Source organism: Myotis yumanensis, unplaced genomic scaffold, assembly GCF_028538775.1.
Source record: "Myotis yumanensis isolate MYYU_CA2020_CCGP unplaced genomic scaffold, mMyoYum1.0.hap1 SCAF_5, whole genome shotgun sequence".
Lineage (NCBI taxonomy): Eukaryota > Metazoa > Chordata > Mammalia > Chiroptera > Vespertilionidae > Myotis > Myotis yumanensis.
Genome location: NW_027223756.1, coordinates 88,491,835 through 88,622,772, shown reverse-complemented (window position 1 = coordinate 88,622,772; position 130,938 = coordinate 88,491,835). Strand labels below are relative to the sequence as shown.

Sequence of the window (130,938 nt, the reverse complement as noted above, 5' to 3'; positions counted from 1 at the left end):
TATTTTTTTTAAAAATTAAGTCTGAAAAAGGATAATAAAACTATGAAATTGCTTTGTTTTGTTTTTGTAAAAGTAATCCAAGACCTGTCATAAAGTATATCTCAATTTCAGTGAGGTTCTTCTACCCCCCACCCTGTATGAAATAACATCAATCTTTGTTGATTTCAGAGAGGAAGGGAGATGGGGCAAGAGATATAGAAACATCAATGATGAGAGAGAATCATTGATTGGCTGTCTCCTACAAACATGCCCCCTAGTGGGGATCGAGCCCACAACCTGGGCATGTGCCATGACCAAGAATCGAACCGAGGCCTGGTTCATAGGTTGAAGCTCAACCACAGCCATGGTGACCAGGTGATTTTTTTTTTTTGGAGGGAGAGAGAGAAACGATGTGAGAGAGAGACATCAATTGGTTGCCTCCTGCATGCCCCTGACGGGCCCAGGATGGGACCTGCAACCAAGCTACTGCCCTTGACCAGGAATTGATGCTCTAATCACTGAATCAAACCAGCCAGGGCCAGTCAGTCATTTTATTCCTAAAAGTGGGTTGAACCAGGCTATCATTCTCCATGATGGGGAGTAATGACTTGGGTTGCACAAAGGAATGCCTTTATATTTCCTGAGATGACAGGAACAACTTGCAAGCTTCCTCATTGGGAACTAATATTTACATTATTTCTGAGGTTAGGGTCACATGTTGATGATGTGGGGATGGCCAAATTAACACACAGGTCTGTGACATAAGAATGGCCAATAAAGGGGACCTTTCTTTAAAAACAGTTTTAATAAACATGACAGTCCCTGCTATCCAAGCAAAAAATATTTTAGGAATGGCAACCTAATTATAATTTCATGCAATCATGTTGTTGGCCTGTATGATTTCATTGGGTTTTTATGAAGTTAATACAGTTGCTAAAGGGGAAATAATACAATGTAATGAGCAAAGTGCCCATTCAAGAGTACATATCATTAGTATTAAGTCCAAAATTAGATTTTGGACCATAAATTTCCACTGCCTGATAACCTGGCATGGTCTTTGTTCACCAGAAGTGTGGACAGTAGTGATTACACAGGTACAGTAGAGTTCAAGTAGAATTTTAGAACTGACAAAAGTAGAGTAGAAGAGCCTTTTAACGTTTCACTTTATTACAGGAGCTTGCTTGGGGGGCTCAATAAATAGATGAGCATGGAAAAAAAACCATGGGTGTGGCTTTGCACTGATTTATCACCGACGGCTCTGGTAATTGAGAAATTTTGGGCCACTTTCCTGTATCTTATACAAGGACACTGAAGCCTATCAAAGTAGTAGTGTTTTTGCAATCAGACGTAATAGTCTCTGTACCTTCTCTCAAAACACTATCTGATGGGTGCATACTTTATATAGATAAGAACTTAGAATTTAGTTTTGTGAGCAATATGAAGGGATAGGAGGCAGTAAATCCATTCTCACAGGGTTGGCAATCAGAATTAGTGAGACGATAAACACTTTGAAGTATTGAAAAAGTGGTTTGACAAGTACAACATCTTTTTTTTAGATATAAAATTCACAGATGAGCCATTAACCGTTTTAAAGTGGATGATGCAGTGGCATTTGGTACACTCACAATGCTGTTAACCCACCACCTATAACAGGTCCAAGACATTTTCCTCCCCTAAAAGGAAACCCTTACCCCCTCCCCCCATTCCCTGACAACTGTTTTCTGTCTCGATTTATTCTGGATATTTCATATAAAGGGAAAAATAACACATGACTTTTTCAGTCTGGCTTTCACTAAGCATGTTTTTGAGGTTCCTCCATGTTGTAGCTTGTATCAGTACTTCATTTCTTTTTATGGCTGAATAATATCCCATTGTACGTATATACTACATTTGTTTATCCAGTCATCCAATAACATTTGAGTAGTTTCCACCTTTTGACCATTGTGAATAGTGTTGCTAGGAACATTCTTGGACAAATATTGGTAATTGTTTTCAATTCTTCTCAGCAAATCCCTACGAGTGGAATTATTGGTTCAAATGGTAATTCTCTGTTTAAACGTTTGAGGAACCACCAAATTTTTCCACAACAGCTGCCCATTTTACATTCCCATCAGCAATGTACAAGGGTTCCAGTTTCTCCACTTGTTTACTGATACTTATTCCCCCCCCCCCCTTTTTTTTTTATTCTGGCCATGCTAGTAGGTGTGAAGTGGTAGCTCACTGTGGTTTTAATCTGCATTTCCTTAACTAATGATGGGCATCCCTTCATGTGCTTGTTGGCCATTTGCTTATCTTTGGAAAAATGCAACACAATTTTGTTTCTAATCATGCCCAATTTTTCTTTTGTTACTTGTACATTTGGTGTCATATGTAAGAAATTATTGCCAAATCCACGGTCATAAAGATTTACCCCTACATTTTCTTCTAAGAGTTTTATAGTTTTTAACTCATATTTAGGTCTATGATCCATTTTGAATTAATTTTTGTATATGTTATGAGATAAGGATCCAGTTTTATTCTATTCCAGGTGGATCTCCAATTGTTCCAGAAGCATTTGTTGAAGAAACTATTATCTACCCGTTGAATGGTCACCCTTGTCAACAAGTCATGGCTTTATTTCTGGACTCTCAATTTGACTCTATTGTTCTATGTATTCTGTCCTTATGCCAATACCACATTGTAGCTTTGTAGCAAGATTTGGAATTGGGATGTGTGAATCCCCCAACTTTGTTCCTCTTCATGAGATTATCTTGGTTATTCTGGGTCCCTTCAGTTTCCTACAGAGAAGCAAGCTGGTAATTCAGGTAGCAATTATGTCAAATCTATAGATCATTTTGGGTACTCCCATCCAGTTCATGAATGCAGATGTCTTTCCACTTATTTAGGTCTTCTGTAACATCTGTAACATCTTTAAGCAGTGTTTTTGTAGTTTTCAGATGAAACTTCTGTAGTTATGTTAAATTTATTCATAAGTATTTTATTTTTTTTAAATCCTCACCTGAGAATATTTTCCCATTGATTTTTAGAGAGAGTGGAAGAGAGAGGGAAAGACAGAGAAACACTGATGTGAGAGAAGCATGTTGATTGGTTGCCTTTTGCACACGCCCTGACCAGGGCCCAGGCTGGGGAGGAGCCTGCAACTGAGGTACGTGCCCTTGACTGGAATTGAACCCAGGACCCTTCAGTCTGCAGGCCAATGCTCTATCCACTGAGCAAAACCGGCTAGGGCAGTATTTTATTCTTTTTATGCTATTGTAAATGGAATTGTTTTCTTTATGTTTTATTTTTATTGACTTCAGAGAGGAAGGGAGAGGGAGAGATAGTAATATCAATGATGAGAGAGAATCATTGACTGGCTGCCTCCTGTACACCCTACACTGGGGATCAAGCCCGAAACCCAGGCATATGGCCTGACAGGGAATTTGAACCGTGATCTGGTTCATAGGTCAATGCTCAACCACTGAGCCACGCTGGCCAGGCATAGAATAGTTTTCTTATTTCCATTTTTGTATTATTCATTGCTAGTGTATAGAAATACAGCTGATTTTGTTGTTTTCATTTTATTCCATCACCAGAAAATACAGCTGATTTTTTTTATTCTGTATCCTGCTATTTCGCTGAATTTGTTTAATAGCTTTGATTTTGGTGGATTCTTTTTAAAATATATATATATTTTTATTGATTTCAGAGAAGAAGGGGGAGGGAGAGAGAGAAATATCAATGATGAGAGAGAATCACTGGTCGGCAGCATCCTGCACGCCCCCCTGGGGGATCGAGCCCGCAACCTAGACATGTGCCCTTGACTGGAATCGGACCCAGGACCCTTCAGTCTGCAGGTCAACACTCTATCTACTGAGCCAAACAGGCCAGGGCTGGTGGATTCTTTAAGATTTCCCAAATACCAGATCATGTCATCTATGAATAATGACTGTTTTTACTCTTCCTTTCCTACCTGAATGCCTTTCATATCTTTTTCTTGCCTGATTGCTCTGAATGGAACTTCCAATACAATGTTGGAATACTTGTAACATTTCTTTTTTAAGTTATTTATATTCTCAGTAATATTTCTCCTAACTGTAAATTCCATTAAGTTTACATGGAAGGATAAATATTCTAATTCCAGCCAATCCACTTGAGCTGGATTCTTTGAATAAAGAACATAAAGTAGATACAATCTCCTTTTGAGATCTAAATTATGAGTCACAGGTCAAGTTGTGTATTTAGTGCCTGTAAGGCCCAGGCACTGTGGGTACATGTATCACATCTTTGCTTAGTAACCTGTCCAAAGATACCCACTCAGGACAAATCCTCAGCTTCCCCATGGGAAATGCCTGGGAATTTTGGCTTCTCAGATGCTCACAATGATTTGGGAACATCTCTCTAAATAAATAGAAGTGAAGATAACTCACAAATGCATCACAAATTTCCCTTATTTTGTTGCCAAAAAATTCTGTGAAAGAATTTCTCTTTGGAGATAACCCCAAGGACCAATGACTAACCTGAGTAACAATGTGTAAATTGTTTTCTGCAATGGTTCCCATAAGGAAAACTATAGCCTCCTTACAGAGACTTAAGTCCCTAATTTCTTTCCATTGGAGGACAATGCAAATGACAATACTGATCCGTCTCAAATGAACTAAGACCACAATAACTTCCCCCAGTGTTTTAAATACACTTTGTCTAGCTCAACAACGGCAAAACCAGAGGAAGTTAAGGGAATATTCTTGGAGAAAAAAGAACTTGCTTGTAGCTAATTCATCAATTTCAATAAGGCTGAAATATGTCTTCCCCAGGAAAAGGTGTGAGAATAAACAACTCATCTTTTCCGTCAAAGAACAGTTTAGACAGCTGCCATTTTGGCCCCGTGTGACTTGGCAGCCACCATTTTGGCTCCACGACTTGCAGCTCCCTTGGGGGTCACCATCTTGAAATGACAAAGGCCAATGCCTCCCTTTGAATTAGCCAATCGAGAAAGACTGTGCACCTGAGCTCCAATCAAGAGTGAGGAATAGGTCACATGTGTCAGGGATTATAAAGCCAAGAGACCACCTGCTTGGTGCACACCCTTCTGCGTAGAAATAAAGATGTTTGCCTGCTGCCTGGCTCCCGCGTATGTTTTGTGTTCTACCAGGACCCCACAATTTGGGGGCTCGCCTTATTTCTCACAAAGGGGATATTTGGTCCCAGGATGTATATTAGTAGATATCCATTGCTGCTTAACAAATTACTCCAAAAGTTTGTAGCTTAAAATAAAACATTTATTATTCCTGGGAATCAGAAATCCAGGTGTGGCTTATCTGGGTCCTTAGTTGGCCATAAAGTGTTGGCCAAGGCTTCAGTCTCACATCCGAAGGCAGGACTATGGAAGAATCTACTTTCAATGTTGCTCATGCGGTTAGTAGCAGAATTTAATTCCTTGCAGATGTTGGACTAACCCTAACCCTAACCCTTGTTAACGTAAAAAAAACCATTGAAACCTGTAAAGAATTTTTGTGAGTTTATTTGAGCCAAACTGTCGACATGCTGGGAAGCAGAACCTCAACGAATTGAGATAGTGCTCTGGAGAATGGCGGGGTTACATTTGTATTTATACATTTCAATCAAAGGAGGTACATAGGTGGGTTACATGAAATTCATTGGTGATAGATTAAGGAGGAGGGGTAAAGCAAAGCAGGGAAACCCCTGGGATTGGATAAAAAGTAAAATGATGGACACATACTTAGGTGGGTGCAGGAACAATTAACATGATAATGAAGGAATTTGTGGTATCTGTCCTGGGACCCAGCACACCTGGTTGTGCCCCAGGGGCTCCAGATAAAGGGAAGTCACAAGTTACCCAGACATTTCAAGGGTATGTTATCATAGATGCAAAAAGACAGATAGGCTCAGTTAAGGTAAAGGTTGACCTTGTCAGTGAAGATACAGGCCTAGGACGTAACTGCCCACCATAACTGCTTTAGTTAAAGTTTAATTTCAGACCATCCTTTGTGGTTACTTTAGGTCTCCGAGTTTGCAAGACTGCCACGCAGGCCTCTCCTGAGCTTGTCAGGTCAGCATCTGGCCCCTTTCGTCCACACCCTACAGGAGCTTTAGCTCCTTGCTAGCTATTGACCAGAAGCCACCCTAAGTTCCTTGCCATATGGGTCTCTCCTGTATGGCAGCTTGCTTTATCAACATATACAAGCTGAAAAGGCAAGAGCCCAGCGAGATTAAAGGCATAGATTTTTGTAACCCAATCAGGAAAGTGACATCACTTTTTCATCAGCAGCAAGTCTCTAGGTCTAGCCCACACTCAAGGGGACATTATAAAAGTGTAAATTCTAGGAGGTGGGGATCTTTGGGGGGCATCTTTGAAAGGTGCCTACCATACAATACTAGTATAAATCTAGATATAGATGCTCTTCTTATAAACTATCAGACTCTTTTTAAAAATATATATATATTTTTTTTACTGATTTCAGAGAGGAAAAGAGAGGGAGAGAGAGACAGAACTATCAATGATGAGAATCACTGATTGGCTGTCTCCTGCACGCCCCCTACTGGGGATGGAGCCAGCAACCCAGGCATGTGCCCTTGACCTGACTGGAATCGAACCTGGGACCCTTCAGTCCGCAGGCCAACCCTCTATCCACTGAAACTATCAGATTCTAAGAGCCTGCTTCATCAGTCCTTGCTGAAATCAGTTCTATCAAGCATCCTTCCCCAATTGGCTGGTTTCAACTATAGTGAAAAAAAATCTGTCAAGACAAGACACCCTTCCTTAACTCAGCAAATGCCACGGAAAATTTTCTAGCAGCCAGAGCAGCCTCACTTGGCCGTTTGCCACTCATTCTGATGCTGTGATGATTCTACAAAGCCACCAGTGACTCACTGGCAAAATTTTACCAGTAACACTTTCATGCTTAACGTCTAGGCCAAGGGCGGGGACCTTTTTTCTGTTAAGGGCCATTTGGATATTTATAACATTCATGGGCCATACAAAATTACCAAGCTAAAAATTGTTACTATGAAAAAAAGCTCCTAGATTTATTGAGTTCTGAGTCCCGCCTGCAGTTGCCTTGGCAGGGCCAGACATTCCCCACCCCTGCTCTAGGCTTTCAAATCACCAGTTTTCTGTGTGAGTCTTAAACTAGGAGGTATCTTGCAATGCTGCTCATTTTCTAGTGATAAATTCAGAAATTGGTCCATTTCAAGTTCATCACTAGCCTTTCCTATTCACTTCTCTCTCAAGATAGTTTTCCTTAAATCTAAGATTCATTTTTTCTCAAGAATGATATTTCAAAAATATGCATAAAGCGTAGGTAGAGTGAATAATTGCAAAGCTAATGCATAGTCAAGAAGCAGAACTTCTGTCATATAAGATTAAATAAAGTTCTAGAGACCTGCTGTACAGCATGTGCTTATAATGAACAATATTGTGCACTTAAAACATAAAATTTGGAAAAAAGCCGAACCGGTTTGGCTCAGTGGATAGAGCGTCGGCCTGCGGACTCAAGGGTCCCGGGTTCGATTCCGGTCAAGGGCATGTACCCCGGTTGCGGGCACATCCCCAGTGGGGGGCGTGCAGGAGGCAGCTGATCGATCTCTCTCATCAATGTTTCTAACTCTCTATCCCTCTCCCTTCTTCTCTGTAAAAAATCAATAAAATATATTTTAAAAAAAAAATTTGGAAAAAAAAGGAATACTGATATACCTACCTCAGAAATTGACCACCCCCATCAAATCCCCTTATCCCTTTCTGATCACTTTCTCAGGTAACCAGTGGTAATTACTTGCTTGTTTTTCTTTATAGTTTTACTTCCTTAAAAACTTGTCTATTTTTGTCTGTTTTAGAAACCTACATGGAAAAGAGATGATCAATCACATATGTACACATACCTTGCTTCTCTGGTTCCCCGTTACGTTTGTAAGGTTCATGCGTTGTGTGTGGCTGTGGTTTGTTCACTCTCTTTATATTTGTTCCACCATGGATGGGTGTTTGGGCTGTTTTCAATGTAGGCTCATAGGAACAATGCTATTTTAAACCTTCTTGAGTATGTCAGTGAGAGTTTCTGTGGGAATGGAATGAGTGGGCTATAGAGTATGCAGAGCCTAAACTTCACCAGAAAAGGCCAACCTGTTTTCTAAAATGACTGAACCAAATGATGAGTATATGACAGCTCCCACTATCATTCTTTTTAGACCTCCAGACGCGTTCCTCTTACGCACTTTTATCCTCCGTGTGACATTTGCATTTTCTTTCCACTTTGAAACTTTTTATTTTTTTTAATATATATTTTTATTGATTTCAGAGAGGAAGGGCGAGGAATAGAGAGATAGAAACAGCAATGATGAGAGAGAATCATTGATTGGTTGCCTCCTGCACGCCCCCCACTGGCGACCAAGCCCACAACCTGGGGATGTGCCCTTGACCGGAATTGAACCTGGGACCCTTCAGTCTGCAGATCAATGCTCTATCTACTGAGCCAAACCAGCTAGGGCCACTTTGAAACTTTTAAAAAATCACTTATTTTTTATTGAAATTGCATGGCTTATTCTACTTTTCACTAGGTCTTCCAGCAATCTCACTGTTTTGAATGTGACAGGGAATGATATTTGTAAAACACTTCAAAACTAAGCAAAACATAGCAAAATACAAAATAATGGAGTGGCAGAGACTAAAATGACCCTTAGGGCCATCTTGTACCCGTTTCTGGCTGACAGAATTATAATGCTTTACTCTAAAGTTTTCATTCCTAACTAGTTTATGAGTTAAAAATTGGCAAGCATGGCCGAAACCGGTTTGGCTCAGTGGATAGAGCGTCGGCCTGCGGACTGAAAGGTCCCAGGTTCGATTCCGGTCAAGGGCATGTACTTGGGTTACGGGCACATCCCCAGTGGGAGATGTGCAGGAGGCAGCTGGTCGATGTTTCTCTCTCATCGATGTTTCTAACTATCTTTCTCCCTCCCTCTCTGTAAAAAATCAATAAAATATATTTAAAAAAAAAATTGGCAAGCATGTTGGATGCACGTCATTTTACAGTTGTCAAAGCCCACAGAATGTACAACAAAGAGTGAATCCTAAGGTAAACGATGGACTTTAGTTAATAACTAGGGGCCCAGTGCACAAATTCGTGCACCTTGAAAGGAACTAGAGCCCTGAGGCTGCGGTGGGTACAGGGGCAGGTCTCAGCTCATCCTCCGAGCCACTGCCTGGCCCTTCCTGCTGTGGCCCCCAGTCCCCTCTCTGCTGTCAGCCCTACTCCCACCGTTGCCGCTCCCATGTGCTGAGGGCGCAGAGTAATTGGGGCTGGTGTCAGCAGAGGGTGCGAGTGGAGGCTGCTGCCCTGATTGCCCCTTAGGGGCGATCAGCTGCTGCTCCTACCCGCTGATGGTGCCAAACCATCAAGACCTGCGCTAGGCTCTAGCAGTGGATGCAAGTGGTGGCTCCGGCGCCGGCTGCCAGTGTGAGCAGGGTCAGCACCGGCAGCAGGTGTGAGCGCCAGGTGGGACTGCAGCACGCAGGAACAAAGAATTTTCAATAACCACCAGAGATGCATGCATATAAGCATAGCTAATGGACATAAGACACTGGGGGGTAAGGGAGGCCAGGGGATTGTCAAGGGTGGGGCGGGGGGGGGGGGGCACATATGTAATACCCTTTGTAATACTTTTAGCAATAAAAAAAAAAAAATAACCACCAGAGGCTTGTCCTGATGACAGCGACCAGCACCCTGCCTTGGTGTGGTGCCCCCACTCATCTGCTCCACCATCCCACTGCGGCCAATGCCCGCCATGTTTCCGTGCATGCCCCCTGGTGGTCAGCGCATGTCATAGCGACCAGTTGTTCGGTTGTTCCGCTGTTTGGTCTATTTGCAGATTAGCCTTTTATTATATAGGATAATGTATCAATATTGGCTCATCAAATGTACCACACTATGCAAGACGTTAATGAGGGAAGAGGGAGAGGGGAACTCTGTATTTTCCACTCAATGTTAATATAAATCTAAAACTGCTTTAAAAATCTATTAATTAAAAGAAAACCGCAAGCAGAATAGCTTTCGCAGAATGGTAAGAAATTTTCCATTTCTCTAGACTTTAGAGTCTAGAGCAGGGATTATCAAACTACTGCCTAGATTGGATTGCTATCTGTGTTGTTTGTTTTTTAAATCCTCACCCGAGGATGTTTTCATTGATTTTTTTTTAGAGAGAGAGAGAAGAGAGAAACATCAATGTGAGAGAGAAATATCCATCAGTTGCCTCCCCAATTGATGGATGCATGTCATTTTACAGTTGTCAAGACCCACAGAATGTACAACATTCTGTACACCCTGTACAAACTTTTGTTGTACAGGAGTATGTTCCAACCAACTGAGCCACCCAACCAGGGCTTTTTTTTTTTTTAAAACCTTTTTAAAATTTTCTTTTTTTAAAAAAACTTCCTTTATTTTTGTTCTTTTGTTTTCTTTTTCTTTTTCCTTTTCTCTACAAATATATACTGATATATATATATATGATAATTTTTTATTGTTTAAAGTATTACATATGTTCCCTTTTATCCCCATAGACCCCCTCCAACCCCCCCTTGCTCCCTCCCCCACTCGGCTGTCACCACCCCATTGTCTGTGTCCATTTCCCCAAATATTTTTATTAATTTTTAGAGATAGAGAAACATCAATGGGCTGCCACCTGCACGCACCCACTGGGGATCAAGCCAGCAACCCAGACATGTGCCCTGACCAGGAGTCAAACCAGCAACCCTCTGGTGCACAGGATGATGCCCAGGGCCTGCTAAGAATGACTTTTGAAAAAAATCTAAAGAATTAATATTTTGAGTTTGGCTCAGTGGATAGAGCATCAGCCTACAGACTGAAGGATCCTGGTTTCAATTCCAGCGAAGGGCACATGCTCAGGTTGCGGGCTCTATTCCCAGCAGGGGGCGTGCAGGAGGCAGCCAATCAATGATTCTCTCTCATCATTGATGTTTCTATCTCTCCTTCTCCCCTCCTCTCTGAAATGAATAAAATAAATATATTTTTTAAAAAAGTATTTTGTGATTCCTGAAATTTACATGAAATCTAAATCTAATACCCATTAAGTTTCACTGGAACACAGCCACACCTATTAGTTTACATATTAACTATGGCAGCTTTTATGCTACAATGGCAGAGCTATATAATTGTCAATGTTACAGACATTGTATGGCCCACAAAGTCTAAAATATTGACTACTTGGCTCTTCAGTCTTCATGGAATCAGAAGTTCTGAGTTCTAAACTGTATAAATGTGTGATATTGGGTGAGTCACTTACCATCTCTAGGACCAAACTATAAATTCCAGAATGTAACCTCATGGGTAAGTTCTTATTGGAAAGTGGGCCTGAATCCAGGCCATAACAAATCAAATACCTTCAGCTTTTCCAAAGTGGATCCATGATATATAGATTTATTCTTGCTTTTAAGAAAACACTATAACCCAGCCAGCATTGCTCAGTGGTTGAGCATTGACCTATGAACCAGGAGGTCACAGTTGGATTCCTGGTCAGGACACATGTCTGGGTTTCGGGCTCAGTCCCCAGTGTGGAGCATGCAAGAGGCAGCCAATCAATGATTCTCTCTCATCACTGATGTTTCTATCTCTCTCTCCTCCTCCCTTCCTCTCTGAAATAAAGAAAAAAACGTATTTAAAAAAAACACACCACTATGTAATTTTTTAAAAAATATATTTTATTGATTTTTTACAGAGAGGAAGGGAGAGAAATAGAGAGTTAGAAACATCAATGAGAGGGAAACATTAATCAGCTGCCTCCTGCACATCTCCCACTGGGGATGTGCCCGCAACCAAGGTACATGCCCTTGACCGGAATCGAACCCGGGACCTTTCAGTCCGCAGGCCGACGCTCTATCCACTGAGCTAAACCGGTTTCGGCCCACTATGTAATTTTTTTAACCTAGAAAAATCCTGGCATGTATGAAAAGAAAACGAGAAATGTATAGGGATCACTGTAATTCTGATTATTATGAAGGAAAACTGGAAATGAATTAAATGTACAAAATAGGAGAAAAGTTAACAAATTATCTTATATCTATATGTTACCTCCCAATTAGGCAGATCTCCAAGTATCCAAGTGGAATGACTTCAAAGACATATTAAATGGAAAAAAAAGCATGTTACAAATTAACAGGTACAGAATGATCCCTTTGCTTTATAACACAACTATTTCTATATGTAGACATATTATTATTATTATTTAAAATATATTTTTATTGATTTTTTACGGAGAGGAAGGGAGAGGGATAGAGAGTTAGAAACACCGATGAGAGAGAAACATCAATCAGCTGCCTCCTGCACATTCCCCACTGGGTATGTGCCCGCAACCAAGGTACATGCCCTTGACCGGAATTGAACCTGGGACCCTTGAGTCTGCAGGCCGACGCTCTATCCACTGAGCCAAACCGGTCAGGGCTGTAGACATATTATTGCATAAAATGAAAAGTCTAGACCAGTGCTGGCTAATAGAAATTATATTGCAAACATATGTGTAATTTTATATTTTCTAGTAGCCATATTAAAAAAGTAAAAAGAAAGAGGTTAAAATTCAATTTTATAATATACTAGAGTTCCGATGCATGAAATTTGTGCTGGGGGGGGGGGGGGTCCCTCAGCCTACCCAGTGCCCTCTCACAATCTGGGACCCCTCAGGGGATGTCCGACTGCCAGTTTAGATCGGGTCTAAACCTGCAGCTGGACATCCCTCTCACAATCCAGGACCCCTCGCTCCTAACTGTTCACCTGCTTGCTCCTTACCGCCCTCCTGCTCGTTCATTACCACTTGGCTCGCAGCTCCTTAGCGCTGCCCCGGAGGTAGTCTTGACTCCCACCACCACTGCTGTGCTCTCCAGCCTAGCTTCTGGCTGAATAGCGCTCCCACTGCGGGAGCTCACTGACCACCAGAAGCTCCTGCATTAAGCGTCTGCCCCCTGGTGATCAGTGCGCGTCTTAGCCACTGGTCATTCCGCCATAAGGGTAGCTAGGCTTTTATTACATAGGATTTTATTTAACCCAATATGTAAAAACTTATTTCCATATGTAATCAATATAAAAAGTTAGTAACAAGATATTTTACATGGCTTTTTCATATTAAATCTTTGAAATGCAATTTGTATTTTACACTTGCAGTCCATCTCAGTTTGGGCCAGCTACGTTCAAGCACTCAACAGCCAGGTGGCCAGTGCTATCAGACAGCACAGGTATAAACCCATCAAAGTGGTTATTCTGTTGGGAGAGTGGGTGAGGGGGGATGCTTTATTTTTCCTCCATATTCTTTTGTGTTGTTCAATTAAAATTGTAATGTTTCATGTATTACTTTACTAAAAACAAATAATACCAGTCAGAATTATGTTGTGTAATACTTCATATTTCATTCTTTAATGTTCTATTAATCTTTTCTGTTTTTCAGTATTGAAAACACAGTAATAGCAAGAGAAGTAAGAAAGAGCTTATCAAAATGTGAACCATCCTGGCCGGTGTGGCTCCATGGTTGAACATTGACCTATGAACCGGGAGGTCATGGTTCAATTCCAGGTCAGGCACATGCCTGGGTTGCGCTCCATCACCAATAGGGGGTGTTCAGGAGGTAGCCCATCAATGATTCTCCCTCATCGACATTGTATGGCCCACAAAATCTCTGAAATCAATAAAAATATTTTTTAAAAATGTGAACCATTAAGTAATGAGACTATTAAACTGAATACACATTTTTTGAGTTTGAGCTATCTGTGAAGAGTTAGGCTATATATGCATTATAGAACACAAAAAGAATGATACGTTGTCCTAAAAGGTTTTCGGAGACAGCTTTGGAACTCCCTTTACAGCTTCCATATTCTCTTCAGGTTGGATTTGATTTCTAGCAATGGCCGAAAACCCTCCAGTTGGGTCCAGTAAATCAAGCTAAATATTCATGGTTTTGTCTAAAATGGACTGTGACTCTAGAGTCAAAGGAAAAATTTTATTATGTAACTTGCAAACTGGGAACTGCAAATTACTTCCAAAGACATTTATTGTTTGCAACAATAAATTACGTGGATAATGCAACAAGGCAACTGTGGGAAAGGGCAGCTTAAAGTGGATACATTCTGGCCCTAGCCTGTTTGGCTCAGCGTATAGAGCAGTGGTTCCCAAACTTATTTGGCCTACCGCCCCCTTTCCAGAAAAAATATTACTCAGCGCCCCCTGGAAATTAATTTTTTTTAAATTTTAATAGCAATTAAACAGAAAGATATATGTATTAATGTTTCTACCTTTTTTGTAAAATATAGTAAAGAAAGGTGTAAATTAGAAACATTGAAGTTTGAAATTATGAAACTATTTATTGAACTCAGAATAGAAAGGTAATACAAAAAAAGTTAAAACAAATGCACCTGTGGCCATCACCGCCCCCCTGGATCTCTGCAGCGCCCACCAGGGGGCGGTAGCGCCCACTTTGGGAATCACTGGTATAGAGCATTGGCCTGTGGACTCAAGAGTTCTGGGTTTGATTCTGGTCAAGGGCACGTGCCTGGATTGCACGCTCGATCCCCAGTAGGGGGCGTGCAGGAGGCAGCCCATCAATGATTCTCTCTCATCACTGATGTTTCTCTCTCTCTCCTCCCTTCTCTCTGATATCAATAAAAATATATTTTAAAAAAATGGATACATTCTGGTTTCCTTTAAAAAATAAAAAGTTGTTGTTCCATATTCACTTAGCCCTGTGTACCTTCCTATTCTTTTTTCCATCTCCAACTATTTTCTGCAAATTGCCCAGCATGCAAAGTTAGGAGCCAAAAGATATTCACCAGTTTCAATATGCTGTAATACAGAATTAGAAGGAAGCTTACTAATGAACCATTAGCTTACTAATGAACTAATGCCTTTATTTTTTACTCTTAATAATTTGTTATCTCATACTTTGTTAAAATCAAGGGTAAAGTTAAGTTTTTACTTTGTTCAGGACTCATCAGTGATTTATGATTGCCCTTGGTGAAGAGTGAGCAAACACCAGGATAGGGACAAAACTATTGACTACAGCCCTGGCCGGTTTGGCTCAGTGGATAGAGCGTCGGCCTGCGGACTGAAGGGTCCCAGGTTTGATTCCGGTCAAGGGCATGTACCTTGGTTGCGGGCACATCCCCAGTGGGGGGTGTGCAGGAGGCGGCTGATCGATGTTTCTAACTCTCTATTCCTCTCCCTTCCTCTCTGTAAAATCAATAAAATATATTTAAAAAAAACTATTGACTACTATCCTAGTATATCAATATATTTTGAAAAAAGGGGGAATCAAAAAAATTTAATTACCTATATTTTTTTAGAATAACTTGAGTCTGCTATTTTTATTATTATTATTTTAAAGTATATTTTTATTGATTTCAGAGAGGAAGGGAGAGATAGAAACATCAATGATGAGAATCATTGATTGGTTGCCTCCTGCACGCCCCCTACTGGGGATCGAGCCTGCAACTCAGGCACGTGCCCTTGACGGGAATAGAATCTGGGACCCGATCCTTCACAGGCCGATGCTCTACCCACTGAGCCAAACCAGCTAGGGTGAGTCTGCTATTTTTAAAAGATTGGGACTAAAAAATGCCAAAAGTAAAGATAAGAGCGAAGAAGGAAAGGAGGCTATGTTTCCCCTTTGAAAATTTTTATAGAATCATTTTAAGCTGCAAGCGACCTAAATAAACCTAATGTCATTTTCTTTTTAAATATATTTTTATTGATTTCCGAGAAGGGCGGAGGAGAGAAACGTCAATGATGAGAATCACTGATCGGCTGCCTCCGGCACGCCCCCTACTGGGGATGGAGCCTGAAACCCGGGCGTGTGCCCTGACCGGGAACCCATCGGTGACGCTCAACCACCGAGAACCCCGCGGGGCAAACCTCCTGCCACTTCATGGAGCGGAGTCTTCAGGACAAGGAGGAGGTCAGCGGGGGACCACGGAGGGAGTGCCCTGGGCCCGCGGTTCAGCATCGCTGCAGCCTGTTGACGGCCTCAACTCTCCCTCACCCCAGTGCTGGCGCCCCTGTCGCAGCAGCACTCGGGGCCCACCACCCCCAAACTCCTCCTACACCCTTCAGACTCCCCTCCGGGGAGGGGGCTTCTCAACATTGGTCGCTCCTCGGCCTCTGCCGTCAGCCTTTGAGATCTCCCATCACCGGCCTTCCTCTTTGAGGGTCGATCGTCAGAACCCTCCTCCATTTCGGACGCCTACCTCTGCCTTCACATCCTCCCCCTGAACGCAGCCTCCGGCCTCCCCACGGTCCCTTCCCTCGGTCTGCACGGGGTTTGAGGAACTTCTCCCCTCGGTCCGCACGGTCTCCTCAGCCTCCTCCCTCGGTCTTCGGGGCCCCGCCCTCCACGTGAAGAGTCCCCTCGCCCGGCCTGCGGGGTTCCCCAGCCCCGCACGCCCGCCCGCCTCGCGCACTTACCTCGCGGCCGCGGGCTCTCCCGAGCTCGCTCGCTCCGGCGCGATCTCGGGGGCGCGCACGCCGGGCGGCGGCGACGCCGGGCCGCGCGCACAGCGTGCACGGTGACGTCAGTGCGCTGGCGGCGGCGGCGGTAGTGGCGGCGGCGGCTCTAGGGCTGTTTGTTCTGCTCTCCCGCAACCGAGGGGCCGAAGCAGTGGCTGCGACGGTGGCGGCTGCCGGCGGTGCTCGCCGGCGAGCGGGGCCTGTGAGCGCGGCGGAGCGGCGGGCGCGACGGGCGGGCCCCGGCGCCGCATAGCAGCTCCAGGAGGAGGCTGCGGCGGCCGGTGGGGGCGGCGTGCGGCCTAGCGTTTCAGGTGAGGACCAGTGCCCTTCGGGGCGACGGAAGGCTCAGGGCGGCCAGCGAGGGCTCTCAGCGCCGCACGCGTCACCTGCATTGCGTAATGGGGCCGGTGCGCCAGTTCCGACGCCATCGGCGCGAGGGTAGGGAGGCCAGGGGGACGCGGGCTCGGGCCTGCGGGCCTCCCGCGTCCCCGCGCCGCCCGCTCGGCCCGGGGTCGCCTGCGCCGTTGTCGTCGGGGCGTCGGGCCGCTCGCTCGCCCGCCCGGTCATGGGCGCCGACGCCCCCGGGGTCGGGCCGGTCAGCGGGGCGGGGGCGCCTGCGGGGGGCGCGTGCGCCGCGGCGGGGCGGGCGGCCGGGGGAGGGGGGGCGGGCCGAGTCGCTCAGCACTTCCTGTCGCCGCCATTTTGTCAAGTGAGGAGGAGGAGGAGGAAGCGGCCGCTGCGGGGCCAGCGGCGCGCCCGGCCCGGGTAAGTCCGGGCCCGGCGAGGTGGCCGCGGCGCCGCCGTCCCCGGAGCGGCCTTGGCCTCAGCCCGACCGCTCACGTGGGTCGGGTCCGGCGCGCTCTTGGCCCACCTCGGCGCCTTGGTCCTTCCGCCTGGGCTGGGGCAACGCGCCCCCGCCCCCATTTCCTCACCTTCCCGAGTGTCCTCGGTGCTCTGCGGAGAACGCGGCCGTTCCCTCCCGGGAGGAGGCTGCCACTGCACTCCGCCTCGGGGGCGAGCCGGGCTCTCTCCCCGCGACTACTCCCAGCCTGGCAGCCCCTCGCTGGGCGCTTTGTTTTGCTGGGTCGGTGCTCGCTTGGCGTCCTTGCCACTGCCCCGTTTATTTGCGGTGTTATGCGGGGTGATGGGTTGGAGTTGGGATGTGATGGAGCTGAGATTCAGCGAAATAAAAATGACCTCCCCTCACGGAAATAGCACAGCTTTACCCAGCTGAGACGCCCCCAAAGCCTGGCCTTGGAGATGGGAAACCCCACTTTGGTGTAGTGGATAGTGTTCGGGCCGGTGGATGAGTCATGTGCTTTTGCCGAGTGGCTGGCTGACTTCCCTTTTACGCAAGACCACGCACTGTTTTTTGAAGCGTTTTTATGTAGTTGTTTACTCATTTGATGTTTCATGCAACCTGGTGGGGTTTATGTTCTTGGCCCTTGGGTTCATTTTTACCTGTGTGTTGGATGCAAGAGGGGACCTCTTGCAGTCCGTGCCTAATGAGACTTGAAGTGTCTTTGCTTACCTTTGAGAGGGCTGTAGATGTCCGAGTTTACAAAAACCCAGCCTCAGTGTACTTTGGTGCTATAATACAGTTGGAGATTTTCATGAATGAGGCTGTCAAGTTCCTTAAATTGTGAGCCCTTGGAATTTGTAGTCCTTAGAATTTGTAAAACAAGCGATACTCAACAGGATTTATGAATGTGCTTTCAATTTCAAGGTTTTGGATGGCACAGTTTTATGACCTTGCCAGTAATTTAATAAAACATTCCTTTCGTTTTAATTTGGATGGAGATTATCTTCCAGCAAGGCATGGTAGATAACCAACTCCTTCTCCCCAAAAGCTTCAACCTGGGGCAGGTAAAACTCTCAGATGGTTTCAGCTTACCAAATCGAGAAGGAAAAGTCTGGTCTGAAACAAAATGCATCCCCGTATTACCCACCATATCCCCTATCTTGGTAGGAAACAGTATCTAAGGACTGAAGCTGTGGAGTAAATGAGTCTTAGACTGTGTCTCCAAAAGTTATCTTTTTGAGCCAGTTGTGATCTTTGTACTAATTTGCACTTCTGCTTTTGGTGGTGGTGGATATTTTCGTGTTACACAAACCAGATTATTGAATGCCTTCTCTTTTTTTCTATTTTTCATATTTTTAAAAAAATTAAATTAATTTTAGAGAGAAGGAGAAAGAAATATCCATCAGTTGCCTCCCTAATGCACCCGACTAGGAAGACTAGGAATCGAACCGGAAACCTGGGTATGTGCCCTTCGCTGGGAATCGAACCTGCCACCTTTGGGTGGACAGTATGTGGGGATTCCTTGCTGATGATGACAGTTAACTCATAAGGCATGAGTTTATGCTCTGGCTTCAACCACCAGCCACACTGGCCTCACTTTTTCTTAATTTAAATAAAAAACCATTTGGTGCCTAAGTACCTTGAAGAACTGGGCAGTTAAATCTTCGAACAGCCCACTGTCACTGTCTGTCACAATTATGTGCATGTAAAATGTTTCAGTTTTTGATACTAAATAACTTTGTGAAGTAGATTGTGTTGTCTTTATGTGGTAAAAGTATAAAAGTATAAAAGTATAAAAAGAGAAAAAAAAAAAAAGTATAAAAAGAAAGGCTTGTTACTGAAAATTGCTAACGTTACTGGACATTCTCATTTGCACAGTGAGGATTGTGGGGATTCCTTGCTGATGGTGACATTTAACTCATAAGGCATTGAGTTTATGCTCTGGCTGGTGTTCTCTGTGGTTAGAGTGTTGTCCCATGTCAATTCCTGGTCAGGACACGAGTGTGAGACAACCAGTGGATTTTGTCTTTTACATCAATGTTTCTCTCTGTCTCCCTCTCCCATTCTCTGGCTCTAGAACCAATAAAAAGGCATATCCTTGGGTGTGGATTTAAAAAAAGGCATGAGTCTAAAAATAAAATTTGTCCTAAATTATTTTCTTTTTTACTGGACTGTTAAGTTCCATGAAGACAGGGTTTTGTTTGCTTCGCTTTGTCTATTTTTATTCTATATTGTATCCTTAATTCCTATAAGAGCATCTAAAATATTCTTTGAGTGAATAAACTAAAGAGATAATTGAGCAAGAATTTGGGATGTCCACAATACCAACTGCAAATAATTCCTTTTATGTTAATAACATATTGTTAACAGGGGACATAATTCGTCAGTAGGACTTACAAGGAATGTGAATTTTAACTAAGATAACATTAAGATCTCTAAAAATTGCAGTAAACTTATTAGTAGTCCAGGCAGTGTGGCATGCAGTATTTCTGTGCACTGTATACTGTATATTTCCTACTTAGCAGTTTGAAATGTGGTGAGTGTTTTTAGGCTGTGGTTCAACTCTGACCTGAGAAAAGTGTCTTAAGAGAGTGATAAATCATGCCTAATAATAAACAGGTATGGGTAGCATTTCTTAATGTGAATCTCATATTGTCAATAAAAACTTGATTAAAAAAAAGATTGAGTACTTCCTTTGTGAAATTCTCATTTCATGTGTATGTGATTGGCTAATCCATATAAACAATTAGTTCCTGAGCTCTTACTATGCACAAGGGAAGACAAAAAGATATTTGCTCATGACTTGTTTGGTACATATATTCTTTATTAATGTATTCATCCCCAAAGTACTTATTGAATATAAACTATGTATTATTACAGCTTTACTTAGACATAATTTACACATGATACAGTTCACCAATTTAAAATGTACAATTCAGCCCTGGCCAGTGGGGCATCGTTCCTTGTACCCTAAGGTTACAAGCAGGAGACAACCAATCAATGTGTCTCTCTGATTGATGACCCTCACTCCCCCCCCCCTTCCTCTCTAAAAATCAGCAATAATAAAAACGTTTAAAGTGTACAATCCAGTGTTTGCCTATTCTGTATATTTCAGGAATTATATAACTTTTTGTGTCTAGCTGCTTTTACAGTATAATGTTTTCAGGGTTTGTACTATAGTATGAATTAGTACTTTGTTCCTTTTATAACTAAATGCTCTTCCATTATATGGATATGCTACATTTTATCCCTTCATCAGTTGATAGATATTTGGGTTTTGGCTATTATGAATAATGCTATCAGTGTTCATGTGCAAGTTTTTGTGTGGACATGTATTGATTTATCTTGGGTAGATGCCTAGGCGTGGAATTGCTGGGTCATAGTAACTAACTTTTTGAGCCTACACAGTAACTTTTTAACGGCATTGATTTTCTAGTGCTTTTACAGAGGGCTTAAAAGAAAAGCTTAATGGGATATGGTATGGCCACTTAAAAGAATGAGGAAATGAAAGTGCAAGGATGTCAGCATGTTGACTTGTAGTACAGTCTGGGTAGTTTGATTAAATTATACTTTGTTTTTTAAATTATACGTTGTTGGAGAACAGTTTGAAATTCTAATAAGGCACAGAAAACAGTTTGAAAGATGTACCCCAAATGTGTGCTACTGTTGTTATGAAGGGAGATTTTAGAAACATTTAATTTTTTTTCTCCAGTCTAAACAGGCCTTAAGTTATTAAATTTGATTTTAAAAACCTGCATCTATATAACCCAGCATAAATCATGGATGTATTCTTTTCTAAAGAAATATAGTTAAAGCAAAGCAACCATCTGTCCCATTCAACCCCGAAGGGAATAGACGTGGTTGGTCCACATTTGAAAATGAGATTGTAAGGTTTTGTTTTTTCTTCTTTGTTAATATGTTTGCTTGTCTTTTATTGATTGCAAAGAGGGGAGAGGAAGAGAGATAGAAACATCAATGATGAGAGAGAATCATTGATTGGCTGCCTCCTGCACATCCCCTACTGGGAATTGAGCCCACAACCCAGGCATGTGCCCTGACAGGGGGAATCAAACTGTGACCTCCTGGTTCATGGGTCAGTGCTCAACCACTGAGCTACACTGGCTGGTCTGTAAGGGTTTTTTCTTTAAAAACAAAAGTAGCATGATCATTTTAAAGAATTTGGAAAACAGAATATTAGGATGGTGCTAAATGTGAAAAAAATCTCTTAAATCTATTTTTATTCTAGTCTTTCTACATGAGTAACAAAATTGGATTGTACTCTTTAACTTTTCAAAAAAAAATTACATTTTGAACATTTCCAAAATGCTATGTTTCAATTGTTTGCCTAAGCCCTGGCCGGAATGGTTTAGTGGTTAGAGTATTGGCCCTCACACCAAAGGGTCTCAGGTTCAGTTCCTGGACAAGAGGAGTGCAGGTTTGATTTCCAGTGAGTGTGGGAGGCAACCAATCGATGTGTCTCTCTCCCATCCATGTTTCTCTCTGCCCCTTCCTCCCTCCCTTCTACTCCCTGTAAAAATTAATGGGGGGAGGGAGGGGCGGGGATCCTTGGGTAAGGATTAACAAAAAGAAAACAAAGATAAATGGTTGTCTAATCTAACATGAAATACTGTAGTTTAATTATGCTATTTTTAAGTTTTCTCTCTCTTCATGTCTAGAGGGAATTGCTAGACCAAAAGGGTGTGCATTTTTGAAAACTGGATACAAATTAGTTTTCTAGAAAAGTTCCATGAATTTCCTTTTTATTTTTCTTCACAGCTTAGCACAGTGTCTTGTTTATAAGGGTGAGGTTTTTAACATTATCCCCCCACAAATAGCAATTGTGTGAAAACAAAATGTTGTCTTGAGTTCGTTCTGAGAAGCAGAAGTGTCTCAGATCTTGCTCTGTGACCTTTCTACTCTCTTCTGCCCAGAACTGGACTTTGTTTCCTGAATTCCTGACCCTAAACTAGCAGTCCAGTGTTATCTGAATGCTCTGGGGAGAGTGACTGGGAGGGCTTGAATGGCCTCTTGGTGTCCCATCCTATCTCATTTTCTCCTGACCTGCTCTATCTAACCAGTGTGGCACAGTTAGGCCCCATTTTGAATTCTGGCCCTGCTGTCCGCTCTGTGACCTTCACATTGTCCCTCAACCTTCCCCAAACTCCATTTACGAATCTTTCAGCTGGCGGTAAAATGAGGCGGTGCCCTGTCAAGGTTAGCTCCTTGCTTGCTGTCATTGACCATAGCCAAAATTGAAATGAGATTAGGTACGGGGTAAGAGAGTCAAACTGATGAGGGCTAGGAAAGTGCACTAGGTGACACCAAGATCGGCCAGGTGCCTTTCTCAATGGAGGAGGGGGTTAAGGTTGTTTTTAAGTGAGAATTTGTTTTTATCTGATAGTGAGATTAAAAGTGGTGATAATGGGATTGGTGAAAAAGTGGCAGCTCTGGGGTCTTCCACCCAGGGGATCCTGGCTGAAGAGTTTGGGGAAATGATCCAGCAGAGGAAGGTGGTTCAGTGTATCCTCAGGCCTAAACTGTAACCTGTCTTTTTCATTAAAGCCTGGTTATCTGGACAAAGGCAATTGCCAGGTTGCCAGAAATTGCTGATAAACTGAGGTTTTTCCAGCGCCTCTTCATACCTTCCCTGCCTTCTTTGGCCCTGATTTGAATTGTGTTGGCATCTGGCTTTGGTGAAAAGATTCTGGTTTCCTGGAAGATTTGTCACAAGTCAGGACCTCCCTAGAAGGGGGACAAGATAGCTGGATATGCCAGGGAAATAGAGTTCCTGGCTGGAAGGCTGAGATCCAGCTAATGGACTTTGGGCCTATTGACCAGAAGAACCAGTCCATGCCATTCACCATTTCTAGGTGCTGTTAGGATCCAGTTCCATGTGGAATGCCTTTTGTGTTAAACCCAATTGGAGAACATATTTCTTTAAGAGATTTGTCAAATCTGAGTATTTAACTGCCAATTAAGGGTACTTGAATGCATATGCCATTTCTTTTTGACCTGTGACATCTTACAAATAAAGACTTTTTTTGTTGTTCATGCTAGGTATAGGCCAGGGGTGGGCAACCCCTGGCACGCGTGCCAAACATGGCATGCCAGTAACTTTTGCTGGCACGCGAAACCCTCTCATAATCTTCCATTTACAATTTTTTAAATTGTTTTATTGCTTAAAGTATTACAAAGAGTATTATATATGTCTCCTCCCCCCCCCCCCCCCCCCCGCCCTTGACCTTCCCCTAGCCTCCCATACCCCCCAGTGTCTTGTGTCCATTGGTTATGCTTATATGCATGCATACAAGTCCTTCGGTTGATCTCTTACCCACCCCCACCCCCACCCCCAATTTTTTTCTTAATGTCGACTTTTTTATTTTTCAGATAAATTCAGTGTAGGTGCATCTTAGATAAATAAATAATTTTACATAACAAGTTATCTTAAAGACCATAGACATGGATTGACGAGAGAGGGGAAGAGCAATTTCTATGCCTCTGCCTTAACTCTCCCTGCCTTCCTAGATCCGACCAGTGTTTTGGTTTCATCCACATATGCTTATGAATCTTTGTTCTCAGTGATGAATTTTGTTAAGTCTCGTAATAGGAGTAGCCTGACGGATGAAAGTAGTAGCTCATGCATATCTCTGAAGGTCACGAAATATAAACCTGATGTAAAGTCTCTGTCATCAGTGATGCAGCAGCAAAAGTCCCACTGATAATATCAAACGGGGTCATAAAGTTTTCTGTCGGACTATCAGTGTACATGTATATATTAAAAAATAAATATTTTTCATCATCATACTGTTTTTGTCGCTCGAATCAATTTTATTATTTCTTCAAGGTTCTTCACATATGTACACCTTAAGAGATATCAAGTAGGCGTAACATGTTCTCAAAAAATTAGGGTTGGCACGAAGAATAATTTTGAGTCAGAGATTTTGCTGGTTTTGGCACGCACTCACAAAAAGGTTGCCCACCCCTGCTATAGGTTATTCTGTGATTTTTTCCTTGACAGTGTTGGCCTCTTCTCCCAACGTAGAAAATTCCAGGACTTTGGGCTGTGTGAGCAGGGTTGGTTGGGATTGGGTGGAACTGTGTACCAGAGAGGGAGAACTATGGAGTCTACTGTCAGGTTTTAGTCCCAGCCGGACTCCCTTCTGGCCTTGACCTCAGGCAAGTTACATAATTCCTAAACATGCCTCATTATTTGTAAAATGGGTTCTGGTGGGGGTGGGGGGTGGTGTCTCATATTTTTATTGTGTTCAGATTGGGAGAATAAGGAGGAGCCTCTATTATATTCTGGTGGGGGATAGGGAGTGCTTGCTTTGCTCTGCCTGAAGAGCCTTGAGAAAAGCTATGCAGGCCCCATTTTGCCTGTGGTCATCTTCTTGGTCTTGTCCACTTACAGCCGAAACTTCTTGTTTGTTTCTAGTTGCTGTTATGTCCACAGACATTGGCACACTGTGAAGCAGTGCCAGGGGAGACTTGGGCTTGGGATTGTGCAATTTCCAGAAACAGGAATTAGTAATTCCTGCGTCCTTGTGGGTGGCTAATGTCCCCAGTTGTCTTACCCCAGGCAATGACACATACATGCCTGTGGGTGAATTGGCATTTGAGATTTTGTTTTGTGTAAAAGAAAAGGAAGAGTGAGATAAATTTGTGATTTTACACTTGGAACACTTTCCACTGTGTTTGAGGAAACCCATATTTCGTGGGAGCAGATTGTTATTGTGAGAGTTGAAATGGGAGAACTGCGTGGAGTATGGAACCTGCCAGCACAGGTTGGGGGGGAGCGGTGCTGGGCTGTAGGAAAGAGTACACCATGCCTGCCTTGGACCAGTTGTATACCCTCCCAAGCCTCAGTTTTCCATATGTGAAATGGAATAATAGATTTTGGCTCTAGGAACTTTGACCAGCATCTAGATTTTAAGAGAAAGTAATTCTTGTTTTATTATATATTTTTCAAATTGTGGGTAATGGAATGAATTAAGTAGATTGCAGTTAATTGTGTAAGGAAAAAAAAGAAATGTTAAAGGGTGTCAGCCACTCAAGGGTATTTTATAAAAACTTCATTTATTGTGTACATGATAAAATGTGTTTCTTATTGTGGGTCATGTCAGAACAGTGTGAAATAACATGGTGTTAGATCAGCCGTGGGCAAACTACGGCCCGCGGGCCGGATCCGGCCTGTTTGAAATGAATAAAACTAAAAAAAAAAAAAAAAAGACCATACCCTTTTATGTAATGATGTTTACTTTGAATTTATATTAGTTCACACAAACACTCCATCCATGCTTTTGTTCCGGCCCTCCGGTCCAGTTTAAGAACCCATTGTGGCCCTCGAGTCAAAAAGTTTGCCCACCCCTGTGTTAGATACTACTCATTGGTAACTGGTTACCTTGATTTCTCCTCCCTTTTTGGCCATTTTGCAATCTGTTCACTTGCTGTCCGAGTAGAGTATATGGGGCGTTATCCAAGGCGTCCCTTGAGATAAACTTAACCGTGAAGGTGTTCAGACATTAAGTAGTTGGTAGCGAAGAGACTGCTCTAAGCAAGCAGGACCGAGGGTAGGCATTATCATCTGACCTTATACAGTGGGGCCTTGACTTGCGAGTTTAATTCGTTCCGAGACCGAGCTTGTTAAGGAGCTCAAATTACTCTGTCAACTCAATGCAAAAAATCAGCTGAGAGACAGCTGGTATCTCAAAAAACTCGTTAGTCGGGACGCTCGTAAGTCAAGGCCCCACTGTATTAATATAGTTAAGACTGCTGGAGGAATTACGTCACACAAGAATATGCAGTTGCAAATCACACCTCATTACTCACAAGGTTCCTGGTGCCCTGGGCTCAGACTTAATGGGGTCCCCAGGAAGAGTGGCGTCCTCTAAGGGCAGCGGCGGATCCCTCTTTGGGTAGCTGGCTGTCTGGTCGAGTCAAGTCAGCGGGAGGAGAGCGACCAAAGTCTGGCGATCAGAGGTTCGGCCATTCTTCTGCCCTCCGGCTTGGAGCGTGGACCAAGAAGGTTATCGATGTCTGAAGTTGGGGACCCGTTTTTAAGCCTGTTCTGACCCACGGCAGTCCAGGTGGCTATCAGTAACTTACGTCATCACACAAGTGTTAATCAGAGTACAAGCTGGTTATCAATCACAGTGTCACTCAGACGGTGTCTATCAGGTTTACATATGTCATTCCTAAGGGTAGCATTCAGCTATGGTCTTATCTATATGGTGCAGCTAGGGCTTGGCCAGAGTGGTCATTCCCTGTGCTCTTTAATATTTCACAAAAAATAATTTTTCTACATTTCCTATAACACTCTTTAATTATTTTCTATTGCTATAACATCATAACACTCTCTACTTATTTCCTGTCATCACTATTACTATGACACTTGCCCAAGGGTGACCCTCCTGGATATGCTTTCTAGTAGCAGGTGAACTGCGTTGATCTTTGTTTTCTTCCTTGTACCCACTGCTTGCTAGAAGCTCTGTAGGGAGTGGGAGTGGTGTGAAGTTTAGGAGTCATGTAGTGGTGAAGATTGTCAGTAGTTTGCAACAGGCAAAACAAGTATATGTGCTTGTGCATGTGTGTAAGGCAGGCTACTTGTCCTGTAGATACTGTCCTACCAACTTTTAAATTAAGATGTCAGTTCTTTTAGGAAATGGTTGTATTGGATAGGTCTCTCTGGTATAAATATAACAAAACTAGTTACAACAAGAGGAAATTTGTTGGCTGATTTGTCAAGAAGTTTAGAGTGGGGCTCAGGCACAGCTGAATCCAGGGGCTGTAACAGGGACATCAGAGCTTGTTCTCGCTCTGATATCCTGACCTCAAGGTCAAGAGTGAGTCTTCCCCAGTAGTGCTTTCTGGTGGCAGGAGACTCTGGCTCAGATCATTGCCCATCCCTGACCATATGCAGGATGGAATGCCGAACCACCTTGCCTTAAACATGGCACTTGTAGCCTATCTCTGCCCCCCACTTGTTCACCTCAAGTAGTAGCTCCAGCAGTATATTGGTTATTATTATGAGACATGCTAGGTGGGATTTTTTTGTTAAACCACCTGTCTTTTACGCTAGAAGTAGAGTGTACTCCTTAAAGCAAGAAATTTTGGATGGATGAAAGGCAAGTTATTTTTTTCATACTGAGGTGATAAACCAGAATTAGTTGAAAAAGAAAAGGGTAGCCTGGCCGGTGTGGCTGAGTTGGTTGAGTGTGTTCACATGCACCAACAGGTCACCGGTTCGATTCCCTGGTGGTGGGGTTGATCTCTGGTAGAGGGGGTGTGCAGGAGGCAGCCCAGCTGATCGATGTTTCTCATCAATGTTTCTCTCCCTCCCTCTCCCTTCCTCTCTCTAAAATCAATTTTTAAAAAACCACACACTACCTTTTTTTTTTTTTTTTTTAAAGAAAAGAGTAAAAAGATACACTTTAAAGAAAAAAGAAAAGGGTGACGTGAATATATATGGTTAAGGATGTATGTATAGAATCCTATGGTAGAGGAATAAAAGAAAGACAGTTTATCTTACCAGGTCCCAGGTACAGAGGGAGCTGCTGTGGGGGCTCTGGAAGGAGTCACGACAAGTCTCAAAAGTCTCTTGGGTGGGTGAGAGGGCTTGGGCCACCAGTGAAAGGACCCGGTTTGGCCAGAAAAACAGCCCTCGGGAAACAAAAAAAAGATGGGTGGGGAACTTCAGGCCGTAAAAGGACCACGAAATCATTTGGTTTGGCCCTGCCAAGGCATTACGGTTGAGTTAATTAAATGTTTGGCCAAATATAGCAAGCTAATTTTTAAGTTGATAATTTTATTTGGCCCTTGAATGATATAAATATCCAAATGGCCCTTGGCAGAAAAAAGGTTCCTCACCCCTGGCTTAGACCATCAGGGAAGCATAGGGCAAGACTAGGATAAGAGACCAGGTAGATAAATTTCAGTAGACATTTACATGAATGAAATTGTAACGAAGAACGTTTCAGTAGGCTGGATTCATCTTTGTCCGTGTCTGCAAAAACTTGTCGTTTACTAAGCTGTTTCTGTACTTGAGTTCTTGTAGTCTGCTGCTTGGCATTCCTCTAGTACAGTGGTTCTCAACCTTGGCTGCACATTAGAATCACTGGAAATCTTTTTAAAATCCTGATTTCTGGGCCTCATCCTCCAGAAATTCTGTTTCTTTGTTATGGGGTGGGGCCACAACATTAGTAACAAAGAAACCGAATTTCCAGAGGATGAGGCCTAGATATCAGGATTTTAAAAAGATTCCCAGGTGATTCTAATGTGCAGCCAAGGTTGAGAGAACCACTGCTCTAGTATTACTGAAAACTACTCAGATTTCCTTAATCAAAAACAAGTGTTAAGCATTGCTAGAGCAATAATTTTTCTACAGTTCTTGTTGTTGGCTTTATTTAGTCCTTTAAGGGGCTCAAATAATCGAGAGTCCCATGGCCAAGGACAAAACTAGCCCTGTTTCTCACTAGAGCATCAGTTCTTAATTTGAGGGGAGATCTGAGGTCTCTTTGAGGATGTGATGGATGCTGTGGATTCTTTCTCCAGAAAAATGTGTATGTGTGAACATTAAATAATATTTGGGTGTCCGGGGGGTTAGAATCCTAAAGCCCACCCAACGAGTATGTACTACAATGAATTAACTAGGGTTTTTTTGTTGTTTTGTTTTGAGAATGAGAAGTGTCTTATGTTAATTAAAAGGCTCTTGATAGTTTTGGTCGAGTGGTTCAGTTGGTTGGAGCATCGTCTCGTAAACCAAATAGTTGCAGAGTTGATTCCCAGTAGGGGCACATACCTAGGTTGTGGGTTCTATCCCCGGTTGGGGCACGTACAGGAGGCAGTACATCGAAGTTTCTCTCTCCCCCTCTCCCTCTTTCCCTTCCTCTCTCTCTAAAAATCTATAAAAACATATCCTTGGGTGAGGATTTTAAAAAATAATAAAAATAAAAGGTTCTTGATGGTTTTGAAGACTTTCCTTTTTGCATGCAGCCTGATTTGTCAGATGTTTGCAAATTTATGAAGCAGAAACAACATGGAGCACCCATTTTGATTTGTTCTTACAAAAATCCTCCAGAGGTTTTTACAGAGTCCTCAACTCAAGTAACCCGTGTGTCCATAGTGGTACAAACCTGCCCAGGGCTCCTCTGTACCCCTTTCTCAGCTTGTTCTCTTTCCTGGGTATAAGGAATGTCAGAATATGCCAGAAAAGGCCTGTGGTGGCTGCAGATAAAAGATTTGTGTTCTGGGACTCTTCACTGAAGCTGCCACTGTTCCTAAAACTGTCTCCAGGATTTGGTGTCAGCCTAGTGTCTTTGCTATAGAAGGCAATCCAATGGGTCGCTAGCCAGCCTGATTATTTGGTGGTGTTGGGTATGGGTAGACATACAAAGATTATGGCTGTTGGTTCCTTGTGTGACTTAACGCCTGCTCTCTGCTGTGGAACATTTGTTCCTGCACGCCCTTGAACCTGCAGACTGAGGGAGATAAACCGTTCTTCAGAATAATATACGCTTAGGACTATGAACACCTACACCAGGTGGTGTGCATGATGTCACTATATTCTCCCTCTCCAAATCCCTGTCTGGTGAAAGAATAGGAAATACAATACCATAAACTTGAATAATTCATACTTTTGTAATTGGGGCAGAGTTGTCAGAAAAGAACTATTACTTCTAAGAATGGTGCATATTAAAGTCTCCTTTGATCCTAGCCAATTTGGCTCAGTAGATAGAGGGTCCCACGGACCGAAGGGTCCCAGGTTTGATTCCAGTCAAGGGCACATGCCTGAGTTGTGGGCTCAATCCCTAGGGCAGTGGTCGGCAAACTCATTAGTCAACAGCCAAATATCAACAGTACAATGATTGGAATTTTTTTTGAGAGCCAAATTTTTTAAACTTAAACTATATAGGTAGGTACATTGTTATTAACTTAATTAGGGTACTCCTAAGCTGGCCTTTGCTAAAAACGTCCTCAGTCTGATTGAGGTACGTTCGCTGAGGTTGACCCCTTCCAACTCTCCCATCCACACTTGTCTCGTATACTTGTTTCGTCTATTTCCTTTCGTTCATCCTCTCTATATGTCCACCCCCCACTTCTTCTAATGCCACTTCTTCAAAATAGACTCGCCCAGGCCGAAAACCGACTTCTGCGCATGGGCCACGAAGCTTCAGTCGCACTGTATGTGCGCGCCCGCACGTGGTATTTTGTGGAAGAGCCACACTCAAGGGGCTAAAGAGCCGCGGTTTGCCAACCACTGCCCTAGGGGGGTGTGCAGGAGGCAGCCAAGCAAGGATTTTCTCTCATCATTGATATTTCTATCTCTCCCTCTTCCTCTCTGAACTCAATAAAAATATATTTTTTTAAAAAAACAAAATATGACTGGGGGAGAGTGAGACAGGTGTTCCAGGGATCTTCATCTCTAGTGATGGGCAGAGACCCAAAGCTAGAAAGGTGATATAATTCATTTAACAAGTGTGCACCCAAGAAACAGATTTTTATTTTGCTGTTTTTAAATTTAAAAGATAAATATATTTGATTTTAGAGAGAGAAAACATCCATTGGTTGTGATCAAACGCAAAACCTGGGTATGTGCCCTGACTGGGAATCAGACCTGCAACCTTTTGATGACAACCAACTGAGCCACACTAGCCAGAGCTTTATTTTACTTTTAAAACTTTTCTTTGACTTTGTAAAATGACAATTGATCTCATTGAATTCGAGTTTGGCTCTGGTTGGCTGTGGGGTAATTTCACTCAAGAAAATGGTAGAAATGTTAGACAAGCTCCATGTAAAACTGGACTAGTAATCAGATTTGAGAGTACATGGTCAAAATACACTAGATGGATTGCAGCATAATTCTCCAGCTGCTCTAAAACACACTGTATGTAGGATAAAACCCAAACTCCCATTCTGGGAACTCTGGGCCCCTGGCGTCTGTGATAGTCCACTATTCCATTCCATGTCTTTGCACTTTGCTTCTCCTAGAATCACCCATCTCTCAGGGTCCATTTTGGATTTTACTTGTTTTACAGTGACCCATCCAATTTCTAAAGCAGTGCTGTCCAGTGGAATTCCCTTAGTGATGAAACATTATGTTTTGGGGTTATCCCACACGTTGGCCACCACCTCTATGGGGCAAGTGAGCTTGTAAAGGTGGCTAGAAAACTCATGTCATGCCTGCTTTGACAGGTTTTAGAGAAGAGGCTCCTGATCTCATGGGGCTCCTGAGGCATCCTAGTCAACATTGCCCTTGTAAGCAGGTGGATGTGCAGTTCTGTGATGCAGGGGCTGGTCTAGCCAGACTTTGGGGGCCTTGGGTTTTGCCAGGAGGGTGGGAGAGGAGGGGCCTGGGCCATCATTTAGGGTCAAAAGATAGTGAGGGACTGAATCCTGATTTATGTAGCTGGGAAAATGCCTTCTCTGGCCCATCCCATAGAAGTTGGAAATGGAGTCCCTATAGGATCTCAGATTGAGAAAGCCACGCTTCTATGGAATAAGTCAGGTGGAGAATTGGTGTTCATTGGGGAAGGGTTTTTCCTTCTAAAACCAACCATCCTGAAATGAATTCCTGTTATCTAGATGAGTATCATGTTCTCTAGTCTCTGCCCTAGAAAGTTCCCCACCCCTCTGGAATTTGCTTTATCTGACATCTTTCATTGCATTTATTCCATACATTCCCTCTCCCCCCATTTTGTGAGTAGAGCTTTAGGGGCAGTACTGGCCCATTTGGCCATTAAGCCCATTATCTTTGTGTGTAGAGAAGGTGAATGAAGGTTCAAGCAGTGACTGCAGACTGAGCTGTGGTTCTAGAAGGTACTACCATATGTGGGTCTGCCAGGAGTGAATCAACTGCATGAGGTGCTAGTAGACCTAGTCAGACCCTACAGCCCATGCAGTTTTACTCCATGATCAAAGTACATGATCAAAATACACTAGATCAGTGGTTCTCAACCTTCTGGCCCTTTAAATACAGTTCCTCATGTGACCCAACCCTAAAATTACTTTTGTTGCTACTTCATAACTGTAATGTTGCTACTGTTATGAATCGTAATGTAAATATCTGATATGCAGGATGGTCTTAGGCAACCCCTGTGAAAGGGTCGTTCAACGGCCAAAGAGGTTGCGACCCACAGGTTGAGAACTGCTGCACTAGATGGATTGCAGCATAGGCTCATGAAATGAAACTATTTTGAAAGTTAATACTAAATTATGTCATTCACTTTTAATGACATGATTAATAGTGTTGTTAGTTCTTACTTTCTGTTGCATTTCATTTGCACCTTAAATAAGCCCTGTGAGGGTATTATATGTGTTTCAGAGTTGAGGAAATTGTGTTGAAGCCATCTGCCTACTTTTTTTTTTTTTCTGGTGAAAAACACAACATATAATTTTACTGTCATAACATTTTTAAGTGTACAATAGTGTTAACTATATGCACATTGTTGTTGTGCAGCAGATCTTCAGGACTTTTTCATGTTGCAAAACTGAAACTATATCCATTGAACAACTCTCCTTTTCCTCCTCCCCCAGTCCTGGCGGCTGCATTCTGCTTTCTGTTTCTAAGAGTTTTGACTATTTTAGATATGTATGTCTCTATATATAAAAGGCTAATATGCTAGGTGTCCAATCATCTGATAGGTTGCTATGACGTGTACTGACCACCAGGGGGCAGATGCTCAGTGCAGGAGCTGCTGTGACACACACTGGCCAGCATCATGGACCTGGCGCCAACAAGCCAACACTCGGTTTCCCCCAAGTGGGACACAGGCCCTGCCACCAGTCCCGAGTGACACCCCACCAAATTGCAGCCAACGCTTCCAGGACCCCATGGCGCAAAATGCAGCCCACAGCCAAGCCCAGCCCGGAAATGGTTGCTGTGGGCTCCAGGTAATGATGTCATGTAGCAAAGCCCGGCTTCCTCTCCCTGGTGACTAGCCTCCTTGGAGTTTCTTCAGCCCAGGAACACAGGTGGAAACATTTTACACTTGAACCAAATGTCTGTGAAGAGTTTTTCCTGTGCCTCATCTCATTTGATCCTCATAGAAGTCCTGGAGTAGGTAGATAGGCGACTCGGTGGAATCCTATTTTCTTTTCATTAGCCGGAAAAACGGAGATTTAGAAAGCTTAGAAACTTGACTCGACTGAAAAGAAGTAAGAAATGGTGGACCTTGAAAATGACTTTAGGTTTTCTCACTGCACAGAATATAGTCAAACACTGCTGCACTTAAATATTTTACCCTTTCTTCTCCCTGTGTGATCTACAGTAATAATCTGCTTCGTGTTGATGTTTACTGCTGTGTGGCTGACAGTTACCTGAAAGAGAAGTTGGGGTGCTTCACTGGGTTGTAAAAAGTTTGGCTACATCAGAAAGCAGGTCTAATTAAGCAAGTTTATTCTCTATATATAAAAGGCTAAGTTGATTCACACATGCGCAGTACACACAAAGCTCTCACTGGCACCAATCACATGCGTGTGTTTCGACCTGTCATTGTCGATTGTGAATTTGGTTGACACTTCTATTATAGAGAAAGGGCAAATATCGATATTAAAATATTTCTTCTAATTAATTTCCTTTCAATGTGCATGAATTCGTGCAACGGGCCACTAGTCTAATATAAATGGAATCATGCATTATTTGTCTTTTATGTGACTAGCTTATTTCACTTAGTATACAATTTGCAGACTTCTGCCACTTTCTCATTTAAGGTTCATCCATGTGGTAACCATAGCTCATTAGAATTGTTTTTATTGGAGGAGGAAGGGAGGACAGAAGAAGTGCCATTAATTAATAAGCATGTTTTTGTGAGCATTCTTCTGTGTGTGCATGCATGAGATGTGTGCACGTGTCTTAGTAAGTGCCCACGAGTGGAATTACTGGGCCATTGGAGTTGTCATAATGCCAAATTATTTTAAAACCTCTTGCATATGTTTACCTTCCCACATCCAAAAATATTGGACTGCATTTTCACTAGTGTTGGCATTAACAGGTTTTTTATAATTTCCCAACCTTGGTGAATATAAAATGTCATTGTGGCTTCAGTTATCAAGGAAATCTAAATTAATGAGGTGAGCATCTTCTTGTATCCTCCTTTGAAACACCTGCCCCTTGACTTTTGCTTCTTGTTTTTTTAAGCTTGATTATCTTTTAAAACTAATTTGCAGGAGTTCTTTGTAGAGTCCAGTACCAGCTCTTTGTGGGTAATTCATTTTGCAAATATTTTCCCCTAGTTGGGTGTGTCTCCCCCTGCATGTATAGCATCTTTTGAGGAACAGAAGATCTTAATTTTAATATAGGTGAATTTATGGATCTTTGTTTTATGGTTGGTGAGAACACTACCTGAAGTCACATGTTCTGTATTATCTTCTAAAAGTTGTACAGTTTTGCCTTTCAAGTATATGCCCTGAATCATCAGGAAATGATTTTGGTTTATAGGGTGAGGAGTCATGCAGCCTTCTAATCCCTGCAGGTTTGTGACCTCAGATAAATGACCGATTTCTTCTGACATTAGCATCCTCAACTACAACACTAAATCCTAATTCCTACTGTGTGTGAGGTTCTGGTGAGGTCAGAATATAGTATCCCAACACAGGGAGCCCTGAGCTCAGTAGGCATTTAGTAATTGCTCCTTGATCTGAGTTTAGCTGCATTCCCTAAGTGTGTGAACACCGAGAAAAAATTGGCACTTAGCTGGGAAAGTTGTTTCTAGTATGATGCCTGCCAACCACTACAGGCATCAGGGCCAGGCTGGGTTTGGCTGCTGAGTGAATCTCCCGATAGGGCACTGGCGGCTTAGAGGATGTTCAGCGAGTGCACAGCTTGCCTGGTTCAGACAGGTGCTCAGTCAGTCCTAGAGCTGATTGCTGTGATATCAGATGCAGTCTAGAAATGACTGCTTCATCCATGGTGCAGTCTTAAGGCTGAGTCCTGACAACTTCGAACCAGGAGCTTTGAGCCTTAAGAGCTTTTTTAGTGAGTGACTGCCAGTGACCACATGTGCAGACACACAGTGTGCGTTCATGTTAGCAAACAGATGGCTGGAGATCTGGTGGTCTTTGGTATTTTTGTCACAGCATGCCTTCTGTGAACAACTTGTGGAGGAATTGAATGGGCTAGGATTGTGTGGTGTGGTACAGTTAAAGATGTCCATGATCAGAGTAATGACTATGAAAGTTGGGTGGACATTTCTTTATGAGCTCTGGCCAGGTTAAGGGTTTGAGAGCCTTTTCCAGTTTCGTTCTCTGCGTGTTGTTGCTGGTATTATGGCCAGGAGCTTTGTCATACACCTTCACACAGGGAATCGCTGAGCAAGCATATAGTAATAAGCCATCAAATACTTGTTTGTTTTTAAACAAACAGTGGAGTGTTTCTTTGTTTTTTAAATGTATTTTTATTGATTTCAGGGAGGAAGGGAGAGGGGAGAGAGAGATAGAAACATAAATGCTGAGAGAGAATCATTGATTGGCTGCCTCCTGCATGCTCCCTACTGGGGATCAAGCCCGCAACCTGATCATGTGCCCTTGACTGGAATCGAACCCAGGAACCTTCAGTCCGTGGGTCAACGCTCTATCCACTGAACCAAAGCAACCAGGGCCATACATGCTTTTGTTTGTTTTTAATATATTTTTATTGATTTCAGAGAGAGAGAGAGAGAAACATCAATGATGAGAGAGAATCGTTGATCGGCCACTTCCTGCATGCCCCCCACTGGGTATCATGCCCACAACCCAGGTATATGCCATGTCCGGTGTAGGAGATGGACCTCTGCGATCCATCTCCAGCATGATTGGCTTTTGATGGAATTTGCTGATTTCCCCTCATGGCAAACAGAATGTAGGGAGGAGAGAAGGGGAACAAAGAACTGTGAACATGGGCTAACGTCATGGTGAAAACCCTGGAGGCGTTTGCGACAGCTAGACAGGGGGAGGTGGAGGCAGCTAGGAAGGCCTCAGGCCAATTTTTTTTTAATGGCCTAATGGGAGATTGCAAGACCTAGGTGACATGAGGAAACAGGTCACCCCATAGTACTCAGCCAGTGAGGAACCGGAGGAGGGACTAAATAAATAGGCTATGTTCCCTATCCCAGGTGTGCCTGTACAATGGGACAGTCTCTAAGTCCATTATTTGACAAGTGAGCATTTTCTCACACCAGGAATCAAACTGTGACCTCCTGGTTCATATGTCAACTCTCAACCACTGAGCCATGCTGTGAGAATAAACAAGTAATCATTTCTGTCAAAGAAGGGAGTTTAGGCAACTGCCATTTTGAAATGGCAAAGGTCAGCCCTTTTTCCTTTAAATTAACCAATCGCGCAAAAATGTGAGCCTAAGCTTTGACCAATCAAGAGTGAGGGTCAGACAGCGTGTGTCAGTAGTAAAACCCCATCAGCAGTAAAACTCCAAGCGTGCTGGCCGCTCAGTGCTCATTCTGCCAGACCCTGTGTTGGTATGCACCCTTCTGCAGAAGTAAAGATATTTGCCTTGCTGTCTGGCTCTCAAGTATCCTTTGTTCTTCCAGGACCCCTGGTTTTGGGGCTCACCTTATTTCTAACAATGCTGGCTGGGCCACACATGGGTTTTTAAACAAGCTCCCTAAACAGTTTTCCGTTTAGCCATAGATGAGAGCCACCACTTTAGAGCTCTCTCCAGAGCAGCAGTTGCGTCTTATTTTTAGCTTGAGAATCTTGGTGGGTGAGCTGTAGGAGAGGGTAGCCGCCTGCTGTAAGGACAGATAGCATCGGAATTTTGGAGCAGTAATGGCTGCCTAGTGGCAGCATGTTGCTGCAGCCTTGCTCTGGGGGAGGAAGGAGGAAGCATGGATGTCATGCCACGGAGTACATTCCTACATGGAAGTGTGTCCCTGTTCTGTGTGTGTCTCTACATCTGTGCGTATTAGGCTTTCTGCTTGAGGATAGGGCATTTATTGCTAGAAGAAACTGCTTTTTAGCAAGAACTGGCCATACCTCAGTTGCCCCAGGCCCTGCCCCCTTGTCCCTGCATCCCATCCCGTACCCCTACCAAGGAACTCTGAGTTGATCGCATTGTTACTGCAAAAAAATTGTGTGACTTTTTGTGAAAGCTGCAGAATTCTAAAGGTGGGGATTCTTTTTTTTACAAAGGGAGGGAGCACTCTGCCCATCTCTATATATAATCTATATGTATAAAAGGCTAATATGCTAAGTGTCTGTCCAACCGGTAGCTATGATGTGCACTGACTACCAGGAGGCAAGCAGATACCGCAGGAGCTACAGAGCTGCAGTGATTTGGCAGTGGTGGTTCTCGGGTGATGCACCCTGAAACCAGAGAGGAGGGAGCCTGATTCCTCGCAGGGCCATGCGATTCCACCTTCGGCCGAGGGTTATGTTGTTACTGGGGCACTGTCGCCCCGAATCTAGTTTATTGCACACTTGTGTTTGCATTCCACACCCTGTACGACAGCAACTTTGCAGAGTGTTCTCTCTCACTCCGGGACCCTTGGGCGATGTCGGAGAGATACCTGTAGGCCAGGCCGAGGGACCCCACCTGCCGGAGGAACTCCGCTCACTCCGCAGATGCCCTTCGAGCCACGGTGCCACCCCAGGTGTGGCTGGCCATGGCAGGACCATGGGAGGTTGGCTCCAGGGCGTATCCGCTCAGTCTCGCCCCACCAGCCACCTTCTAATTAATTTCCTTTCAATGTGCACAAATCCGTGCACCAGGTCACTAGTTTATACATAATGATCACCTAATAAAATGCTTGGCCCTTCTGTTGTTAAACAGACACGATGGTGTCAAGTAAGTAGTGCCAGGCCAGAGCCTCAGGCATTTGTGCAGGCACATTTGCTCCCAAAGTGTTCACATCTGCAAGTGTTTGTGGTGCCCTGTGCTCTGTGCCAACAGAAGAGAGCTGTTGATACAGTGCCCAGGGCATGATCTATAAAGGTGACATCATGACCCAAGTGCTGGAATCCCAGGAAATTAGCCTGGACTGCTTAGGGATCTCTTAGCATGGGACTTAATTTCTTTCCTTGAGCCTCAGGTGGGTTTGTACTGATAGTGTATTTAGGGGTTGAATGATTTGGTGTTCTTTCTGTCAAGCCAGATTTTTTGGTGGTAGGAAGTAGATTATTACAAATTTTAGTTCACAAGTGTTAAAGAAACTGAATAGCCCTAGCTGGTTTGGATCAGTGGATAGAGCGTCGGCCTGCAGACTGAAGGGTCTCGGGTTTGATTCTAGTCAAGGGCACATGCCCAGGTTGCAGGCTCTATCCCCAGTGTGGGGCATGCAGGAGGCAGCCAATCAGTGATTCTCTCTCATCATTGATGTTTCTATCTCTCTCTCCCTCTCCCTTCCTCTCTGAAATCAATAAAAAAAAGATTTTTTAAAAAAATAAAGAAGTTGTATAGAAGTGAGTCTTTCATTCTTTTTTTTTTTTGTGGGGGCGGTGGGGGGTGGTGGGGAGAGGAGTTATGTGACCACAAGCTTTCACAGCGTCGGTTCTCAACCTGTGGGTCGCGACCCCTTTGGGGGTCGAACGGCCCTTTCACAGGGGTCACATAAGACCATCGGAAAGCACATACATAATTACATATTGTTTTTGTGATTGATCACTATGCTTTAATTATGTTCAATTTGTAACAATGAAATTGGGGGTCACCACAACATGAGGAACTGTATGAAAGGGTCGCGGCATTAGGAAGATTGAGAACCACTGTTTTACAGTAAGAATGCAAGGAAAGCATTTTGCAGTGTTTATTGACAGCCATTCAAGTTAACCACAGTCTTGTACAGACTTAGCCAAGGTTCAGTTAAAAACAAACCAAATATTCTGGCAGTGCTTGCAATAAATACTTCTGTTTGTGGACTCGTACCCATTTGTGTGTTTTGTAGAGCCCGCCAATAAAGCATTGTTTAATAATGAAGTCCAGATTGGCCTGCCTGGGGCACCTGTGGAGCCTTTATCACAACTGTTGGCAGCTGTGTAACTCGTGTTGGCCGCCTGTCATGCTGTGGCTTGCAGGGTACACTGCTGGGCCTTCAGCTTGAAAATGAGATGGTAGAAATGCCAGAGATTGGGGATGGGGATAGGCACGGTGTACCCCTTTCTCCCTGCTCTTGGGTTTTTCTATGCTGCTGTTACAATCCCATCCTTGACTTCCAAGTGAACTCGCTGCTTTCTGCCTCTTACATCATCCCTGTGATGAGGGCTTGTTTCAGATAGATGACATGAGGATTGCTTGTTAGAGTTCACATCCATATTTCCTTTGTCAGCAGGCAGGGCATCTCCCACTAGACCTCAGCCCAATGCAGAGGCAAATCCAAAAGATGAAATGTCATCATGCTCTAAAGGAGTGCAAATGGAAAGTTCTTATACTTATCTAGTAGGCAGAGCAAAGGAAGGGGCAGGAATGTGTCTGGCTTTAATGAGTCAAAGGCTTGTAAAGCAACTTAAGTCCCAAGGTGATGTACAAACTTTGTGAAGACAGAGTGGAGGGGCTATAAATGCTTGTACCTTGCTTGTCCGTGAAGGTGAGTAGTAATATATTCAACTGATGTTTTTCTTAATGGCAGAAAAGCTCTCAGTAAACTAAGAACTGTAAGAGGAAGTTCTAGCAGTGTGGTCAGCAGGAGGGCAGCAGGTCTCTCTGGCCTTTCTGACATTTGAAGGTGCCGTGACAGTGATGATGCAGGACCTGGGTGCTATGCTGTCTTTTCTGTCAGGTTTGTGTGACGTAACTGAGGGCTGCTAGCGTTTCATATCTTGTATTTACCTGTTTGTGTGTGGGGAGAGGAAGAAACATATGCATACATACATGCGTGCACGCGCGCGCACACACACACACATATATTGCATTTACTTATTTATTTTACCGTTTGCTAGAAACTCTGCTGACTGGTTTTTTGGTTATCTGGGGGTTTTTCTTTTTTAGCGCTTGTGGAAACACAAGTTAGCTGTTACAAAATCTCAATAGAAGACCTCAGGCTTAGGTGCCTGTTGAGGGTCATATGGGCAGAATCTGAACCATGGTCTTGCTGGTTCTGAAATAGTTTCACCTGGATGTTGGAGGCCATCACCACTATCAGAGGCCACTCCCCACCAAAGGAAGGCAAAAGGGGGTTATGTGCTTAGATAACCAGAGGGAAACCAGTTATTTGCCATATTAGAGAAATCTGTCAACAACCTTTGTTAGTTGATATTCAGAGGATTGAGAGTAAGTTGGTTTGACTCACTTTAGGCTCCTGGGCTTTCAAAACTCAGATTTAAGCTCAGCCATTGGGTGGAGTGCTGCTTCAGCAGGCAGTGCTTGGTGTGGTTGGGAGGTCAGTAGACTGAGCATTGGGATCCCACCTCATCCCCTATCCCCATGCTATCTTCTCGAGGGCTTCCTGTTCATTTTAGCAGCCATGACATACTCTCTGCATTACTGCTGGTAAGGATAGCCCTGTTTGTCTGGAGGCATTAAGGTTGGTTTCTGCCTGTGTTGAAACATTTATTGGGACATTTCAACCTGCCAAGCACTGACTGGATACTGTCCATAGCAATATGAACTTGGAAGAAGGGAAACTAACAAGATCACAGTTTGGTGGATGCTTTGGTTGTATGTAATTTCAAATTCCAGTTATTTGCTGATATATAGGAAACAGTTGACTTGTGTATTAACCCTGTATTCTACAGACTTGCTATAATTACTTCTTAGTTCCCAGTAATGTGTTTTGTCAATTCTTTGGGATTCTCTACATAAACAATGATGTCATCTGAAAATAAAGACAGTTTTTTTCCCTTTCCCAGTCTGTATCCCTTCCATTTCCTTTTCTTGTCTTTAAATATTCACATATATATAACATATTATTTATATATATATACATATATGTATATATATATATAATTTCAGAGAGGAAGGGGGGGAGAGAGAGAGAGAGAGAGAGATATCAATGATGAGAGAGAATCATTGATTGGCTGCCTCCTCATGCCCTCTGCTGTCCCTGGCATGTGCCCTGACGGGAATTGAACCATTGACCTCTTGGTGCATGGGATCACGCTCAACCAATTGAGCTACACTGGCCAAGACAGTCCTTTGCTTGTCCTTAATACATTAGTTAAGACTTCCAGCAAGATGTTGAAAAGAAGTAGTGAGAAAGGGCTTCTTTGCCTTGGTCTAGATCTTAGGAAAGAAGCTAGTTTCTCAGCATTAGATACATCTTGTGATTGTGATAAGACAAAATTTGGCCATAGGAACCTTCGAGAAGGCCACCTATAGCAGACTTGGGGTGAGCAGGGGACAGGATCTTAGGGAAGGCTTCTTGAAGGAGAGGGGTTTGCCAGGATGTGGTGTTGTATAGGACAGGATATTCCAGGCAGGAAAGACCTAGTTTATTGAAACAAAGGAATCAAGCCCTAGCTGATTTGGCTCAGTGGCAGAGCATCGGCCTGCAGGCTGAAGGGTCCCGGGTTCAATTCCAATCAAGGACACATGCCTGGGTTTCGGGGTTGATTCCCAGTAGGGGAAGTGCAGGAGGCAAGATCCGCCCTGTGGGGCAATCAGTGATTCTCATTGATGTTTCTCTCTCCCTCCTCCTTCTTCTCTGAAATAAATGAAAATATATTTTAAACAAAGAAATCAAGAGTGTCATAATGGTGCATGTGTGATCATCTTGGAGAGAGAGAGGAAATTTGGCTAGAATCCTTGGATTTTTGTCATGTGCCCAGTGCCCTGATGTGCCAGAGACACAGTCTGCATAGACAGCAGACCGTGGTACCTCCAGTCTGTGCTAATTCTGATGTGGTGTAGCTTCCTTCAGCAAGCTGGTTTTCTTGGATGGGCAGGCTCCACCAAGTTTAAGCTTCAACTTGCATGGTTTATATCTGGGCCACTTGGTAGCTGACTTGGAAATTCTAGACAGCACAAAGTAGTATCATGGGGTTGAGTGTTGAGGCAATTGGGGATACAATTATAGCTGAAGAATAGTTTTATCTAGTCCCTTCTTGAAGTTCAGCTTGCCCACCATTCATGGTTTTTTACTACCATGCCACTTCACTATGCAGGGCCCCAAACTACAGGCCTCACCCCACATTGGCTGTCTGCATCCTGGAAATCTTGGGTGTCAGCCAGGTCCTAGAGCCCCAAGCTCCAAATAGATCAGTGATTCTTCTGTTCATTTTGGATGAGTCCTGGCATCCAGCCATCATTTACAACATTCTTCCCTGGGAACCTGGCAAAAAAGTCCCAAGAACTGGCTTGATGAATCTTTGGAACACGAGTCTGTCTTAGGTTGCTAGTTGCTGTAATATGTTGAAAAGACTTCTGCAAAAATAGTGGGAAGGGGACAATTTCCTAACCTAGAAATTAGCCTTGGAATTATAGCCAAGTTTTGATTGTGTTCAGTGCTATCACAGAATCACATTCCACCATTTCTCTTCTCATCCCCTTGACTTCTGGACTGGGGAAGAAACAAGTGGACCCAGGAAATCTGGCCATGAGGGTGTTTTTCGCTGAGCTGGTGGAGATCACAGTGGAGTTCCCGGTGCCTGTGTGCCAGATACGTATTCAGAGACCAGCATGTCTCCTCCACTCTGAACTGCATATCCAGACCTTTATCATTTACAGCTGCACAGATGCAAGGGAAGGAGAACATTCTGCCTTGGTGTTTTCATCTTTGTTTTACTACACATTTACAGAAATGTGTAGTTTCATATTATGAGAAAGTTACTGTGAATTATGTTTGTATAAACTCATAGACTCCTGGCACAGCACACGATTTCTTGATTGTGCAGTGGATCAGTCTTGGCTTGAATGTTAGAGCATGTGGGAAGCTTTTGAAACTCCTAATACTTGGTCCCCACCCAGAACGCTGTTCATTGCAATCTCTGTGGGAAGAGGCCTAGGCATCAATATTTTTAAGGTTTCCAAGGTGCTGCCAGCTGTACAGTTCTGTAAAGCACTGTTTGTATCAAAATTTCACTTTGGGTCAGGTGCTGAGTGTTGAAAATTTGGGAAACTGCACTGTCTCCCGAGGAGAAACTTGCTGGGCAAATTGCACACACTTCTGGTCATGCTTGACTAAAATGCTTTTGTTTATATCCACCCATGGATTTTTCATCTGCTCTCTTCATTGTAGGTTACCACCTTCTTAGTCTGAGGACAGAGGAAATGGTGGTCTGGTTTATTATCAAGGCCCAGTTGACTATTTTGGCTACATTTGGGCTCTGCTGAAATCTGGGAAGTGGCGCTCTGACCATTTTAAGTGCTGAAGCTATTTATTCATTTGAAATGGAAGACTTTCTGAAATGAATTACCATAGTCTTTGCCATGAGGTAAAAGGGTTGTGGATTCACCAATGTTCATAGCAGCAGTACTCACGATGGCCAAAAGGTAGAAACAACCCAAATGTCCACTAACAGATAAATGGATAAACACTGGCATATCCATATACTAGAACATTACTGAGCCTAAAAGGGAAGAAAATTCAGATACATTCTACAACATGGATGATCCTTGAAAACATTGTGCCAAGTGAAAGAAGCCAGACACCAAAGGACACATATTGTATCATTCTACTTATGTAAGACTAGTGGCCCAGTGCACGATATTCGTGCATGGGCAGGGGTCCCTCAGCTCAGCCTGACCCTCTCCAATTGGAGACCCCTTGGGGGATGTCCGACTGCTGATTTAGGCCCGATCCCACACGGATCAGGCCTAAACTGGCAGTCGGACATCCCTTTTGCAATCTGGGACTGCTGGCTCCTAACTGCTCACCTGCCTGCCTGCCTGCCTGATTGCCCCTAACCCCTCTGCCTGCCTGCCTGATTGCCCCTAACCCCTCTGCCTGCCTGCCTGATCACCCCTAACCCCTCTGCCTGCCTGCCTGATCGCCCCTAACCCCTCTGCCTGCCTGCCTGATTGCCCCTAACTGCCTCTGCCTGCCTGCCTGATTGCCCCCAACTGCCCTCCCTGCAGGCCGGATCTTGCCCCCAACTGCCCTCCCCTGCTGTCCTGATCTCGCCCCTAACTGCCCTCCCCTGCCGGCCTAGTTGCCCCCAACTGCCCTCCCCTGCTGGCCTGATCTCACCCCCAATGGCCCTCCCCTGCCAGCCTGATCTCGCCTCCAACTGCCCTTTGCTGCTGGCGTGATCGCCCCCAAATGCCTCTGCTTCGGCCCCTACCACCATGGCTTTGTCCGGAAGGAAGTTGGATGTCCCGAAGATGGCCAGTTGACCCAGTCTAATTAGCACATTACCCTTTTATTAGTATAGATAGATTATATAGGATAGGATTGCTTAAATGGGGAGGGGGATCCTTTTTCAGCAGGAGGAGATGCTCTTGGCAGACAAAAATACATAATCCCTGTATCTGGACTGATATCCAGCCATATGCACTATACTGCCAAACCAGTCATTAAAAAATTGAACCGCTTTCTTATACCTTACACCAAACAGCTGTTGCCCTTAAAACCCCTCCTCAGCCCCCACCTTAGGTTCTGCCTTTGCAGTTCACCCAGATTTGTTTCTGATTGGTCGGTTTCTATGCCAGTCAGCATCAAAAGCTCCACTTACTAGGCAGCCATTGGCTCCTCACAGTTCACCCAGATTTGGTTCAGATTAGTCAGTTTCTATGCCAATCAGCGTCTCTGGGCCTGATCAGAGAGGCGCGGCTGCTGGCCAGGCCCAGAGAGAAAGAGAGAAGGGCTGATCAACAGCTGCCACAGAGGCTACGGATCAGACCCTGCTTTTCTCTCCAGGCCTCTCTCCAGGCCTGATCCACAGCCCCCTTGGCAGTCAGTGCTGGGTCGCTATGCCTGCAGCTACGACAGTCAGTGCTGGGTCGCACAGCAACCCAGCACTGACTGCAGGACTGACTTCTGGTCAGTCGAGTCTTCGGTTGTTTTGGACGTTATGGACCCTGGGTTTTTATATATCTGGATACCTAAAATAGTCAAATCATAGGGATAAAAAATAAAAGAGTGGTTACCAGGAGCTGGATGGAGGAGAGTGAGAGTCACTGTTTAGTGGGTATGGTTTCAATTTTGGATGATGGAAAAGTTTTGGAGATGGGTGGGGTTAATGGTTGCACAACAATGTGAACGTATATAATGCCACTGAGCTATGTACTTAAAAATGGTTAAAGTAGTAGCCCTGGCCAGATTGCTCAGTTGGTTGGAGCATCATCCTGTACACCAAAAAGTTGCAGGTTTGATTCCCGGTCACAACATGTACCTAGATTGCAGGTTCAATCCCCAGTAGGGTGCATGCATGAGGCAACCGATCAATGTATCTCTTTCTCTCCCTCTGAAATCAATAAAAACATGAATAAACTTTATGTTTTGCATATTTTACCATAATAAAAAAATATTTAGCAGGTATACCTTGCCACCTTGCTGAATATTGATTTTATTCACTCACAGATTAATGAGTGGTACCCGAATAGTTTATCTAAAGCTGTTTCCTTCTGTCACGGCAGTTAAATTGTTGGCTGGTTTTCTTTTGGTAAAATGACATAGTTGTCTTCTTGCCTGCTATCGAATTGCTGTCCTGTTCGCTATGCCTTCAACTGCTCCTCTCCCCTTTCAATAAGCTGCTTCTATCCTGGTGTCCTGGGAACAGAGATAAGTCTGCCTTCTTTGTGGTGTGGGGGCTTTGTGATGGCCTTATCAGATGCTACCACTCTATTGTAGCTAAACTTGAGTTTCAGGTTTGTTTTTTAGCTTCAGTTTTTACATTTGGCATCTGGGGGTTCAACTTGTCTTATTTTGAATTTAAGTTGACTTTATTATTCACTAAAGGCCTGGTGCATGAAATTCATGCAAGGGGCTTGGCCCTCGCAGCCCTGGCTTCGTCCAGAAGGTCGTCCGGATGGTCGTTCTGCTGTTTGGTCTGATTAGCATATTAGCTCTTTATTATATAGGAGGATTGTTTTTTCCATTTGGATGTCACTGTTTTGAGTGGTACTTCATTGCCTCCTTGAGTCATTGGCTTCAATGGTAGGTGACTGTTGTGAGGATCCCAGATGTACACTGGGTCCGTGGTGGTCTGGCGTGAGCCAGCCCTTCCAAGGGCACTGAACCTCCAAGAGAAGGTGTCCTGCCTACCCAGTGATGAGCAGAGAGCTGCTCTCCTTCCTTTCCTGGAGTCCTTTAGGGTCCAAAATGATGATGTCCAAGACCTAGGACATTTTCAGTTCAGGATATTTGGGCATAAAAGCCTCTCCAGATGTTTCCTCATATGCTCACAGTGCTTTATTAGGCAAGCAGCTTTCTATATTGGTCCATTGTGGTGTAGTCCAAATAATGCCGAGAGCTTCTGGGTCCCTGTTTCCAGCAGCAAAGAGAGACCCTGGTGGTATAGATTTAAGTCACCCGAGTCTGCAGTCATGAGTAAAGGCCATAAAGGTACCTTGCCAAGACTGTTGTGACTTGAAGGTCTTTTACATTTGGCACATAGGATCTGTGGGGTTTCTGAGAATTCTGAGATAGAAATCCAGGGAATGGTCAATAAAGACAGTGGCTTGTTGCCATAACAAGGGGACTCTTCTTGGCCTGCTTTCCTAATTATAGGTGGAATATGTTTGTGAAATGAAAAATTGGTCAGCAGAGTAGCTGTTATTCAGCATTGCCTACAATTGTGGCTTTTATTTAGGGAATCATTCTGTGACTACCAGGAGGAATTAGCATTCTTCTAGCTGTAATAATGTAAACCTAGGGTTTGCTGTCATTGCAAACCACCTGATGGGTGGAGTCCAGGATAACTGACCCGATCCTTGACTCTCTGGAGAATAATGTACATGTGCTTGTAATAATCAAGATTCAGGTAAAAAGTGAAGTTGTAGCATGGAACTGGCTTAATGAGCTGTAAATCCTTAAAGGTAAAAAATAATCTGTCCTTTTTCATTATCTTTTAAGATGACAGTGTAAAGATGATATCACCGAATGGAAGCTGCTATTTAAGTAAATCACAAGCCACCATGTTCAAAATAGAGATATATGCCAGGGGAATGGTTTTTTGAGTAATTTACACATGAATGAGATGTTTCAGTGAAGAAAGTTTGTTCTTTGTGTGACTGTTACACCATTTAATATATAAAGTGGAGGAAATGAGAAGAGATTAAGAACCATAGAGCCTCACTTGTGAAAAATTCCAAGAAGTGGGGATGAAAAATGTCCCAATCCCAGGTACACCCACCCTTTTTTTCCATAGTACATCACATAGTTGTTTTCATTCTTGATTGTTGAACCCATAAGGGCAGGTGCCTTTGTGCTGAATCCCAAGAGCCTGCAGTGCTACAAGATATACAGTAAGTTTGTTGAATGGTTGAATCAGAAATCCAGAGTTTTCACCTAAACGAGGAACATCTGAAATGACAGGGATATACCTAGGTACCCCCACATTCCTGCTTCTTGGCCATCCTGGACCAGTTGGTTTTCAGCCTCATTTCCACACTGTCTTACAGACCCATGCCAGACAGATACATATTAGCACATACCAGTGAAGAGGGCAGCAAAAGGACAAGCCAGATAGATGCTGGATAGCGAGAGGAAGAAAACTGTAATCGGATCACAGGGACACAGTTAACAAAAGTAGGAGCAATCTGGACCCTTATCAGAACTCCTTGGATGGGGTCTTGCAGGGTCAAAAATGCCATTACGCCCACCTCTTTCGATCTAGGTCCTGCTGGGACCATCACCTCTGTAGACTTTTTTCTTATTCATAATACTTTTTTCTTCTTAATACTTTTTTAAAAACCTCTCAAGTCATACTTTGGATTGAAATCTATTTAATAGCCTTTATTCTCTATCTTTACTCATGAGAGATAGTGAACCTCACCCACAAGGGATCTTGTGTCTATTGGGGGTGGTGCTTACATGTTTTGTTTTGTTATTTTGGTTTTTTTGTTTTGTTTTGTTTTGTTTTAAGAGAGAGTGGAAGTGAGGGGGAGAGACAGAGAAACATCAGTGTGAGAGAGACACATCAATTGGTTGCCTCCTGTACATGCCCCGACCAGGGCTGGGAAAGGGAGCCTGCAACCTGCTCTTGACCAGAATTGAACCTGGCATCCTTCAGTCCGTGGGCCTACGCTACGCTCTATCCACTGTGCCAAACTGGCTAGGACAGGAGCTTACATTTTCATATATATGTGGATCAGTATGTAAATGGAACAAATCAGAAACATGAAAACTGTGGGCTCAGAGAGAGAAGGAGGGTGTGTGTGCTGTGAGCTTTGTTGCCTCTGGATGTGCCTTGGTTGAGGGTAGAATATGTTGGGTCCCAGTCTTGAGGGCGGTGGCCCCACCACCTCAGTTGTGTTTGCCTAGAGCAGCGGTTCTCAACCTGTGGGTCGTGATCCCTTTCGAAGTCGAACGACCCTTTCACAGGGGTCGCCTAAGACCATCGGAAAACACATACATAATTACATATTGTTTTTGTGATTAATCACTGTGCTTTAATTATGTTCAATTTGTAACAATGAAAATACATCCTGCATATCAGATATTTACATTACGATTCATAACAGTAACAAAATTAACAGTTACGAAGTAGCAACGAAGATAGTTTTATGGTTGGGGGTCACCACAACATGAGGAACTGTATTAAAGGGTTGCGGCCTTAGGAAGGTTGAGAACCAGTGGCCTAGAGGATCTTTCATAGGGCTAGTGTTCTGTATGATTGTGTTGAGTGAAATTGCTTTCTCCCCTAGGCCTAGGACATATCTGTATAGGTGATGTTCTAGGTATACTTGCACTTAATTACAGTCAAACAACCCTTTGGCTTTTCTCAGGCAACAAAGGAGAGAATGCTTTTGTTGCTGGCCAGTCAGCAATTAGCACAGTTTTAAAACAAAAAGAGGCCATTGAGAGTGCTAATATTGGTAAGGGTGTGAAAGAAGCAGTGATCACTGGCAATTAAAGAGATTGAAAAACTGTTGTTGATTTAGATAAAGGAAAAGCTGTTAGCCAGTGACAGCATTTCTGAGGCAGTAATGTATGAACACACGAACATGCTGCATGCTGACCTGAAAGACACCCCTGGAACGAGTGCTGAAAGTGATTCCTTTAAGGCTAGTAGGGGGTAGTTCGATAAATTTAAGAAATTTTTATTTATAGGTTAAACAGTACATTAGACACGTGCTGTATATAAGAAAGTTTAAAACGGGATTATTTGGGGGTCTGGAACAGATTAATTCAATTTACGTGGTTTCTAATGGGGAAAAATGATTTGGTTTTCGAACAAATCACTTCTCAAAAAGCCTTCCAGAGCGAATTAGATTCTAGAACGGAGGTTCCACTGTTTTTTTACAGGGTTTGAACTGGATTGAATTAGATGAAGATTTTTCTTTAACTCCCATGGTGTGCTGCTTCACCTGAAAGTAGAATGCATTTTGATGCCATTTCTATGGCAACCAGTGAACTCGAAGGGAACAAATTATATGTTTGTGTTCTAACATGGTAACAGAATTAGTGAAGGCACATTGAAATATCATTAATACCAGTGCAGCATTTTGAGAATTGAAATAGTCCAGTACTAAATTTTTGACATTGACTCCATTTGAGTACACTTCTAATAATCTGCATGTCACTCAATTTAGTCTTTGTTTTGAATGTCATCAGTGAGGGGAGGCGCTTAATCCCAAATGGGTTTGCTCACACAACCTCTACCATTGGGGATTCTTGTGTTCAAGTGTGTGACACCCTTACCCCATCCTGGAGGTTTTTACTTACCCATTCTTCCTTTAAATCAAACCTCCTCCATGAGACCAAATAAGACAAAATGTGAATTCCTTCTTTGTGGATCTGCAAAAGGTTACTTCTCAGGAAGGCTTCCTTGATCTGAGTCCCTTGCTGAGGCACCACTGGCACCCTGGGAGTTAGCATCCTTTGCCTGCCCTCCTATCTAAGGGCACGGTCCCAGCTGTGGGTGACTGGGGGGGGGGGGGGTGTCCAGTGTCCCCGCAAGCACACTTTGCTCCCATCCCCCATGATTCACATCTTTCCCAGCTTCCATTCTCTTGGCTTCATCAGATTGAGCTATCCTCGCACCAATTTTAATTCGGTAAGAGGCATGGTTTTCAACTAGAGTAATTTGGAGACGTTTTGAGCGAGTCACCTTAACCCATGCGATATGGGAGACCTGTATACGGGCAGCCTGAGGTGGGAGACAGACATGAAGCAGTTCTAGTGTGGTTCTGTATTTTGGCTTCCCCCAATTGTTATGGACAGTGAGATAGCTCATATGGTTTACATTCTTGTGCTCGTGCCTTGCCTGTTCCAGCCACCATGTACGGTGGGGACCAGGGCTGAGGATTGCTGCCTGTTCCTCTGACCTTCCTCTCGCCTCAGCAGATGGTACTGTTGCGTATTCTTTTTTGCTAATGAAAGAGCTTATTCATGCCATTCACTGAGGGTGGGCTCAGAGCTCTGCCCTCCTCCATCTGCCGGGGATGGCACCCACCATCTTTCTCAGAGGCCAGAACAAGGGAAATGCAAAGCCTCTCCAAGCTCTTTACACCATTGGGGTCGGGGGGCGGGGCATCCCAGTTTGGGGAAGGGGGCTCAGGGCAGCATCTGTAGTCCTGCTGAATTTTGCATGTGTCTCACAAAACATCATCTGGGAAGGAGCTACATTTGTAACTAGATCCTGTGTTCCAGTCCCCACCTTCTTGTGAGGAACCTGGGAGTCCAGCCAGCTCTCAACTCAGGCTCTAGAACCTTGTTCAGAAGTTCTCATCTCACCACTCCCTTTGGTGTGTCCACCTTGGTCCAAAACTCTCCCTTCAATATCTAATGCTTATGTACCTCACATCATGGTTAATGTTTTCTAGGATAGTTTCCACTTCCTTCCCTTTGACACCAACTATTCAATTCTTGGAATACAATTTATGTTTTCCCCAGTCCTCTAAATTGCCAACAGCCTGATAGAAAATCCAGGGAGTAGTCATGATACCCTAAAGCCATGTGGCCCACACCTGCCGCCTATAACCTGGCCTGCGGTGTCACCAACCAGGAGGCTACTGGTTTCTGGGTCTCTTTTTCTGCCTACCTCCCCGGCAGGGACTTTGCTTGACATTCTTCTGGGTGCTCTCCCCTCTGGGTATACAACTTCCTTAATGGTCCCCACTCAGCCCTGTTACTCAGTTCTGTTCTGTCCTGCCCTTATCCCTAGATAACCAACATTTTACCAGATGGTTTAGCAGTTGATTTTAATCCTGGGCTCCCCCTCAGGGTCAACTATCAGGATTCAGCCTCTTAAATTATATTTGAGTCTGACTCCATCCTCCACCCATTTTTGGGGTCTTCTTGTGATCCTGCAATAGCTTTCATGGTGATCTTGCTCTCTATTCCCTCAACAATGTTCCCAAATTGTTGGATGCCTAATCCCTAACTAAGGTGACTTCAGCTAGTCCTGGGACCAGCAATACCCAGGGGAGAACACACCCTTACCCTTTGTTTCCCAAAGTCCTTCTCACTTTGAGATCTCATTAGATGCTAATCTCCCTTAGTGCAAATTAAGTACAGCTCCAAATCTTGAGCAAGCAGCCATGCCAGCGACATTATTTTCATTGTACTTATTTTTGCACTGGCTTTCTCTTCATAGTAGCTGGTGCTAGTTTTGAAGTTACTGACATTTTTTCTTTTAATATTGAAAAATTTTACATCTACAAAAAGTAGACTCACCAATTAACATTTTGCCACATTTGTTTTATTAGTGCACGGGATTTTTATCCAAATTCTTTGAAAGTAAGTTGCAGATGTGATATTTTACCTGAAGTGCTTCAGCAAGCATCACTTTAAAAATAAGAGCATTTTCTTGCTCTGACAGAGGTGGCTCAGTTAGTTGGAGCCTCCTCCAGTACACCAAAAGATTGAGGGTTTGAGCCCAGGTCTGGTGCATACGGAAGGCAACTGATTGATGTTTTTCTCTCGCATCAATGTTCCTCTCTTCCTCCTTCTCTCTAAAACCAATAAAAATATATCCTTGGGTGAAGATTTAAAATAATAAAATAATAAAATAAAAGTAAAAGCATTCTCTTGAAAGCAGGGACTCCCAACGGGCATTTGTGCACCTATGTTCATAGCAGCATTGATCATAGTGGCCACAAGGTGGAAGCAGCAAAAGTGTATATCCATATAGTGGAATATTATAAAAAGGAAGGAAATTCTGACACATGTGTAAACCCTGAGGATATCAAGCTAAGTGAAAGAAGCTAGTCATAACAAGGACAAATAATTTCACTTATATGAGGTAATTAGAGTAGTCCGATTCATAGAGACAGAAAAGTAAAATGGTGGGTGCCAGAGGCTGGGGGGAGGGAATTGGGTAGTTAGTGTTTAATGGGGACAGTTTCAATTTTACAAAATTAAAAATGTTCTGGAGATGGATGGTACTGCTGGCTGCACAACAATGTGAATATACTTAATGCCACTAAACTGGTCATTTTAAAATGATTAAAATGTTAAATTTTATGTATATTTTACCACAATAAAAAAATAAAAAATCAATGAAGTGTTTATTCATTTATAACAAAAAGGGCATCATCCTTAAAAACCCACAATAAACATTTTGTTATATACAAAAAAATCAACAGTAATTGCATCCCATATTAGATTTTCCATGTTGTCTCCCAAAAGGTCTCTCTCTCCCATTCAAACAAGTTCACACATCTCATGTGATATTAGTGTTTTCTTTTAAATAATTACATTTAAGTTTATAAAATGCAAGTTGATTTGTAACACAGGTGGATCACTGGGTGATGAAGGTGGTTGGTGTGGGACTGAGTTGGGGTCAAACCAACCCTAAATATGTAGTGTGGTCTGGGTTGCTGTAGTTCTGGAGCAGAGTTCCTAAAGGGTGTGCCCTGACCTAGCTTCTAGAGGAGAGAAATCTTCTAGATCAGTGGTTCTCAACCTTCCTAATGCCGTGACCCTTTAATACAGTTCCTCATGTTGTGGTGACCCCCAATTTCATTGTTACAAATTGAACATAATTAAAGCATAGTGATTAATCACAAAAACAATATGTAATTATATATGTGTTTTTCCGATGGTCTTAGGCGACCCCTGTAAAAGGGCCGTTCGATCCCCCAAAGGGGTCGCGACCCACAGGTTGAGAACCGCTGTTCTAGATGTTTATGATAAGGCCCACGCGGGGCTCTTGAGTATCAGAATGTGGTTAGTGCAGCTGAGGAACTGAATTTTTAAGTTTTATTGAATTCTATTTAAATGTTAAAACTGATGCTTAATTTAGTTATTGGAGAACTTTTAAGTATGTTTGGAATACTTTGGATATGTGAATCTACTTTTTCAACTCTAAATTTTATAGTCTCTAAATACAGAAAAATTACTTTGGGTGAAAATTTAGCTACTAAATTGAGATGTGCTGTAAGTATGGGGTATACTTGGATTTCAGACATATTTAGTATGAAAAGGTAAAATTGCTTTTATTATGACTACATGTTGAAATGATATTTTGGGTATATTGGGTTGAATGGCATATACTATTACATATTCAATGAAATATACTCAACTTGACCTTTTTACATTACTACTAGAAAATTTTATAGTGCTTGAGTGGCCACATAATGTTTCTGTCAGTTGTGTGTAGATATGATGCAAGTATGAAGTATCACTTTCTCTGTGCAGCAGCCCCCATTGTACCCTCCACCACCAGGTCCTAAGTCCTCTCTTTATGTCTCTTTCTGGGCTACTGAAGAACTTTGGGCCCTGTTTTTTATTTGTTTGTTTGTTTGTTGTTGTTTGCAAATTCTCAACTGGAGTCTTTTTCTCATATTCTGCCCTCTCCTAATGTGAGAAATGCTTACCTGTTCAAATTCAAATAATGGACTCAGAGACATAAGTATGGCGAAAAATGAGACTTTTAATATGTTCTTGAGAGCAGGTGTCTGTCCAGTTGTACAGGCACACCTGGGGTAGCAAACTCAGCCTATTGATTCAGTCCTTCCTCAGGTTCCTCATTGGCTGAGTACTATGGGGGTCACTAGTTTCCTCACACATTGCCTAGGGGTCTTATTGTCTCCCATTATGCCATTTAAAAATACTAGGCTGAGGCCTTTTCTAGTGCCTCTACGTCCCCCAGGCTCGCTGAGGCGCCTCAGGGGTTGCCACCATGAAGCTGGCCCAGATCCATAGTTCCTTGCTCTTACATCCTCTTCTCTCCTCCCTACATTCTGTTTATCCTGGGGAAATTCAGCAACTGTTTCCATCAAAAGCCGGCCATGCTGGCGATGGGTCACAGAGGCCCATTTCCTACACCTAATGAAGCCTTATGCCTATGAGCACTTGAACCCTGGGCACACCTCTGCTCCTCCACTAAATGTCAGGCCTGTGGAGGAAAGTAGCTTGATTGGGATTGGAGGAACATGCTGACTGGTCTGTATTATTAAATACATAGGAGAAGACCTCTCCTTTTTTTTAAAATGTTTTTATTGATTTTTAGAGAGATGGGGAGAGGGAGAGAGATAGAAACATCAATTATGAATGAGAATCATTGATCGGCTGCCTCCTATACGGCCCCTGCCCGGGATGGAGCCCACAACCCTCATGTGCCCTGACTGGGAATCAAACCAGCGACCTCTTGGTGCTTGGGTCAGTGCTCAACCACTGAGTTACACTGGCCAGGCTCTCTCACTTTCTTCTGTCTAGTTCCTTGCCCCAGGCCCTCAGACAGTACAGAGGTGTGGGAATCATTGGTGTGAGGGCATTAAGACCTCAAAGAAGATAATGGGGGCATCAGCTCAGCACCCTCCCAGATTTGGAGTCTGGGAGAACTCAGAATCCCAAAGAGTGATGTGGAGAGCTGCAGAAGGGTCGTGGGCTCAAACTGCACAGTGGGTGTGCGTCTCCAGCTTTCCTCAGCGTGGCTTGCAAACTAGTTATTAAAAACCCACTTTGCCCTTTTCACTCCAGGATATGTGTATGCGCATTTTTATTTAGTCCTCTATATACTAGACCCTGGTTTGAAGCTTCATGTGGTGAATGTTGAATATTTTTGGCAACTTTAATACAAAGGCATTGAGGAATTCCAGGGAATGCTACAGGTTCATTGGGAATATTGTCTGTGCACGGGGGCAGCTCTTTTGGTTTCTGGTGGCCTGAGAGCTCCTCACTGGAGTGGGTGCTAAGGACAAGCTTACAGAATCAGCCAGGTAGTAAACTTGGACTGTGGGACAGAATCAGTATCTGAAATCTGCTGCTTCCCTGGGGCATAGAACCCAGGGTTGGCTTTGCCAGTGGTTGCCATCTAAAGGCAAGCCCTGGGCTGCCTAGGGGAGCCCTGCTAGGAGGTAGATCACACTTTCTCTCTAGTATCTGCAGCCGCCTCCTGTCAAAGTAAGGGTTGGGACACTTCTGTGAGTTACTTACTTCAGTATAAGCTAGGTGTAATTAATGGCAAACAGGAATATTCATTCTCACAAAGCAGCAGCTCCCTGGGCAGTTCTTTGCTTCCTTAGCTGTTCTTGAGAGAATGATTATTTAAATCTAAGCATCTACCTCACAGTTAGATTATGCACAGATTATGAGGGCAGAAGTAGACACTGAATATTTGCTGAGGGCTGAGGCCTCCCTGCAGTGCATGGAGGTAGCTATCTGAAGGCCTTAACCCTAATATGACAGGAGAGGTGCCTTAGCTGTTTCTCTAGGGCTGCTTGACTACAAAAGGGCCGATTTTTGCTGCACCCTTCGAGTGTGTCTCTAGTTTAAGTGCTGTCATCTCTCTCTGGCTGGTTGTCTTTGGGCCTTGTGTCAGTCTTTCATTTCCTACTTTGGAAATCGGGGACTCAGACTCAGGTTTTTCAAGTTCTGACGTTAACTTTGTCACTTTCTGTGTTCTCTTTTCTTTGGGAAAAGCAATGCTCTCCCTTCCCCCACCCGTTACTTGGGTTCTGAACCCAATGAAAGGTGAGGCAGGCCCTGGCCAGTGTGGCTCAGTTGGTTAAGCATCATCCTGTGCACCAAAAAGTTGTTGGTTCAATTTCCAATCAGGGGCCATGCCCAGGTTGGGGGCCTGCAGGAGGCAGCTGATTGATGTTTCTCTCTCTAAAAATCAGTAAAACAATTTTTTTAAAAAGAAGAGAGAAAGGTGAGGCAAGTTGAGAGGAAAAGTCAGTCATCTTTCCTGGAGCCACTTCTTGAGAGGGCCTGATACTGACAAAAGTAACCTTCACCCCCACCCTCCAAAATCTTTAAAATTTAGCTTCTCAATGAAGTTCAGAGGGTAGGTAATATCAATAAAGAAAAGGCCACATCCTATCCAGTTTGGCTCAGTGGATAGAGCGTCGGCCTGCGGACTCAAGGGTCCCAGGTTCGATTCCGGTGAAGGGCACATCCCCAGTAGGGGGTGTGCAGGAGGCAGCTGATAGATGTTTCTGTCTCATTGATGTTTCTAACTCTCTATCCTTCTCCCTTCCTCTCTGTAAAAAAATGCAATAAAATATATTTAAAGAAAAAAAAAAAGGTCACTTCATTGGCATCAACTCTTCATAGAGGTAACCAGGCTCCTGCATCTCTAAACCCTGAGTCAGAGTGTGCCCTTATCCATCATGGATGTATCTGTTCATGGCTCCTTGGAGTATCTCCATGTCTCTCTCCTCTTAGCCATTGAAGGGCTGGTTTTAACTTTCCTCTCATTGAGGGCTTTTGGTGGTGATAACTGAAGTGCTGCTCAGATGTTGCTCTGACGAGTTGTGGTGTCTCTCGGAGCTCTCAGCTAGCCCCATTCCCTGAGCCCCTTTTGTCCCCAGTGAGCATAAGTGGGTCCCAGGGAAACCTTCAGTATCACTCTCAGCCACCACTTTGCTGTTTAGAGGCACCACATGCTTTTGTGGAGATTCCGACCGCGTTAGCGCTGCTTACTTGTTGAATGTTGTTTTCACTTACACATACCAGACCTGTGTACCCAGCTGATGCATTTTGGAACATTTCAGCTACATGCAGTGGACTGCTTCTCTCTGTCTACTACTAGCTATCGGCTGTGCAAGTTGTTGATTGTCTGCACTGCTCACCTCCCTCTACTTGTCCTTCTAAATCCCCAAACAGCTTGACTTTGATCACTTGCTTGGAGGTTGACACTAACATGTTTCCCTCAGTATTTGGTGTACTGGAAACATCATAGTTTTCATTTTTACAGCTTTACATTTTGTTCGTAAGGATCATGAACTTGATTATCATCCTTTTGTTGGAAATGGGGAGGGTCTCAGAGGACCAGTGTGCTATCATCTTTAGAAGCTTTCTGATCTACACCAGGGCAACCCAAGACTTTGGTCAGCCTAATCCTAATTTCTCACTCTTAGTCTTTCTCCTCATTTCAGTAGTTTCCTTCCTACTGGGAAACTCTCATCTAAGTGGATGAAGTGCCTGGCCTTCCTGCCCACCTCACTCAGCTTTGTGATCTGCATGGCTCTGTAGCCATCTTGGAGTCCACCTATCAAAGTAGAATTTTTCTTCATGAATTAACAGCCCTGTTACATTGCAGTTCTTATTATAGTTTAGCTTAATGTCAGTTCTTTTGAAAAAATCAATAACTAAAGATAAAAAATGAAGATAAGTAAAGGACTGGAATAAATAGCTTTAAAAAAGGCAATCAGAAGACAATGACTTATGAAAGGCACAACCCAAGACCCAGGTCAGTGGGAATGCAGAGTTTAAGTTAATGGCATCATATTTCCGTCATAATCTTCCAGTTTCTAATTTGGAAACTTGGCCAGACTCAAGGCTGCTTTGGAGTGCCTGGAACCCAGCTCACCAGGTAGAGAGGCAGGCAGACTGACCAACCCCACCAACAGAGAAAGGGGGCATGTGAAAGGGGGCAGAATACAGAAGCCGAGCTGTTTTTACATATATGTTGATGATTGATATTTCAGTGTAAATAGGTATAAGTCTTCCACAGATCCACTACCATATCCCACTTCATTTTACTGTTCTGTGTACCTGCCTACTTGCACATTTTTACCTAATTTTATCTGTAATTTTTCATTCTGCTTTACCTCACCTTGTCATAAAGTCTAGAAACGGGTTGCAAACCACAGGCCAATCTCATCTTTATTGGCACACAGTCACATCATTTGTCTAAGGATTTTTAGGGGGCTGCTTTCCTGATATAGCAACAGCAGAATGCAGTATTGCAACAAACTATGTCTCACACAGCTGTCTTGTGTTTACTCTCTGGCCTTTTATAGGAAAAATTAGCCTGCTCCTACTGGAATATACTTTGGCCTAGCACATTTTATCTTTTTTTTTTTTTTAATATATATTATTGATTTTTTTTACAGACAGGAAGGGAGAGGGATAGAGAGTTAGAAACATCAATGAGAGAGAAACATCGATCAGCTGCCTCCCGCACACTCCCTACTAGGGATGTGCCCGCAACCAAGGTACATGCCCTTGACCGGAATCAAACCTGGGACCCTTCAGTCTTCAGGCCGACGCTCTATCCACTGAGCCAAACTGGTTAGGGCTAGCACATTTTATCTTGTCGACGTCAGAGTTTTGTTTGTTTTTACTGTATGTCCATCACAGGAACATTTTAAATTTACAAACCCATACAATCAGATTTACTTGTCAGCACCAGTGAGACCTTTTGTTGTACCTGAGCCACTCAGTCCTCCATCTTCTGGCAGCTTTCTCAGGGAAAGATGGTGTAAAATTTTCAGTGCCCCTATTTTTTGTTTTTTTTTTTGTTTAATCCTCATCTGAGGATATGTTTTTATTGATTTTAGGGGGAGAGAGAGAGAGAGACATAGATGTGACAGAGAAACGTCAATTGGTTGCCTCTCATACATGCCCCGACTGAGGATTGAACCCACAATGGTATGTGTTCTGACCGGGAATTAAACCTTTTGGGATGACACTTCAACCAACTGAGCTCACCCAGCCAGGGCTCAGTGCCCCTAATTTAATGATCCAACAGGTCATTTAGATTGGTTTCCAAAGCAAAGGGACTGGAATTCTGATTGGCAAGGTTGTGGTCTGCCTGGGGCCTGGCTCCTGTCCTCCTGGCTGCAGGGTCCTTGTAGACCTGGTCCCCTCGGTGAGAGACCGAGAGCTTGAGTACGTCTGTACTCCCCTATCAGGAAGACTGGCTCATCTGCACCTTGAATCGCTTGAGTTAAGGCAGCTGCTGGGTGGAGTCCAAGGTGTAACAGGCCCAGTTGGCAGGTCTTAGGGCTGTGGGTCAGAATGTGTACAAGCTTGGGGAAGGAGGATTAAGACTTCTAAGAGCAGCTTGGGCTCACAGCCACTGGCTAGGCTCCAGGTAGTGCAGTCTGGCTGATGACATGAGTGCTGTTCTCACCAGCTGCTTGAGCTGGTAGTTAGATGGACAAGAATCCTGTGTGTGTGCTTCCCCACTGACTAGTAGAGCCTTGTAGCGGTGGGGAAGTGACTTCCTTTTTCTGAAGAGTGTGTGCAACTGTGAACTTATAACTTCTTTATGCATTTTGCTTGGCATGAAACAAGTTCAGGCCACAGCCCTGTGGACCCCTTACTGCTTGGAATGCATAAATAACAACTTGGTTTCTGCTCCCTTCCACCTTGCTTGCTATGGCATCAGCAGGGAAGTGTACTTCAGATTTTCACCTATGACATGGGCCGAGTCACATTGCAAACAGATGCCAGGTACTATGATTTATCTTGGCTCTGATTTGTTTATGAGGGTGAAATTCTTTGGAAATACCACTCCTGAAATCTAACTGAGACTCAGCTCAAGGACCACGTGGTATTCTGCAAAGAGGGTAGGCTCACTAATTAATAAATGCCAGGATGTTGTGTTTTGTTTTTTTTAAAAAGCCCGGCTGGTGTTGCTCAGTGGCTGTCAACCCATGAACCATGAGAGCACATGCTTGGGTTGCAGGCTTGATCACTGGTAAGGGCAGCGTGCAGGGAGCAGCTGATCGATGATTCTCTCTCATCGATGTTTCTATCTCTCCCGCTTTCTGAGATCAATAAAAACATATTTTAAAAATAAATAAGTAAATAATAAGTGCTGGGACATGAAAATGGGGTGTCATTGGCCAAACTGCAGACCCACGAGGCCCAGCAGTGCTGGTCCACTGTCTCCACCCCTGAGTTTGGTTGGTGAGCAGAGGCTGCTATGGAACAGAGCACTCTAGATAAACACAGCCCCAGGTGACCTCTGACCAACCAGGCCACCACTACCCTGCTTCCATGTTGCCATGGGGATGAGGATGATGAGGCTACCACATGCCTTATAGAGAGTTGCTGTGAGAATTAACCAGGTAGATACAGATCTAGTGCTTAGTGCAGAGCACCAGCCCAGGAAGCACCATGTACCTACGGGCAAGCTTTCTTAGGCCCTGGCACAGGTGTGTGTGTGATAAGTATGGTCATCATCTTTCACGGAAGAATCAATGAAGCTTCCAGTCAACCTGCTCTGCTCCTGCCTTCCCTGGTATCTTGCTAACTATGTGCATGTCGCTTTAGCACAGGGGTGAGTAATGGACAGGACAGAGTTGAGGCAGTATCATGGCTTCGTGGGCCCTCTGGGAGACCAAAACTTCAGGTGGAACCACAAGTACAAAGTGTAAACAGTCACAACCTGCTAGGTTTACTCAGCCTCTTATGATGGGCAGAACTGGGACTGAATCTCTAGAATAATCAGCTTATTCCTGGGCAGGTGCATATAGCCTTTCTCTTTTCCTCTCTTGCTTGCCTTCTAAGTCCCAGAACCAAGCCTTACCTTATGCGCGCCCCCCCCCCCCCCCCATCTCCTACTCTTCAGAAAACTAAATAGTTTCTGTTGAAATTTGAAAAAACATTTATAGTGTGTTGTCTGCTAAATAATGTCTGTCCTTACAATGTTTTCAGATCACTTAGATGAGTTGGGATGATAGCAATCAATGTCCTTGAAACAGAAATGCTTCATGGCGGGGGGGGGGGGGGGGGGGGAGGGGGGTGTGTCTGTAAATTTAGGAAAATAATTTATTTTCATTAACCCAGAAGTTGCCAAACTTTTGTGGTTCACAACATTCTTAGCATCTCAATGTTTTGTGTTGCTTCTAGGCCAAAGCAAACAACTAAATAAGTACTAATGTCCCAGCAGTTTGAAAAAATAAAGCACATAAATTGGAAGGAAGACAATACCCTTGGATAACCATAGTTACTTCCTAATGGAATGTGTGTGCCTGTTGCGCGGCTCCTCACACGCTAGAACCAGATTGGCCATCTGCTACCTGCATTTCTTGTACCACGTAAATTTTTACATGTTATCTGCTTTTTTCTTGCAGTAACTGCTGAACACCAAGCTTTGTAAGATACGACATTGTCAAAAGATAATATCGTGCCATCTGATGTTGAAATGATTAATTGCCTTAATTTCTCTAAACTGGGAACATGAAATCTTTTGGGAGTATATCCACAAATGGGACACCCAGTTGGATCATGAAAACTTTGGGTTGGAAATAATAAGTGAAATTCTCTTTCTGTCCCTTGCCCTTCAACTAACTCAACACATGGTGGCTCCTGCCTCTTGGCCACAGGTCATTGTAAAAACAGAGGAGACAGCATTTTTGGGTCTTTTAGGTGTAAAACTTTGGTTGAATTGGTTGAAGATGCTGTCTACTCTGTCAAGAGAATCTAGACAATAAATTCCTCCATATATCTATAGGTGAGTTTATGAGTTTCTGCATTTCCAGCTTCTCTCCCCATTGGTTTCAGGTGCTGAGAGCCATTTATTTCCTGCAGGACTCAGACACACAGAGAGCAGCCCTAGCTAGCACTCACCCTCACTGATGTACCCTGTCTCTGTGCATCATCTTTTGCATCTGAACAGCATGCTGAATGTGTGCAGGTACAGTTGAGTATGGGATTCTCAACTATATAATTGAGGCAGGAATGAGATTCTCCTATTCTCTATGTTCAGAATGTCCCTAGAATCTGGGTCCAGTGCACCTTCCAAGCCTGTCCCTCACCGCACACTATATTCCCAACCCTGCAGTTAGGGCCTTGTGAAGGACAAAAAGCCAGTATGGTCGCTTGGCCCCTTCACTGTGCCATCCCACCTCCCCTCCTTTCAGCTGCCTGCATGCACTGGTATCTGTCCTGCCTCCAAACCTGTGTCTGTGTTACTACATTGGTCTTGCCTTCTCCTGTCTTGTCCCTCTCTGCTCCTCTTTGCCTCATCCTCCACAGGCGTGCACACTCTCCTTGTTTGTGGCCAGAGCAGCCTTGCCCTTCTTTGCAGTACTCATCCAGGTATTGCTTAATCATTTAAAGAATATCATTTCAACTGCAGTTTCCAGTCCTGGTATGGAGCTCATATGGAAAGCATTGGTTGAGTGAAGGATGGTCTGGCCAGTCACGACAATTTCCTATGCGAATGAGAGCTGCTTTCCTTTTCCAGAACTTTGAGATTGAGCTGGAAGCCGCAGGATGACAATCTTGTGTGATCACTGTGGGATGCCTTTTATCCCAGAGTCATTCACTGATCACCTACTTTGTACTGGGAGGACAGGAATCAAGTAAAAATGTCCCTGCTCTGGGGCTCCCAGATGTGTGTATGGGGAGAGTCTGAGCTTCAGAGCCACAAAGAGTTCAAGGTAGTACCAGGTATAGCAAATGAAAGGTCTGAAGGTGAAGGAAGGAGTCTATTGCGGCCCCTTGTGTTGTTGGGCTGGCACATTGATGGTAGGGGCTGGCTGGGGCAGTATGGAGTGAGGGCGACAACTGTGGGAAGAATTTACCCAAGGCTGCAGCCTTGTTGGGTCTGTGCCTTAGTAAAGTCATCCTAGCCCTCACATAGAGGCTACCTGGTGCCTCTGTTCCCTGGCCTACAATAGACTGATTCTTTTTTTTTTCTGAGTACAGTGGACTTTATTGATGGTGCACGACAAAGTAGAGCTCCCTACACCCCTCCCCTTCTTCAGGGGGTCTGGGATGGAAAGGGTGGTCAGGAAATTCTCAATGTGTCGGGGAATTGATCTGGGGCAAGGACTCCCCAGCAGCTGAGGGCTTCTCTTCCTCTTGCTGGGGCTGGTGGTCCAGGGGGGCTCTTACTCCTTGGAGGCCATGTGGACCATAAGGTCCACCACCCTGTAGCCAAATTCATTGTCATACTAGGAAACGAGCTTGACAAAGTGGTCATTGAGGGCAATGCCAGCCCCAGCATCAAAGGTGAAGGAGTGGGTGTCACTGTTAAAGTCGCAGGAGACCACCTGGTCCTCATTATAGCCCAGGATGCCCTTGAGGGGGCCCTCTGATGCCTGCTTCACTACCTTCTTGATGTCATTGTATTTGGCAACTTTCTCCAGGCGGCAGGTCAGATCCACAACCGACACATTGGGGGTGGGGACACAGAAGGCCATGCCAGTGAGCTTCCCATTCAGCTCTCCTTGCCCACAGCCTTGGCGGCGCCAGTAGAAGCAGGGATGATGTTCTGGGCATCCCTCGGCCATGACACCACAGCTTCCCAAAGAGGCCATCCACGGTCTTCTGGGTGGCAGTGATGGTATGGACTGTGGTCATGAGTCCCTCCACGATGCCAAAGTTGTCATGGATGACTTTGGCCAGGGAGGGCCAAGCAGTTGGTGGTGCAGGAGCCATTGTTGACAATCTTGAGGGAGTTGTCATACTTATCATGGTTCACACCCATCATGAACATGGGGGCATCCGCAGAAGGGGCAGAGATGTTGACTCTCTTGGCTCCGCCCTTCAAGTGAGCCCCAGCCTTCTCCATGGTAGTGAAGACACTGAAGGACTCCACAACATACTCAGCACCAGCATCACCCCATTTGATGTTGGTGGGATCTCGCTCCTGAAAGATGGAGATGGACTTTCCATTGATTACAAGCTTCCTATTCTCAGCCTTGACTGTGCCTTTGAACTTGCCATTGGTAGAATCATACTGGAACATGTAGACCGTGTAGTTGAGATCAATGAAGGGGTCATTGATGGCGACAATATCCACTTTGCCAGAGTTAAAAGCAGCCCTGATGACCAGGCGCCCAATACGGCCAAATCTGTTCACTCCGACCTTCACCATTGTGTCTCAGGGTTGTGGCTGCTGGCACTTCGCAGGAGGAGAGGCTCTCTGACGAACAGGAGAAGCAGAGAGCCTAGACCAGTGGTCGGCAAACTCAGTCAACAGAGCCAAATATCAACAGTACAACGATCGAAATTTCTTTTTGAGAGCCAAATTTTTTAAACTTAAACTATATAGGTAGGTACATTGTTATTAACTTAATTAGGGTACTCCTAAGGCTTAGGAAGAGCCACACTCAAGGGGCCAAAGAGCCACATGTGGCTCGAGAGCTGCAGTTTGCCGACCACTGCCCTAGGGCGTTGCTTAGAGATTTCTAGAATATGGTTACTCAGTGGAAAATGTATGGGGCTGCTTCCTCCTGATGGGACTTACTTGGTAGGGATCTGGTGTCCTTGTGGCTGACAGGGCTCCACTGCCTTGAGGCCAGAATGACTCCTCTAGGGTGGGGCTCCCCACTGCCCCTTGCCTGCAGGGATTTACCTGGTACGTGTTTGTAATTCCTAAGCTTCTTTCTAGGGGTAATCTAATAGTGGAAACCAAAGTGCACATCATTCTTTATGTTTATTTAATGCCCTCTCCCTCCCATGTTCACTTCTCTAGCACACCCAGGCCTCCCTTCATGATGGGGCCACTTGTCCCCTTTTGTCCCTTTAGGCACATTGGTCTGTTATGTGGCCAACTGTAGACATTTTTAACCCCACTGACATACTTCCCTCTCCATGGTGCTGCCCCTCTGTCAATATAAGACTCCCTGTAGGCATGCCCTGTACCTCTCTCTGCCTCATTTGCAAGCAGTGGACCAAAGGCTTCTGGCCAACTGGCAAGTTGCCTAGTCATTCACCCCCTCTCCTCCTCCTGTCTCACTGGCCCTGATGTTATCCAGTAAATGATTACCCCATCCACTTACCTAATTGTGGAAGTCTGATGTTCTGTGATTGCTTTTCTGTCATCCCTCTCTCTTCCAAAAGTTTCTTGCAAACTCTCCTGGCCCATTGGCTTCTCCACTTGCAGCTTGCAGTCATGCAGTCGGTCTTGGCTGGCTCTTCTCTGGAGAGAGTCACGAACTGAGACCACAAGCCAGAGGCCTTCTGCGCACATGGCCAGCCCTCCATTTCCCCCACAGCTCTCCTGGAGGCTAGGTTGCCCTCATCACTCCTGCCTCACCCATTTTGTGTTGATACTAGTATCCTTAACTCTGTGTGTGTGTATGTAATTAGTTTACTGTTTTATTTATAGCACCTTTTTCTGAAAGAAAACCAAATCAGAAGCCACACATGGATAGCAGTAAAATTAAATACCATGAGAACAAAGCAACATTGTTAAGTTCTGTCCAGATAATAGTCTGTAAACCCTCCCCCAGCCTCACCCAAACCCTGGCATGTTGCTCTGCAGATGGCTGTAGACCCTGTTTCTTTGAGGTTGAGGTCCTACTCTTGATCAACTAAACCTGAGAACTTGGGAGAAATCCTCTTTTCCTTCATCCCCTCAGGATGAAGGCACGCCTTTTGTCTGCAAGGTTCCATGCCCTTCCGAATGTAGCTTCCAGGGTGCTGCCTCTCGCTCTGTCCCTTTCTGAGGTTACTCACCACACCCTGCTGCCTCTTGCTTGGGTCACCAGTATTTGTTGTCTATTCTCTGAGCAAGCTTTTTCTGACAGTTCCATCCCTTACTCCCAGCCTTTGGGTGCTTCTCCCTGGATCTACCTGTGGGTATTTTTAACCCCACTGGCCTCCTTGCTGCTTTCATTGGGGTGCATTTTATTCAAGTCTTGGCTCTGGGGCGCATCTCTCCTTGCCAAGCTCCCAGTCAGGTGCCTTCATGTGTCTCCTTCCCATCAGTGTCACCTCTGTCCCCATTGCCCTGCATTGATTTATGCTATAGGCACTATTTTTCCTGGACGTCACATGGCCATTAGTTCTAGCCACACTTGTACCACAAGCACCCCAGTGGGTACTTACCTTGTATTCCCAGAGCCTGAATCAGGGCTACCCATTTACATCTTCCTTTGGAAACTATTGTAGTCCAAATAGTGTTCCTGTGGCCCACTGTCAGATGAAATAATTTAAGGGGAATTCCCTTCATGATCCTGTACTTCTGGCACGCTGCTTTCTTAGTTTGGGGATGCTCCCCACAAGCTGCTGCCCAGCTGATCTTCACCTCCAGTCTCCATCACATTCTCATGCCAGCACTGGGTGCCCCTTCCCTATCTCGAGCACCATGTGTGCAAAGAGGTACCAAAAAACAGCTTAGCACCCACAAAGGCCTCCCTAATCCCTTGTCCTCTAAGTGTTCTTCCTGAGCTCTGGGCTCTGTTCTCCAATAGAGCCCACCCTTAGAGATTACCTTAGGAGCCATCCCTCCCTTCTTGAGGCTTAGGAGTACTCTGGGAGGGCACATACTGTAAATTTTTGCCTGATTTCTTAGACTTGGTTAGATCTCATTAAATACTTAAGTTCAGCATAGGGTGCAAGACCACCGCTAGACTTCTTAGAGCAAGCAGCATGGTTGATGAGAGCACTACGGAAGAAAAGCTGTCTCTGGCCATGTCACTTTTGCTAGTCCTCAGACTCATCCTGAAACCAGGACCCCAGTGTTGGGGGCATGTGGCTAGGATCCGCCTGCCTGTCTGCCTCAGGAAGTCCAGCTTTCCATAGCCCCACCGAGTTGCTTTTACATAGCAAGCTCTCCCCTGGTGCTTTTAAAATTTGATCATTTACCAGAACTGCATTTGCAAAAACCTTTGTGAGAACTTTGGTTAAAGTTACACGTGGACTGGATCATAAAGTAATTCATCAACAGAGTGCCTGGCATGTGCTAAGTGTGTTCCAGAAAGAAAGCTGTGACAGAGCCAGCCAGTTTTCCCTATCTTGTTTTGTCTCCTGACTACCAGAGTCCTGTGGTCCTAAAATAGGTCCTCTTTCATAAGCCTTTGCCTGACTTCCTCAGCCAGAGTTCTTTTATCCCTACTGACTCTTGGGTTTATTAATGGAGATGCTCCTGTGATGCAGGCAGCTGCTAGCCAACAAAGACTGTCTTGCTCTGCTCACTGGGTTTAAAGCTGATCATTCCTTTGTCTTGCTAGTAGGAAAGTGTCAGAAAAACAGTGTACAAAAAGAATGCAAATGGTCAGCACATGTTTGAGCAATGTTTCTTCTCATTAATAGAATCTGGGAACTCTCAGCACTGTGAATAAGGGTGGGTTTGTGTGTCTGGAGAGTGGTTTGGCAATAAAAACGTGTAATGCTAGCCCTAGCTGGTTTGGCTCAGTGGATAGAATGTTGGCCTGTGGATTAGAGTCCTGGATTCTATTCCGGACAAGGGCACATGCCTGGGTTGAGGGCTTGATCCCCAGTAGGGGGCGTGCAGAAGGCAGCCGATCAATGATTCTTTCTCATCGTTGATGTCTGTCTGTCTGTCTCTCTCTTTCTCTCTCCTTTCTCTCTCTCTTACCCCTCCTCTCCCCCTCTCCCTTCCTTTCGGAAGTCAATAAAAAAACTTTTTTTTTTTTTTTTTTTTTTTTTGGAAGAGTGTATCCCTGCCCTAGCCGTTTGGCTCAGTGCATAGAGCAGCGATGGTGAACCTCGGCGTGTCAACATTTTGAAAAACCCTAACTTAACTCTGGTGCCGTGTCACATATAGAAATTTTTTGATATTTGCAACCATAGTAAAACAAAGACTTATATTTTTGATATTTATTTTATATATTTAAATGCCATTTAACAAAGAAAAGTCAACCAAAAAAATGAGTTCATAGGTTCGCCATCACTGGCATAGAGCATTGGCCTGTGGACTGAAGGGTCCCGGGTTTGATTCCCATTAAGGGCACATGCCCGGGTTGCAGGCTCGATCCCCAGTGGGGAGTATGCAGGAGGCAGCCTATCAGTGGTTCTCTCTCATCATTGATATTTCTATCTCCCTTTCCCTTCCTCTGTGAAATCAGTTTTTAAAACAAAAAACATGTACCCCTGACCTGCAGTTGTCCCTTTAGAATAACTTGAACAGGTACACAAATCACCCTTGTAAGGATGGTTTTGGCAGAATTTGGTGTGGCCTGAAGTAGGGGTCGTTCAAGTTAAAGGAATCCACAGGACAAGGGGCTCAGACAGGCGCTGGGTGGGGGTAGGGATAAATAAGCTTTTAAAAGCAAGTTAATAAAATGGTAGGTCAGGTATGGATTCATTATTGTGTTATCAGCAGTTCCTTGTGGGATTTCTTTAATTAGCAACCACATATTATTTAAGTTGCCAGAAGATGTTCTTAGTAGTTAAGCATGAGGCTTTGCCTGGAATACTCAGTAGTGGACAGTGGCCATCCAAGAAGGGCAGACCAGCCTTTCTACTCCTCCCTGCCTGGCCTCTGCTCATCAAATGGAATTACTGACTTGGTCCCATGACTCATGAGCCATAAATACAAACAAGAATTTTAATGTAAATGTTTTGGGGCTTGCAAATCATCCTTTCTCATACATGGGCAGTGTCCCCTAAAAGCTCTCAGATGTTATAAAACCTGGTTTGTCTGTTTTTTGTTTTTGTTTGTTTTTCCTAAAAACCTGATTTGTTGCTCATTGTCCCTCCTGCATGAGCTCCATAGAGCCCAGCCCCTGCCACCTCCTGTTTGGCTTACCTCCATGCCCTGTTTCTCTCCGTTGTTACCTATTCTCTTTCCTTTTGGGTGACAAGTCTTTGAGAAGAGCAGGCCCTGGAGCCCTTTTAGTCAGTGCATGGAGTGGCTCCTTGACCTATCTCATCCAACCAGTCTGGGAGAGGAGCTTAGTCCTTGGTCGTGGTGGTGGTGTGGAGACACATGTCATCATGGTAGCGCCTCTCCACTGATGGTGGCTTTTCTTTTCCCTTTTAGAGTGCCTGGTGAAGAATGTGATGGGATCAGTAGCATGTCTTCGGAGAGCGGCCCTGGGACGAGATTAAGAAATCTGCCCGTAATGGGGGATGGACTAGAAACTACCCAAATGTCTACAACGCAGGCCCAAGCCCAACCCCAGCAAGCCAACGCAGCCAGCACCAACCCCCCGCCCCCGGAGACCTCCAACCCCAACAAGCCCAAGAGGCAGACCAACCAACTGCAATATCTGCTCAAAGTGGTGCTCAAGACACTATGGAAACACCAGTTTGCGTGGCCTTTCCAGCAGCCTGTGGACGCCGTCAAGCTAAACCTCCCTGTGAGTAGCTTGGGCAGGAACCCAGAGTAGCATCTTCCAGGGCTCTTTTTACACTGCTCCTGGGGAGGATAGACTTTAGGGCAGGGTAGAGATATGCTTGAGTTGTGAAAGCATGAGACCCAGCTGTGAACTCCAGCACCCTCCGGCCCTAGAGTGAGTGGTTTCAGCAATCCTGATGAGTGGCGATGAGGAAGAATAGAGAACGTGCTTATTGGCTTAAGCAGATTAGGATCCCAGGATGTATTGTGTAGAGAGCAATTGAAACAAAGGTAAAGGAATACTTGCAGTTTTCCTTTGATTCCATGGGTAGCTGAAGTGGGAGCACTTCTGTCCCCTCTCTTCTCAGGTGCTCCTAACCTTCCCAGAAGTAGATGCGGTTGGTCAAACCATGCAAGAGAAGGCTGGCTTGCTGCAGGAGCAATCCTCTTCTGGTACTGGCGCCATCACTATCACTCAGAGCATAGGGCAGGAAAGGTAGTTGATTATTTCCCAGGGAGCAAGTTCATGGAAGTGGCCTGGCTAAAGGCCGGATATGGGTGCATCTTTGGCCCAGCTGCCTTTCTGCATGCCCTCATGCCTACCCGCCCCTTCGTGGCTATACTGCACTAGCTCTTGGTGTTTTTTTTGTTTTGTTTTTTTGTACTCTCTGCCTCTTCTCTCTTTAGAGAGGTTTCTGTTTGTCCACATTCCTAGCAAATGATTCTGGAAACTTGACTTGTAACCCTAACTGAACCTCAAGGAACAAATGGAATAAATGCTTTAATATTTTCTTCAAATGCTTTTAATTGTTTTTTTCTTCAAAGCATCAAGGACTGAATGTCTTTAAGTTGCCCTCTGCTGTTTGCCAAGTCCCATCCCTACACCTCCAACCCCTGGACCAGGAATTGGAATTAGATAACCCAGGCAGCGGTTTATGAGTGCTAGAGCTAGCTATATAGCTGTAGGACCCTCCGCCTTAGCCAGGCATCCAGTTTCAAGTAGGATGAACACACTGGCATGATTATCCTGGCTTAAAGGCCACTATATCTGTGACAACTGTCCAGTGCTACCTGTTCGCTGAATACATGTCATGTGCACTTGAGAAGAGAGAGTCAGGAGAGGGCACTGCAGGCCTGAGTCATGAACTGGCTCAGGAAAGAGGGTGGAGGCAAAAGAGGGTCCTCACCAAATTTGGACTTCAGAGGCCACACTTGTCATTGACTATAACAAGGGGTAGAGGCAGCTGACCTGTCACTAGAGGGAAGCTCTTGGGAGAGCTTGCTACTCTGGTCTCTGGTTGAGCTGGTTGTGCAGGGTCCACAGATGAGGGTGATCTTCCTAGAACAAATACAAAAAATGGATGAGAAGAAGCCCTGGGATGGAAACCAGGGAGGAGGTGGGAGCTTGCAGAGGGGAGCCAGGAGACCTACCAACAGAGCAGTCCCCCATGTCTCCACATTGGAGGCTGCAGGGGGGCCAGAAATGAGGATTCCGACCTGACCCTCCTGTTGGCCTTTAGGAAGGCATTGGTGACCTTAGGAAGATGTGACGCAGAAGTAGAAACCAGATTCTCGACGGTGTGAATGAGAAGGTGAGGACACGAAGCCATCATTCAAAGAAATTTGGCTTTGAAGGGAAACGCGGCAGGGTCAGAACAAAGAAGGGGTTGGTTTGTATAGGGTGATGCAGAGGTCCGAGAGGGTGAGGCAGACAGGAGAAAGGGCACTGGGGGACCCTGGATTTTTAGGCAGCAGCATCCCGGCCAATGGGACAGCCACAGGGGCGGGTTGTCTATTAGATCAAGGATTCTACTTCTCTCTGTGACTTTTGACATCACCCTCAGCAGTTCTGATATAGGAAGGAGAGGCGGATGGACAGTGGCACTGATCTAGTATCTTTGAGAGGTAGGAATAGTGAGAAGTAGACCCGGGGGGGAGGGTGGTGGTGGTGGTGGTGGGTGCTGGTAGGCTGGGAGCAATGTCATGCTAAAGCCCAGTTTTTTAGGGGACTCAACCCCCCACCCCTCCACCTCCCACTTTAGGAGATGTTAATAGGCTCACCCAAAAAAGATTTCCTTTCCTTTTTTTCCTGTTTTCTGATGCCTTCCAGATCTTCACCTCCATTTTGGTCTCTGGTTCTTGTTGGACGTTTCACTAGAATGCCTGCCTCTTTCAAATTCAGTACACATGTATGGTTGGATTGTCATGCCACTAAACCCACTGCCTCCTTGTCAGTCCCTTCTCCCTACCACCCCCCTTTTGTCTTCATCCCACCTCCTCCCTTGTCCTCTATCCTCAACCACTGTCCTGTTTACCCTTGAGTCACTTGACACACTGGTCACTTCAAGCACCTGACACCCTCTAAGAGACCTGACCATAAATAAAATCTGGATTTCCATTGGGACAGATATATCTGGACTTGATTCTCTTGGGAGAGGTGATCAGAGCACAGTATAATGTAGAAAGTCTGGTTCAGTCTCCCCTTTGAGGCCTCTTGGCCAAGATGCCTAGAGCTGGGATCTGTGTGAGCTGGTGATTTTTGTTCCTTTTCTTCTGGGTGTCAAAGCAACTCAAAACCTCACACCCCCAGCTTGCCTTTTCAGTACTGCCCACCACTGTTCCCAGGTAGGACGTTGGCACATGCTAACAGATAGGCCTTCCCCTGCCATAGGCTTCCACTTGGACTTGGTTTTGATACCCCATTCAAGCCTAATTATGGGGTTCTTGGTGGGGCTAGGTGGCTGCATGCAGGTCCCCTGCCTGGCTCTCTGGTCCTTCCGCCTGGAAACCTAGGTGCTGCCTGTTCTGTCCCCAAATCCCCCTATGGTGGTTTTTAAAAATAAACATTTGGTTTTAGTATTCTAGACTTAGAAGAAAGCTGTGTCGATAGTAGTGTTTGATCCAAAGGGCTTGTGGACATCTGTGCCTGCCATCTGGCTCCTTCTGTTTGGCACTTGTAGAATAAGATCCAAGGGTTTGAGGAGGGTCTGTGAAGGCTGTTGCAGATTCCTCATTTGTCAGGTAACCTGTTTAGTGCTTACTTGTACCAGATACTAATGGGTCCTTAGTGGTAGACTGTGTACAAGTAAAAGAAGTGAAAGGCCAGTGAATTTGACTGAAGGTGGAGGTCTGCTCCATGATTGTTTAGTGTGACAAGTAAGGGATCCAATTGTTAGGGGTGAGCTCCACTGCTGGTTCCATTGGAGTTTGCATTTTATGGACGCATAAAATTTCACATTGTGGAGAGAAAGTAGAACCTGCCACAAGTGGTTTTACTAGATAAGAACTGCTTTTTAAAAGGCTGTATGTTCTCCCCATTATTTATTTAAAATGGAAGGTCACTTTAACATACAAAAAAAAAAAATAGATCTCGGTAAAGACATCCTGTTCCCAGACAGGGCAGTGGCAACCTTGAACGTTTTTCCTCCAAATTACCACCTAGCATTTGGGAATCCTTCGCTGGTTTACTTTATCTTGGGGTCTCCTTGAAATTGTTCACTGACACCATGGAAGAGCTTCGGGCTGTGCATCTATGGAGTGACCTGTGAGATCTGCAGGCCCAGCTATGAGTGCTGTGTGACTGCGGAGGTGACACTGGCCTTTTGCTCTCTCTGCTCTCCAGGATTACTATAAGATCATTAAAACACCTATGGATATGGGAACAATAAAGAAGCGCTTGGAAAACAACTATTACTGGAATGCTCAGGAATGTATCCAGGACTTCAACACTATGTTTACAAATTGTTACATCTACAACAAGGTGAGATGTTGGGGCCAGTATCCAGCTGCCCTGCGGGGAGGAAGAGGTGGATATGTCTGAAGCCCATAGGCAGGGGTGTTGGAGTAGATTGGAGTCTGATAGAGGACACTTAGAAGCAGGGCTAATGGAACCCATGGTCTTGCCTGTGACTGTGTTTCTTTTGCGGGGAGAGGGGTGCTCTGTGTTTTCTGAGCCGTCCTTGTTAGCTTGAAGCATGTGCTGCTTATGCCCTTGGGATTTAGGTTCTTGAGTATGTGTAGTAGAGAAGGTGTGAGAAGAACAGTGAGGACTTGTTAAAAAGTCCATTTGGATTATGTAAATTGTCAAGAAGTCTACAAAATGTATGCTCAAACAGAAACCTTGATGTGAGAGAGGGGGCAATGGGGCCTGCCTCATTTAGAACTGTGAACATGACTATTGTCAACTTGTAGCAATAGAAGCAAGTATCCCCCAGTCTTATGTGTAGACCTGAAGATCACTTCTTAACCCAGTAGCCAAACCTTTAGACTTGGCTATGCCATGAAGTCAGATCATTTATTATTTACAGTTCAGACCACACATGTGATTAAAACCAACCCTTTCAAATAGAACGACCCTGGAGGGAGACACTATACAGAAATCACCTTTTGACCTCTGCTGGTGTAGTGGGTAAAATTGCCCAGAAGAGATGGGTAGGTGAGTTTCTTGAAGTTTACCACATTTTTTAAAAGTCTCAGCTCTCACTATTAGATTTAAGCAAAATGTGCACAGATGAGGTTCTCAGTTTAGAGCTGAGTGGGAACAGCATATTACAGACTAGGGGAGATTGGGGATCCGTAAGGCAATATGAGATGGTCATTGCCCGGAGCCCAGTGAGCTGCCTTGGAATACACTGGGGAACATGGTTGGAGCCCTGCTAACGTATCTGTAGCAGGAAATCATGTGTAAATCAAGTATATCTAGTGAAGTTGAATTGTATTAAAAGAAGGGCCCCTGTGTCTGATTGATAGATTGTTAGATGTTTAAGGCATAAGGATGGTTTCTCAGATGGGCCAGTGCTTAAAAGGCTAAAGAGGGAGGTGCTGGCTCAGCAGACGTACAGGTATATGAGACTGTGATGCCTAGTGGTATTAGCTGTGTTGTGGGCCTTTGGGGTTCATCTTGGGGAACCTGAATATGATGCTTCACATTTTGGACAGAGAGGGTGGCACAATGTGGAGAATTCTTGCTCTGCTTAGCAGTTGGGGCGGGGGAGGGGGATTCTGACCCTCACCCTGCATGTCCCTTCCAGCCTGGAGATGACATAGTCTTAATGGCAGAAGCTCTGGAGAAGCTCTTCTTGCAAAAAATCAACGAACTGCCCACAGAAGAAACAGAGATCATGATAGTTCCAGCAAAAGGAAGAGGACGTGGGAGGAAAGAAGCAGGTAGGGGCCCCTACACTGAGATAACGAGGAAATGGCTTCATTTCTCCCCCATTGTTTGCCCCTCTCCACTCCAGTAGAAGACTAGCAGTGGTAGGAAGATGGCTGCTGGTTGGATACAGTTGGACCAGGTTTAGTGGTGGACTTGCCCCAGCAGGTTCCACGACTGTGTAACCCTCCCCCAAAGTAGAAATAATTGAGCCCTGCCTTTTTTGATGGACTTCAGTTTAAGAAGAACGTGTAACTTCTCTAAAATATTTTTAAATTATGTGAATTCTTTACCCTGCCAGCACCATAGATAGTCTCTGCTTTTTCATTTTAGAGAAAAGAAATTAATCTGACCAAAGGCATTTTTAACTAAAACCCAATCTTAGAGTCTTGGGGGTTTGTTATTTGAATTATCTTAATGTGCTTGTGTTGGAGCCCTGCCTGTTTTTTGGCGCCCAAACTTTTAGTCTGCCTTGCCTATCTCAGTGCCTATTTTCGCCTTCTGCATCTTGCCGTTCATGGTTCCTTGCTGCATAATGGTGATGCTTGCAAGGTGGCCGTGCTGTGAGCTATTTGCTTCTCGCAGGAGCCAGCTTTCACCTGGCTTCCCACCGCACTCAGGAGAAGTGGTGACTTCATGGGAGCAATGGGAGTTAGTTGCCCTGGAATGCTGAGGGGTAGCCAAGGAGAGCTGGTCTCACGTCACCGCTTAACCACAGAACCTGCCTGCATGTGGGGGCGGACATAGGGCTTTGTATGTCTGGGCTCACCCGCACGGCTGCAGGGAGGCAGCAGCTGGCCAGTCTCCCTGTGGCTCAGGGAAGTGGGAGCTTGCCAGTTTGCAGAAGCCTTGGTCATGGCTTCTGATGCCCGCCCCCTACCAGGAACACTTGCTCAGAGGCAGTGCTTCTGGGAATGAGGACAGCACTGCCCAAAATTGCCAAGAGACATTTTTCTGCTCTTCATCCGCAGTCCTGGTGCTGACTCTCAGTGTGTGTTTCCTCCTTCAGTCCAGCCCTCCCTGCTTATGAAGGGTCTTTGTGCCCAAGAGGATACTTGCAGCCCAAGACCCCCAGGAAGTGTGAATGCAATGCACCCACCACTACTGAAACCCTTTCTCCCCACCCCGCCCCAGCAGGTGGACAGACTTAGCTGAGGTCTGGGGTGTTTGAGATGTTTTCTCTTAGGCAAATAGCTGTGGTGACACTGTGTGCCACGTCTATGAAGATCTGTGGCAATGTCCCCAGGAGGTCCGCTTGCATGTGTCGGGTACAGCATCTAACCACCTGTCCCTTTTATGGTTGGTAGGGCCGGCAAAACCTGGCGTCTCTACGGTACCAAACACAACGCAAGCATCGACTCCTCCGCAGACACAGACCTCTCAGCAAAACCCTCCACCTGTGCAGGCCACACCTCACTCCTTCTCCACCATCACCCCAGACCTCATTGTCCAGACCCCTGTCACAGTGGTGCCTCCCCAGCCACTGCAGACTCCCCCACCTGTGCCCCCTCAACCCCCACCCCCACCAACTCCCCAACCTGTGCAGAGCCATCCACCCATCATTGCGGCCACCCCACAGCCTGTGAAGGTGAGTGTCCCTTAGGTGCTTGTGTGTGGCTCAGCCCAACCACTGGTGGGCTCCTACCACCTCAGCTAGCGCCCTCCCACTCCTACTCCTTGATTTGTAGCAGTGAGCCTTGCAGGAGATAGCTACCCATCCTTGCCAGTGCTTCATGAAGAGCGTGTCCTGGCTCCCAAGGGCACTTGTGAGTGTTGGGGGTTTGGGGAGAGGATTAACTCAGCATAGTCCAGAAGCTACTGACCCAAAGATCCCATAGTGGAGGCACTGTCTCCTGAGGTTGTTGACCCCCCTCCCATTTCTGATTTAGACCATGCATGTTGACAGAGGCTAGCTAAATAGTTTCTGAAACGTGCCTTCCAAGGTGGCCTAGTGGCAGGCTCGGATCTGGGAATCCCCCAATAATGAGTAGGAAGCTGCGTCAGGATTGTTTTGTTGGCCTTTGATGAGCAAATATAGTGCTCAATGGCATGCATTCTGTCCCTAGCAAGGCCTGTTCCAGCTGCAGAGCAGAGTGGTAGGACACGCTCTCCTATTCCTTGGGAGGGTTGGGACCATAGGAAGGACCTGCTCTCAGGAGTAACTTTGAGGGCTCGAAATGCCAACCACACCCTTGACTGTGCTTATCTCTTCTGTGCTTTCTGCAGACAAAGAAGGGTGTTAAGAGGAAAGCAGACACCACCACCCCCACTACCATCGATTCCATTCATGAGCCACCTTTGCTGCCCCCAGAGCCCAAGACCACCAAGCTGGGCCCCCGGCGGGAGAGCAGCCGGCCTGTGAAGCCCCCAAAGAAGGATGTGCCCGATTCACAGCAGCACCCAGCACTGGACAAGAGCAGCAAGATCTCAGAGCAGCTCAAGTGCTGTAGCGGCATCCTCAAGGAGATGTTCGCCAAGAAGCATGCTGCCTATGCTTGGCCTTTCTACAAGCCCGTGGACGTGGAGGCGCTGGGCCTTCATGACTACTGTGACATCATCAAGCATCCCATGGATATGAGCACAATCAAGGTGGGCCAGCAGGTGTCCATGAGGCCAGGGAAGACCCCAGAACTGTGCCCCAGCAGCTCTCTAGCCGCCTCACCAGCCCACAGGAGTGAAGCTCCCCCTTCTGGGAACTGTAGGGACATGCTCCTAGACCAGTGATGGCAAACCTTTTGAGCTCGGAGTGTCAGCATTTTGAAAAACCCTAACTTAACTCTGGTGCCGTGTCACATATAGAAACTTTTTGATATTTGCAACCATAGTAAAACAAAGACTTATATTTTAGTTATTTATTTTATATATTTAAATGCCATTTAACAAAGAAAAATCAACCAAAAAAATGAGTTCGCCTGTCACCTCTGACACGCGTGTCATAGGTTCGCCATCATTGTCCTAGACAATGAGGCAGTTTTGGTCAGACAGCAGTGCTGCTTCCTAGTCTTAGGAAAAGAGCCCTCTTGGGCCCTGGGGCCCAGTGCCCACTGGTACCTTGCATACAGTAGATACTCCAGAGAGTGTGGGGGCTGGTGACTTCGTCAGGCTGTGTCATGGGGAGGGCCTTGCTGTCTTCTCTCGGTAGGAGGCATATGACAAGCACTGGCATTTCATCACTGTCATATTCTGAAGCCTTCTGGTTTTATTGTAAGCTTTTTTTGCATTTTTCTTTTTCTGAGAGTGGAGTAAGCCTTCCCAAACATGGGTGGGCACAGCGGGGACAACTATGTTCCTTTTGACCAATGTTTTGTCTTGTGTCACCAAAACAAGTTTTATACACCTGGTCATAACAGGGCCCAGCCCTACCTTTTCAATTCTGGCTTAAGCTCTGCCTCTGTGGATTCTATGTCCACTTCTCCCTTAGCCAGGCAAAGTGAACACATGGGTGGATTTCCAGCCCTGAGAATTGCTGTTGAGTGTCTCCTTTTCCACCTGGCACTGAGAACTAGGGTGATGACCTCTTTCCATGATCTGGGTTAAATCCCCACTTGCTCCTGCTAGCAGCCCTCCCTGTTGCCACCTTCCACCACCAGGGGCAGACACAATCTGTCTTGTCTTTCCAGTCTAAACTGGAGGCCCGTGAGTACCGTGATGCTCAGGAATTTGGTGCAGATGTCCGGTTGATGTTCTCCAATTGCTACAAGTACAACCCTCCTGACCACGAAGTTGTAGCCATGGCCCGAAAGCTCCAGGTGAGGCTCTGGGAAGCTCCTGGGCAGGCCAGGCCTCTGTGGGCCTTGGCAGACTTTATCTCTGTCACTCACTTTTGGCATATGCCACATTGCTTTGGAATAGTGGACTCTGGATAACACCTACATTTCATGTTAAGATCGTTTCATTATAATTAAAGCAGGGGTGTTGGTTGGGGTTTGGGCCTTGGGCATTTTGGGTTTTATTTGGGGTATTCCACTGAAAGCCCCCATCTCCCTTGCATTTGGTTGTCCTTGGTTGTAAGAGTGTGTGTGCTGTTCATGGCCCAATCTCTTCTCCAAAACAGACCTGTCTCAGGTCAGCGGGAGGGGGCGGGGGTGACAGCGATGACACTCTTGCCAGGTAGACACTTTGTTACAGTTGTGAGCTAAAGTGACTACGTGACCTTGGGCATTTCTTTACTATAGTCCTGAAGCCATGGCTTGCCTTCCAACTGCAGAGCCTCTGCTTTCAGATGTTCCATGTGTTCACCATGCCCTAATGGGATTCATGGTCCCTCAAGTGGATCCTGGGCTGTGCACACTGTAGCTGTGCGGGGAATGGAGAAGCAGATTATAGCATAAATGTGTGCATCACGTTCTTTGTGTGTGGTGTTTTTTTTAAGGGAAACATATACACAAAGATCAACAATCTTTGGTTAGATCAGAGGTTAAATTGTGAAGAATAAAGTCAATATTTAGTACTGTTATCTGTCTTATTTATTTATTTATTTGTTTGTTTATTTATTTATTTATTTTTTAATCTTTAAAATTACACATGTAAGGCTCCAAGTTGCTTTTGCTCTTAGGGACAGATACAGCAGGTCATGGGCTAGGCCACATGCCAACACAAGGTGCAAGTGCTCTGGCTGGAGCTCAGGTCCATCTCACATCCCACGTCCAACCCTCATCTGGTGGCTGGATGGGACTTCCTCACACTTGGCTTTTCCAAGCACTTATGAAATGCTTTCAGGGCAGAAGTTAGGACTTGGAACTACTTTTGCATCTTGTGGGTCTATTCCAGTTAAAGGTCACCTGAGCCCTACTGCCCACCTGCCTCCCAGATATGTTAGCTCCACATGTTGTTTTACTGAAGCCAAGGCACAGTCTCCTCAGTTCTTTCACGTGGCCCCTGTCCTAGTCAGGGGCTGCCTTGGGTTCAAAGAATGTGTCCAGAACACTTGGGGTAGGAAAAAACCTTGTTATTAGTATGGACCTGTCTGGTTTTATTTTGTCTTAGTTTTGGGGAGACAAGGGGGCTCTCTTTATCGGGTGCTGTTGGCTTTCTTCACATTTCTGCTGGTTCACCCTTTTTACCATTTCCCATCCTTGAGGTAGTTCAGGCTTTATCATTTTCCTGCAATTCTCACATGTGGCCACCAGATGGCAGTGGAGCTTGCAGTATTGCACCTTGACAAACACCTAACCCTCCTCGGAGGACTGGGGCAGCTTTTCCCCAGATTGATTCCCACACACTTTATTTGCCATCATGCAACCAGATAAACCCAAACAAGTTTTCTGCCAGCACCAAAGATTGTCTTCCTAACTTTTGTGCCTGTTTTAAGGTTGGTGTTTTCTTGTTTATTTTGCTTTTTTTTTCTTTCTTTTTTCTTCTGGGAGTGGTATAATAAGCATGCTTTCAGGGCCTGGTTTGTTTTTTTTTTTCTTCTTTTTTTTTTCTTTCTAATATATATTTTTATTGATTTTAGAGAGGAAGGGAGAGGGAGAGAGAGATAGAAACATCAATGATGAGAGAGAATCACCGATTGGCTGCCTCCTGCATGCCCCACACTGTGTGGGGATCGAGCCCACAACCCGGGCATGTGCCCTTGACTGGAATTGAACCTGGGACCCTTTAGTCCGCAGGCTGATGCTCTATCCACTGAGCCAAACCAGCTAGGGCTCAGAGCGGGTTTTACCCATAGCAAGGCCACTGATAGGCTTGTCACACAGCAGCCTTTTTCTAAACATTGATTCTAAGTACCAGGCTGGGCTGGACTGGTCAGTACACAGGTGGGTAGCCCAGCGCAGGACCATCTCCACCCCCAGCCTGCTTTGCCTGCTGCAAAGTATAGGTCACCTTATTATTGAAAGTAACATACCAGGAGGAGGGTAGGGTCTCTGAATGGCAGAGTTGAAGTGTCAAGCTCTCTGACCTCTCTCTGAAAGGCAGTTGCTATCTGTATGGCATTGCGGGCTTTGTTTTATTTCTTTTTCTCAAAGCTCTCCTGGATCAACATGGTTTAGATCATTGGATTTCCCAGCAGGAAGGGAGAGGAGAGAGGAACAAAGCCCCAACCCTTGTTTGCCTTTTGTAAGAGGTCTTGAGATCTGTTGTCTCTTAGTTAGGCTGTGCCCAAGAACTGGGATTTACCTGGGAAGTGTGATATGGAAAAGGATCTTCTTTGTTTTCCTCTGCCAGCCTCTAAATTCTGGGCTTGGCAACTATTGTCACAAATCTCTGGGCTTGAGGTTTCCTCAGGAGCCCGAGGGTGACTTAGGACCAGAGCTATTGGTAGTACTACCCTCTCTTCTCTGTTGTGAAATAAGCGATTTAGGATGTTTAGTACCCATGTGGGCTATATGTTTATTTCAAGAAAAAGTGCAAATTAAGGTAGAATGCAATTGTGTTTATAGTACAGAAAAAAATTGAACTGAAACGTGTTGGTATTCTGTATTAGATCCTAGAGACAGGAAGCTTTTGAGGGGTGAGTGTGTGCCTGAGTATCTTTCACTCATGGCTACATCCCTAGTGGGTCTCCCGCTGCCTGTATTTCATTTCTCTTTTTGTGCCCTCTGTGCCTTGGATGTGGCCAAACCCCACAGCACTATCCAGACTTGGCTGAGATGGAGCTGGACTACACTCCCCTCCAAGGGTCTCCAGCTGCCTGGCTTTGAGTCAATTCACTTGGAGGTCTTTGGGCACTGCGTCTTCCCAGCATCTAAACATCTCTGTTTCATTAGAAGGGGTGAGGGTGGGGGGCAGTATACTTCCCCCATGAATCTGATGCAGCCCGGTTAAGTGATCCTGGTCAACATTCTAGCGAGAGGAGGTACTTGTTCTGAAACTAGTGTGGTTTGCTGGTGCAAAGAATCACATTGTGGTCCAGATTCATGGGGTAGGGTACAGATGATGGCATGCTGGGCGGGGAAGCTGGGTCTACCTTGAGACACACCAGGACAAGTGCTGTCTCTCCCTGCCCCCCATTTCCACAGCAGCCAAAACCTGTGCGGAAGAAACAGGGACATCCTTATGGCAAGAGTAATGCTGCCTGGCAGCTGGCAGGGGAGTCTGGGCCAACAGACAGGTGGCATGAAGTATCTCCCATTTGGTAAAATGTTACTTCCTAGAATCACTGGGTGCTGGGCCCTGCGTGCTCCTCTCCCCCTTTCATGGGTCCTGATGCCCTGACACCTTGTCGGACACATTTCTCTCACCTGCCCCCTGCTTCTTGGAAGGAAGCCTAAATATTCCAGATGCTTGTGTAAATCACTCAGGGACCTGGGCGGAGAGGATCTTTCTCATGTCACCGGGGTCTCTGCTCTGGTGTGAAGCCACCTTTCCCTGGCAGCCTGGGTGGTGGTTTCTGTTTACTCCTGTTTTCTCCATATCCCTTAGACCTGCTTCAGGATCATCCAGGCCTTCCTGGAAAAGGAGCTGCCTCAGGGGAGGCCACACTGAGTGGTCTGGAGGGGAGGTGACAGAACCACAGTTGTGTGGGATGCCTGCCTGCCCTGCTGCCCAGGGGGAGGGGAAACTGGAGCTGTGTTTTCAGAGATATGAGGGCTTCTAGAGCTGGCTCTGTCAAGTGTTCTCCAGTTTGAAACAACAGTCTTGGAGCTCAATCCCATGGCCCTCCTGGGCCACACTGCTCTCTGGGGGATCAATTCACACTTAGGGAAGGCCCCTTCCATCCTATGAAATACCATGTTGACTGACTTATGCCAGGCTTAAAGCAGATCCCAATTTCCTGCTGGGAAGCCAGCTTTTTCCTTCCACTTCTGCCCTCTGTCCTGGGTCGTCACTGGATTTATGATAATGAAGTCCTCAAGGTAGGATGGGACCTGCCAGTTAATTAGTGAGGCAGCATATGCTGGATCACCAGGTGCTCAGGCAGGGCTGCTGCCCCCCTGAGCTCCATGACCTCACAGTCCCATCAGATTCCTGGATCTTAGAATTGGAAGATTTCAGAGTCTCCTGGGGTGTGATCTCAAGTTCAGTAGTCCCATGGCTTCTACTCAGGTGCTTACACCTCACAAAGCTGGCACCCTTCTGGAGCTTATCCTCAGCACCTCCACATCCACTATCTTATAACTTTCTTAACTAGCCTGGCATGCTCTGGAGACACCTTAGCCGGTGGCAGGGGTCTGCTCAGTTATGTGCCCCAGAGGTGATCTGATGAGTGGGGAGGCACATCCAGTCGTATGCCTGCTGCAGCAGGGCTTGACCTCCTCACTGGCTGAGGGCTCTACCAGGTACACTTTCACCCCTGGGCCTTTGCTCATGCTGTTTTCTCTGCCTGGTACACTCTCTAAAAAATTGCGGGCCCCACACCCTCCCTGCAGGAATGTGACCTGGAGGTAGACAGAGCCTCCTGCGCTGGTCACCGTTGTGTTCTGGTGCCCAGTTCCAGTATTCAGAAGGCTCCCTTGGGATGTGCTGACTGAGCGCCAATCTAACAAGAACCTTAAAGCACTCTTTCTATGGGTCCTGGTGTCAGCCCACCATTTATCAAGGATCCTCAGTGGTTGGCTGCTTCCTGCAACCTATGTCCCTGGTCCTTACCTAGACTGTGTGCCAGGCTGTGTCGGGAGCACCTTTCTCCTCAACATGAGATTTGAGAGAGGACTGTAGGAATTGGTGTCAGGGAGCCCTAGCCAGCATGTTGCCGTAGTGGCAGGGAAAGGGTTACCATCGGTCTAGCTCTCTGACCTTCCTGCTCACTTCCTGTTGAGTTGACCCCAGCAGCCAGTGAAGCTATAGTGACACTGGGCCACAGCCTGGTGGGGACCCAGCAGCCCTGACGGGCATGGCTTTCCCCCATCCCCACCTCCCTACCCCTCAGGATGTATTCGAGATGCGCTTTGCCAAGATGCCGGACGAGCCTGAGGAGCCTATGGTGGCTGTGTCGTCCCCTGTGGTGCCACCCCCCACCAAGGTTGTGGCCCCACCCTCATCCAGTGACAGCAGCAGCGATAGTTCCTCGGACAGCGACAGCTCAACTGATGACTCTGAGGAGGAGCGAGCCCAGCGGCTGGCCGAGCTTCAGGAGCAGGTGAGGCATGACTACTTCATCCCTGGTCCCCCCAGAATCCATGGATCGAGCATTCTCCCCAGAGGTCTCCACGAAATGATCATGGCTCTGAGTCCTGGCAAAAGCAGAATTCCCAGTGGTGCCATTGTGCTAGATCACGGGCATATTGAACGTATGCATATGTATGTCACACATGGAGATGGGGAGATATGGCTGCTCTTTGGGCAGGAGGGAGGCTTCTGGATCCTTCCAGTGTGTAGAAGGAGGCCAGGCCAGGGGCTGCATGGTTGCTCTGCAAGCTGGCCATCGGGCCTTTAGTGCCCAGTGTGTCTGCACTCCTGCCCAGTCTCCTAGGGACCCTCCTCCTGGGCCCAGAATGGCCAAAGGGCTTTAACAGCTTATCAGGTTAGGTGGTTGCTCTGGGCACCTTTGGAATCCAGGGCCTGGGTGGGCATGGACACTTTAGAAATCTGATGGAGTGGCAGGTCAGGCAGCCATGTACCAGCTCCAGTGTGATTGGCATGTGTCTTGCCTGTATGTTCCATAGCTCAAAGCCGTGCACGAGCAGCTTGCAGCCCTCTCGCAGCCCCAGCAGAACAAACCAAAGAAAAAGGAGAAAGACAAGAAGGAAAAGAAAAAAGAAAAGCACAAAAAGAAAGAGGAAATGGAGGAGAATAAGAAAAGCAAAGCCAAGGAACTTCCTCCCAAAAAGACCAAGAAAAACAACAGTAGCAACAGTAACACAAGGTCTGTGTCACCCTAATGCCCCCATGGGGACCTAGCCTGCCCCAGTCAGAGGTTGATCACCTCTGCTCTTCTCCCAGGGACAAGCCTTTAGCATTCTCCAGGGTTGTGGGGGAGAGGGGGGATGACAGGTGGAATGGTGCAGACGGCAAGGACACCACAGCAGCTCCCCTGTTAACAGTGAAGACCAGCCGGGTGGGGGAATAGAAGGGACCCATTCCAATGAAGGAGTGGAATGGTTCCCCAGCTTCCCAGGGTACCCATTGTGTCTGCATTGTCCCTTCATAGCAAGAAGGAGCCGGTGCCCATGAAGAACAAGCCTCCTCCAGCATACGAGTCAGAGGAGGAGGACAAGTGCAAGCCCATGTCATATGAGGAGAAGCGCCAGCTCAGCCTGGACATCAACAAGCTCCCTGGTGAGAAGCTGGGCCGAGTGGTACACATCATCCAGTCGAGGGAGCCCTCACTCAAGAACTCCAACCCCGACGAGATTGAGATCGACTTCGAGACCCTAAAGCCATCCACCCTGCGGGAACTGGAGCGCTACGTCACCTCCTGTTTGCGGAAGAAACGGAAACCTCAAGGTGCCCTTGGGTTCCCCTTGGGCTTGGGGGTTGGAGGGAGGTCCCAGGCAGAAGAAGGTTGGCCAAGCTGCTTTTTCCTGCCCTTCCATCAGGGAGGGCCCTATGGGCACCTCAGGTGACTCTCTTCCAGTTTGGCTTTTTCCTTGACATAGACACCTCTGGAGGATTGTGACATGACACTCAACGCTGGGCTTTCAGTGCCTTTCTTGACCTCTCTGGTTGATGGTCACCTGGGGCCCACCTGCACCTTGGTATTCTAAGCCTTGCTCTGAGTAGCAGCTATTTTCATCTTCAACCTCTGAAGTCTTTCCCCGCAAAGCCACACACATAGCATCCCCTCACCCCACCCTTTTGGTGCCTCTGAGGGTTGAGGCTGGGAGAGTCTTTAGGGCAGCTTTGTGCCTGCCTGCCATTCAGCATGGCCCCCTCTATGAGTCTTCCAGGCAGCCCTTTCCTGTTACAAGTGTCTGTCTTGGCTCAGCTTTTGTCTTAAGACCAGTAGGACTTAGGATCCACAGCAGGGCATTGTATGCAGCCTTCATCCCAGCCCAGGCTGACTCCAGGGATCCTTGGGCCTCTTCACTCACAGCCAAGAAAGTTACTGAGGGAGCCTTAGCCTGACAGTCCTCCTCATAGAGAATTTCCTCCTCCCTGTTTCTTAATCCTGATGAACGCTGCAAAGGTGATTCTGAGAGATTGGTCAGGGGCGGGGCAAGCTTCTTGAAATTCTGGTATAAACAGTTTTTGGCCAGCAGGCAGTAGGCTAGCATCTTATCACTGGGGAACAGGGGGCTGGTTGGGGGCTGGGATGCTGTCAGGAGCAGCCTTCCGGCTTGTGGGGCACAGACTGCCCCCTGGCTCTTCCTCCAGGCAGTGGATAAGTGTGGGTTAAGAGCAGCCCCAGGGTTAGGCCTTGCCTGACGCAGTTCATATTGTTTTACTGCAGCCGAGAAAGTGGATGTGATTGCTGGCTCCTCCAAGATGAAGGGCTTCTCGTCCTCTGAGTCTGAGAGCACCAGCGAGTCCAGCTCCTCTGACAGTGAAGACTCCGAAACAGGTTAGGGTCCTACTCAGCATCTTGCCCCACTCCTACCTGTGTTCAGCACCATTTGTCCTATGTGACGGTCATAAGAATTACCTGGTCACTATTTTAACTCTAACTGGGGTGGTGAGTAACCTGGCACCCTGTTTTCTCCCTCATGGCCTGGGCTAGGAGGACACAAGTGGCTGAAGGTATTGACACTGCAGAACTGGGGTGGGGGAAAGCTGGTGAGGATATTGGGTGTTGGGGCCCAGGTGTTAGCATTGATCCTAGTGTGACCCTACACAGCTCCACAGTCTTCCTGCATCACAGTCACATGCAGTGTGGCCATCCCAGGTAATGTGCTTCATTCAGCAGGTGTGGAGCAGTCTACTGTCAGCCCTGCTGTCCCCAGACTCGGGGCACTGCCATCCTCCTCAGAGTGTGCTCACTGCCACGTTGGTGGCTCCTAACTGCACACACTTGGACATGGGAGTCCTGTGCCTCTCACAGTCCTTCTCTTTATGCTCCACGGGCCTGCACATGTGCCCAACCTGAGCAACAGTTTCAGCGTGGGAGGTGGGGCAGGTGGGGATTCTGGGAGCTGCACAATGTGGGGAGAGAGGCCTTCTACCAGCTGTGTGCTTTCCTGATGATACTCAGGGGAGCAGAAGCTCAGACTTACCCAGAGAGGCTAAGGAAGAAGCCTGGCAACCACCCTGTGCTGTGAGATGGAGCCAGCTGTTGCCATGGGGTGGCTACTGCTGAGCAGACAATCTACAGACTACCTGAGAGCTGGTCCTGGGGGCCTCAGCATGTCCCACCAGGCAAGCCGCAGTGTGCATGTCCATAGTGGGGAACGTGTGTTTGGACAACAAAGCATTTTCTTTGGTGGACCTGTCCTGTCTGGTATTTTATTCTAACTGGAAATAAACCGTAAGCTCCACTTAATCAGTTCATATAAATAATGTGACCTTATTTTACCAAGGAGGTTTGAGGATCATTTACAGCACCTGGGAAGAGTGATGCTGCTCTGAGGCGTTGCATGCACAGGTTCCTTGCGTGGGCTCAGCCTGTTTCTGTCAGGGGAAGCTAGGGACCAGGGGCCTCTGGGCCTTGTCACTATCCTTCTTCCCTATTACAGTAAGGGCACCAGACTTTCCAAGTGAGTGCGGGCTCACCCTCGGGGAAATTAAGAGGGTGCTGAGGGCTTTCCTGAGGCTCCAAATGCTGAATTACCTCATGTTCATTGGGCCCAAATGAGATGGAATTCATTAGGCCATGTTCTGTATTTATTGAGGTATTATTGTATGCAGAGGCTAATGTGTACAGTTTGCTGGACACCTTTGTCACCATCCTTTATTTTTTTTCTAACCATCACCCCCCCCCCCCCATTCCATTTTTATCCATTTACCGTCAGGGGGCGCCCACAGCCCATGCCTGCCCAGGAAGGGCTGCCTGGCCAGGCTGCTGCCCTCTGCAGGGTGAATTGCTGTATTCCTGGGCCCAATTAGCATTCCTGGTAGCAGCTGACTTCTCACTTTGGGTGCCAGTCACACCTAGGGTTTGCCTTCACTCTGGGGTTCCTAGCAGGCTGCTCCTTTTAGGGGTTTCTCATCCTTTCTCCTAAGGGTTCAAGTAGTCAAAAGAAAACACTAAAGGCTGAAATTGGCTTGGGGCCTGGTCATTAAACCAGCACATCTTGGCTGAGTGTGAACTGCTTTGGCTGATGTGGCACCTTAGGGGGCTATGACTGGCCTTTGCCCCAGCCCCCCAAGCTTAGCAGGACCGCCCCAAGGCTCCCGAGTGTCCTGCTGCCGTCTTTGTGGGGCAACCATGACGGCATTTCCAATAGCTCTCTCCTGTTGCCAACATGTTTTTCTTTCTTTCTTTTTTTTCACATTTTTCCCTCCTTTAAAGAAAGTGGAAAGATGGTGCAACAAGTAATCTGAGAATCCTGGGAACAGCTGTCTTGGCGGGAAGGAGGATGAGATTTACAGTCTCCGAGCTGCCAGCCTGCAGGCACTCGGGCTCTTGGTTAACCAGCCTGACTCCAGCTTATCCCTCTTCCCATGCACCCTCCCCACCTTGGGTTTGTGAGTCTTCATTTTGCCTTCATGGTCCTGGCTTTCCTTTCCCTTCCCATACGTCTGTACTGGAGAGCTCTGTTGTGGGCCAGTAGGGGCTTCTGCTCTCAGGAAGGACCCATCCTGTGAGTTTGTGTTCCTGTCGCTCAGATGCTCCAGGTCCCAAGGTGGGAGCCTGTGACCCTACACCACGGAATACAACCATTGCCACCCATCCCTCACAGGAAATTGTACTCACTTCCCAGGCAGCTCTTCCAGCAGTTGCTCATGATGGGTCCATGGAGCTGGACAGCCCCGGTTTCTGCAACCAGTTACAGGTGGTTCTGCGGGGGCAGGCATATTAGAGGTATTTTACTTGGCCTTTGGGAGCTTAAATTGTTTTTCCCTCCTTTTGTTTCCATTTATATTGGAGCTGAAATTCCTGAAAAGGCCTATATTTTGTCACTTGTATTAATAAGTAAGAGTCAGTTCTGCTGATACAGCCCCGAGACATGAGTCACCAAAAGAAACTGAGCAGAGGCACTAACTCGGGGACCCCTCCTCTGGCTGCTGTTCACAGACAAGGATGCTGAGGACAGATCAGGGCATGGGACTGGTCCTCGGGGTCATGTTGCAGTTCAAGGAGGCGGTGTGCTCACAGAATAGGGGGAGGAGGGCAGGCATAGCTTTCCCAGCCCAGTCCCATGCTGCCACATGTCCTCCCACTCAGCAGCACACAGTGCTTTTAGCCTCTTCCACCACATCTTCTGAGCCCAGCTCTACTTAGGTTATGGTCTTTTGTTAAAAACAATTCTAGCTTAACGTCTGGATCTGCTTGGGAGTTCGGTATTGGGAGGACAGAGTGAGTACAAGTGCTAGCATCCCACTGCCCCTAAGGCATCTGTAGACCTTATCTGGGCAGGCTAAGGGTGCCCCGGTTCCCCCTTTCCACTGCTGTCCAGGTGGCTATAGCAGAGCTGTGGCTTCCCTGTCACCAGTGCTAGGATCCTGTCTACCACGCTCATGGGGCCAGGGATGTTCTAGGATACTTCATCCTGTTTCCCTCCATCATATTGCTGATGTCTGGTTTTTTTTGGGTGGGGGTAGACACACAACTTGTGTCCCTCTTAGGAGCAACCCTTGGCATCAGCTACCAGGGCTGGGACCTGGGTTCAGAGTTGTGGGGTATTTCTTTTGGGCTTGGCCTGGTCTTCTAGTTGCAGCTGGAGCACACTCCAGCTATTTTAGTCTCCTCGTTTCCTTTTCCCAGGATTGAAGCATGTGGGTGTTTTTTAATAGCTCCAGGGGGAAAGGAATGCTTTATGTTTTGGAAAGATTTGAGCTGGAAAGTGCAGGCAGAGGCCATGGGGCATTCTTCCCAGACAACCAGCCTCAGCTTCCGACACATGGAGTCTCTGAGGGACTTGGTCCCAGTCCGCTCTTGGGATCTGCTATTGCCCGCTCCAAGGGTGTGCTGCTTGCTCTCAGGGAAGTGGAGAGGCCCCTGGTGAGGATGGGGGAGTAGGCAGAGACCTGGAGGACTGGGCTGTAGCCAGTCTGCCCACACTGCCAGGTGACCCCTCACACACCCACATGCAGCTGGCGGGATTCTGGGGTGGGGCTAGTCTTGTGGAATGTGCCCTGAGTGAGAGGCTGAGCCAGTGGGCGGGTTTTTCCCATGCGTGCACTGGGAGGCCATGGGAATGCAGTCAGTGTCCGTGCATCCGGGACTCTGGCAGAGACATCTACTCTGCTGTGTGGGTGGGAATGACCCTATGCTTCTGCCTGGTCAAGGGAGCTAAATTCCATGCCCCAGAAAAAGAAAGGACGATTTTCCTCCTTGACCTGTTTTTATTTTATTCTACACCCCGCCCCCCTTAACAGTGTCTGTAACTGATTTCTCTTTTTATAGTTTATTTTTTGTTTCTTGGGGTTTGTAGGAATGCAGAAATGAGATGTTAGTTGTAGGTGCTACACCCGAGAGCTCCTGTCTTTTCTTCCCTCTACCCAAGTCCTGAGGTAGGGCCAAATCACCTTCCTGAGATGGACAGCAAAGCAGCCCAGGGGGATAGGCTCAGAGTTAGTGGGGCCTGATGGCATCGAATACCAGGCTGGTAGATCAGGCAAGTGGGATAGGCAGAGGCCTCCCACGTTAAAAGACTGGTAAAGTAGATGCTACCGTTCACTCAGGTGTACATGGGACCCAATCCTGGAAGCAGTTTTAGCATAAATGGGCGTGGGTGGTTTTGGAGACGTCCATGACCCTTGTAATGGCAAAGTGGGTCTGTCCCTGCTCTCAGCTGGCCAGGCTGGGGCAGGGCTTCTAGTCCCCGGCGCCGTTCTCTGGTGTCCTGTCAGCGAGCAGGGCACAGGAGGCTGGCTCGGTCTGCAGTTCTTCTGTTCTTGTGACTTGGAACGGTACATTCCACACCATTTCTCTCACACTGGTTTCTCTCTCCCTCTATGTAGGTCCTGCCTAATCATTGGACACGGACTCTTAATAAAACGGTCTTCAGTTCCAGATTCCTTCCCAGCAAGCTCTAGCTTAAGTCCATTTTCTTCTGTGAAAGGGACAGGACTCCATCAAGTTATGGAATTCCTCAGAGCCCTGGGCCTGTCCCCAGGGTGCATTAGTCATGTCCATCAGAGCAGCACACGCCTAGTCCCGCCTCCGGGAAGGCTGCCTTGCCTGGCTGGCTGCCCGGGCCTCCTGTGTACAGACTGCCTGGCTGTCCCGCCCAGCCTCCTTGGTCGTCTGGGCTCCTCTGGGTGGGTGGCATCTCCCAGAGTGATGACAATCTCGCTGCACACGCATGCGTGTGGTGCTGCTCCATGTGCAAGGCCCCATCACAAGTATGTTTTCTCTCTCTTCATCCCTCTGTCTCTTTCTGGGACTCTGGATCCTAACCACTTCCCTCCTGGACCTGGCAGTGACATGTAGCCCAGAGGAGATCTCATTCACCCTATGGAAGAAAGAACACACTAACATCTAGAGCTTTCCCAAGTGAGGAATGGGGGCTGTCCCTCAGCACGCCTTCTTTTTAGTGGCCCATGCAGCTCCATCAGCCGAAGGCTATCACCAGCCACAGCTGACTTACAGCCCCTGGAGTCCTTCCATTTTTGTTGTTCCCGTGGTTACCTATTGGGCATTTTTCCAATTTCTTTAGCCTCTTCTCCTAAAGTTGCATAGGGAAAGGACCTCCTAGGCTGCCTTTTGTCCTTCCCAGGTGAATAGGAGCAGGCTGCAGTGGGGCTGGCCACTGGTGAGGGCATTTGGGGAGGCGGCTGTGACCTGGCCCCTGGAGCCCATCATCTCTGCCCCCGTGGTGTCAGGGTCTGGGCTAGTAGGTGAGAAAGGGTTCTCAAAAATCCAGGGCACTGGTCAGTGGTAAGGGCATCAAAGCCCTTAGAGCCAGCTCCCTACACATCTCTGAGGGACATGGCCAGTGCGAGCACCCTCCTGTTTTTTTAGGTCCCTGAAGTAATGGCATCTGCTGGGAGTTTGGCAGGCCAGGGTGGCCGTATCATATAAGCCCTCTGAGAGGCACTGAATGGGCTTTTTTGCTCTAAAAATAAATATTGGCCCTTTTTTGGTCATGAATCCAGCATCTTAGCAGAAAACTGCCTGATGTGAAAAGTTCCCTAAGGAACAGCATCAGCCTTAAGGGAGATTTTTTTTTTTTTTAATGTAGTTTGTGCATACTTCAAGACCTTGCCATCTGCTGGCATCTTGGAGCCAGCCTTCTGGAACTGGAGCAGGCTTGAAGGGGTGCAGTTCACTATCCGCAGGCCCAAGCGGCTGTAGCTGCCTCAGATTGGCCTTGGCCTTGGGTTCTAGCTCTAGCCTCCCACCCCCACACCCAGCCTCTAGGGTCTTGCTGTGATGCTGGGAGTTCCAGGCTGCTCTCTGGTCCTCTGGCCAGTCAACTTCCAGTCAAGCACTATTTGCCAAACAGACTATTTTGAGTTGCCCTTTGGCCTGTGCCTGATGTGTTTCCAGTGCAGCTCGGCCTAGCTGAGGCCAAGGGTCTTTATGCCCAGAGATTCCCAAAGGACAGTTGGAAAGTGGCTGGCACTGTCTTTCTGGGAAGATTCTTAGAACAAATGGAAGCCTGGATTCCCACAGTGTCAGCCTGTGTGCCACCCCACCCTTCCCACACACTTGTACATGGGCTATAGTCGCAGATTACAGGGTCCTTGCACCCTCTCTCTTCAGGGATCCTGTCCTCGCCCATGGGTTTTCATCTGGCAGAGAACATGGTCTTTAAACTCGAACTCTCACCTGTGCCCAGTGCCCCAGCCACAGAGCAGAGCCCACTCCTTACTGAAGACCCTGTGCTCAGGCAGTGGGAGGTGCCATCCAGGCCTCAACTCACCAGCTGGCTTCAGGTCCTGAGGACTTGCTGAGGAGTGGGAGCCCAGGTGTCCACTGGTGCCAAGACTCTATTTAGTTCAGTTTAGGGTTCCTTACCTTTTCCCTGCCCTTACCCTCCATCCTGTCTCTTTCCCTTGATTTGGGGGGTGGGGTGGGGAGGGTGGGAGGAGGAATCAGTGTTTTAATCAGATTTTACAAAAACGTTTTAATTCTTTGTACAATTACCATCCTATGTAAAGATGACATTGTGTTCAGTTCAAGATTTTCATGGAATAAAGATCACACAGTACTTGAGGCCATCTTCATGTAACCCTTTCTAGAGAGTTTTGTGTGGGGGTGTCTTGGGGCTGGTGTGTCGTGAAGCCGTGCACCTCTGTTTTGTCTTCCTACCAGTCACTCCAACATGAGGCTCGGGCCACATGAGCCAGATGCACTCTCCCAAACAGGCTCCCGCACCCTTGGTCCCCACCGCCGGTTCTGTTAGTCCTCTGGTCCTGAGGGTATGCTTTGTGCCTCCAGCCTCTCTTCCACTCTAAGGCTATCCTACCCAGCACTGCCACGGAGCCCTGGAGTCCTCCCAGTGACCTTTCCAAGGCAGCCAAGACTTGTTCCCTGGAACCCCCACGAGTTCTCATATGGGCCTCTCTCCCCCTCCAAGCCACCATCCCTCTTGTACGGTGGCAAAAACAGTGCTTCCCCAAGTGCACGAGATGACAGGCCAACCCAACCCTCTTCCCATGACACAGTGTCTTCTGGTCAGGATTTACCCATTGCCCTCTTCCCCCAATTACACACACACACACCAGGCTCTCCAGAAGCATGCCCAGTGTATGAACAACTGTCCCCAGCCTCCCTCGACATGCAGTTTCTGTTCATGGAATTGATGCTGGGAGAGGATCCTGTCTGGGAGGAACACCCAAGCCTCTTCCACTTTGGTGGCCACTCAGCACTGAGCTTTCCCCCAGCACGTGCAGGGTCCCTTTGGTTCTGGGCCCTAGCATCTTCAGTACAATGCTTCCCCCACCCCCTACCATGTAGCTGCCAGGACCTATGGCCTTGATCCTGCAATCGCCTAAACTGTCCCTTTGTATGTCTCAACCACAATAGTATCCATTCCCCGGGTGTTCTGTTGTGACCCAGAGTCCTGAGCCCTGTCTCCTGGAATTTCTAGTGTCCCAGTTTGGGGTTGGGCCTACAATTCTCATGTCCCAGGTGTCCCAATTGCTGCCATTTGTATGAGGATGTGTGTCTAGCTGCTGAGGTCTGTGTCACTGTCTTGTCTCTCGCATGGAGTGGTGAACTCTTGCAAGGCATCAGATGGCTTATCCCTTTGGGTGGCACATGGCACCCTGAGGCTGTGCACCTCACAGAACCTTAGCGTGGCCCTTCGTGAAACCAGCTATGAGGAGAGTTTGCCCTGCTTTGGACAAAGCCTATGTCTTCTGACCCTAGCAGCAAGATCCAGCATCCTGGCAGGGAGCCAGGGGATGCAAGGCAGAGGAGACATGAGTCCAAAAGGCGCTGTAGGTTCCAATTTGCCACCTGGTGGTTAGCAACTTCATCATTTCCCAGCCCATGAGCACCGGCCTGGCCTCTCTCCCTCTCTGTCTCTGGGGTTTGCATACCAGTGGAGTTTGGGGAGGGGCATTCAGCTGACTAGTTCCTTAGAGTGGGTGGGGGAGCATGCTGGCTCTTAGCTCACTCCTCACAGATGTGTCCATACAGTGGCGGCAACAAGCTGTTGGCCTCTGAGGAACCAGGGCACATACTGCCTTCTCCCTGCAGCACGTCCACTGCGTACCAACAGCTTTGCTGAGGCCATTCTCCCGAGAGGAAGGAGAAGCTGGCCATGGCGTTGAGCATCTCCCTGTGTGCTCCTGGTGGTCCCCGGGAGGTTCGCTGGCTGGCCTGCCTTCCCTCCCTCCCTCCCCTGAAGTACTCACACTGTGGCCTTCCCACGTGTCCGCCCTCTCCTCACCTGTCCCATGGCTCTGTGGCCAGACTTTGGCTCCAGCCTGCACCACATCTCTCACCCTAACTCACTCTATTTGCCTCCTCCTGGGGGGATGGGAAGGAGTGCACCTCAGTTGTTGGAGGCAGCTGTGTGTTCCAGGGCAAGTCCCTTGACTTCTGAGCCTCATTTTGCTCATCTGTCAAATGGTTATGATCATTTCAAACACCATAGTTGTTCCAAGACAATGGGTTAGGGTGCAGACACTCAGATGGCCTTAGTGACCTGTCACCAGAAAGTAGGGGGAGATGTTGGGCAAGCGGTCTGCATAGCTCAACCCCCAGTTCCCGGGTGTTGTTCTTTAATGGAGTTAGGGGTCAGGAGTTGGGCAGGGAGGCCTTTCGGGCATGGTCCCAGCTAAGAAAAGTGGCAGGCAAATGGGTAGGTGACACTCCACATTGTCTTTTTCCCATAACGGACTCTCATACCAGACAATCCAGCCACCCCGTCTCACCGTCACTGGTCCTTCTGAACTCACCCTGTTTTCTCCTGGTTCTGCATCCAAGGCAGCCTGGTCTTCTCCTCTAGACCTCACTACCTTCTCTTTTCCTTCACAGAGATGGCTCCGAAGTCAAAAAAGAAGGGGCACCCTGGGAGGGAGCAGAAGAAGGTATGTGATCATAGAGGTGTCTTCCCTTAGGAAAGTGGTGGTCACCTGCCTCTCTGGGCCCCGGGGGGACCCTGGGGCTGGCCCGGGGGTTTCTGCCTGCCTGACATCAGCCTCTGTCTGTCTGTCTGTCTGCAGCATCATCACCACCATCACCAGCAGCTGCAGCAGGCCCCGGGCCCTGGGCCCCAGCAGCCCCCGCCACCTCCCCAGCAGCCCCCGCCACCCCCACCTTCGCAGCAGCAGCAACAGGCACCCCCACCACCCCCACCCTCCATGCCACAACAGACTGCCCCCACGATGAAGTCCTCGCCCCCGCCCTTCATCGCCGCCCAGGTGCCCGTCCTGGAGCCCCAGCTCCCAGGCAGCGTCTTCGACCCCATCGGCCACTTCACCCAACCCATCCTGCACCTGCCGCAGCCCGAGCTGCCCCCTCACCTCCCCCAGCCACCCGAGCACAGCACTCCGCCTCATCTCAACCAGCACTCAGTGGTCTCTCCTCCAGGTGAGCTGTGGCCATAGCCGCCGAGGTTCAGGGAGGCCCCTTCCCACCCTGGTCTCACCATTCTGCCGCTGGGCACTCGGGGCAAACTTCGGAACCCATCTCAGCTTCATTGTCTCTAAGGGGATGTCAGCAGCTTCTCAGGGCCATTGTGGAAATTATACAAGATACCCCAAGATAGCCTTTGCAGAAAGTTAGTTCTTTGATACAGAAGATAATGAGTCAGTTGTGCTGGGTCAGGCATTGTCAGGTGAAAAATGTGACCCCTCTGTAACTCTGTTACAAATGGGGGGACACACACTCATCCCAGATAGGAGGGTCAGATGGCGGCATTCAGGACATACCTGCTTTGAGACTTGAAGACGGGGACTAGCTGGAGGAAGGGAGGAAGGTGGGAGGCACAGGCCACCTGCCAGGACAGGACTGGCGAGGGCTTTATTCTGGACATGGTGAGAACCTGAGGAGGGTGGGGAGAGTGCTTGTCAGAGGGGTAGAAGGTCAGGATGGAGTAGAAAGGCCAGGCTGAGGACCACGGGAGCCTCACTGCCACACTGTTGTGTCCTTCCAGCTTTGCACAACGCGCTGCCCCAGCAGCCATCGAGGCCCAGCAACCGAGCTGCCGCCCTGCCCCCCAAGCCTGCCCGGCCCCCTGCTGTGTCGCCTGCTCTGGCCCAACCGCCCCTGCTCCCACAGCCCCCCATGGCCCAGCCACCCCAAGTGCTGCTGCAGGAGGAAGAGGAGCCACCCACCCCACCCCTCACCTCCATGCAGATGCAGCTCTACCTGCAGCAGCTGCAGAAGGTGCAGCCCCCCACACCTCTACTCCCTTCCGTGAAGGTGCAGTCCCAGCCCCCGCCACCCCTGCCACCCCCGCCTCATCCCTCCGTGCAGCAGCAGTTACAGCAGCCACCACCTCCTCCTCCACCCCCACAGCCACAGCCACAGCCACAGCACCAGCCACCCCCCCGACCTGTGCATATGCAACCCATGCAGTTCCCCACCCACATCCAGCAGCCTCCGCCACCCCCAGGCCCACAGCCCCCTCACCCGCCCCAGGGCCAGCAGCCACCCCCACCGCAGCCCGCCAAGCCTCAGCAAGTCATCCAGCATCACCCTTCACCCCGGCACCACAAGTCGGACCCCTACTCAACCAGTAAGTGGCCCTCGGTTCTTAATCCTAACCCTAACCCAGGGAGGCTGGGACTGGATCCAGGGTTTTGTCCTTGAGCAGCCAGGCAGGTCAGCTCATGCTTCAGGCTGAGGTTGGAGAGGGGTGGCTGACATGGTGTGGGTACTTCTTGTAGTGTCTCTATCAGGTATGTCTTGCTTGCAAGCTGAGATGGCTGAGAATAAGGCCCCCACTGGTCCTTCTCTTGTAACTCAGTCAGGAATGTTACAGTATATCGTGATTCTTGGTAGGTGGGAGGCACCCAGTCCACCTCTGGTTAGAGCAGGCTTCCAGGAGAAGGTGGCCAGAGGATGAGCAGCCGTTAGTTTAACAGATGGGGGTGGGGGAGGTTAAGTTCCAGGCAGATCCAGGGGCAGGTGTGGGCAGTGGGGGCTGTTTGAGACCCTGCAGGAATAGGTGCTCTGCTCTTGGTGTCGTGAGGCCCATCTGGTGGAGCCAGGATCATGTCGGGGAGAATTGGGCTGAAGATCAAAGGTAGTGTGCCTCCCACCTTCCCCTGAAACCATTCCTATCTCCTGCTGCTTGGTCCAGGCTGCCCTATTTTCCTCCACAGCATTGGTCAGGCCATGCCCTCTTGCCTTTCTTGGACATTTGTTATCTAAATGTCTGTAAACAAAGCATTCTGGCCAACTCTGGTGTGGCAATGTGGCATCGATGCCTCATGGTGTACTGACATGCAAGGGTCAGAGTTGAGGTCCCTGGACTTGGCAGTGTAGACCAATGCTGGCCTGGGGGTGCAGCATTGCTGCTCACAAATTGAACAGGCCATAACTATGTGTGACTGCTCCTAAACCCAGCAAAAGCTGCCAGGTACCAAGTGGATAGCTGCAGCCCTGGGCCAAGACCAGCTGGCTGTCCTCCCTGGGAAAGACGGGTGCTGGTCCTGGCAGCCATGCAGCTGTGCCTCTTCCCATCCGTGAGCAAGGCCAGGCTTCCAGTAGTGGGTGGTGATAGGTGCTGAGATGCCTTTAGAAGAGCCAGCAGTGGGGGTGGGACAGGTCCCCTCTGGTCACCTGGTCCATCTCACCTTCAGCTCCCATGGCCAGGGAGTGATGTGGATTGGAACCCACCTAGGGCTTTGGGTCTAAGGCCAAGGCATTGGAATCCTGAGGAACTCAGCAGGCATCCTTGGGTGCTGAGCCAGCTCTCAGGCACCGCCACTGGGCCTCCCCTCTAAGTGTTGGTGGAGGAAGCCACCAGCCGGCAGGCGATTCCTACAGATCATAGGCCTAAGAGCCTGCCCCGGTCACCTCTGTAGATATTCTCAAGGGAGCCTCCCCAGGCAGGAGGCTGTCACAATTGTGTGACTGTGGCTGGCTGGCTGGCAGACCTGGACGAAGGCCACCTGGCACCTAGGCTGGCAGAACCAGCCACCTGGTACTGGGGGCCAAGGGATAGGCACAAGGCTGGTCCTTGCTCTCAGGTCATCTCCAAACAGCTTTTCTGGCTTGAGAGAGAGTGCAGGGGAATCAGTTGTGGGTCAACTCTAGGCCCACTAAAATGGGCACCTCTGCCCAAGGGTGTCTGTGCTGGCAGACAGAGGCAGGTCAGTGGCAGGGCCGGTGCGCAGAGCCTGGGTTAGGTGGTTCAATGTGAGGAAGGACCAGGAACACAGGCACTGCAGAGCAGTGGCTTTTGTGGACACTGGTGGAGCTGGCCAAGACATGTAGGATTCAGATAGGAGGGTGTACCCTTGCTAGGGTGGATGGGAAAGTTTAGGGCAGGACTTGGTGTCTACTCCAGCTGCCCAGTCCTGAGGGGCTGGCCCACTGTGATCTAGGGCTGTTACCTCAGCAATGAAGCTAAGGTGTCAGTCTTCAGTGCCTAGCTATACCTTTCCCAGGGACCAGTAGTGGGGCTTTTCGAGCTCCTGCCCTGTATAGGGTATTTGTATCCTGTGGCTGCCTAGGTCGCCCCTCCCATTGTTGGGATAAAAATCGGTGGACTGGCCCACTTCCTACAGGAACCACAAGCTCAGGACCTGTTCCCTAACTCCGCTGTGGTGGAGGCCAGTTCCAGGCTCTCCTAGGCCTGAAGCAGCTGCAGGCAGGCAGGCAGGCCAAGCCACCGGACAGCCAGGACCCAGGCTGCCTATTCTGTGCAGTTACTGATGTGCCTTGCGTTTAACCCAAGCATTGCCACAGAACTATCTGGAGAGCTTTTTTATTTTTTTAAATATGTTTTTATTGATTTCAGAAAGGAAGGAAGAGGGAGGGAGAGAGAGAGAGAGAGAGAGAGAGAGAGAGAGAGAGATAAGAACATCAATGATGAGAGAATCATTGATTGGCTGCCTCCGGCACACCCACACTGGGGATTGAGCTTACAACCTGGGCATGTGCCCTGACCAGGAATCGAACTGTGACCTCATGGTTCATAGGTTGACGTTTAACCACTGAGCCACACTGGCTGGGCTGGAGAGCTTTTAAAAAGTACTCAGGCTCAGTCCACACCTGGGACCAAATGTATCAGGTTATGCACTTCTCAAACCTTCCTGATGATTCTGATACAGGTTTTAGATACTAGGACTGAGTGCATAGCTCCACAAAGCCCTGCTCCACACTGAGCTTGGAGCCTGACTGAGCAGGCCCACAGACCCCATGTGGCGGGGCTCTTCTGGTGGGGCTCCGATTGGATTCGGGGACCAGACTGGGCCCAGCACTAGCAGCCTCCACACCAATCGGCTGACATGCTCCTTGTCCCCTTTCCTAGGTCACCTCCGTGAAGCCCCCTCCCCGCTTATGATACATTCCCCCCAGATGCAACAGTTCCAGAGCCTGACCCACCAATCGCCACCCCAGCAAAGTGTCCAGCCGAAGAAGCAGGTAAAGAGCAGGGCTGGGCCTCGGCCCCCAGGGCCAGGCACGGGCCAAGGCCAAGGCCGCCTGCCTGCCTCACCGGTCGCCATGCCTGTGCCGTCCCAGGAGCTGCGTGCAGCCTCTGTGGTCCAGTCCCAGCCCCAGCCCCTGGTGGTGGTGAAGGAGGAGAAGATCCACTCACCCATCATCCGCAGCGAGCCCTTCAGCCCCTCGCTGCGGCCGGAGCCCCCCAAGCACCCGGAGAACATCAAGGCTCCCGTCCACCTGCCCCAGCGTGAGTGTCCCGTCCACTCTCTGCCAGTACTAAATGCGAGCTTCTTCTTGGCCGGCCAGTCCGCCATGCCTGCCCCATGGGGGATCCAGGCCCACAGGCTGTTTGTGTTCCAGGGCCTGAGATGAAGCCCGTGGACGTTGGAAGGCCTGTGATCCGGCCCCCTGAACAGAATGCACCCCCATCAGGGGCTCCCGACAAGGACAAACAGAAACAGGAGCCGAAAACACCAGTTGCCCCTAAAAAGGTAGGGTCTATGGGCCCACAAGTGCACCTCACTCCTCACCCTCACCCCAAGGAGGTATCCATATGGCAGCAGGGCCCCCTCACCCACCCGATGGTCTCTCTGCCTCACAGGACCTTAAAATCAAGAACATGGGCTCCTGGGCTAGCCTGGTGCAGAAGCACCCCACCACCCCATCCTCCACAGCTAAGTCATCGAGTGACAGCTTTGAGCAGTTCCGTCGCGCTGCCCGTGAGAAAGAGGAACGGGAAAAGGCCCTGAAGGCGCAGGCTGAACATGCAGAGAAGGAGAAGGAGCGACTACGGCAGGAGCGCATGAGGTGGGCGCGGGCTCCGCGGGCGGGGGCTCCTGGGGCGCCCCAGGCCCCAGGCTGACCTGGAGCCCTGCTCTGCTCAGGAGCCGTGAGGACGAGGACGCACTGGAGCAGGCCCGGCGAGCCCACGAGGAGGCACGCCGGCGCCAGGAGCAGCAGCAGCAGAGGCAGGAGCAACAGCAGCAGCAGCAGCAGCAACAAGCGGCTGCAGTGGCTGCAGCTGCCGCCGCCCCCCAGGCCCAGAGCTCCCAGCCCCAGTCTATGCTGGACCAGCAGCGGGAGCTGGCCCGAAAGCGGGAGCAGGAGCGAAGGCGCCGGGAAGCGGTAAGTCAGGGGCCCTGCTGGGGAACCCCAGGGCAGGAGTACAACCCTGGAGGAGTTTGGAAAGGGGACCTGAACCCAGAGAGGGGCAGGAGCATCACCCTGAGAAGGGGGGCAGGCAGGGAGACCCTCGAATGTGTGCTTGGAGCAGGGAACCTGCTTGTCCACACCAGCTGGCCTCTGAGCCATGAGGTTCCAGGGAATGGGCCCTAAGGAAGCTGCCGATGCTGGAGGGGTGGGGGTCCTCTCACTCTCTGACTCTTCCCTCCTCTTTCCTGCAGATGGCAGCTACCATTGACATGAATTTCCAGAGTGACCTATTGTCAATATTTGAAGAAAATCTTTTCTGAGAGCACCTAGGTGACTTCTGACTTTGATTTTCTGGCGAAAAGATGACTCTCCATAGTGTTAGGCGTGGCAGCGGAGGCGGGAGCAGCATCCACAACCTGTCTCTAGGCCTGGCCCTTGTGCATGCTATGCCAGGGCAGGCCTGACGGGCAGCTAAGGACTGTAGAGCCCGTCTGCCTTACAGCCAGCCGGACGTTCTGTCACCCTCACAGGACATCAGCTCAGAACACGTCTCACTATGAGCAAGTGTCGGCCAGACCCAAGTCCGCGTCCCCGCGTGCGGGCAGAGGCCCTACTCTCTGCCAAATGTCTACACAGTATACAGAGGACATCGTTGCTGCCGCCACCGTGACTGGTTTTCTGTCCCTGAGAACTTGACGTTCATGACGTCCTGCCTGCCGGGAGTCCTTCCCCACACCCCAGCCTCAGATGCCTGCCCCCAGGACAGCAGGACAGGCCCAAGTGAGCTGGAGGCAAAAGAGGGCACCGGTCCACCCCCTTGCTGGCACTGACTTTGCCTTGAACAGATCCCACCCCTGCCCTCCCCCCACAAGCCTTTAATCAAGAGCCGCTCTCTGTAAGTGTTTGCTTGTGCAAAAGGGAATAGTGCCGTGGAGGTGTGTGTGTCCATGGCAATCCAGAGCGAGGTGACTGTCGCGCGTGTGGGCCAGCCTCGCCTGGTGAGTGAGGCCACCAACCAAAGTCAGTTCCTTCCCACCTGTGTTTCTGGGTTTTTTTTCTATATATATATTTTTTGTTGGATTCTATTTTATTTTTAATTCTTCTCCTCCAAACACAATGGCACTGCTTATCTCTGAAATGGTGTAACCCTCTCCTCGTTGGGCAGCAGCTGCCACTGCGCTGTGGGTAGTGTGTGACTGTGGCTGTATAGTGAAACATAGTTGGCATATCCTTGTTTGAAGTTTGTTGGTGACTCCACCAAACTGGTGTAAAAAACCTCAAAAACCCACAAAACAAAACACAAAACACACAAAAAAACTGCCTACATTGTACTCAGTTTCAAACTTTATTAGTCTATTTTTAATTACAAAACCAGAAAGCTGTGTTTTCTTTTCCCAACTCCATTCATTGGCTTCTTTGTTTTTAATGTCAAATCTGTTTGAGTTGTTTTTTACCAGAAAAGGAAGGGTCGGGCTAGGGGACAAGCGGGTGCCAGGGCCACAGACTGAGGCAGAGGCTCCTGGCCTGGCACCCGCTCAGTGCCCACCTGCGGGCACTTCCCTCGCTTTTTTTTTTTAAGTTTTGTAATTGGAGCCCTTGGTGAGGTTACACGTGCCATGATAACCCACTCTACACCACAACACTGGTGCCTCAGTGTTGGCCATACTCTGGAGTCAGTGACTGGTTTGACTTTCATACAGTGAATATGCATTTGGTCTGTACTGATCATGGAATAAACACATCTCTCTTTTTTAATGCTGGTGTCTCCCTGACATTTCTTTGTGAACCACCTGTTACCTAGGCGAGGCCCAGGAGTCTTCAGACCCCAAATCATGTCTATATAACTCCCACCAGGGGCCATCTAGCCCATTTCCCATGGTCTTTCCCTGCCATCCCAAGCTGAAGCTGTGACAGGGAGTCCAGGTACCCATTCTTCCCTCCTAGACAGGTGGTGGTGTGCTCCAGGGAACCTGGCCAGATTCCAGACAGTATTCTCCTACATCCTTGTCCCCTACTCACCAGGGGACTTGGGTCACTTCTCCCACTTTGTCTCCCTCTACTTAACTCTTTTCATTTAAGCTCAGGGTTAACCAGATATTCTTAGATAAGTGTACATCCTCCCAACTAGGATCCTCTCTCACATGCACACAGATGCACACCCACACATTCCTGCCAGAGAAAGTCCACCAGATGGCCACCCTTGCCTGTGTGCCCATCAGTAGCCACAAGGCAAGCTGGGTACCCAGGAGCAGCCCCTAGGATGAAAGATGAAAGTATTTCATTTATATGTATGCAGAGACACTGATTGAAACATTGCTAGCACTGTTTATTAATCCACATCCCCCTTTAACGGTGTATTGTGTTTGGGATCTCCCAAACCTCCCAGAGAGGTGCAGTTCTGGCATCCAGCCAGAGCCGCCCCCCGACCTCTACCCCTCCTGTGCCCCTGCCCACCCTCCAGGCTCTTCCTCATAAACAATGTGCTGGTTCAAGTAAGACTTACAGTTTGGTTCTTTGGGGTTGCTTCTATTTCATCCCACACCCTCCCTCATTTCTGTTCTGACACTTCCCCAGGCCAAGTCCGACTATTTAGCTGGAGAAATGGTTGTCTCCGCCTTCCTTCTAAAGAGTGAATTCTGCCATAGCCCTCTCCACACCTCCCTCATAGGTGTTTCTCTAACTGGGTTATAATTAGAACTTGGATCTATTTAATTTCTCTGGCCATTTTCCCAGTCCCTCCCACAGTACTAGAAATCTTAGTCCTATACAAGAGTGAGAGGTGTGTACAAGCCCCCACTGTACTGTATGCACGGATCGCTTGGCCAATAATTATGTCAGTGAATCTGAGACTTGTATTAAACACTTTAGACATTTGTAGAAGGGAATTCGTAGACTTTTCACTTATATACTAAAGGTTTTTTTTTGTGCAGTTCTCATTGCAAAAATAAACATTTGTACTGAATATAAAATTACTATCCTGTGACTACTGCTGTCTTTTTGTTTGAGGGTAGAGCTGAGGGTTAGGGGTGGTGGAGTGAGAGTCAGCGTTGTGTACTCGTAGCAGAGGAAGAAGTAATGTCCCCCAAAACCCACCAGTCATGCAGCAAGATTAGAGAGCTCAGGAGGGATATCAGGGTTGTCAAGTGGTCAAGAGAATTGATTTTATAGAAAATGTAAAAGAAACTAAAGCTATGACGGTCTAATCATGCAAGAAAAGAAAGGTTAAGTGCAGGGAAAACAAACATTTGTACAATACAGGCAGTGTAATCATAGACAACTACTTAACTGAGTGCATTGTTTACTGAGGCCGAACCATATAAACCACTATTCATTCCCTTTAAGTAACAAGCCAGGGACTTAATTATGGTCCCAGGACAGTATAATGTTTAGCAATGACAATACAAAGGTAAGATTAACAGTGGAAGGCGGAAGAGAGGGTGAGAGATGACAAAAAGGGATGAGTGGAGTGTTTCAAATTAGAGGAACCAGTAGAAAAAGTACAGGTGGAAAAAGCACGTCCAGTGGTGGTGACATGAGTCAATGGGTAATATCCCAAATGGATAATGAAGAAGGAGGCCCAGCCCAGTCGGCGTGGCTCAGTGGGTGAGTGTCGTCCTAGGAACCAGCAGGTCACAGTCCCATTCCCAGTCAGGGCACATTCCAGTGGGGAGTCCAGGAGGCAGCCGATCAATGATTCTCTCTCATCATTGATGTTTCTATCTCTCCCTCTCCCTTCCCCTCTGAAATTTATTATAAGAAGTAGGCACATAAGCACACTGAGGTGCCCACGATACCAACAGAAAGCCAAAAGCGTGCCAATGGCTGCCAAAGGCGAGGAGGTGGAGCTCAAGGCTGCTGCTTTTCTCAAAATCCTGGATTGCTGCTTAGCCAGTTCTATGACTTTGGGCAAATGACTTAATCCCCAAATTGCAGGTTGGTGGCCTGTGATGCAGGAGTGTGATCACAGCACTTACACGTAATAGGGCTGTTATAAAGATTAAATAAGGGACCGTGAAATACCCAGGATCTTGGGGGAAGGTTGCAAAACGAGGAGGAAGAAGCCTCGTGCCCGGCCCAGGCCCACTTCCTCTTCCGGCCACAGTCCCAGTGACGCAACGGGCCGGGTCTTCCGCGGAGACAAGAGTATCCCCTCCACCACTTGCTGCGGAGCCCGGGTCCCGGCACCTGCGGCTGGGCTCTCGGGCGGGACCTGTCGCCTGCACGTCAAAATGACCGCCAGAGTCCAATCACCGCTGTGCAGGGGCGGGCCGAAGGGCCCACTGGGCCAACTGGAGGCTAGCGCGGGGTCGCGGCTGCAGGACCCACCGTTGAAACCAGAGCTGGGTGAAGGTGCTGTTAGGTCGCTTGGAGCCAAGCCGAAGGGTGGGTCGCGCGCTCCCGGGCGGGGGACTCCCGGGAGATGGCGGCCGGGGACCCCTGAGGCCTCCTCAGGCCGCAGCAATAGCCCCAGCCGCCCTCCCAATCTCTGCGGTGGCGCAGGCTGCACCTTCCTCCCACTTCTGGGCACGCTTGGCCCGCCATATTGGTTTCTGGCACCGCCCCCTTGTCTCATTGGCCCGGGTCCAGGCCGGGCCCCAGCTCATTGGCCCAGCTTCCTTGCTCCGTCCTTCTCCACCCAGTTAGACCCCGCCTTCCCTCGGCTCCGCCCACACACCCAAGCCACGCCCCAACCCTTACAAGGCTCCTGGACCAGGTTGGGTTCGCCCTTCCGGCTCGTAGCCCATACCTGCCCTTCAGTTCCCCGCCCCTTCGCTCCAGGCTCCCCCGGTTCCACTCAGGACTCCCCCTCTTTCCTTGCAGGACGTCAATCTTCCTCTGGAGTTAAACTCTCACCCACCTGCTGCGGGAGTCCCCCTAGACCACGCCCACATGTTAAGCCCCGCCCACCGCTCTAGTTCCTCGCACCTCGCCCCAAGGTCCCTCCCCACCCACCGCAGCCTGGTCCTCGCAGGCTCCACCCTGGCACCCTAGTCTGGCTCCCTGTGGCCAGCGCGCCCAGGTGTTCACCTGGCACTCAGCTAAGTCGTGTTCTCTCCAGCGTTCCGCAAACCCCGACGGCACGGAGGGGCCCCAGGCTAAAGGCGGTGGGCTCTGCAGCCCGGACCCCGCCTCGCCGCTGCTGCGCGCGCCCCGGGCCGAGGATCCCGACGGCAGCACCGTCGTCCCAGGACACGGCGCCATGCCCGAGCTGGTGGTGACGGCCCTGCTGGCGCCGTCGCGCCTCACCCTGAAGCTGCTGCGCGCCTTCATGTGGAGCCTGGTGTTCTCGGCGGCGCTGGTGGCCGCCGCGGTCTATGGCTGCATTGCGCTCACGCACGTGCTGTGCCGGCCCCGGCGCGGCTGCTGCGGGCCCCCCCGGCGCACGGCACCCGTCTGCTTGAGCGACCCTGAGCTCGGGGAGCACTGCTTCCTGACCCTCAAGGTGAGCGCACCGGGTGCCGTCGGGGTGGCGGGGCTCGAGCCGGCGGGGAGGCGGGGCTGCGGCTGCGTGAGCTGAGCGCTAATGACTGAGTCCAAACCTAAGGCCGGGCGGGGGACGGGGCGGGGGTGGGGGGGTGTTGGAAGGGAGGGTTTCAGGCATAAGGAAGAGGGGTTCCCCAGATCTTACCTAGACTGTGCCTCCCCCAGAGCTCGGGCCTGCGCCTGCACTATGTCTCCGCCGGACGCGGCAACGGGCCCCTCATGCTTTTTCTTCACGGCTTTCCCCAGAACTGGTATGTGTGAGGCCCAGGGGACTGGGTGCTCAGGGCTGGGGGGAGGTGGAACTCGGACCACCAGGGCACCCAGGAGGCAGGACCGGGCTGGGTAGACTGGGGGCGAACCGATACAGGGCTCAGATGGGGCGCTGGGGGACAGGTGTCTAGGAGGTCCCAGGGACCAGAGGCCCCAAGGGAGGAGTCAAAGAGGAATGAGTCTGTGTTAACACCGCCCGGGATAGGCCTCTGCTAGGTGTGGGGACCCTGACTCAACCTCCCTTCCTCTTCCGCCGGCCCGACAGGTTCTCCTGGCGCTACCAGCTCCGGGAGTTCCAGAGCCGCTTTCACGTGGTGGCCGTGGACATGCGTGGCTACGGCTCCTCCGATGCACCAAGGGACGTGGACTCCTACACTGTCGACCTGCTGACGGCGGACATCCAGGATGTCATCCTGGGCCTGGGTGGGGATGTGTCCCCATCCCAGCCTCGGCCTTCCCGCCCCTGACTCGCCTCTGCCGGGCGTCTCACTCACTCCATTTCCTCTGACCCCGCAGGTTACTCCAAGTGCATCCTGGTGGCCCACGACTGGGGTGCACTGCTGGCCTGGAATTTCTCCATCTACTACCCGTCCCTGGTTGAGCGGATGGTGGTGGTCAGTGCTGCCCCCATGTCGGTGTACCAAGGTGTGTCGGGGAGTCCAGGATGCTGGGGTGTGTCTGTTTGAAGGAGCATGTGTTTGTGGCTATACTTCTCTGTCCATCAGTCAACACACCTGGGGCTGGAGGGTCAGCAGTGAACCTGGGTCCCTTCCCCTGGGCCACTCCCAATCTACAACCAATGACAGTACACTTAGGAGTAACTCACATATTTTGAGCACTTACAGGTGATGATTTCTCTGACAAGGAGCCTCATACAGTAACCTTCACAAGCCACCTAGGCTTATGAAAGTATTATTATCCCCATGGTCCAGTTGGGGGAACTGAGAGAAGTTAAATGGCTTTCTTCTAGCAGTGAAAGCATAGGTAACTAAGCAACTACAATTACATAAGATGCCATCTCTGGCTACCCAGTCCTCATCACATCACCTGATTTTAATTACCAGCATTGTAGTCATAGCTGAATATTTGTTCTCCACCCCTCCTTCTCTCTCTCTCTCTCTCTCTCTCTCTCTCTCTCTCTTTCTCTCTCTCCCCCCACCCCCACCCTCCCTTGTTGTTTCTTGCCTGTTTCCATCTCTAGACTGTCAGCTCCCTGAGGGCAAGGGAGTTTTGTCTGTCCTGTTCATCACTGTGTCTCCAGAGTCTAGAACAGGGCCTGGCACACAGTAGGTGCTCAGTAAATGTTTGTTGAATGAAGCAGGCCTGGGCCAGGAAAGCACACCAGTGGATGTGGGTGCTCCCAGGAGCTGCAGAGGGAGGTGCCCCATTCTGTAGGTACAGTGACTACTCAGGTGGAAGGGAAGCTGGTGCCAGGGTAAAGGGGGACGTCAGGTGTCTTCACAGGCTCAGACAGGCAGCGGTTGCATGCCTGAGTGTTGGTGCATCTGTGTGCCTGACCAGGGTGGGTATAGGGGTGCAGGGGTGTAGAGCCATCCCAGGCCCAGGCCTCATGTCTGCATTCCCCTCCCCCTAGATTACTCAATGCGCCACATTGGCCAGTTCTTTCGTTCCAACTATGTGTTCCTGTTCCAGCTTCCCTGGCTGCCCGAGAAGTTGTTGTCCATGTCTGACTTCCAGGTGAAGTAGAGTGAAGGCCTGGGGTGGTTGTGGGTGGAGGGCCATTGGTTGGGTAGATGGAGCACTGAAGCCAGAGTCTTACTTTGTTCTCAGATCCTGAAGACCACCCTCACCCACCATAAGAGGGGCATCCCACGCTTGAGCCCCAGTGAGCTTGAGGCCTTCCTTTATGACTTCTCACAGCCCGGTGGCCTCACTGGGCCCCTCAATTACTACCGAAACATCTTCAGGTGAGTCCAGACCCAGGCAGAAGCTCAGGGGAGTTGGTGGGGAAGGAGGTGGGGGCAGCCATCCTTCTGCCTGTCTTGTCTTGGTCATAGGAACTTCCCCCTGGAGCCCCAGGAGCTGGCCACGCCCACCCTGCTGCTGTGGGGGGAGAAGGACAGCTACTTCGAGCAGGGGCTGGTCGGGGCCATCAGCAGGCGCTTTGTGCCCGGCCGGCTGGAAGCCCACATTCTGCCAGGCGTGGGGCACTGGATCCCACAGAGCCACCCTGAGGAAATGCACCAATACATGTGGGCCTTCTTACAAGACCTGCTGCACTAGTGGCCCTTGCTCACTGGCCTGCGTGCACCTGGGAGGCCACACCGTGTACATACACAGGTGCTCTCTTGGATCATGCATAGGGGTGGAACTCCTAGATTGCACACAAGAGCACCTGTGGGTGTCCTGGAGCACACCACGCCGTGTACTCACAGGCATGAGTGTGTACCTGGGAGCAAGCACTTTGACTCCAGGAAACCAGGGATGCCTCCACTCCATGGAGCTAAATGCTATGTTCTCTCTCCCTTCCCTGGGGCCCCAGTTTTCTTGCCAGAGTCAGCACCCTGAAACCCTGAAAGTAAACTTTTACTTTCCTGTCCCTGGCTTCTTTCTCCATCCAGTCTGGGTTTTCAGCTAAATGCTGCTTTGTCCAATACAGAACTGGTAGTCACATCTGGCTACTTTGATTTAATTGCAAATTAATTAAAATTAAATACAATTAAAAATTCAGTTCCTCAGTCACACTAGCCATCTTTCAAGGGCATCAACATAAAAAGTTCTATCAGCCTGGCCAGTGTGATTCAGTGGTTGAGCATCGACCTATGAACCAGGAGGTCACTGTTCGATTCCCTGACAGGGCACATGCCCGGGTTGCGGGCTTGATCCCCAGTGGGGAGCATATGGGAGGCAGCCGATCGATGATTTTCTCTCATCATGGATGTTTCTATCTCCCTCTTCCTTCTTCTCTGAATCAATAAAATATATATATATATTTTTAAAAGTTCTATCAGACAGTGCTGATGAGGATGTTCCTAGTGCCGGGGGCCTCCTGCTTGGCTCCTGATCACCTCTCCAACGGATGACCCCTGGGGAGGCAAGTGGGTGCCCAGAATCCTCTCCAGCTAGGCCCTGGGCAGCGCCCTCCCATGATCATCCAGTCCCAACTCCAGGCCTTGACAGGTCAGGTTCTCTCACAGCAGCCTAGGAAAGGTGCCTGGGATCTTGTCTCAGGTCCATGGGAAAACAGCTCTTGGCTCCCTGAGGATATGTGAGATTCTGGATTGGGCACAGGAAGGGACCAGCTGGCTGCATGGCCATCAAGGGTCTGAGGCCTGCTTCTCCAGCTCTTGGAGTCATCTGTTCCAAATTCACCAGTTTCTGTTGATAACTTTTGGGGCCCCAGCCTCCAACCTCCCAATGAGGGCGGTACAAGTCAAGGGTGGATCACCTGCCTCAGACTAGTCACAACATCAGCCTCTATGTCCCTAACCTTTGTCTGGCCTTCGGGGACAGTACCATGACCTACAGATGATAAATCTCTCTAGGGATCCAGCAGACCTCACACATACATTCTCATCTCTGGGATGGGCCTGCCTGGCCAGAGCCAGCCTGTTGGTCACACCAGGCCCTCCCTTGTCTCCAATGTAACATCCTTTTTTTAAGATATATATATATTTTTTTTCTTTTATTGATTTCAGAGAGATAGATAGAAACATCAATGGGAGAGAATCATTGATGGGCCACCTGCTGCACGCCCCCTACTGGGGATCAAGCCCGCAACCTGGGCATGTGCACTGACCAGGGATCAAACCCTGACCTCATTCATAGGTCGACGCTCAACCACTGAGCCACACCGGCCGGGCCCAGTATAACATCCTTTTGTTGTGGGTGGCAGGAACAAGCACCAGGTGTGACAGCCATGGGGTCAGACCGGACCTGGGTTCAGGAACCTGAGTACTTGAATTCTGCAGGCTAGGCAAGAATTAAGAGAAAGACTCAAAACTGTAAGAAAAAATTTATAAAATCACAGAGATGAAAGAAGTATTTTGTAGAAGAAATGGGCTTAGGAAACAAGTTATAGAGGCAAAGGAAGGGACGTTGGACCTTAGAAGTGAGGAAGGTCAAGGTGACTCCCCCGGGGGAAAGGAGAGGGGGAAGAGAAAGGCACCTGCCTGCTCCTGGGAGGGAGAGCACCCTGGGTGCTCTGTCCTAAGGCTTTTAAGGGTGGAGATGTTAGGGAGGCCCCAGGGGGACATCGCAGTAGAATATTTAGCAACTTTCCAGATGTGTCCTTCCAGGGGGTCATTATTCAATGCAGCTGGTCCTGGTGTCAGCTGTGCTGTTACTTGTCTGGTTTAGCCTGGAGCTGAAACACAACTGAGGCCTCCAGAGAGGAAAGGTCAGGGAGTCCAACCCCAAACCACAAGACCAGCAACATGCTAGGAGGAGAAAGTTCACCCTGGGAGGAGGTCCCACCCTACAACTGTCCTTTGCGAGGCACCCAGGGCCTGCTGCCCTAGTGACCTTCTGTACCTGGCCCATCATCCTTGCTCTGCTCATGTCTGTCTGTGTGCCACATCCTTCCCTCAAAGATCTTGGCTCTGGATTCTTTCAGAGAAAAGGGGCACAGGGTCTCTTCTGTAGCTGCTTCCTGCTGAAGAGGAATGAAGTTTTCCTTTAGAGCTAAGAGATCCTTGCTCATTGTCAAAGGGGTAATGAGACCTGGTGATAGAAGGAGGTGACGATGGTGTCTAGAGGTGGTATTCCTGAGTACGAGTAGGTTTGTAACATGGTGGAGACAAACTGTGTTAAAAATCTTAGTATTTGCCCTAGCAAGTTTGGCTCAGAAGATAGAGTGTCTGCCTGCGGACTGAAGGGTCCCGGGTTCGATTCTGGTCAAGGGCACATGCCTGGGTTGCGGGCTCAATTAGTGGGGGGCATGCAGGAGGCAGCTGATCAATGATTCTCTGTCATCACTGATGTTTCTATCTCTCTCTCCCTCTTCCTTCCTCTCTGAAATCAATAAAAATATATTAAAAGTTAAAAAAAATTTTAGTATTATTGGGGCAAAAGCTAGAATGGCAAGAATTACAACAAATGATCCAGTGGAAGGAAAAAATGTTTTCATTCTCATTAATTCCAAGTCAAAGGATGGGAGAAAAGTGAAACCGTTTTGAGGGTTGTAGCCAAATATTTAAGAAAATTAGAAAAATTCATGATCCAGTCCAGTTTATAGGTGAAAAATATAAAGCTTTTAATTGAACTGGAATCTAATACTTACAATTGTATATTATAGAGTCTATTGAAACATAATTTCCCACCTAAAATTACCCTCATCTATACTAATAAAAGCCTAGGTGGCCCTCGCGCGAGACCTGACAAGATGGCCACCACAAAGATGGCCACGCACACAGCGGAGGCGGGGCCTGTCAGCCGCTCCATGTGGTGAGGCCTGGGGGTCCCGTGGCTCCTTGCTGCATGGAGAAGGCTGGTCCCAGCATCTCTGCCGCCTCGCGTGGAGGAGGCGGGTCCCGGCCGAGGAGGTGGGTCATAGCAGGGGAAGGCAGTTGGGGGCCATCTGGCCGGCAGGGGAGGGCAGTTGGGGGCGATCGGGCTGGCAGGGGAGCAGTTAGGTGGCAATCAGGCAGGCAGGCAAGCAGTTAGGAGCCAGCGGTCCCAGATTGTGAGAGGGATGTCCGACTGCTGGTTTAGGCCCAATCCCACAGGGCCTAACTCAGCAGTCGGACATCCCCTGAGGGGTCCCAGATTGGAGAGGGTGCAGGCCAGGCTGAGTGACAACCCCCTGCCATGCATGAATTTTGTGCACTGGGCCACTAGTTTTTAATAAAAAGCCAAATTAAGACCAATTTATGTATTGTATTAAGTCCAATTTCAATTTTTTGCATAAACACAGTAAGAATAGCAACTGATTAAATAGGCTTACTTTTAAAAATATATTTTTTTTTATTGATTTTAGAGAGGAAGGAAGAGGGAGAGATAGAAACATCAATGATGAGAGAGAATCATTGATTGGCTGCCTTCTGTGCACCCCACACTGGGGATCGAGCCTTCAACCCAGGCATGTGCCCTGATGGGGAATGCAACTGTAACTTCCTAGTTCATAGCATTCTCAACCATGGAGCCATAGCAGCCGGGCTAGGCTTTCTTAAATCTTTTGCTGGAATTCCATGATTGACCTTTAATTAGCCCCTCAGGGCAAAGAAGCCAAGCCACCTAGTTGCCATCAAGTTTGTCTGAAATAGGTATAGACTTGGGTGAATTCCTTGCCATCTCTCAGGAAAGCAACCTTTGTTGCTTACCTGGAAAGACTGCCATGTGACCGAGCAAGGTACCTGACCATTTCTCCAAGGGACTTACTGGCTTCAAAGTCAGTCTTTATTCCTTAAGGCTTTCTGGGGACATCCAGAGTCCAGGCATGTCTCTCTCAGACATGACATTCCAGTCAGAGTCTTGGTTAATAAAACCACAATTGGAAACTGGGCTTATTGAAATCATGCAAAAAAATATATTGCCATGAAAATAGTAGTACTCCAGTTTCCAAAATCTGGAGGGATTAGGTAGAGAGAAAAATACAATTTTTAAAATCCTTTTATTTTTTAAAAATATATTTAAAGCCATTGAGCTACACCAGCCAGGCATACCAAATCCTTTTCTTTTAAAAAAAAAAAAAAAATTTTTTTAATTGATTTTTTACAGAGAGGAAGGGAGAAGGAGGGGGAGAGGGATAGAGAGTTAGAAACTTTGATCAGCTGCCTCCTGCACACCTCCCACTGGGGATGTGTCCGCAACCAAGGTATATGCCCTTGACCGGAATCGAACCTGGGACCTTTCAGTCCACAGGCCGACCCTCTAATCCACTGAGCCAAACCGGTTAGGGCAAGGAGACTTGTTTTTAAAAAAAAGGATTTGGACCCACTGAACCAAACCGGTTAGGGCAAGGAGACTTATTTTTTTAAAAAAGAATTTGGGCCCTAACCGGTTTGGCTCAGTGGATAGAGCATCGGCCTGCGGACTGAAGGTCCCAGGTTCGATTCCGGTCAAGGGCATGTACCTTGGTTGCGGGCACATCCCCAGTGGGGAGATGTGCAGGAGGCAGCTGATCGATGTTTCTCTCTCATCGATGTTTCTAACTCTCTATCCTCCCTTCCTCTCTGTAAAAAATCAATAAAATATATATATATTTTAAAAATAAGTCTTTTTGTATTTGGAAAGCAAGAGGAAAATTCTTGTCCTTTTAACAGAGTGAAAAAAGAACCAAATTCTAACTCTGTATTAGTTTACTTTTGATTTTTAAATTTATTTATTTAATTAAATTCATTATTTAGCTTACTTATATAATTTCCTTTTAAGATTTTTTAAAAACCTTTCTAAAACTTTCACAAACCTTTTTACAACTTTCATAAATCTTACCCATTCAGAAATAACCAGCTTTAGAACAACTCACTTTTTTTTCTTTTTAATTTTATTTTTAAATGACTTCAGGGAGGAAGGGAGAGGGAGAGAGAGACAAAATGATGGGAGAGAATCATTAATCGGCTGCCTCCTACATGCCCCACACTGGAGATCGAGTCTGCAACCCGGGCATGTGCCCTGACCGGGAATTGAACCGTGACCTTCTGGTTCATAGGTTGACTCTCAACCACTGAGCCACACCAGCCAGGCTCGCTCTCTCTCTCTCTCTCTCTCTCTTTTAAAATATATCTCCATACTTTTTATCAAGGGTGGGAAACCTTTTATTCTGCCAAGGGCCATTTGGATATTTATAACATTCTTCATGGGCCATACAAAATTATCAGCTTAAAAATGAGCCTGCTGCCCTAACTGGTTTGGCTCAGTGGATAGAGCGTGGGCCTGCAGACTGAAGGGTCCCAGGTTCGATTCTGGTCAAGGGCATGTACCTTGGTTGCGGGCACAGAGTGTGCAGGAGACAGCTGATCGATGTTTCTGTCTCATCGATGTTTCTAACTCTCTATCCCTCTCCCCTCCTCTCTGTAAAAAATCAATAAAATATATTTAAAAAAATTAGCCCACTATATTTGGTCAAACATTTAATTAACTCACCCCTCACCCCTAATGCCTTGGCAGGGCCAGACCAAACGATTTCTTGGGCCTTATGCGGCCAGAGAGCTGGATGTTCCCTACCCCTGCTTTATACCTTCTATCACCAAAACCATAAATTTTTTTCAATTAATTAGAATTCTTAATTCTTAGGAAACCTTAATTACTAAAAAGTAAGCAATTAGCCCTAGCTGGTTTGGCTCAGTGGATAGATTGTCGGCCTGCAGACTAAAGGGTCCCGGGTTCGATTCTGGTCAAGGGCTCATGCCCCAGTTGTGGGCTTAATCCCCAGTAGGGGGCATGCAGGAGGCAGCTGATCAATGATTCTCATCACTGATGTTTCTCTCTCTCTCTCTCTCTCTCTCTCTCTCTCTCTCTCCCTTCCTCTCTGAAATCAATAAAAATATATTTAAAAATAAAAAGTAAGCAATTAGTATCCTTTCAATTGGCAAGTACATTTTATAACTTCTAGAAACAGGCTTTTCTATTGGCAAACACACTCATGCTTTTAAGAGACATATTTCTAATAAAATATAAGACATTAAAAGCTCCAAATTTATTTTTAAGCTTTTTTTAAATAATAAAAGGCCAAAAGTAGGTGAATTTAAGACTTGTCTAGCAATCAATATGTTACAGCTGAAATGAGTTAATTGATCTGCTTAAGTGGCTAAGGTTTTTTCTTTCAATAAGATTACCTCCCAGCTGGGCTGGTGTTGCTCAGTGGTCGAGCGTCAACCTATAAACCAAGAGGTCACAGTTTGATTCCCAGTCTGGGCATATGCCCAGGTTTCGGGCTTGATCCCCACTGGGGGGTATGCAGGAGGCAGCCAATCTATGGTTGTCTCTTTTCATTGGTGTTTCTATCTCTCTCCCTATTCCTTCCTCTTTGAAATCAATAAAAAAAAATTTTTTTAAACAATTACCTTCCAGAAATGTGCATTTTAAAAGATGGCTAAGATAAGATTTGGTGGGCTTTGAACTGTTTCTGGAGACACACCTCTGGCCCTGAAAAGACTTCATTTATAAAACAAGGACAGTCATTTTTTTTTTTTTTTTAATATCTCAAGGTTTGGCAAATGTTGGTAAAGGGCTGACAATTTCATTCATCCATCTTTGGAATGTTTGTTTCCATTTGGGCATATTTTTCTTTTAGGCTCTGTAGCAATTACAGAGAGATCTAGCTTATTGGTAGTACACAGCTGAGAGTCATTCTGAGAGCCGTGAAGGCTTGCATGTATGGGAAAGACACATTGACCTAAGGAGGCTTCATCCTCCAGTCACTTCCCTTGGGAATGGCAAAACAGGTCTAGCTGCAGGATAGTATTAAACTTAATGGTGCCATTAACTGGCTAAACCTCTCCATTGTTCACTTTATAGTGGGGCCAGGCTATATTATAAAGAAGCTTGAGGGACTTAGGGTCAAATTTCTCGCAGTTGGCGAATATGCATCCCAAAGGGTTATCTTGAGGCACTGTGGACAGGTTCCCCATCTATGAAGAGACAAATTCCCAGCTGAGAGTTAGAGGCGTCCCTACTGGTCTCTGGGCTGTCCTGCGGTCAGAACCACAATGGCATAGGTTCCCATCGCCCGGGAGGTACCTGGGCTGTGGAGTGCATACCCTGTACCCTGAGGGTAGACTTAACAGTGACCTCCCTGATGGCCAGCATGGGAGGATGGACTTACTCTGCTCAGACAGGTGGGTTCCATTCCACAGGCACTTCCTGCCATCTGGGTGCCACCCGTGACCAGCTCTGAGTCACCCCATGCTCTGAGGGCAGACTTACCAACAGCGGTCACAGTGATGGCTGGGCCCTGTAAGGATGGACTCACTCAGCTCAGACAGTTGGACTTCACTCTACACGAAGCTAGTCCCAAGCGAGGCATCCCTGCTTGTCTGCCTCTGGACTGAGCCGGCCTTACCAGAGATCTCCCCTATCGTGTCTGTCCATAAAGGGAGTGCCTGATATCTCCGAGACCTCAGACGGAAAACTCATCCTACAGCTCTAGTCTCCAGTTGTTGGACCAGTGGCCTGTTGCCCTGCCTTTCATGATCCCCAAAGCCCTGGGCCCTTAGGAGGCCTGGGAGAGAGAGCAGCCACCCCTCAAAGGGAAAGGAGAGTCCCTTTTAAGTGATCCCTGAGGCTTTCACAGAAGTTGGAAATAAAGATGGTTAGAAGAGTGTAGAGGAGGTGAGGGTGGCCTCATTCCCCAGCTTCAGGGACCCTAGGGAGTACGCAGAGTTGTCTTTTTAAAACCAGGAAACCCCCAAGGAGTCAGAGAAGATTCCTGGTGATCTTTATATGTTAGCTGGGCCTGTTGACCTTCTCTAGGAAGATTAGAAGCTCTGGGTGTCCCTTGTTGAATGAGTTTAGGCTCTCCTTTATCCAGCAAAAGGTTTTGTTCAGACCCTCAGAAAGCAATTCCAAATGAAAAGTTAAGAGGCAGCCATCCGTTTTTTTCTCTTCTTTCCTTAGTTATCTTGCTGCTTATCTATAGCCTAGGCCCTAGGGTCTCTCAACTCTTAACCCTGAGCTCAAACCTGAGTATTTCAAAAATAAAACAGCTCAAAGAAAGCCAGTCTCTTATCTTAAAACAAAGAGTTCCCGAATTCCAAGAAACTCACCCAAGTCCACCTGATGCCAAGTAAGGAGCTGGTGGGGCACCATGGGTCCCTGCGAGTACCTAGGACTGGTCCAGGTCTGCAAGGTGGTCGTGGGTGAGCTTCTCTGGAATCCTGCCACACAGTGCCAGTCGTGACACCGTAATGTGGCTGGCAGGAGCCACACCGGGTGTCACACCCATGACGTCAGATGGAACCGGGGTTCAGCAACCTCGGCACTTGAGTTCCGCCTAGGAAAGAATTCAGAGAGGAGACTCAAATGATAAGAGAACATTTATTTATAAAATAACAGTGGTGGAAGAAGTAATCTGTAGAAGAAATGGGCTTAGCAAACAAGTTACAGAGGCAAAGGAAGTGTAACCGTAGAAAATTGTACCCGACCCCACTATTATTTTGACATTGTTTCTGTAAATGCTGACTCTGACTAATATGTAGCTTGTAATTAAACAGCATATTTGTATAAGAATCCTAGGAATTAACTTCAGGAGATACAGACTCCAACCTTCAGTCATCCCAGTTCCGGGAGATTTGCTGACCTTCAAACATAGAACCAGGATGAAAAAGAACCAGGATGACCAAGACCAGGGTGATACACACTAGACCAGTGATGGCGAACCTTTTGAGCTCGGCATGTCAGCATTTTGAAAAACCCCTAATTTAACTCTGGTGCCGTGTCGCATATAGAAATTTTTTGATATTTGCAACCATAGTAAAACAAAGATTTATATTTTTGATATTTATTTTATATATCTAAATGCCATTTAACAAAGAAAAATCAACCAAAAAAATGAGTTCGCGTGTCACCTCTGACACACGTGTCATAGGTTCGCCATCACTGCACTAGACCATCATTGACCATTTTTGAGTTCCTTATTGGAATGGGCTGCACTGGCCTGCACATAGAGATCTTTTCAATCCCCTTTCTTTGATTTCTTTGTTGTGTTTGCCTTTGCCTCTCCCTCCTCATAAAAACCTCTGTCTGCACTGAGATGTTGACAGGGGCTTTGTGACAAGCGTCCCCCATCTCCTCAGGTGAATGGCACTTGAATAAACCCCTTTCCTTTTTCACTAGCATCTGTCTAACGAGTTTGGGTTTTGTGGTGGCAGGCAACCGAACTTGGGTTCCAGTTACAATTTTGATGAGCCAGCCAGGAGGTGGTGGGAGCCCCCTCAGTAAGTCCCTGGACTCTGGAGGGGGTTCTCCAGGCTGCCTGTGGCTGACTGACCTGGTGAGAGAATTTGGGAGCCCCTAGCAGCTGCCAAGTGATTTCACTTGGAGACTGTCCTTCACTCTTTCTCAGTGCTGTCACATGCTATGCCTCGCTGGTGAAAAACAGGTCTTTGGGGAGCTGATGGACTCCAAAACTGGGTAGTGTTTGGTGTACATGACCAGGAGCCCCTTCCCCCCATTTGGCGTTTTTTGAACAATTTGGGATTCCACAGCAATCAATAGGTGCTGCATGGCAGTCGGCAGGGCTCAGTGACTAAGAGAAATCCCAGTTCCCAGGTGTGGGATTTGGTTGGGGCACTTTTTTGATTTTGGTATTTGGGGGTATTGTTTTGCTTTTCTTATTGCCTATATCTGTAGATTGTCTTAACAGATTTTTTTAAATTTTTTAAAAATATTTTTTTATTGATTTCAGAGAGGAAGGGAGAGAGAGAGAAAGAGAAAGAGAGAGAGAACATCAATGGTGAGAGAGAATCACCCATCAGCTGCAGTGGATTGAGCTCACAACCTGGGCATGTGCTCCGGCTGGAAATTGAACTGTGACCTCCTGGTTCATAGGCTGTTGCTCAAACACGGAGCCATGCCAGCTGGGCTTAACGGATGTTTTTAATTTGGAATATTGTTGCTTAGAGAAATTTGCATAGGAATCATATTGCTATATAGTTGCTTGCTCCTTTCTGTTTGTCTAATTGTTATTACTATTTTGCAATTGGAGTTGTTTTGCCAAAGGGCTGATAAATATAAGATCTCTTACGTGCAAGCTTTCCTATTGCTACATCATAAGAATTCTACTCAGATCTAAATTGACAATTCAGCCCGGCCGGCATGGCTCAGTGGTTGAGCATCGACCTATGAAACAGGAGGTCAGGGTTTGATTCCCAGTCAGGGCACATGCCTGGTTTGCGGGCTTGATCCCCAGTGTGGGGCGTGCAGGAGGCAGCCAATCAATGATTCTCTCATCATTGATGTTTTTATTTTTCTCCCTTCCTCTCTGAAATCAATAAAAATATATTTTTAAAAATAAATAAATTGATGATTCAAAGGGGGGGGGATCTCAATCCTCTCCCAGAGAATTAAAAAAAAAAAAGTGAAGAAATAAAATTTTAAACACTCTAAATACTTCTCCTGGAGGCCCAGGAGCTATGGTGGTCCTGGGAGTAATTACTATCACCCCCAAACCCTGTGCAGGCTGTGGAAGCAGCAGGGGCCAGTGCCCCACCTCAATATAAAGGAAAAAAAAAATAGCACTTTTAAATTCATCTCCGGAAGCCCTGGAGCGGCTGCAGTCTCAGGAACAAGCCAGCAAGCTGCGGGGCCTGCCACCTCTCCCAAGCCCTGCTTTTTCTGCACCCTCCTCACAGTGGTCAAGGCTATGTTGTTTCTGTTCTGCCTCTTAAAAATGTAAGTGCATTTTCCAGTGGAGAAAAGAGCCTACTTCTGAAAGTTGTGAAATGTATTCATAAATTTGCCAATCTTAAGAATACTAATTGCTTGCTTTTAGTTGTCACTAAAAATTAAGGTTTCTGCCAAACCGGTTTGGCTCAGTGGATGGAGCATCGGCCTTCGAACTGAAAGGTCCCAGGTTCAATTCCGGTCAAGGTCATGTACCTTGGTTGTGGGCACATCCCCGGTAGGAGGTGTGCAGGAGGCGGCTGGTCAATGTTTCTCTCTCATCGATGTTTCTAACTCTCTATCTCTCTCCCTTCTTCTCTGTAAAAAATCAATAAAATATATTTTTAAAAAAATAAAATAAAATAAAAAAATATATATATTTTAAAAAAATGAAGGTTTCTAAGATTTGAGAATTCTAATTAAGTCATAAGGAAACTACCTGGTTTCAGTAATACAGACTTGAAAGTAGATTGTTCTAAAATTGGTTATTTCTGAATAAGAAAAAATAAACAGGAATTAGGAAAGTCACAAAGGGTTCATGTGAGTTGCAGAAGGTTTGTGCAAGTTGCAGAGGGTCTGTGTAAGTTGAAGAAGAATGGTATAGAGCAGTGGTTCTCAACCTTCCTAATGCCGAGACCCTTTAATACAGTTCCTCATGTTGTGGTGACCCCCGACCATAAAATTATTTTCGTTGCTACTTTGCCGGAAGCCAGTCCATCCTTGCTGTTTGACACAGTCGCTACAGGGAAGAAACATCTGTACAGCATGTTTCAAGGGACCTGGTGCATATGGCATACTGTTCTTAATATGTTTGCTCCCCTACTTAGCGCTATGTGTTTTAACCAAGGTCACCTCTCTGAGAAAGGTTGTTTCCCCAGGTGGGGATTTTTCCCTGGAGTTAGGGATTAACAGGACTAAGGAAGGGAATAAATCAGTAAAACCCCTTAGTGCCAGGCAGGTAGTTAATCACTTTAACTACAAACAATCACGCTTAAGCTACATAATCTTTACTTAGGATAATCTCCTTCAGTTACTTCCTTGTAGCTTAACAGAACAATAGAGTAGTGACCTTGGAATGGAGACAACAAATGCCCTAACCTTTGGAATAGAATGGATAGGATTAAAATCAACTGGTATAAATACAGATGTAACAGGAAAATAAAGACAGAACCTGGCTGGAGAGCCTGACTAGAGAACGCTGTCTCTGTTGTCATTTCTTCTTCACCGACTCCGTCCACACCTTTGAGAACCCCTGGACCTGCTGGGGCAGGACCCCAACACTACTTCATAACTGTAATTTTGCTACTGTTATGAATCATAATGTAAATGTCTGATATGCAGGATGTATATTCATTGTCACAAATTGAGCATAATTAAAGCATAGCAATTAATCACAAAAACAATATGTAATTATATATGTGTTTTCCGATGGTCTTAGGCGACCCCTCTGAAAGGGTCGTTCGACCCCCCAAAAGGGTCGTGACCCACAGGTTGAGAACCGCTGGTATAGAGGAAAGAAGCAAAAAGAGAAAGAATGAAGGAAGTAAAAAAGGTGAGAAAGATAAAAGAAAGGGACATACATATTATAGGGGAAAAAGACATTGGAGGAGAAATACTCAAGAAGGAAATGGAAATGGAAAAAAAAGAAATAAGATAGAAGCCCTAGCCGGTTTGGCTCAATGGATAGTGTGGACTGAAGGGTCCTGTGTTTGATTCTAGTCAAGGGCATGTATGCCAGTTGCTGTCTCGATCCCCAGCCCTGGTGGGGCAAGGGAGGGAGGCAACCGATTGATGTCTCTCTCTGTCTCTTAAAATCAATGGGAAAATATCCTCAAATGAGGATTAACCAAAAAAAGAAAGAAAAAAAAAAAAGAAAGGAAGAAAAGCACATAGGTAGATAGTAAAGTGGATGGTAATTTTCATGACAAATGAAAAGCCCAGGAAGCTTCCTTTGATATTTCAAAACCAATTGTAACCCCAGGAACCCCAGGTACAACTGACAGTGGGGGCAAATTAATTAATTTCTTAGTCTTATATATTTTCATTTTTAATTCTGAGTGTTGCCTTAAAATGTTGTTACAAAATAAGCAAACTGCATTATAATCAGATCTATAACCATGTTATTTTAAATATTTTTTTTTTTGTCATTTAGCGACAGTCATTGTTTTACTCTGATGCATTTGCAAAAATGCTACATCTTCTGACTTATTCTAAAATATTAATTTTGGGCCCTGGCTGGTGTGGCTCATCCCATGCACCAAAGGGTTGCCGGTTCAATTCCCGGTCAGCGCACATATCTAGGTTTTGGGTTCAATCCCCAGTCAGGGTGCATATGGGAGGCAACCAATCAATGTTTCTGTCTCACATTGTTTCTCTCTCTCCCCCTCCCTCTTCCTTTGTCTCTTTCTAAAGTCAATAAAAATACATTTAAATAAATAAATAAAATATGAATTTCAGAGAATAAATTTTCAGATCATGCCTTTTAAAATAGATAAAAATTTATAGAGTGCTAAGGAATAACTGGGTTCATAAAAATACTGGCAAATAATCAGGATGAACAAAAATTAATTATGGGCCTAAATAAACGGAAGATAATTATTCTTATGACTTTGTTCAAAATATTGCTCATTTAAAAAAAACCTTGTTGCCGAAACCGGTTTGGCTCAGTGGATAGAGTGTCTGCCTGCGGACTGAAAGGTCCCAGGTTCGATTCCGGTCAAGGGCATGTACCTGGGTTGCGGGCACATCCCCAGTAGGAGATGTGCAGGAGGCAGCTGATCGATGTTTCTCTCTCATCGATGTTTCTAACTCTCTGTCTCTCTCCCTTCCTCGCTGTAAAAAATCAATAAAATATATTTAAAAAATAATAAAAACTTGTTTGTTTTCTTAGAACAATTTGGTAAATTGTACCTTGATAAGTAATATTAAAGCATTTATATATTTCTCCCTACTTGAAAAATTTTGTCTACAACCCCCTTACTTCCATGAAAATAGAAGAAAAATTGACAGTGGAGAATTGTAACAGTGGAAAATTATAACCCACTCACTATTCTTTTTTTTTTTTTTCCTTTTTTTTGTTAATCCTCACCAGAGGATATTTTTCCATTGATTTTTATTGAGAGTGGAAGGGAGGGGGAGAGACAGAGAGAGAGAAACATCAATGGAAGAGAGACACATCCATTGGTTGCCTGCTTGCAATCAAGGTACATGCCCTTGTCCAGAATTGAAACCGGGACCATTCAGTCTGTGGACTGATGCTCGATCCACTGAGCCAAACCAGTCAGGGCCCACCCACTATTCTTTTGACGTTGTTTCTGTAAATGCTGACTTTAATACGTAGCTTATAAATAAATGGCATGTTTGTATAAGAATCCTAGGAATGAACTTCAGAAGATATACTCCAACCTTTGGTCATCCCAGTTCCAGAAGATTTGCTGACCTTCAAACAGAACCAGGATGAAAAAGAACCAGGATGACACACTAGATCAGCGGTCGCCAACCTTTCGGACCGCCGGCCACCAGTTGGCGACCGCTGCACTAGACCCATGGTCGGCAAACCGCGGCTCGCAAGCCACATGCGGCTCTTTGGCCCCTTGAGTGTGGCTCTTCCACAAAATACCACGTGCGGGTGCGCATATACAGTACAATCGAAACTTCTGGCCCATGCGCAGAAGTCGGTATTTTGTGGAAGAGCCACACTCAAGGGGCCAAAGAGCCTCATGTGGCTCGAGAGCCACGGTTTGCCGAGCCGCAGTTTGGACCATCATTGACCATTTTTGAGGTCCTTTTTGGAATGGGCTGCACTGGCCTGCACGTAGAGATCTTTTCAACCCCCTTCCTTTGATTTCTTTGTTCTGCTTTGCCTCTCCCTCCTCATAAAAACCTCTGTCTGCACTGAGATGTTGAGATCGGCTTTGTGACCAGAGTCCCCCATCTCCTCAGGTGAATGGCACTTGAATAAACCCCTTTCCTTTTCCACCAGCATCTGCCTAATGAATCTGGGTTTTGTGGTGGCAGGCACTGAACTTGGGTTCCAGTTACAGAAGGGCCCTTGGACCTTAGAAGTGAGGAAGATAAAGGTGACCCTGCTAGGGGAGGAGGAGGGGGAAGGGAAAGGGAAAGATACAGGCATGGTCCCGGGAGGGAGAGCACACTGGGTGCTCTGTCCTAAGGGTTTTGAGGGTGGAGATTTTCAGAGTGGTCCCAGGGGAAGATCTCACTGGAATATTCAACGGCTTTCCAGGTGTGTCCTTTCAGGGTCCGGGTCTCCACTGATTGATTGGCAGGAGCCAGGGCAGGGGTCATTATTCAGTGCAGCTGGTCCTGGTGTCAGCTGTGCTGTTACTTGTCCGGTTTGGCTGCTTTTCTGGGCCTGGAGCTGAAATACAGCTGAGGCCTCCAGAGAGGAAAGGTCAGGGATCCAACCCCAAACCGCAAGACCAGCAACATGCTAGGGGGAGAAAGGTCGCCCTGGGAGGAGGTCCCACCCTACAACTGTCCTTTGCGAGGCACCCAGAGCCTGCTGCCCTAGTGCCTTCTGTACCTGGCTCATCGTCCTGCTCTGCTCATGTCTGTCTAGCCGCCTATCACACTTTCATTCATAATGTGTCAGGCACTGTTCTCCAGGGGGAAGAGTGTGAACAACAACACGCCTCCTTCTGGAGTCCACAGAGAAGCATCAGAGCTATTGAGGGTGAGATGGGGTTCAGAAAAGGCTTCCCTCGCTGTGGGGCGCACTTTTCTTGGGGGAGCGCGGAGCAGTAAACCCCGCGATGGGAGGCTGGCATAAGCTCCGGCGACTGGAGTAACAAGGCTGAGATGAATCCCTGCTGGGGCCGAGCGAGGGAGGAGGCAGCCAGACCCACGAGTTTGGACTTGATTCTCAAGGAGAGTGAGGTTGGGGGCTTCAGCAGGGGAGGGACATGGCTTGCATTTTGAAAAGCTGGACAGTCCCACGCCAGAGTGCGCGCAGGGCTCGCAGCCTCTGCGCGAGGCAGAGACCCGACCTGGGACCCCGGGCCGGGGTGGGAGCAGTGCCCCCTGGGGGCCCAGAGATGAACGGAGGAACCCGGGGCGGAGGTCTGCGCGAGGAGGCTTTGCCGCAGGAGCTGGACGGTGTCGGGGGGGCGGCGGGTCTGGCGACAGTTGCCGGAGTGACGGGGGAAGGGCTGATGGCGGAGCAGAACGGGTAGCAGTTGTCTGGGTGACCGCAGGGGCCCCAGCGAAGGCTGACTGGAGGCCTCCGACAGTTGCCGGAGCAACAGTGTCCGCTGACGGTTGCCAGGGTAACGAGAAGGCGCAGCCTTCCGCCTCCGCGGCTGCAGGAGAAAAGCGGGGGCGGAGGGAGAAAAGGGCCGCGCGGATTGGGCCGCGTCCTGGACAACCAGCCAATAGCGACTCGCGGCCCGGCCGGAGCCCGCCTCTCCAGCGGCAGCCAGTCCCGGCGCGTCTTCTGGCCAAGAGGCTCGGTGGGAGCCGGGCTGGACGGGGCTCGGAGCGCGGCGGTTGGGCCTTGGCCCCCCCGCCCCCGCCCAGCGCGGCCTCTCCCGCTCCCAGCTCGGAGCTCTGGCCTCCAGACCTCCTTCCATCTTTCACTCGTTCATCTGTTTCCACCACCAGCTCCAACCCGCTGGCCCCGCAACAGGGGTGGGGTGGGCACGGAGCCAGGCATCGACGCTCTCAGCCCAGTGTGGTCAGGCCCCCGCGGCTGAAGAACTGGGGAGGGGCACTTACCTAAGAGGAGGAGGAGGAGGAGGAGGAGGAGGAGGAGGAGGAGGAGGAGGAGAGGGAAGGCTGCCTGGAGGAGGTGGCTTGGGAGCTGACCCTGCAAGGGCGTGCTCCGTGCACTGATGATTTAGCATTTCCGTGAGACCACGAGGAAAGTTGGGGGTGGGAAGACATGCCATGGGTCCCCGGCGCGATGGGGGCAAGCAGGAAAGGGTCCCGGACAGAGCTGTGTGTCTAAAATATTACCTGGGGGCCGGACCCCTGGGGCAGGGACCTAGACGCATCTAATGGGTTAAAGACAAAGAGAGCGCAGCGGAACCGAAGGCACTGACACTGGGAGAGAGGAGGGAGTCTCCCCAGAACAGAGGGAAGAACAAGACTGCAGTTCGAGCCCGGGTGCCCCGACCTCTAAGGGGCAGGCAGAGGAGAGAGGCCGCAGGGGAAGAGGGGGAGCAGGCGCTGGGGGTCACCGCAGCGGGGACGGGAGTCAGGGAGGAAGGGCAGGCTCCTGGTGTCGGAAGGCGCGGAGAGACCGAGAGGACTGAGCCACGTCCATCTGAGGGAGGAAACCCTGGCGTGGGAGCTGAGGACAGAGGGCACGGGCGCTCCGAGTGCAGTGAAGCGGGGAGGGACAGGGAGAGAGGGTGGGGACCCCCATGGGAGCCTGGAGGAAAGGACTGGCACATTCAAATAGGGTGATTTGAGTCGGGTTTGCTACAGGGGCCATTATATGCCCGGCAGGGCTTGGGGAAACCAATGTGGGGAGAGCCAAAACCGTCCCCAGGTCTCCCTGACGGGCAAGAGGAAGCAAAGAGGTTAACAGGACCCAGCGAGAGGTACGTGTGGACAGGGCCTTTGGTCAAAGGACACAGGCACCTGAGGCAACTTTACAAAGAGGGATGGAGGAGAGTTAATAGCCCGTTCTTTCTCCTGGCTGCTGCTTCTGCCCGTACCTCCTGGTGGCCAAACCTGGAAGCCAGAGGACCAGGCTGTCCGTTGATACCCGTCGGAGAGGTCAGCCTCTCAGGTGGGCGTAGCGTGGAGGGTAAAGGGGAAGAATGAAGCCCGAGGGGACAGAGGCGGGAGCTTGGGGGCTGGGTGAGGGATGTGAGATGAGCACTCGCTGTGAATTTTGCTTTTCCACAGAAGAAACCTCAACCTATGGCCAAGGGAGGAGGGAATGACAGGTCCTGAGGGTGGAGCCGGTATGGGGAGGGGCTCCCCTGCTCTGAAGCAGGAGGAAAGGGAGGACAGTGACACACCTGCAGGAAAGAAGGTGAGTCTCAGGAGCCAGGGAGGCAGGACAGGAAGAGGACATCAGAGCCTCATGGTTCAGAGCGGAGCAGGAGGAGAGGAGGTCCTGAGTGAGGCCATGGCCACGGAAGGTTGGAGTGGTCTGAGCCCAGGGCCCATGAGGCCAAGACACCCACTGGATGGCCCACCCATTGGAGGTTCCTAAGGCAAGGAGACCACGGTCCCCAGGAGGGGTGGGGAGTGCCCTGCCCTCTTTTCCTGCCCAGAGCTACAGAGCCAGTCGGTGCTCCAACGGGAGTGACTTCCCTTCTCCTAACTCTCCTTTCTTCCACGTGCAGCTCTCACATCCCCTCCTCCTCCGGGAAGCCCCCAGGCCTCCAGCCCTTCTTTGGACCTGGTCCTGATCTAACGGGGGCTGCATGTGTCTGCGTCCAGACAGGGACATGTCTAAGCTGGCGCTGGGCGTGCTCGGGTTCCAGCCCCTGGGTCCTGCTTTGCTCCAAGATGTACGAGCACATTCCTTTGTCAACTGACAAGTCTTTTCACCCGTTGTGTACCTGGCTCAATGCTAGATATTGGAAACTTATCAATGAGCAAGACAGATGCCCACAGGGCTCAGAACCTCATGTGGGAGCCGGGCAGAGTGGGAGCTGAGATGGAAGGGATCGTGGGAGCCAGAGGAGACGGTATGTAGCTGTGTCGCTGCAGGAAGGCTCCCTGGGAGGAGAGAGGGCAGGGCTTCCAGGGCGATCTTTTCCAACCCCCAGATCAGCTTCGCTTGGCTAAACCCTTCAGTGGCATCCACTGTGCTTGGGACAGGATCCCAGATCTTTCAGCCCCTTGGGACTTGGCCCCCATCCTAGGCCTCCCACCCCTTGCTCTTTCTGTACCCAGCACCCTGGCCTCCTTGATGTCCCTCTCATCCCCCTGCCCCTTCCTCCTCTGGCCTTTGCAATGCGGTTCTCTCTGCCTGGAACACCCTTCTTTTAGCAGCTAAACTCGGAGTTTAGCTGTTTGCCTCGCTGGCTTTTTCTCCTTCAGGTCTCAGTTCTGATGTTCACTCATCAGCAAGGACAGACCTCTCTCCTCCCCAGCACCGAAATCTCTTCCTCATGGTTTTTATGTTTGCAGTCTTTTTTTTTTAAATGTTTTTATTGATTTCAGAGAGAGGAAGGGAGAGGGAGAGAGGCATAGAAATATGAGTGATGGGAGAGAATCATTGATCAGCTGCCTCCCGCACGCCCCCTACTGATGATCGAGCCTGCAATCCCCTGCAATCCGAGCATGTGCCCTGACCCTGACCTCCTGGTTCATAGGTCAACGCTCAACCACTGAGCAACACCGGCCCGGCTGTTTGCAGTCTTGTTTCTTATAGAAGAAGCTTGCTCTGTGTTGATCCTCTCTACCTATATCCTATATAATAAAAGGCTAATATGCAAATTGTCCCCTGACCAGAATTCAACCAGGGGGCGGGGCCTGCTGGCCAACTGCCCGCAGCCCCTCCCCCATCCAGCCCCTCCGCCGGTTGCCCCCCCGCATCAGGGGCGGAGCCAGCTGGCCAACCTCCTGCATCCCCTCCTCCTGGCCAGCCCAGCCTGATCAGCCCCTATGGGTGGTGGGGGGGCTGACCCCACCCATGCAGAAATTCGTGCACTGGGCCCCTAGTACTAGTATAATAGGACACCGCACCAAGTAGGGACTCAGTCAATGTTTGTTGAATAACTGAAGGAAGAAGAGCTGGAGGGTCAGAGTGAGCTGTCAGGTGAAAGGAGTCTTCTGGGTATGAGAAGGGAGCATGTGCAGTGGGCACAGCCTGTGCAAAGATGAGAAAGGCTGGGAGACAGGGAAGTGAAGCTGGGAAGGTGGAAAGGGTGTCGCTCTGGGCAGTGGGGAGCCTTGGAGGGTTTGAGCATGAGAGGAAGGCCGTGGCCAGGAGACCTGGCTGGGTCTGCAGCCCACAGCCTCTGGGGTCCAGCCATCCCACTCTTGCCAAGGACCCACCCTCACTACTGCTGGGTCTGGCATGGCTCACTGCCTGGGCAGCAAGGCCTGGCCCCAGCTTAGCTCCCATGCAGAGGGCGGGACTGTGGTCCCAGCAGAGAAGCCCAGGGCATCTTCTCAGGTTCCTGGTCAGCAGGCCTGAGCCCAGCAGCTGTGTGTTGGTCTGGCCCCAGGTCCCCAATCCCTGGGGACTGACTCATGGAGGAGAAATGCAGTCCCCAGCCAAGGCAGCCAGCAGGGCCAGGGGGAGGGGTCAAGCATCCCCTACCCCCACCATTTGGGAACTATGTGGCTGCCCCCTGCAAGGCCGTGGGAATGGTCTCTTCAACTGTCCTGTCCCCCTTTTCGTGCAGGACACCTTGGGGCTGGTCCTGCCATGTGGCTGGAGGACAGCAGAAGGACCCCAAAGCCAGGACCCCACTTTCTCCTTGCTGAGTGGGCTCCTTTGAAGACATGGGGGCTTCAGAAAGGGATTGGCACATAGTAGGCGCTCTGTCAACTGCTGTATCAGCAGAGTAGTAGACTCTGGACTTCCTGCCTAGCAAAATGTGTGTCCAGTCCATGGCTTGATCCCTGAGATGGGGAGCTCAGCATCTGATAGAGTATTCATTCCAGCAGAAAAACCTTTCTCAGATGGGCCAGGGGAGGAGTTAGCCCCCCTCTTAAAGCCCCTACCTTTGCCCCAGGTTCTTTTCTGGACCCCAGGCTCCAAAAATGGTACTAAAGAGAGTGGTCTAGGCTCCTGTGGTGGCCCTTCTGGGCTGGGCATCTCAACTCCTTCAGCCCCTTCCTAAGTCAACAAAACCTCCCATGTCACCCCTTCTGTGCCCACCCCATGCTGGATGATGCCTGGCTCCTGGGGAGCTCCCAGTCTAGGGAGGGGACAGAGCAGGACACAGATGCCACCATCCCCTGGAGGGCAGGAGGGCACAGGTAAAGCCCGGGGTGGCGGAGGAGCTGGGTCTGAGGGTAGGGGGTGGAGGGGTGGGGAGAAGGGAGTCCTAGAGCTAGAACCTTGAAGGATGAATGGGAGTTCACCAGGTACATGAAGGAGGGGAGGGGATTCACGCTAGAAAGATGTACCAGAATAGGCCAAGGGGTGGCTTGTGTGGGAAATAGTAGAGCAGGCCTTACATAACCAGAAGAAAATGCGTTTTTCAAAGAGAACACATTTCCTGTGAGTTCCTGCTTAGGAAGGAAGCAAAAGGGTCCCCTGTCCAACGGGGATCCCAGGCAGAGGGCAAAGGCCAGGAGAGTACAAGTCCTGGTGGGTGAGGGTGAAGTTTGGCTCAATCTAATGATAAGGAGGGGCAGGACGGGCCAGAGAAGGCCAGGCCCCCATCCACAGGGTGGGGGACTTAGGTTTTCTCCTGGGGTGATAGGCATGGGAAGGACTCAAACTGGGCCTGGCCCATGGGCCTATTGACTCAGCACACTCCTTATGAGCCATACTGTGCCCCTTCTTGTGGAACTTTAGTCTTTTTCTCTTCCCAGTTCCCAATCCCTCACTTTCCATGTGGCCTGGAGTCACTCAGACCTGGGTTCCAATCTCAGTGCTTCCTCTAGAAGCCTCCAGCAAGTCACCATAAGACGGGCATATACCCCCCTCAGATAACGGGGTTGTGGGTCATCTCTGATGCCAGGCTCGGGTTAGTCATTCAACGTTCACCCTTGGCTTTTCATGCTTCTCCTTTCTGTCTAATGGTACTTCTCTGCCTTCTTCACATCTTCCTCTTCCTGTGTTTAAAAACCATGCAAAGTATTAGTGGATGAATGAATAAGCAATCTGTGGTGTAGCCATTTAGTGTAATATTACTCAGCCATAAGAGGGACTGAAGCTCTGACACACACTACAGTGTGAATGAACCTTGAAAACGTGATGCTGAGTGAAAGCAGCCAGACACAAAGGCCACATGGTTTATGATTCCATTGGATGAAATGTCCAGAACAGGCACCGTCATAGGGACAGAGAGCAGATGCGTGGTTGCCAGGGGCTGGGGGAGGCGGAATGGGGAGCAACTGCCAATAGATATGGGGTCTCCTTTAGGGGTGATGGAAATGTTTTGGAACAAGATAGAGGTGATGGTTGCACTAAATGCCACTGAACTACACACTCTAAAAAGGAAACTGGTGTTGCCTGGCCTGGTTCACCAGGAGGTCCCGGTTCAATTCCCAGTCAGGGCACATGCCCAGGTTGTGGGCACCATCCCCGGTGGGGGGTGTGCAGGAGGCAGCCAATCAATGATTCTCTCATCATTAATGTTTCTCTCTCTCTCTC

At 47.7% G+C, this 130,938-nt stretch overlaps 2 protein-coding genes and 1 pseudogene across 6 annotated transcripts; 2 read left to right on the top strand and 1 right to left on the bottom strand.

Annotated features, from left to right (window-relative positions):
- Positions 1–16,552: 16,552 nt before the first annotated feature.
- On the top strand, positions 16,553–102,398 carry BRD4 (bromodomain containing 4). Of its 5 annotated transcripts, none has more exons than XM_070416266.1 (19): positions 16,553–16,774; positions 69,100–69,418; positions 73,019–73,156; positions 74,427–74,562; positions 75,856–76,136; positions 76,775–77,137; positions 78,169–78,297; positions 83,361–83,570; positions 84,097–84,296; positions 84,582–84,877; positions 85,824–85,934; positions 94,908–94,960; positions 95,096–95,462; positions 96,028–96,612; positions 99,358–99,738; positions 99,852–99,982; positions 100,093–100,298; positions 100,376–100,616; positions 100,895–102,398. In XM_070416266.1, the coding sequence occupies exons 2-19, from the start codon at positions 69,134–69,136 to the stop codon at positions 100,961–100,963; spliced, it is 4,182 nt and encodes a 1,393-aa protein (XP_070272367.1). In that variant the 5' UTR covers positions 16,553–16,774; positions 69,100–69,133; the 3' UTR covers positions 100,964–102,398. The 5 variants fall into 5 exon arrangements, with proteins under 5 accessions (XP_070272367.1, XP_070272368.1, XP_070272369.1 ...); XM_070416267.1 differs by lacking the exon at positions 16,553–16,774 and adding an exon at positions 17,160–17,228; XM_070416268.1 differs by lacking the exon at positions 16,553–16,774 and having other exon boundaries at positions 99,358–99,470; positions 99,570–99,738.
- LOC139009918 (glyceraldehyde-3-phosphate dehydrogenase-like) lies at positions 63,254–64,242 on the bottom strand (annotated as a pseudogene).
- A 3,285-nt stretch (positions 102,399–105,683) lies between the features above and the next one.
- On the top strand, positions 105,684–109,088 carry EPHX3 (epoxide hydrolase 3). Its single transcript, XM_070414033.1, has 7 exons — positions 105,684–106,086; positions 106,293–106,378; positions 106,663–106,820; positions 106,914–107,042; positions 107,992–108,095; positions 108,189–108,325; positions 108,416–109,088. The coding sequence occupies exons 1-7, from the start codon at positions 105,844–105,846 to the stop codon at positions 108,639–108,641; spliced, it is 1,083 nt and encodes a 360-aa protein (XP_070270134.1). The 5' UTR covers positions 105,684–105,843; the 3' UTR covers positions 108,642–109,088.
- The last annotated feature ends 21,850 nt before the right edge of the window (positions 109,089–130,938 follow it).

What these genes read in the sequence shown, in the direction of transcription:
- BRD4 (XM_070416266.1), top strand. Translation starts at nt 69,134, where the DNA reads ATGTCTTCGGAGAGCGGCCCTGGGACGAGATTAAGAAATCTGCCCGTA. An exon ending in CTCAGTGGTCTCTCCTCCAG is followed by an intron (nt 95,463 to 96,027) that starts GTGAGCTGTGGC and finishes GTGTCCTTCCAG; the next exon opens with CTTTGCACAACGCGCTGCCC. An exon ending in TCCCGTCCACCTGCCCCAGC is followed by an intron (nt 99,739 to 99,851) that starts GTGAGTGTCCCG and finishes TTTGTGTTCCAG; the next exon opens with GGCCTGAGATGAAGCCCGTG.
- EPHX3 (XM_070414033.1), top strand. Translation starts at nt 105,844, where the DNA reads ATGCCCGAGCTGGTGGTGACGGCCCTGCTGGCGCCGTCGCGCCTCACC. An exon ending in ACTGCTTCCTGACCCTCAAG is followed by an intron (nt 106,087 to 106,292) that starts GTGAGCGCACCG and finishes TGCCTCCCCCAG; the next exon opens with AGCTCGGGCCTGCGCCTGCA. An exon ending in TGTCCATGTCTGACTTCCAG is followed by an intron (nt 108,096 to 108,188) that starts GTGAAGTAGAGT and finishes CTTTGTTCTCAG; the next exon opens with ATCCTGAAGACCACCCTCAC.